Source organism: Hordeum vulgare, chromosome 4H (genome assembly GCF_904849725.1).
Source record: "Hordeum vulgare subsp. vulgare chromosome 4H, MorexV3_pseudomolecules_assembly, whole genome shotgun sequence".
Classification (NCBI taxonomy): Eukaryota; Viridiplantae; Streptophyta; class Magnoliopsida; order Poales; family Poaceae; genus Hordeum; species Hordeum vulgare.
In genome coordinates, this window is record NC_058521.1 from 11,724,760 (window position 1) to 11,868,938 (window position 144,179).

Below are 144,179 nucleotides of genomic sequence, written 5' to 3' on the forward strand. Positions count from 1 at the left end.
TATTAGTAATCGAAACAAAGCATTCAACGCATACTCCTAGGGGAAGGGTTGGTAGGTATAAACCATCGCGCGATCCCGTCCGCCACGCAAAGGATGACAATCAATATACTAATCATGCTCAGATTTCATCACATAGCGGTTCACCATACGTGCATGCTACGGGAATCACTAACTTCGACACAAGTATTTCTAGATCCACAACACCTTACTAGCATGACTTCAATATTACCATGACCACAACTCAAAACTAATTGAGATGAATCAAACTTCTCTAACTATTCAATGCACATGAAGGTGGAAGTTTTCGTATCCCTTTGGATAACTACCCCTTTTGAGACTACTTTCAAAGCATAGATCAACTACCAAGCCATGCACCGCTGTGCTCTAAAAGATATAAGTGAAGCACATAGAGCAAAAGTATCTAGCTCAAAAGATATAAGTGAAGCACATGTGAGCTGAATTGTCTACCAAAAGATATAAGTGAAGCTCGACAAAATCAAGGTGAGTGCATGTCTCTCTCTCTAGGTGTGCAGCAAGGATAATTGTAAAACAACAAAAATAAAATACTCCTACGATACAAGACACTCCAAGCAAAAACACATAACATGTGGTGAATAAAAATATAGCCCCAAGTAACGTTACCGATGGATTGAAGACGAAAGAGGGGATGCCGTCCCGGGCATCCCAAGCTTAGGCTTTTACGGCATCCTTGAATCTCTTGGGGTGCCTTGGGCATCCCCAAGCTTGAGCTCTTGCCACTCTTTATCTTTTTTCCATAAGAACTTCACCCAAAACTTGAAAACTTCACAACACGAAACTTAAGCAGAAACTCGTGATAACATTAGTATGAGAAAGCAAACCACCACTTCCTTAGGTACTGTAGCAACTTAAATTCTACTTATGCTGATGTTGGGTTACTGTATTTTCAATCTTCCATGGCTAATACCCCCCGATACTATCCATAGTTTCATCAAAATAAGCAACCAACACAACAAAAACAGAATCTGTTAACGGCAGACCAGTCTGTAGCAATCTGTATATTTTGTATACCTCTGGTACTCCAAAAATTCTAACAAATTACGACAGTCTGAAAAATTTTCGTAGCAATCAGCATCAAAAAGAATCAACTCAAAATATCTTACATAAACAAAATTAAAATTCTTTTCGTGAGCAGAAAGTTTCTGTCTTTTCCAGCATGACCAAACGATCATCCCCAAGACTAATCATAACGGTTTTGCTTGGCACACACGCAAAAAGAAACACAAAAAACACAATCATAACAGAATTATGAAAGTGTGGAAAACACAAAACAGAAAGAAAAAGGATAGATTCATTGGGTTGCCTCCCAACAAGCGCTTTTGTTTAATGCCCTTAGCTGGGCAAAAAGTGATGAAATCACGTATAGTCATCTTTGCTGCTCAAACCATAGGTAGCCCTCTTCATAGATTCATAAGGCAATCTTATTTTTTTCTAGGAAACTGCTCCATGCCCTTCTTTAAAGGAAATTGAAATCTAATATTCCCTTCCTTCATATCGATGATAGCACCAATAGTCCTTAGGAAAGGTCTACCAAGAATAATGGGACATGAAGGATTGCAATCTATGTCAAGTACAATGAAATCCACGGGTACATAGTTCTTATTTGCAACAATAAGAACATCATCGATCCTTCCCCTGGGTTTCTTGACAGTAGAATCCGCAAGATGCAAATTAAGAGAACACTCTTCAATCTCATGAAAACCAAGAATATCACATAAAGACTTTGGAATCGCGGAAACACTAGCACCCAAATCACACAAAGCATTGCACTCATAGTTTTTTATCTTGATTTTGATAGTAGGTTCCCACTCATCATGAAGTTTTCTAGGTATAGAGACTTCTAGTTCGAGCTTCTCTTCAAGAGATTTCATCATAGCATCTACAATATGCGCGGTAAAGGCTTTGCTTTGGCTATAAGCATGTGGATAGTTTGCAATGGATTGCATCAAAGAAATGCATTCAAACAAGAAGCAATTATCATAATTGAATTCCTTGAAATCCAAAGTGGGAGTTTCATTACTACCCAAAAATTTGACTTCTTCTACTCCACTCTCCACACCTTTATCATCAAGATAGGTGGACTCTGAATCATTGGGGCGTTTTTCAACCAAAGTGGATTCATGTCCAGCCCCTCCATAAATAGGTTTGACACGCGAAAACAAAGATTCAAGAGGAGACACACCAAGCACTTTAAGATCTTCGTGATTTGCATCACTAGAACGCACCCTTTTAAACTATTCATGCCTAGCGCAAATTGGGTCGGTTCTTTCTTTTCTCTCATTCATTAAGACATGCATAGCTTTAAAAGTTTCATCCAAGTTGACCTTGGGAGGAGCGCATCTAACTTTCAAAGCATCAATATCACAAGACATCCTATCAATCGTCTATTTTGAGTAGTTTTTCCTCTATGGACGCATTGAAAATCTTTTGAGAGTTGATGAACTCTTTGATATTACTCTCTAAATCAAAGGGTAATCTGTTGTGATTTCCATAAGTGTTGTTGTAGGAATTGCCATAGTTGTTAGAGGAGTTACTAGGAAAAGGCCTAGGAACATAGTTTCCTCTAAAAGCATTGTTGTTGCCAAAACTGTTCCTACCAACAAAATTCACGTCCAAACTAGCGTTGCTACTCTCAATCAAAGAAGATACTGGCATGTCATTAGGATCTACGGTAGCATTTCTACTAGCAACCAAATTCATCAAATCGTCCATCTTAGCACTAAGCGAGTTAATTTCTTCTATAGCGTGCACCTTTTTTCTAGCAGGCGACCTTTCAGTGTGCCACTCATAGTAGTTGGTCATGATATTTTCTAGGAGTTTTGTAGTGTCCCTTAACGTGATTTCCATGAACGTTCCACCTGAGGCGGAGTCCAAGATATTGCGAGAAGCGAAATTCAAGCCAACGTAAAAGATTTGTATAATCATCCACAAACTCAAGCCATGAGCGGGACAATTTCTAATCATAAGCTTCATCCTCTCCCAAGATTGTGCAACATGTTCATGATCAAGTTGCTTGAAATTCATGATATCGTTACGTAAGGAGATGATCTTAGACGGCGGAAAATACTTGGATATGTAAGCATCTTTGCACTTATCCCAAGAATCGATACTATTTTTAGACAAAGAGGAAAACCAAGTTTTTGCGCGATCTCGCAACGAGAAAGGAAAAAGTTTCAACTTAATCACGTCATTATCCACATCTCTTTTCTTTTGCATATCACAAAGCTCAATGAAGGTATTGAGATGGGATGCGGCATCTTCACTAGGAAGGCCAGAGAATTGCTCTTTCATAACAAGATTCAGCAAAGTTGCGTTGATTTCATACGATTCCGCACTAGTGGCGGGAGCAATCGGAGTACTAATAAAATCATTATTATTAGTGCTCGAGAAGTCGCAAAGTTTTGTGTTTTCAGCCATGATGACTTCAACAAACAAACAAGCACACAAGCAAGCGAGAAAACCGACAAAGGAAAACGGCAAAGGAGAAAGGCAAATGAAATCGACAAATGTGTAGTGGGGGAGAGGAAAACGAGAGGCAATTGGCAACAAAAGTAAATGCAAGAGATGAGTTTGTGAGACCTGCTTGGATATATCTTGATCTCTCCTCCCCGGCAACAGCGCCAGAAATGCTTCTGATGTCAGTTGTGCTTCCCTAGCAACGGCGCCAAGAATAGTCTTGTCGACGGCACCAGGAATCCTTCTGTTGTGGCTACACCTTAAGGGACTTCCTAGGCAAATATGCAAAGGATTTCCCCCGTGGCCTTGGAGCCTTGCGTTGGTATTCCCTCGAAGCGGAAAGGGTGATGTAGCACAGCAGTGGTAAGTATTTCCCTCAGTTTGAGAACCAAGGTATCAATCCAGTGGAGGAGTATCACAAGATCCTGCACAAACACAAAAGCTTGCTCCCAATGCTATGAAGGGGTTGTCAATCCCTTATAGATTGTTCGCCAAGTGAGAACTGAAAGCAACAAAGTAACAAAGCAAAGTAAAAGCAGAGGTGTAAACGATGGATGTGAATAGACCCGGGGGTCGTAGTGTTTACTAGTGGCTTCTCTCATAAAAGCAAGTAGACGGTGGGTGAACAAATTACTATCGAGCAATTGATAGAACCGCGCAAAGTCGTGACGATATCTATGGCAATGATTATATCTATAGGCATCACGTCCAAAACAAGTAGACCGATACTTTCTGCATCTACTACTATTACTCCACACGTCGACCGCTATCCAGCATGCATCTAATGTATTAAGTCCAAAAGAACAGAGTAACGCCTTAAGCAAGATGACATGATGTAGATGGACAATCTCATATCAACGCCAGAGCCCATCTTGTTACCCTTGATGGCAACTACTTAATGTGTGCCTTGCTGCCCCTACTGTCATTGGGAAAGGTCACCACATTGTAGAACCCAAAACCAAGCACTTCTCCCATTGCAAGAATCATAGATCTAGTTGGCCAAACAAAACCCAAGACTCGGAGAGACTTACAAGGATATCAAATCATGCATATAAGAAATCAGCAAAGACTCAAATATCTATCATAGATAATCTGATCACAAATCCACAATTCATCGGATCTCGACAAACGCACCGCCAAAGAAGGTTACATCGGATGATCTCCATGAAGATCATGGAGAACTTTGTATTGAAGATCCAAGAGAGAGAAGAAGCCATCTAGCTACTAACTACGGACCCGTAGGTCTGAAGTGAACTACTCACGAGTCATTGGAGGGGCGATGATGATGATGATGAAGCCCTCCAACTCCAAAGTCCCCTCCGGCGGGGCGCCGGGAAGGGTCTCCAGATGAGATCTCGCGAAAATGGAAGCTTGTGGCGGCGGAAAAGTATTTTCGAGGCTCCCCTGATTTTTTGCTGAATTTTTGGGAATATATAGGCCAAAGATCTAGGTCAGGGGGGCGGCCACGGAGGCCACAAGCCCTGCCACCGCCGCCTCCCCCCTGGTGGTGGAGTGGGGGCTTGTGGGCTCCCAGGAGCCCTCCTGGCTTGGCCCACAGGCCCCCTGATCTTCTTCCATTCGGGAAAAAATCATTTCGGAGATTTTATTCCGTTTGGACTCCATTCCGAAATCAGATCTGAAAAGAGCAAAAAACACAAAAAAAACAGGGACTGGCACTTGGCACTCAATTAATAAGTTAGTCCGAAAAAAGATATAAAAGATACATAAAACATCCAAAGATGACAAGATAACAGCGTGAAACCATCAAAAATTATAGATACGTTTGAGACGTATCAGTTACTGCAAAAACTGGATGCACTTCATGTACAAAACGGACAATCTCTTTCGAAGTATCACGGTTTCGGACGGAAACTCATCTGTTACAAAGGGTTTTTGAACTTATTTGAACTCCAGTCTTTTTGTGTGTTCAAAATGCACCATTCAAAGCCACATCATCAATTTTATACCCTTTCTGACTTCATTTGGTATTTTTCATGCATTTACTGATTTTTTGAGCTAAATGACTCTAAAATTGAAAAGCACTACAAATGAACTCTGAAAAGGTTAGAAGTTGGAATGGTATCACCATTTCACCCACATATTATGTGCTAAAAAGTTGAGAGAGTTACGGCAAAAACTAGATGCACTTTGTGTACAAAACGGACAATCTCTTTCGAAGTATGAGGGTTTCGGACGAAAACTCATCTGTTACAAAAGGGATTTCATTTTTTTGAACTTATTTGAACTCCAGACTTTTTATGTGTTAAAAATGCACCATTCAAAGCCATGTCATCAATTTTCAATCCTTTCTGACTTCATTTGGTATTTTTCATGCATTTATTGATTTTTTGAGCTAAATGACCCTGAAATTGAAATGCACTACAAATAAACTCTGAAAAGGTTGAAAGTTGGCATGGTATCATCATTTCACCCACATAGAATGTGCTAAAAATTTGAGAGGGTTACGGAAAAAACTCGATGCAGTTTGTGTGCAAAACAGACAATCTCTTTCGAAGTATCAGGGTTTCGCACGAAAACTCATGTGTTACAAAGTATTTCATTTTTTGAACTTATCTAAACTCCAGACTTTTGTGTGTTCAAAATGAACCATTCAAAGCTACATCATCAATTTTCAACCCTTTATGACTTCATTTGGTATTTTTTTCATGCATTTACTGATTTTTGAGCCAAATGACCCTTAAATTGAAAAGCATTACAAATGAACTCTAAAAAGGTTGAAAGTTGGCATGGTATCATTATTTCACCCACATAGCATGTGCTAAAAAGTTGACAGGGTTACGACAAAAATTGGATACACTTCGTATACAAAACGGACAATCTATTTCGAAGTATCAAGGTTTTGGATGAAGACTCATCTGTTACAAAGGTATTTCATTTCTTCACATGTAACTGAAGTGATATTCTAGATCAAAGGCATCATCATACTAGTTGTGGAGAGAAAGTCTTCACTTTTTCTTCACTTGTGTCCTTTGCTTATTGCACCGTAACCATGGATAATCTTCATTGTTTAACAGGGTGTTGGGGTCGGCCTTGACTTTGAAGGGAGGAACTTCATGAAACTTTTCATAATCTTCAGACATGTCTATCTTGCCCTCCAATCCCACGATGTCTATTTTTCCTGAAAGAACTATGTGGCGCTTTGGCTCGTCGTATGATGTATTCACTTCCTTATCTTTTCTTTTTCTCGGTTTGGTAGACATGTCCTTCACATAGAAAACCCGCGCCACATCATTGGCTAGGACGAATGGTTCGTCTGTGTACCCAAGATTGTTCAGATCCACTGGTGTCTCTCCATATTGTGGGTCTACCTGTACCCTGCCTCCTGACAGATTGACTCATTTGCACTGAAACAAAGGGACCTTGAATCATGTCCATAATCAAGTTCCCATATGTCCACTATGTAACCATAATATGTGTCATTTCCCCTATTGGTTGCTGCATCAAAGCGGACACCACTGTTTTGGTTGGTGCTCTTTTGATCTTGGGCAATCATTTAAAATGTATTCCCATTTATCTCGTACCCTTGGTAAATCAGTACATTCGAAGATGGTCCCCTGGCCAATGAGTACAACTCATCAGAAACAGTGTTGTCACCCATGAGACGTTTTTGCAACCAAGTGCTGAAAGTCCTGATGTGTTCATATGTAATCTAGTCGTCACACTGCTTCGGGTGTTTGGAGCGCAGAATATTCTTGTGTTCATCGACATACGGGGTCACCAAGGTAGAATTTTGTAAAACTGTGTAGTGTGCTTGAGACCAAGAATGACCGTCCATACATATTACTGAGTCTGCTCCTAGCGTGCCTTTTCCAGTCAGTCTCCCTCGTACCGCGATTGAGGGAGACCAATCTTCTTAAGGTCAGGAATGAAGTCAAAATAAAACCCAATGACATCCTCTGTTTGATGGCCCATGGAGATGCTTCCTTCTGGACTAGCACGATTATGAACATGTTTCTTTAAGACTCTCATGAACCTCTCGAAGGGGAACATATTGTGTAGAAATACAGGGCCCATAACGACAATCTCGTCGACTAGATGAACTAGGACGTGCGTCATGATATTGAAGAAGGATGGTGGGAACACCAGCTCGAAACTAACAAGACATTGCACCAAATCACTCCTTAACCTTGGCAGGATTTCTGGATCGATCACCTTCTGAGAGATTGCATCGAGGAATGCACATAGCTTCACAATGGCTAATCAAACATTTCTCGGTAGAAGCCCCCTCAATGCAACTGGAAGTAGTTGCGTCATAATCACGTGGCAGTCATGAGACTTTAGGTTCTGGAACTTTTTCTCTGTCATAATTATTATTCCCTTTATATTCAATGAGAAGCTAGACGGGACCTTCATACTGAGCAGGCATTCAAAGAAGATTTCCTTCTCTTCTTTGGTAAGAGCGTAGCTGGCAAGACCTTCATACTGCTTTGGATGCATGCCATCTTTTTCATGCATATGTTTATGTTCCTCCCGTGCCTCCAGTGTATCTTTTGTCTTCCCATACACTCCCAAGAAGCCTATCATGTTCACGCAAAGATTCTTCATCATGTGCATCACGTTGATTGCAGAGCGGACCTCTAGGTCTTTCCAATAGGGTAGATCCCAAAATATAGATTTCTTCTTCCACATGGGTGCGTGTCCCACATCGTCAGTTGGAACAGATAGTCCGCCAGTACCCTTTTCAAAGATTACTTGTAAATCATTGACCATATCAAGTATGTGATCACCAGTATGGAGGGAGGGCTTCTTCCGGTGATCTGCCTCACCTTTGAAATGCTTTCCTTTCTTTCTACATTGATGGTTGTTCGGAAGAAATCCACGATGCCCAAGGTACACATTCTTCCTGCATTTGTCCAAATATAATTGTCGGTGTCATGTAAATAGTGTGTGCATTTGTGGTATCCCTTGTTTGTCTGTCCTGAAAGGTTGCTGAGAGCAGGCCAACCGTTGATGGTTACAAACAACAACGCATGTAGGTCAAGTTCCTCGTGTTCATTCTCATCCCACACACATACACCTCTTCCATTCCATAGCTGTAAAATTTCATCAAATAATGGCCTTAGGTACACATCAATGTCATTCCCAGGTTGCTTAGGGCCTTGGATGAGCACCGCCATCATAATGAACTTCCGCTTCATGCACAACCAAGGAGAAAGGTTATACAAACATAGAGTCACATGCCATGTGATATGCTTGCTGCTCTGCTCCCCAAAAGGATTAACGCCATCTGCACTTAAACCAAACCATACGTTCCTTGGGTCACTTGTAAAGTCGCTCCACTTTCTCTTGATCTTTCTCCACTGCGACCCGTCAGCGGGTGGTCTCAACTTCCCGTCTTTCTTACGGTCTTTTATGTGCCATTGCATCAACTCGGCATGCTTTTTGTTTCTGAACAGACATTTCAACTATGGTATTATAGGAGCATGCCACATCACCTTGGCACGAACCCTCTTCCCGGTGCGCTGGCCCTCAACATCATCAGGACCATCTCTTCTGATCTTATACCGCAATGCACCGCATACCGGGCATGCGTTCAAATACTCATACGCACCGTTGTAGAGGATGCAATCATTAGGGCATGCATGTATCTTCTACACCTCCAATCCTAGAGGGCACAAAACCTTCTTCTTCATTATTTTCAGTAGCAAACTAAATCCCTTGTCAGATACACCAATTTCTGCCTTTCATTACAACAATTCCAATGTGGTACCGAGCTTTGTGTTGTCATCTTCGCAATTTGGGTACAACCATTTTTTGTGATCCTCTAACATGCGATTGAATTCATCTTCTCCCTTTCACTTTCGCATTCTCTCTATGTACCAACAATGACCTGGCGAAGACCATCATCGGGCACATCGTCTGGTTCCTTTTGATCTTTAGCATCCCCCCATTGCAGCATCACCGTATTCAGGGGGCGGGTAGTTGTCATCATCCTCTTCTTCTTTGTTGTCTTCCATCATAACCCCTCTTTCTCCATGCTTGGTCCAAACATTATAGCATGGCATAAAATCCTTCTCAAGCAGGTGGAAGTGAAGGGTTTTAGAGTTGGAGAAAGCCTTCATATTCCCATAGACAGTACATGGATAATGCATAAACCCATTCTACTTGTTTGTCTCAGCCGCTTCGAGAAAATTATGCAGGCCCTTAATATACTCGGAGGTGCGTCGGTCACCGTACATCCATTGTCGGTTCATCTGCGTGCGTTATATAATAAAGTGTATTAAAACCATTATAACATATCATGAATAGAGAAGTGGCCAAATTAATAGAAATTCATCATTACATTAAAGCCAAAGTACATTAGTGACCAAAATAAATACATAACGTTCATACATGGTTCTCATTATTAAACAACATATAGCTCTCTAGAGCATCTAATTAAAACATACGTTGAAACTATAAAATTTAAATGCAACAACAAATGCGATCATAACCACAACTAAGGTACCAATTGATCCGACGGTATAATGATACCAAGCCTCAATATGAATGGCATATTTTCTAATCTTTCTAATCTTCAAGCGCATTGCATCCATCTTGATCTTGTGATCGTCGACAGCATCAGCAACATTCAACTCCAATATCATCTTCTCCTATTCAACTCTTTGTAATTTTTCTTTCAAGTAATTGTTTTCTTTTTCAACCAAATTTAACTTTTCGACAAGAATTTCTATGTCGGTTGGAATTTCTGGTTCACATACCTCCTAAATTAAAATATATATGTCACATTGGTCGGCATAATTGTCGTAAACACTAAATAAAACAAATAGTTATAAAAGATAATATATACCACATCCGAGTCATAGACATGACAAGGGCCAACGGAGGCGGATATCAAAACCATCGCACTGTATAATAACAAACAATAATACAAGAAAATTACACAAGTATCTATCTAAATCATATAAGTAAGAACTTTTTTATTTTAGAAAGAAGATAAGAAGAAGAGGCTAACCACGGTGGTGCCAGCGTCGAGATGGGCGCGGGCGATCAACGGCGGTAAGGACGGGGACGGGACAGGACGGACCGCAAAACCTAGACAAATCTTGAGGAAAATGGAGCTTGGACAAGGAACTTCGAGAGGAGAAAGCGTAAGTGTGGCTCGGGCATTTCATCGAACACCTCATATGCATAGGAGGTGAGCTACAACACCACAAAGGTCTCCCACGGCTAGCCAAAAAATAGAGCAGTGTGCATTGCTCTCCTCGCGGGCAGGGGGTATATATAGGCCAACCATTGGTCCCAGTTTGTGGTTGGAACCGGGACTAAAGGACACAATTTGGTTCTGTTTCCAGCCACAAACTGGGACCAATGTTGTGAGCCAGGAATGAGGCCCATTGGTCTCGGTTCGTGTGTGGAACTCGAACCAAAAGGGATAGACGAACCGGGACCAATGGCCCACGAGGCCCGACCGGTGCCCTAGCCTCATGAACCGGGACCAATGCCCCCATGGGTCCCGGTTCGTGAGTGTTGGTCCCGGTTCGTGAGTGAACCGGGACTAATGGGATTTCAGGCCTGGACCAAAACCCTGTTTTCTACTAGTGGTCCCTGTAAACCTGGTGACGTTGAATAAAGTTTTGCGTGATTGTTTAAAAAATCACCCCGACCCACCCCCTCCTCTCACTCTCCCATCCCTCCAATTCCCTTTTCTCAAAAAAAATCCCTCCAATTCCTAGTCGTCGCATACAGTGTGTCTGCGCGAGACGAGTGGCCGACGTACAAAGGAAATCACTTATTAGGGAGTACACCTTCCAATGATTACTCTCATCTCCACAGGTTGCGACAAATGGTGCACTACATGCGTGACACTTGTCGCAACCTGGAAGTTTTCTCTTTTTTCGTAGATCCGTATTTTCAACATGTTTTATCTCATAAACATGCGTCCTAATCTTCAAAACTAGATCCCATGTTGATAGGTTTTGACGAACTTTTTTTTTCACGAAAAAACCCGGAAGAAATAAACCGGGACGAAAACCGTGCCTTACGAGATAGGAAAAAACAGAAAACGCGTTTTTTCCCTTTCCGAAAGGCACGGGCCGTGCCTCTTGAGAAGGCAAAACCGTGCCTCTCGCAGAAAAAAGAGAACAGAAAATGCGTTTTTTTTCCTTTTGGAAGAGGCACGGGCGTGCCTCTCGTGAAGGCAAAACCGTGCCTTTCTCGAAAACAAAACATTGTCTCTCGCAAAAAAAGCGCATTTTTTCCTTTTAGGAGAGTCGCAAAGGCAGAACCGTGCCTTTCGCGGAAGAAAAACCGTATCTCTCGCAAAAAAGAAAAAGAGGCACGCGTGTCCCTCGCGTGAAGGTAAAACCGTGCCTTTCACGGAAGCAAAACCGTGCCTCTCGTAAAAAAAATAGAAAACGCGTTTTTTTCCTTTTCGAGAGGCACGGTCGTGCCTCTCGCGAAGGCAAAACCGTGCCTCTCGCGGAAGCAAAACCGTGCCTCTCTGGAAAAAACAGAAAACGCGTTTTTTCGCGTAAAAAGCGCGTTTTTTGCAAAAAAAAAAAGAAATTTTTTTCGTCCAAAACTTACGAAAGACCGGTGAAAAAACATAACACCAAAAAAATTCGAAAAAAACCACTCAAAAAGGCGAAAATGCGTGCGAAAAAACAAAAAAAAACAAAATCAGAAGGGAATGATGAGAGTGCGATACGTGGCGGCGGCTGAAAACGCGCCAAGTGGCGGCGCGCGGAAGCGATCCCTGGGAGACTTCCAAAAAAGCGCTCGCTAACTAGTTGCTTCCACGTACAAAGCGTCTTCAAAGCCGCAATCATTTTTTTGCACGCGCTTGCGTTGCGCATCATGGGACGGCCCATCAAGGCGATGCAGCGAGCGTCAATTGGCTTAGAGGACGCCGAAGGCGCGGTAGAGGAAGTCCCTTTGGAGGGAAAATCCTATTTGCCGCTCGGTGCGAAGCGGTGTCGAGGCTTCGCACACAGCTGGCGGGTATCGGGCTGGCCAGGTAGGGAGCGTGCCATGCCCGGTTTTGGGAAACTTCTAAAAGGTTCCTTGGACCAGTTTTTTTCTTTTTCTTTTTTTTTCTTTTTTTTCTGTTTATGTTTCAAAATTGTTCTGCATTTTGAAAAAATGTTCTGGAATTTGAAAAAAAATCCAGAATTTGAAAAATGTTAAGGAATTTGAAAAAATGTTCAAGATTTTGAAAAAATGTTCCAGAATTTGTAAAAATGTTTCGGATTTTGAAACAATTTTTCAGAATTTGAAAAAATGTTTTGAAAATTAAAAAATGTACCAGAATTTGAGAAATGTTCCGGAATTTGAAAAAATGTTTTAGAATTTGAAAAAATGTTTTGGAATATGGAAAAAGTCCGGAATTTGAAAAAATGTTCCGAAATTTGAAAATATATTCTGTAATTTTTATCTAAATGTTTCGGATTTTTCTTAAAAATGTTCCGAAGTTTTATTATGGAATTCGAAAACATGTAGAATTTTGAAATCGTGAAAACCGTTCTAAAATATACGAATAAGTTTTGAAAACATAACATTTTTCAATTTTTGAATGCAGAAACGCGCACGCGACCCATAAAGCCCGCGAGGGACACGTGTGTGTGCGAAAGGGCAGCAACTTGACCGACAACGCGTCATATAGAAGCTCCCCCTTTGGAGTGACCAGAGTGCTTGATTTTGGCCGGAAAATTTGGGCTTTTGATCGCTCGTTGTTTGTCTTTGTCGCCTCATGGGCATGTTGCCCAGGTGAGCGTGGCCGCCGATAATTTGCACGCTACGTACAAAGCGTACTTATTATGCCAACTCCACCGCGCGATCCCATCCTGTCCGGCCCCGTCCGTTTGGGGTAAAAGGGACAAACCGGCCGACCCAGCGCGAGACGGCCCGGACCCATCTTGTCTGTTTTTGTGTCCGGGATGACCCATTTCGAGCGCAAACTTGCGCGGGGTTTTGGTCGCGGCGGACACCAAATGGACGCGCGCTCGTCCGCATCGGGGCCGCGTGGCAAGCGGCCACCTACCTCCGACTCGCCCACATCAATGTGCACGAGCGGCCGGGCCCGCCTGTCATCCGCCCAGGAAACGGTCGTCGTCCACACTTCCCACTACACCCCGCGGCCTCCTCGAAACCCGACACCCAAAACCCTAGCCTCGAACTCGCCGGCAGGCCGCCTCGCAGCCATGGGGCTTTGGAACTACGACCGCAAGGGGAAGCACGACCGCGAGGCTGGCTCCTCGTCGGGACGTCGTCGCGGCTCCGTGAAGGAGGAGGCCGCATCACCACACCGCCGGGCCTCCGCGCCTGCTCCCTTCACCACCGGCCCTAGGCCCGTCGGCCAGCGTGCCCGGCAGTACCTCAGCGCTAAGGTATGTCAGCGCTATTGGGAGACGAGGACGTTGATGACCCACAGGTATAGGGGATCAATCGTAGTCCTTTCGATAAGTAAGAGTGTTGAACCCAACGAGGAGCAGAAGGATCTGACAAGTGGTTTTCAGCAAGGTAAAAACTGCACGCACTGAAATTGTCGGTAACAAGTGATTGTGTGGTGAGATGATTCGTAGCAAGCAACAAGTAACAAAAGTAGAAACAGTGCAGGAAAGTGGCACAATCCCTTTTGTAGCAAGGGACAAGCCTGGACAAAGTCTTATAGGGGGGGAAAACGCTCCCGAGGACACACGGAAAGTTCTGTCATGCTAGTTTCATCATGTTCATATGATTCACGTTCGTTACTTTGATAGTTTGATATGTGGGTGGACCAGCACTTGGGTACTGCTCTTACTTGGACAAGGATCCCACTTATGATTAACCCCTCTCGCAAGCATCCACAACTACGAAAGAAGAATTAAAACAAAGTCTAACCATAGCATTAAACTAGTGGATCCAAATCAGCCCCTTGTGAAGCAATGCATAAACTAGGGTTTAAGCTTCTGTCACTCTAGCAACCCATCATCTACTTACTACTTCCCAATGCCTTCCTCTAGGCCCAAATAATGGTGAAGTGTTATGTACTCGACGTTCACATAACACCACTAGAGGAAAAACAACATACAACATATCAAATTACCGAACGAATACCAAATTCACATGACTACCATTAGCATGACTTATCCCATGTCCTCAGAATCAAAAGTAACTACTCACAAAGCATAATCATATTCATGATCAGAGAGGTAATGAGTAACATCAAGGATCTGAACATAAACTCTTCCACCAAATAATCCAACTAGCATCAACTACAAAGAGACACTACTAGCAAACTTACAAGTATCAATCGGAGTCGCGAGACGAAGATTGGTTACAAGTGAAGAACTAGGGTTTGGAGATGAGATGGTGCTGATGAAGCTGTTGATGGTGACGAGTCCCCTCCAATGAGAGGAGTGTTGGTGATGACGATGGCGACGATTTCCCCCTCCGGGAGGGAAGTTTCCCCGGCAGGATTGTCCTGCGGGAGCTCTAGATTGGTTCTGCTCAAGTTCCGCCTCGTGACAGCGGCGAATCCACGAGAAAGCTCCTCCCTGATTTTTTTCCTGGACGAAACCCTCCATATAGCAAAAGAGGGGAGCAAGTGGGCCAGTGGGCTGCCCACAAGCCCCCATGGCGCGGCCTGGGGGTGGTCGCGCCGTGCAGGCTTGTGGGCACCCCCTGGTGGCCCTGTGGCACTTCTTCGGCCCAGTATTTTTGATAAATCGGGAAAAATTCCTCATTGATTTTTACGGCGTTTGGAGTTGCGCAAAATAGGTATCTCAACTTTGCTCCACTTTCAGGCGAGAATTCCAGTTCAGGTATTCTCCCTCTTCATGTAAACCTTGAAAAATAAGAGAGAAAAGGCATAAGAATTGTACCGTGAAGTGAAATAACAGCCAAAGAAGCGATAAATAACAACATGAAAACATGATGCAAAATGGACGTATCTACTCCCCCAAGCTTAGACCTCGCTTGTCCTCAAGCAAAAGCCGAGCTCAATAAATATGTCCACATGTTTAGGGAGAGAGGTGTCGACAAAACAAGATACGAACATGCATGCATCATGATCAAGATCAGAACAACAATACCAACATATAATCTCTCATGCTAAAGTGATAATTCCTTCAGAAAGTAAAGCATGGATCAAGAACCTTACCGAGAAGTAACAACCGATAGCCTTTAGTCATTGAAGCAATTGCAATTTATCACAACATCAGAAAGAGTCAAATAAGAGCTTGTAAAGCAAATCCACATACTCAATCATTCTTTCGTTCTCTACAATTGCTACAACTCACGTGGTACTCATGAGATCAAAGTTTCAGCTGGACACAGAGAAAGATAGGGGCTTACAGTTTTGCCTCCCAACTACTTACCTCAAGGGTAATGTCAACAATAATAATTCATGAATGCCTACCTCCAAGTTGACATATGAATATAGATCTTTCCCAAGCATATGACATTAGCCAAGATAAAGGCGAAATAGGGAATTGGTGAAGATCACCATGACTCTTTCAAAGGCAAAAAGTAAAGGTACAAGATAGGCCCTTCGCAGAGGGAAGCAGAGGTTGTCATGCGCTTTTGAGGTTTGGATGCGTGTCCTCTTAGTGCAGAGGAACGTCACTTTATATTGCCTCCTGTGATAAAGAACTTTATTATGCAGTCCATCGCTTTTATGTCTTCCTCATCACAGGTTCGTACAAAGCTTATTTTCCACACACTAATAGATCATACATATTAGAGAGCAATTTTTATTGCTTGCACCGATGACAACTTACTTGAGGGATCTTATTCAATCCATAGGTAGGTATGGTGGACACTCATGGCAAAACTGGTTTGAAGGTTTATGGATGCACAAGTAGCATCTCTACTTGGTACGGGAGTTTTGGCTAATGTGAGGTGGAATCAATCGTCACATGCTAAGGGATCTCTAATCATATAACATTGCTCAGAGCCAAACAAACACAATTCATTACGTTGTCTTCCTTGTCCAACATCTACTTCTAGGCATGCAATAGTTTGGTGAGTGTTCACAATCATAGATGGTGTCAGAGATGATATATTTATATGTGAACCTCTCCTTCTTTATCACTTTCTATTAATTGCAACAGTGACCAAGGTCTATGTTTGCCTACCCTCAACAAGTTTCAATCCTCATTCTTTTTATATGTGAAGCCATCACTTCCCATAAGATCATTACATGATTTTTCATGCTTTTGTTCTATTCTCATTCTTTTCATCATGGCAAGAGGCAAAGCCATTCAACTAAGACACTCTTTATTATATGGTTCACGAGCTCGAATACATCAGGGATGACACAAAGCAAAACTCAAGACTAAAACACTAAGACTTTTAAACTACTAGAGAAAAAGAAAACTGAAAAGGAAAACTAAAATAAAGGTAAAGGCAAAAGATGTGATGGTGATACGATACCGGGGCAACTCCCCCAAGCTTGGCACAAGCCAAGGGGATTGCCCATACCAATGCTCAAATGTCTTCCTTTGGTGGTGATGGTGGAGTTGTTGCAACATCTGCAACAGAAACAGGCTCGAAACGAAAAACAGAGGAAATCTGCGTGATGCACGGGTCAGACCAAACAGAAGTATATATAATGATTTTTTTCCAGACCAGAAGGAGTACCCTGCACGAAAACGGAGTCCGGGAGGCGCACGAGGTGGCCACAAACCCTCACGGCGCGGCCAAGGGGTGGGCCCGCGCTGTGCAGGCTTGTCGCCTCCTCGCACACTTTTCGGACTACTTCCAATTTTTGTATTTTTTCAAATATTCCAAAACGGAGAAAATTTCCTATTGGAAAAGTTTTGGACTGTGTTTTCTTACCGAATCACATCCCTCTTCGTTTTCGGAGTCTGAAACAGGCTGATAAATGTCCCTTAGGTATTCTTCCGGAGTTATGGTATTGATGATATTGCTTTCAACATTTATGGGAGTACCTGAGATATAATGCTTGCTTCTCTGCCCATTTACAACTCTCGGACAATTACCTTCTGTGTTGTTGATCTTGATAGCACCAGAATGATATACTTCCTCAACAACATAGGGACCTTCCCATTTAGAGAGAAGCTTGCCTGCAAAGAATGTTAAACGAGAGTTATATAGCAAGACATAATCACCTACATTGAACTCACGCTTTTGTATCCTCTTATCATGCCACCTCTTAACCTTCTCTTTGAACAACTTGGCATTCTCATATGCCTGAGTTCTCCACTCATCAAGCGAGCTAATATCAAATAACCTCTTCTCACCAGCAAGTTTGAAATCAAAGTTGAGCTCTTTGATTACCCAATAAGCTTTATGCTCTAGCTCAAGAGGTAAGTGACATGCTTTACCGTACACCATTTTGTACGGAGACATACCCATGGGATTCTTATAGGCAGTTCTATAAGCCCACAGTGCATCATCGAGCTTATTAGACCAATTCTTTCTAGACCTGTTGACAATCTTTTGCAGAATCAGTTTAATCTCTCTATTACTTAGCTCTACTTGACCACTGGACTGAGGGTGATATGGAGATGCAATTCTATGGTTGACATCATACTTAGCAAGCGTTTTACGGAAAGCACCATGAATGAAGTGTGAACCACCGTCGGTCATTAGATATCTAGGGACTCCAAATCTAGGGAAGATAACTTCTTTCAGCATCTTGATAGAGGTGTTGTGATCAGCACTACTAGTGGGGATAGCTTCTACCCACTTAGTGACGTAATCAACAACAACTAAGATGTGAGTATATCCATTGGATTTTGAAAAAGGTCCCATATAATCAAAGCCCCAGACATCAAATGGTTCAATGACAAGTGAATAGTTCATAGGCATTTCCTGGCATTTGCTAATATTACCTATTCTTTGACATTCGTCACAAGACAAGACAAACTTACGGGCATCCTTGAAGAGAGTGGGCCAATAGAAACCTGATTGCAATACCTTGTGTGCAGTTCTATCTCCCGCATGGTGTCCTCCGTAGGCCTCGGAGTGACACTTCTGTAGGATCTGACCCTGTTCATGTTCAGGTACACAACGTCTAATAACACCATCTACTCCTTCCTTATAAAGGTGAGGATCATCCCAAAAGTAATGTCTTAAGTCAAAGAAGAATTTCTTCTTTTCCTGGTATGTGAAACTAGGTGGTATGTATTTGGCAACGATATAGTTTGCATAATCAGCATACCACGGTGCACTACGTGAAGTATTGATGACATTCAATTGCTCATCAGGAAAGCTATCATCAATAGGTCATGGGTCATCAAGAACGTTCTCCAACCTAGACAAGTTATCTGCTACTGGGTTATCAGCACCCTTTCTATCGACAACGTGCAAATCAAATTCTTGTAGCAAGAGAACCCATCTGATAAGTCTAGGTTTAGCGTCCTTCTTCTCCATGAGGTACTTAATAGCAGCATGATCAGTGTGAATAGTGACTTTGGAATCAACTATGTAAGACCTGAACTTTTCACATGCAAACACGACTGCTAAAAACTCCTTCTCCGTAGTAGCATAGTTTCTCTGGGCACTGTCTAGAGTTTTACTAGCGTAGTGAATAACATTCAACTTCTTATCGACTCTTTGCCCTAGAACATCACCAACAGCATAATCACTAGCATCACACATGATCTCAAAAGGTAAGTTCCAATCAGGTGGTTGAACAATAGGTGAAGTTATCAAAGCCCTCTTAAGTATTTCGAAGGCTTCCTCACAATCATCGTCAAATAAAAAAGGAATATCCTTTTGCAAGAGATTGGTAAGAGGCCTAGAAATCTTAGAGAAGTCTTTAATGAACCTTCTATAGAAACCAGCATGACCAAGGAAACTTCTTATACCTTTGATATATGTGGGGTATGGCATTTTCTCGATTGCATCAACCTTAGCCTTATCGACTTCAATACCTCTTTCAGAAATTTTATGTCCTAAGACGATGCCTTCATTAACCATAAAGTGGCACTTCTCCCAATTCAAGACAAGATTGGTGTCTTTACATCTCTGCAAGACTCGATCAAGATTGTTGAGGCAATCATCAAAGGAAGACACGTAAACAGAGAAGTCATCCATGAAAACCTCAACAATCTTTTCACAAAAGTCAGAGAATATAGCCATCATACATCTTTGAAAGGTGGCAGGTGCATTACATAAGCCAAAAGGCATACGTCTATAGGCAAAGGTACCGAAAGGGCAGGTGAAAGTGGTTTTCTCGTGATCAGATTGTGCAACTGGTATTTGGGAGAAACCAGAATAGCCGTCTAGAAAGTAGAAGTGTGTGTGTTTGGATAGCCTTTCTAGCATTTGGTCGATAAAAGGCAAAGGGTAATGATCTTTCCTAGTGGCTTTATTCAGTTTCTAAAATGGATCACCATCCTATAGCCAGTAATAATCCTCTGTGGGATCAACTCATCCTTATCATTAGGGACAACGGTAATGCCTCCCTTCTTAGGGACGCAATGCACCGGACTCACCCAATCGCTGTGAGCAAGAGGATAAATGATACCTGCTTCCAGGAGCTTTAGTATTTCTTTTCTCACTACTTCTTTCATCTTAGGATTCAATCTCCTTTGATGATCAGCAACTGGTTTGAAATCATGATCGGTTTTAATCTTGTGCTCGCACAGAGTGGGACTAATGCCCTTAAGATCATCAAGAGTATATCCAATAGCAGCACGGTGCTTCCTTAGAGTTTTCAGTAACTTCTTTTCTCCATGCTCTGAGAGGCTAGCACTAATTATAATAGGATATATCTTTTTTTCATAAAGATAGGCATACTTAAGAGTATCAGGCAACTGTTTAACCTCGAACACATGATCACCCTTTGGTGGGGGTGGATCCCCAAGCAGTTCAACAGGCAAGTTATTCTCAAGGATAGGATATTGTTCTAATACAACTCTATCTATCTCATCCCTTTCATCCATATGCATATCATTTTCATGCTCAAGCCAGTATTGCTCTAAGGGATCAGTAGGAGGCACGGCAATAGAGGCTAAGGCAATAGTTTCATCCCTACTAGGCAACTCCTTTTCATGAGGTTGTCTACCAAACTTAGAGAAATTGAACTCATGTGACACTCCTTCAAAGCCAACAGTGATAGTTTGTTTCTCGCAATCAATATGAGCATTCACGGTATTGAGAAAGGGTCTACCAAATATGATGGGACAAAAGCTATCTTGTGCGGTAGCAAGAACGAGGAAATCAGCAGGATACTTCGTTTTACCACACAAGACTTCAACATCCCTAACAATTCCCACAGGGCAGATAGTATCTCTATTGGCAAGATGAATAGTGACATCTATAGGTTCTATCTCAACAGGTGCAATCTCATATTTGATTTCATCGTATAAGGATTGAGGTATTGCACTAACACTAGCACCCACGTCACATAAACCATGGTAACAATGATCTCCTATCTTAACAGAAACCACATGCATGCCAACAACAGGCCTATGTTTGTCTCTAGCGTGAGGTTTAGCAATTCTAGCAGCATCTTCACATAAGTGAATATTATGTCCCTCAACTTCTTCACACAGAAGATCTTTGATAATAGCAATGCTAGGTTCAACTCTAATTTGCTCAGGGGGTGTAGGTGTTCTAATATAGCCTCTACGTGTCACAATGAAGCTTTAGAATGATCCTTTATCCTAACAGGGAAAGGTGCTTTCTCAATGTAAGCACTAGGAACAACAGGATCACTATAAGCATTGACTTTCTCTTCAACTGGAGTGGGTTTAACTACATTGACTTCTAAAGGAGGATGATATTTAAACCACTTCTCTTTGGGGAGATCAATATGAGCAGCAAAGGATTCACACAATGAAGCTACTATCTCAGAGTCAGGTCCATACTTAGCGCTAAAGTCACTAAAGGTATTTGTCTCAACAAAGGATTTAACGCAATCAAACGTGAAATTCATACCTGACTCCTTACCTTCTTCAAGCTCCCAATCTTCAGAGTTGCATTTAATTCTCTCCAATAAATTCCATTTGAATAAAAGAACCGGTACAAGAAGTGTCAAGCATGGTGCGATCATCATGAGAAAGCCGAGCATAGAAGTTCTGAATGATAATTTCTCTCGAGAGCTCATGATTGGGGCATGAATATAGCATTGATTTAAGCCTCCCCCAAGCTTGAGCGATGCTTTCTCTATCATGAGGCCAAAAATTGTAAATATAATTCCGATCACGATGTACTAAATGCATAGGATAAAACTTTTGATGAAATTCCAATTTCAACCGATTGTAGTCCCATGATCCAGTATCATCACATAGCCTATACCATGTCAACGCCTTATCCTTCAAAGATAAAGGAAATACCTTCTTATTGACCTCATCATCGGGCACACCTTCAAGCTTAAATAAACCACAAACTTCATCTACATAGATCAGATGCAAGTCTGGATGTGATGTTCCATCTCCTGTAAAAGGATTAGCCAGCAGTTTCTCAAGCATACCCGAAGGAAATTCAAAGCAAATATTTTCAATAGGTGCAGCAGGTTGAGGAGCAACTATTTGTGCTTCCGTTCGAGGTGAAGATACCCCGAACAAGCCCCTCAAAGGATTAGTATCCATAGTGACAAGTGACAACAAATTTCAGCATACTATATGAATGTTTCCTTACCAAGTTCCACTTACCAAAGGCGCTTCACTCCCCGGCAACGGCGCCAGAAAAGAGTCTTGATGACCCACACGTATAGGGGATCAATCGTAGTCCTTTCGATAAGTAAGAGTGTCGAACCCAACGAGGAGCAGAAGGATCTGACAAGTGGTTTTCAGCAAGGTAAAATTTGCAGGCACTGAATTTGTCGGTAACAAGTGATTGTGTGGTGAGATGATTCGTAGCAAGCAACAAGTAAAAAAAGTAGAAACGGTGCAACAAAGTGTCCCAATCCCTTTTGTAGCAAGGGACAAGCCTGGACAAAGTCTTATAGGGGAAAAAATGCTCCCAATGACACACGTGAATTTCTGTCATGCTAGTTTCATCATGTTCATATGATTCGCGTTCGTTACTTTGATAGTTTGATATGTGGGTGGACCAGTGCTTGGGTACTGCCCTTACTTGGAAAAGCATACCACTTATGATTAACCCCTCTCGCAAGCATCCGCAACTACGAAAGAAGAATTAAGACAAAGTCTAACCATAGCATTAAACTAGTGAATCCAAATCAGCCCCTTGCGAAGCAACGCATAAACTAAGGTTTAAGCTTCTGTCACTCTAGCAACCCATCATCTACTTACTACTTCCCAATGCCTTCCTCTAGGCCCAAATAATGGTGAAGTGTCATGTAGTCGACGTTCACATAACAACACTAGAGGAAAAACAACATACAACATTTCAAATTACCGAACGAATACCAAATTCACATGACTACTATTAGCATGACTTATCCCATGCCCTCACGAACAAAAGTAACTACTCACAAAGCATAATCATATTCATGATCAGATAGGTAATGAGTAGCATCAAGGATCTGAACATAAACTCTTCCACCAAATAATCCAACTAGCATCAACTACAAAGAGTAATCAACACTACTAGCAACCTTAGAAGTACCAATCGGAGTCGCGAGACGGAGATTGGTTACAAGTGATGAACTAGGGTTTGGAGATGAGATGGTGCTGATGAAGATGTTGATGGTGACGAGTCCCCTCCGATGAGAGGAGTGTTGGTGATGACGATGGCAATGATTTCCCCCTCCGGGAGGGAAGTTTCCCCGGCAGGATCGTGTGCTGGAGCTCTAGATTGGTTCTGCTCAAGTTCCGCCTCGTGGCGGCGACGAATCCACGAAAAAGCTCCTCCCTGATTTTTTCCTGAACGAAACCCTCCATATAGCAAAAGAGGGGAGCAAGTGGGCCAGTGGGCTGCCCACAAGCCCTCATGGCGCGGCCTGGGGGGTGGCCGCGCCGTGCAGGCTTGTGGGCACCCCTTGGTGTCCCTCTGGCACTTCTTCGGCCCATTATTTTTGATAAATCGGAAAAAAATCCTCGTTGATTTTTACGGCGTTTGGAGTTGCGCAGAATAGGTATCTCAACTTTGCTCCACTTTCAGGCCAGAATTCCAGTTGCCGATATTCTCCCTCTTCATGTAAACCTTGCAAAAATAAGAGAGAAAAGGCATAAGAATAGTGCCGTGAAGTGAAATAACAGCCAAAGAAGCGATAAATATCAACATGAAAACATGATGCAAAATGGACGTATCAGACGCCGGTCCCGTGGAGCGACGTCCACCTCCCGAACAACTGGCATCTCTCCGCCGACCGGGTCCCGATCCCGCCGGTGCCGACGAGCGGCCGTGCGCACCGCGACGATATCGAGCGCCACCGCCGCCTCCTCCCCGACGACCTCTATTACGACCATCAACACTTGATGCTCTTTTCGGAGTTCTGACTCTGCGACTTTCAGCATCGCGAATAATCGCCGGGTGACTTGTTCATCCCTTGCATGTTATAGTTCAACACAAAGCTCTTATAGCTAGGTGGCAGTGATTGAAGAATTCTGTCAGTGATAGCCTCTTGCGGGAGTTCAATCCCCAGCTCAGCTAGACGGTTTGAGTACCCAGACATTTTGAGCACATGTTCACTGACAAACAAATTCTCCTCCATCTTGCAAGCATATAATTTATCGGAGGTCTCATACCTCTCGATCCGGGCGTTCTTCTGAAAGATAAACTTCAACTCCTGGAACATCTCAAATGCTCCATGATGCTCAAAGCAACGTTGAAGTCCCGGCTCTAAGCCATACAAGACTGCACATTGAACTACTGAGTAGTCCTCCTTACGTGTTAACCAGGCATTCTTAACATCTTGGTCAGCCGTAGCGGGTGGTTCATCTCCTAGCGCAGCATTAAGGACATAATTCTTCTTCCCAGCTTGCACGAGCAACTTAAGATTACGAGCCCAGTCTACAAAGTTGCTTCCATCATCTTTCAACTTAGCTTTCTCTAGGAATGTATTAAAATTCAGGGGGACTGTTGCGTGAGCCATTGATCTACAACACAAATATTGTAAAGTGGACTTAAACTATGTTTAAGATAATTAGAGTTTAACTAATAAAATTACTGATAAACTCCCACACAAAAAGTACATCTCTCTAGTCATTTGAGTGGTACATGATCCAAATTCACTAACTCAAGTCCGATCATCACGTGAGTTGAGAATAGTTTTAGTGGTAAGCATCTCTATGCTAATCATATCAACTATACGATTCATGCTCGACCTTTCGTTCTCATGTGTTCCGAGGCCATGTATGCACATGCTAGGCTCGTCAAGTTTAACCCGAGTGTTCCGCATGTGCAACTGTTTTGCACCCGTTGTATGTGAACGTTGAGTCTATCACACCCGATCATCACGTGGTGTCTCGAAACGACGAACTGTCGCAACGGTGCATAGTCGGGGAGAACACAATTTCATCTTGAATATTTAGTGAGAGATCACCTTATAATGCTACCGTCGTTCTAAGCAAAGTAAGGTGCATAAAAGGATTAACATCACATGCAATTCATAAGTGACATGATATGGCCATCATCTTGTGCTTCTTGATCTCCATCACCAAAGCACCGGCATGATCTTCTTGTCAGCGGTGCCACACCATGATCTCCATCAACGTGTCGCCATCGAGGTTGTCGTGCTATCTATGCTATTACTACTAAAGCTACAACCTAGCAATATAGTAAATGCATCTGCAAACACAAACGTTAGTTTAAAGACAACCCTATGGCTCCTGCCGATTGCCGTATCATCGACGTGCAAGTCGATATTAATTATTACAACATGATCATATCATACATCCAATATATCACATCACGTCATTGGCCATATCATATCACAAGCATACCCTGCAAAAACAAGTTAGACGTCCTCTAATTTGTTGTTGCATGTTTTATGTGGCTGCTATGGGTATCTAGTATCATCGCATCTTACTTACGCAAAAACCACAATGGAGATGTGCAAAATGCTATTTAACCTCTCTCTAAGGACCGCCTCAGTCAAAACCAATTCAACTAAAGTTGAAGAAATCGACACCCGCCACTCATCTTTATGCAACGAGGTTACATATGTTAGTCGATGAAACCAGTCTCTCGTAAGCGTACGAGTAATATCGGTCCGGGCAGCTTCAATCCAACAATACCGCTGAATCGAGAAAAGACTAAGGAGGGCAGCAAATCGAACATCAACGTCCACACAACCTTTTGTGTTCTACTTGAGATAACATCTACGCATGAACCTAGCTCATGATGCCACTGTTGGGGAACGTTGCATGGGAAACAAAAAATTTCCTACGCACACGAAGACCTATCATGATGATGTCCATCTACGAGAGGAGATTAGATCTACATACCCTTCTAGATTGCTAAGCGGGAAGCGTTAAGAAACGCGGTTGATGTAGTGGTACAACTTCTTGAGTCAAATCACCGTCGTCCCACGATCCGTCCCACGAACGGTTCCGATCTAGCGCCAAACGGACGGCACCTCTGCGTTCAGCACACGTACAACTCGATGACGATCTCGGCCTTCTTGATCCGGCAATCAAGACGGAGAAGTAGATGAGTTCTCCGGCAGCGTGACGGAGCTTCGGTGGTGGTGATGATCTACTCCTGCAAGGCTCCGCCCGAGCTCCGCAGAAATCCGATCTAGAGGTAAAACTATGTGGAATAGGCTAGAGTTGCACGTGGCAAAGTTGTGTCTCAAAAAGCCCTAAACCACCAATATATATAGGAGGAGGGGAGGGCTAGCCTTGGGGCACAAGGACCCCAAGGGTGCGCCTGCCGAAGGGGTGGTGGAGGACTCCTCCTCCAATTCGGTTTGGGAAGGAGGAGTCCTCCTCTTCCTTCCCACCTCCCTCCTTTCCTTTTTTTTCTTCTTTCCTTTGGTATTTGTGCTTGTGGCGCCATAGCCCTCTTGGGATGACTCCACCAGCCCACTAAGGACTTGGTGCGCCACCCTAAGGCCATGGGCTCACTCCCGGATGGGTGGGCCCGTCCCGGTAAACACCCGGAACTCATTCTTCACTCCCGGTACACTGCCGGTAATACCTGAAACTTTCTGGTGACCAAATGAAACCATCCTATATATCAATCTTCATTTCCGGACCATTCGAAAACCCTCGTGACGTCCGTGATCTCATCCGGGACTCCTAAAAACATTTGGTAACCACACGTATAACTCAACTATACTAAAACATCATCGAACCTTAAGTGTGCAGACCCTGCGGGTTCGAGAACTATGTAGACATGACCCGAGACACTCCTCGGTAAATATCCAATAGCGGGTCCTGGATGCCCATATTGGATCCTACATATTCTCCGAAGGTCTTATCGGTTGAACCTCAGTGCCAAGGATTCATATAATCCCGTATGTCATTCCCTTTTTCCTTCGGTATGTTACTTACCCGAGATTCGATCGTCGGTATCCGCATACCTATTTCAATCTCGCTACCGACAAGTCTCTTTGCTTGTTCTGTAATATAAGATCCCGTGACTTACACTTAGTCATATTGCTTGCAAGGCTTGTGTGTGACGTTGTATTACCGAGTGGGCCCCGAGATACCTCTCCGTCACACGGAGTGACAAATCCCAGTCTTGATCCATACTAACTCAATGGACACCTTAGGAGATACCTGTAGAGCACCTTTATAGTCACCCAGTTACGTTGTGACGTTTGATACACACAAGGTATTCCTCCGGTGCGAGTGAGTTATATGATCTCATGGTCACAGGAATAAATACTTGACAAGCAGAAAACAATAGCAACAAAATGACACGATCAACATGCTACGTTCATAGTTTGGGTCTAATCCATCACATGATTCTCCTAATGATGTGATCTAGTTATCAAGTGACAACACTTGCATATAGTCAGAAAACCTTGACTATCATTGATCAACTGGCTAGCCAACTAGAGGCTTGCTAGGGACATTGTTTTGTCTATGTATCCACACATGTATCTATGTTCTCATTCAATGCAATTATAGCATGGATAATAAACGATTATCTTGTAAGAGAAAATATAATAATAACTATTTTATCATTGCCTCTAGGGCATATTTCCAACACCGCCTTCCCCGTCTCCGTCACCACCTCCACCTCCTCGCATGACAATGGAGGAGGAGGCCCGGCTCATGCAGCGTGTCATGGAGGACTCCATGATCACACATGATGAACGCCAATGGCCGGGCCTAGAGGACGCGATGGCCCTCTATGCGGTCGGCGACGTCGCCATCCCCGAGCTGATGGAGGCGGAGGACGTGATGGAGGACGCCTCGGTGGCCGCGTTCCACCCGGATCTGGTGGGCCAGCAGTGGAGCTGGTCGTGCACGGCTCCGGAGATGGCGCACGCAGTGGGGGCGTGAACTGGTGCCCCACGCCGCCGCGGTCACCGGAACGGGATGCCTCGCCACGGGAGGAGGTGGTGCAGGCACCTGCCAGCTTCCAGCCCGCCCCCGCGCACCACGGACCGCTGGCCCACCTCTGGACGCCGTCGGCTTACGTCGACCTCGTCAGTGACGACGACGACACCGGCGGCCACTGAAGACGGCGACATCCACGACATCGACGGGCGTTTTTTTAATGTTAATTATGTCAACGATGGTGAAACTGGGCCATTTTGTGGCCGTGACCCTTAATTTTATGTTTTAAGTTTTTTAACTGCGTCTATTTAAGTTTTTCTATTTTTTTAATCACATCCAACACGAACATGATTTGGGATGCGGCCGCGCGGTGGGCGCACACACGATCCAACGGACAGAAGCGGACATGGGCGAACCAATTGCCGCCCCAAACAGACAAAATCCGGCCAAACCGGACGTCTGTTTTGCCCGGATTCTGTCCGTTTAGGTAGGGCGATGGGGTCGTGTCCGAGCCTGTCTTGGGATGCGCTGGTCGTGCGCCCAGCGAGCGGCCGCATCCGTTTGCCCTATCCTATCCGCCAGGGCCTAAAATGCCCATATTTTCATATCAAAACAAGTTTGCACATCAACCCAATCGAAATTGTCTCTAAATAAAATAGTTTTACAACCAAATTGAAATTGTCTTGAATGAACATAAAATGAACCAATACATCTATTGGTTGCCAATATGATCCCACATGTGCTCAACCAAGTCATTTTGAAGATCCAAATGAGTGTGACAATCACGCAGCTCATGATGGAACTGGACAAAGTGTTGAAACGTGGCCGGTTCTTGGTGCAGGGGCTCAACATTCTCACCTTGATAATCAAATCCTTGGTCGAAGATACTGTCGCCACGCTCGTCCTCGACGGTCATGTTGTGCATGATCACACAAATAGTCATCACCTCCCAAAGCTTCCTTTCATCCCATGACAGTGCAGGGTTTCGAACGATACCCCATCGGGATTGAAGCACATCAAAAGCACGTTCCACATCCTTTCTAGCACTCTCTTGCATTTGGGCAAATCTCTTTCTCTTCTCATCTTGGGGGTTTGAGATTGTCTTCACAAAAGTTGACCACTGAGGATATACACCATCAGCTAGATAGTATCCTTTGTTGTACTGCTGGACGTTGATCTCAAAGTTGACAGGTGGGGAGTGGCCTTCTGCAAGCCTTGCGAAGACCGGAGAACGCTGCAACATGTTAATATCATTGTGAGAACCTGCCATGCCGAAGAAAGAATGACATATCCAAAGATCCTGTGAAGCCACCGCTTCTAATATGACATTGCATGCTTTGACATGCCCCTTGTATTGGCCCTGTCAAGCAAATGGATAGTTCTTCCACTCCCAGTGCATACAATCTATGCTGCCAAGCATGCCTGGAAAGCCTCTAGCTGCGTTGGTCGCCAACAATCTCTGTGTATCAGCGGCAGTTGGCTGCCTCAAGTACTAAGGGCCAAACACCTCGATCACAGCCTATGAGAACTTATACATTGACACCAGACATGTTGTCTCACTCGTACGCACGTACTCATCCACCAGATCGCGTGGAATTCCATATGCAAGCATGCGGATAGCCGCGGTGCATTTCTGGTAAGAGGAGAATCCTAGCTTGCCAAGGGCATCCGTCTTGCACTCGAAGTATGGGTCATGAGCAACCACTCCCTCTCGGATACGATTGAACACGTGCCTTGCCATACGAAAACGGCGACGGAATTTATCCGGCTTGAAGAGCGGGATGTTCGCAAAGTAATCGACATAGAGCGGGTAAAGTGTCGAACACCTTGCGGTCGTGGTGGCAAAAAGGCCGCGATGATCACCTCGATGCAGGGATGGTTGGCGGCCGGCTACTGGCCGCTCTGGAGCACTCGTCGGAAGCTACCGTGGTCGCCGTGGTACGTCGCGTGCGGTCGTATCCACTCTGCCGCCGGCTACGACGTCGATGGCCAAACCTCCTCCGATCGACGCCTAAACTACGGCGAAAGCGCGGACGTGGTGACGGCCATATTGAGACGTGGTTTGCTATGGATGACCGGGGGCTGAGGTGGCCGGAGAATAGCGGCGGCGTCGTCGACGGGGCGGGGCGAGGCGGGCGAGGGGGTGGATGTGTTGGAATCGAATGGGAATAATTGTGTCCCCGACATGCGGGCCACGGACGGACAAGGGCGTGCGGCGAGCGCGTCCACACGATGTTCGTTTTCTCCAAACTCGATGCAAGTTTGGACCGGGGATGGGTTGAAAACGAACAAAATCTAGACATTTGTATGTTTGGCTCCGCGCGTTGGGCCGCGGTATTGATCGGCATAAGATGGGGTCGCGAGTTGGAAAGTCAACCTTCACAAAGAGTGCCCTAGGTAATAGAAAGATTCCGGGGGAAAGTCAACCTTCACAAAGAGTGCCCTAGGTAATAGAAAGATTCCGGGGGAAAGTCAACCTTCACAAAGAGTGCCCTAGGTAATAGAAAGATTCTGGGGGAAACTCAACCTTCACAAAGAGTGCCCTAGGTAATTGATCTGAGATAGGGTTGGATTAGTTATGTGAGAGGGGCTAGCTGGGAAGAAAGATTCCGGGGAACTCAACCTTCACAAAGAATGCCCTAGGTAATTGATATTGTTTATTATTTACTGTTATGAGTTTTAGTATCTGAATTCCAGAGTTGGTGTATTCTACCTGAAAGCCAAGTTTCAAACAATAATAAGATTGCAACACAATTATATTATGTAGAGGTTTTCTTTGGTGTAATATGGAGGATGGAACTGTCATATATCGTTGAACCTTGCATTTTATTTTACGCCAATTTTGCTTATATCCTTGTGCTGCATTGTCTTGAGAGTTGCCTTGCTTAAACCAATTAACTTCTCTTGCAGCAATTATCTATCTCAAAATTATCACTGAACTACTACTTTTTTGAGCCCTTATCCCAGATTTGTACTTATTGTGCTAATGTTATCATAAAGCTGCACAATTTACCAGCTGGACAACTATGAAAAAGATGTCGTATACATGTGATGTGACTCTGCTGACCTCGGAGTGGTTGATCTGTTGGCCTATCATTGCAGCTCATACTAAAAAAAGTGTAGTTTCCTGATATTATGTGTGAGAATGTGTAGTTTGTGAATATTTTTCAGAAAGCGTATTTCTTTTCTCTTGCTTGATGCTATATATATATATATATCAATTTAACATGTTCTCTAATATTTTTATCACTAAATTCTGTTCTTATTAATTGAAAGAATCTCAAACCCAAGATGCTACTTAGATTCAGAAAATCTCCATCCACTTCACATTGGTTTGTTGTTTGAATAGCTGATTCTTGCTCTAGTGTTTAGCCTGTCATATAATGCAATGAGATACAAACCCCTCTTATTTCCAACACTTGGGAAAGGTGATGGCAGAGATAACGAAACGAGCAAATAATTGATGGGAGTAAAGCGGTTGTAATAGTCGTTTTAATGAAATGTTCTATGTCAAAAGTATTAGTAACAACCAGCCTGTTATTAGTTATCCATATACTCATCCACGTCAGCTCCCCTGTCTGGCTACTTCTTTCCTTCTATCTTCAATCACCGAACAGACAAACAAACTGGTAGAACACCATTTGTGCTTTATCTTCTAAGACCTTGATATTATTACACTGCGAAGGAGATTGCTATACGAGTTCATGATAGATACAATTATTGATGATTTCTGCATTGAATTCACTCACTACAACTAGTGTGTTTTTGACCATGTAACACCATCGCTCGATGAGCTCATGGACAGGATCAAGGATGAGACCAGATGTTGGGCAAGAGCCGGGGCCAAAGGGCTCAGGTTAGTCTTGCCCACATCATGGGATGTTCACCAATCCTCATGTAACACTGCTGTACTAGCCTCTTAGGAGGATGTATCCCCCCCCCCTCCCTTTCTTTTCAATACAATGAAACCCAAAGGTTTTTTGCGTTTTCTCGAAAAAGTTCCATTTCCAGTACCATATGCATTTTTGTCATGGAATTGCAAATCTTACAATGAATACTAAATACATGCATAAATAGTGAAAACATTGGTGACAGAAACACTCCATATTAATATTATCTGACATGAGTATAGTGTTAAATGCCAATTTTGTTTGTTCTTGGCTTCACTTATCTCTATTTTCTGGTTTTGTCACTAGCTTGTACTATTTTTACCTTTTTAGCAGTAAAATTGCCCATAACATCAATTGTTTGGTTAATGCTGTTGCATGGTGCATTGATACAGAAACATGTTTGTTTATTTTCTGGACACATGGCAGATAAATTACTCCCTCCATCCATATATATAAAGGGCCTAATGCGTTTTTTGAGATTAGTTTTGACTATGGATAAGATTAATATTACATGAGATGTATAATGTGAAAATTATATCATTGGAAGCTCCTTTCATGTATGAATTTGACGGTATCCTTTGTGTAACTTGCATGTCATATATTATTGCTCCAACATGTGGTCAAAGTGAGCCTTGAAAATAGCATTAGGCCCTATATGCATGGATAGAGGGAGTAGCAAAAATGAGAACCTCCATATTTTTATGGTGGCAGCTGTTTGGCATGATTCCCAGCTCAAAAAATTCTAGGTGCTGGAGCTGGGGGGTATATTAAGGGCGTTGACATGAGCCTTTTGTATTCTTGTTAGACTGGGAATTTATGCTTAATGTAGTTTATTTAGCCTACAAACTCCAGGTCCTCCAGGAAACAGGGAGTTGGAGGACAATTCAATGTAGTTCAACAAACACTAGGTGTATGCAATTCATGACTAACCTCTTTAAGTTTTTCTGAACTTCATTTGGATCATATAACCTGAAAAAGCCTGAAGAAATTGACACCTTTCTCTTTGGGAAACCAAACCAAAACAATGAAAATGATTTGAAACTGTTGGAATTTGAATAACTATGACGTGTAGTTAAATATACAGAGGTGTGATGCAATTCTTGACTCGTACCTTAGAAGTGTCTGGATCATAATGTGTAGTTAAGTGCACATAACTTGTGGAAGCTAACAGATTTTGCTTTAAGATAGACAAGATACATTAATCTAGATGAATCTGAATATGTATGTTATGTAGTTTATATAACCTAGTGAATTGAATCCGGTAACTCTTTTGCACACTGTTCTATTGCCTTCCAACTTATATTGCATAATTGCACCTCCAAACAATTCTTGCCATCATGTTGCTGCCTACAATTGGTTATATAATTGGTAGTACCTCTGTCCCCAAATAGATGGCATATACATTCAGTCAAGAAGGCAATGCTTTCTAAGTTTGACCAAGTGTGTGTGTGTGTATAATTACACACACACACACACACACACACATATATACACCATTAGATATATTTTCATAATCTATTTATTTAATACTATAGTTGTTGATATTTTCTTCTATATATTTGGTCAAACTCAGAAATAATTGACTTTTTGACTGGATTTATACGCCATGTATATGGGGACAGAGGGGGTACATTGTATATGTAGTAGATCTATGTTAGTGATACCCCATATAAGCCTTATAAAACAGCTTGTATGTCATGTAGGTACCCCATGCGGAGGTCTTTCAGCATGTTTCATCTGTCCTCGAGGACTATGGATTTTGCCCTACTGGAGATCCCATGCATGCTATAAACCTGTACTGCTCTTTGTATTGCTTCACACAATAATTTTCTATGTGAATAAATGGTTATGTTGCTGATACTTTATTTTGTCTTCCACTTCTTGAAGCCGGCCTTATGACTGCAGAAAGTCAAACAGACAGTCAGGCAAAGGTATGTCGGGCTCAAGTGATTCTTCTTACATTTAATAAACTGAGTCTTAATCTCTCCCCCTCTTTTTAAAATGGATAATAGGGCTTACAGATGCAAACATGGCAGTTATGGAATCAGCCAATCTGGATGCTGCAGAGCAAAAGGTAAAGATAATCAAATCTTAGGTTGATCTAGTTTTGGATAGACCGATGGTGTTTGGTAACGAGTAATGATATTGTGGCAGCAAAAAGAAAGAAAGCTATAAGAATATGTGCCCTTTACTTGTTCTTTTTTATTTTATTTCACATCAACTACTTTTAAGAATATGTAAAGATATTTTTTCCCAAGTTGACAAATCCCATGAACGCATTCAGATACATAATAGAATCTTTGTTTTAAGGCACGTTTCCTTGACTTCTGACTGTACTTGTCTTGCCCGAATCTCGAGTCCAGGCCACAACTGTTGGAATGGACAGCCTCTCCCTTATGGCACGGCAGCACACCACACAATACCTTAATACAGATTTTTGTACAGCAGTACCGAGCAGCTTTGCCTACACCTTGTGGCAGCACAAATGGGTTACTAACTAGAGCACAAAGTGATGGGTTTGATGCTGCAAAGCTGGGCTGCTTTGTAGTAGCGATTTCAGCCATATCTATGGAGTACAAGTATTCGAGTGCTTCTAGTGCTTATTAAGTGACCTAAAAGAACATCAAAATTCTAGCCTGAATACCTAGTGTGTGTTCACACACACATGTATAGAAACTAAATTCTAGCTTTGAGTTGCCTCCAAATACATATCACTTATTGCAATGCCACGGCATTCCAAGTATGGTTCATCTCTGCCATCCTAATGTGTTCCTCATCAGTTTTTTTTACCAAAGATAAGGGGTAAATGCAATAAAAGTATGCTTAATTAACTTAACAACATAGCTGTACCGTGTAGGTTCCAAGTAACGTCAACATTGGGATTTCATTAAGGGGGCTTGCACATTATTGTTATTTCCAGCACCTTAGTGTTTTTGAATGATCCGTTGCATCTGAAATTTGTTTGGTGCCTGTGAGAAAGATTCTGATAGAATAAGATGCAGAGGCAATGACAAAAGTATGTTTCACTTGCAATGTTTGTGCCATGCATTTTACTGGGTCAACAGCCTTTTATGTTGCTTAAGCATGCTACTTAATTACTGCACTGCAGTTACATCATTCATATCTAATGAAACACCAATGTTGTGTATTGATCAACATAATACATCTTAAGCGAGAGGTGCTGGCTGGGAGCATGGATGTTTCTATTTTTTTTATGTACCTCTAATGAAATATTTGACAGGCTGTGAGGAAGAAAGTAGGCAGAGGATGGGATCCCACATATACAAAGAGAAGTTTTTTCCCATTTTGGAAATCAGTGTTAAAAGCTCGGTTTCCTTTGAAGGTGTATCCAGTCTATGCAAGCTCAGATCGTATGTCTGGGCTAAATGGACAAGTCCGTGTCTCTCCCAGTAACTCAACGGGCAATGGGTCTACTCCTACTCCAAATCATGCACTTGGTCCACTGCAGAGAATCTCGCCACTTACAAGCAATAATCAATCCAGAAGGTGCTTTGTCACTGCTGCTAGTGGTGCATTCAGGCTCTTGAAGGTGTTAAAGTAGAGTAGAAAGGTACGTCAGGAGTTTGTCTCCCTCTCCAAATTTTCTGAGCATGCACCACATAAACACATGGGAAGATGGGAAGAAAGGATTTTTCATGATGCACTTTTAACTAGTAAGATTATTCGTTGATAGTCCATTAAGGAATTGGTTATTTGCTTGATAGGGTTAGGTATCTATTATGCCCACCCCACCCACCAGCTGTTGTAAGCTTGGGTATGTTTGCTTGCTTAGCAATGAGCAACCTTGCTGTTATTTATTTCCCCAACTGGTCCATGTGCAGATAATTCAGATGATAGTGACATCTAAATCCTTGTGGAGAAGCAATAGAGATCCACATGATTTCTTCTATTTTTTTTTTGTTTTCTTAGAGAATTCTCAGCCCTGAGAAATATACAACACATTTGATCCAGTTAATGTAGTGGGTAGTTATTCAATGCTCAACATGGTGCTGCTCTATTGATGCTCACTGACATGGAGTTTTTACGATATTTTTTTTGTCATGGAATTATAGTCTTGAAGTTCTTCAATCTCCTGCACGCATAAAGATGCCTCTGTCTTCAATTATTCATCTAACAACCACTACTTGCATGCACATCCTTGGTGAAGACCTTGGTTGGTAGGTGGGGTTCATTATGTTGCATCATACTGTAGTAATTACTCCCTCCGTTCCTAAATATAAGTCTTTTTAGAGGTTTCACTAGTAGACTACATTCAGATGTATATAGACATATTTTAGAATATAGATTCACTCATTTTGCTCCGTATGTAGTCTTCTAGTGAAATCTCTAAAAAGACTTATATTTAGAAACGGAGGGAGTAGTTGATATTTGGATGTGGAGATGCAATCCTACCTTAAGCTTATTTCTACTTCCAGTTGACCTCCAAAGGAGGATTGAGTGGGAAAAATGACTGGCCTGTGTTGCCAAACATTGTGTCAATGTGCCTAAATCTGCGTTGGCATGGGAGAATTTCATTTCCTTTTTGTCCACGTCACTTTCATTTTTCTACTAAAGTGATTCTGATTTTGTCAATTTCCTTCCGTTCTGGTGAACTCTGCAGGAGGCTCAACTTCTTCGTGATAATTGGGCCTATACTCTGCACGGCGTCATTCAGACTGATGCCTGACTTGGTAGCTGCTGTGACTTTTGGTGCTGTAAGTGTCAAATGTGTGTGATTCTGATCTTCTCTCGTCATGGAATAAGACTGGATGGAGATGGTTGGTAGCATCGAGGTTTAGGTTTTGAGTCATCAACTACTTTGAATGACTTTTAACGTTAACGTTGTATGCACTCAGGGAGAGCGACCAGCGGCAGCTGTGGGGCATTGGGGTGACAAAGCCGGGCTCTATCGTTCCCAACTATGTTTCTCCTTGAGCACGACGCGGCTGGGGGCATCCATGTTTGTGCCTTATCGGAGCTCCATGCCCACACGTGGCGACACAAGATTCACCATGAGGAGAGGAAATGGAGGCCCATGGCCCAAGCACCCAGCGCCTGCTCTAGAGCGAGTTCCCCTGCACCTCGCTGCCCGCTCGAGTTTGCGCACGACAGTAGTGGGCGGTACGAGAGAGAGCGACAGGTGCAGTGGTGGCTATGCCGCGTGAAGCTGCTACCACGATCTGTTGCTGTTGTTGCGAGCTCCAACACGGCATGCTGTTGCGGGTGAGCGTGGCGACGAGGCACGACCGACGGTGACCGGTGGGTAGTGCCAGGGCGTCCATGGCCGGCATCTGGCGCCATGGCAGCTGCGTCGGTTTCCTGTTCGAGAAGAGAAAGGGAAGGCGAGAGGAGTAGGAAGAGAAAAAAAAAACAAGGAATGGAAGGAAGAAGGCAGAGGGGTAGGCAGCGGACACAGTCGGGCAACTGGACATGGAAAACGTTTGATTTGTGTCATGGCTCATGACTCGGGAAGGGGTACGTGACCCATCCGAGATTCACTGAGCCTCGATTTATCTTAACAGAGAGAATTTCGCTATCTAAGTTTATAATGACGAGATTTCGATGGCGAAGATCACAATCATTCATTAACTTTGTCCAACCAAGTCCATGAATTTTAGACCTGAGAGCATCATCGGTGGTGTTAACCTCATATGACAGGTCTTCTTTGGTGATTAGTACTGACTTTTTATCTTTCCTTCTTCGAACGCTTCTTGCTTCCATTGATTGATTGCAGAAACAACTTGCTGCCTGCAATAGCACGGTACATACTCCAGAAAAAATGCCAGACATGCCCTCTAACATTGTGGCTCTACCTGGGCATTTTCCGGGCCGGGCCAAAAAAAGCCTGATGCTAAAAACCCAGGCCCGAGCCTGTCCGACCCGATTGTCGGACCTGAATTTTGGACCCAAGCTCGCCCCGAGACAGAAAAAGCCTGACCGGGCCGACCCGACTGCGGCTTAATTTTATTTTTTGATAGGCCCGAGCCCAGTCTGATGGGACAAATAAACCCGACCCGGCCCGGGATTTTCATTGTGGCAGAAGAAGGGTTATTGTAGCACTATATAGTAAAGGTATAACAAGGTGCATATCACATACAATGGCTGATTCGAATCCAGGGCAATTAATGTTCTTACATACATTGCAAGACATGTTTCTCCTGCACTATATAGTAAAGGTATAACAAGGTGCATATTACATATGATATGTATGAAATTATGAACACAATTTAAGTAATAGAAAAATATTCAGTTTAAGAGTGTCTTTTCAATAATAGTCATTTACATACAAAATCCTAAAAAGACATATTTTATCTTTATCATTACCTAATAATAAAGCAGGTACTGCTTCTGCCGTGCGTTATTAAAATTGCCCTTGAAGTTGGCATAAATTACCGACCAATGCCACCAGTAAGTCAAAAAAGGATTCAGTTTTCGGATTTAAAAAATCTTCGCTCCGCTTTATGTCCTCAAAAGACTGATATATTTAAAGACAACGTGAGACTAGCATGATGGCCAAAGCCTCAACCCTCCACCCCAGAGAGCAGGGTTCAATCCCTGGTTCTCACCCCTTTTCTCTTCCTTTTTTCCTCTCTTGCATGGGCCGGCCCATGTGTCTGTATTTTTTTTACTTCCTTATTCATGTTTTGGTTTTTCACAGGTCAGAGCACCCTGTTTAATATTTTTTTTTTACTTTTTTATTCCTGTTTTGGTTTTTTCTTCTCTAAATTAATTTCAGATTTCGAAAGGACAAAAAAAAAGTTGCCGGTTAAAAAAAGTAGAAAAATGATAAACTGTTTGTGTATTTCAAAAATATTCGAAAAGTAATAAAATGTTCATGAGTTCAAAAAGTGCTCACATATTATAAAACAAATCACGATTTCAAATAAGTTGTCATGAAATAAAAAATGTTCATGATATTTTAAAATGATCCGTTATTCGAAGAATATTCAGGAATTTTAAAAACAGGTCTATCAACTTTTAGAAAATGTTCGCAAAAATTAAAACACATATTTAAATAATGAACAAAACTAACTGTCGCCTACATAAAGTTTTATAAGGAAATCTGTAGAGGTCGTTTTATGATTTTATTTAGTCCCTCGGGTCGGGTACAAAAAGGTGTCCGTGTTTTACAGTTTGCTCAGCCATAATTTTTTTTTACTTCCTTATTCATGTTTTGGTTTTTCACAGGTCAGAGCACCCTGTTTAATATATATTTTTTACTTTTTTATTCCTGTTTTGGTTTTTTCTTCTCTAAATTAATTTCAGATTTCGAAGGACAAAAAAAAAGTTGCCGGTTTAAAAAAGTAGAAAAATGATAAACTGTTTGTGTATTTCAAAAATATTCGAAAAGTAATAAAATGTTCATGAGTTCAAAAAGTGCTCACATATTATAAAACAAATCACGATTTCAAATAAGTTGTCATGAAATAAAAAATGTTCATGATATTTTAAAATGATCCGTTATTCAAAGAATATTCAGGAATTTGAAAAACAGGTCTATCAACTTTTAGAAAATGTTCGCAAAAATTAAAACACATATTTAAATAATGAACAAAACTAACTGTCGCCTACATAAAGTTTTATAAGGAAATCTGTAGAGGTCGTTTTATGATTTTATTTAATCCCTCGGGTCGGGTACAAAAAGGTGTCCGTGTTTTACAGTTTGCTCAGCCATAATTTTTTTTACTTCCTTATTCATGTTTTGGTTTTTCACAGGTCAGAGCACCCTGTTTAATATATATTTTTTACTTTTTTATTCCTGTTTTGGTTTTTTCTTCTCTAAATTAATTTCAGATTTCGAAGGACAAAAAAAAAGTTGCCGGTTTAAAAAAGTAGAAAAATGATAAACTGTTTGTGTATTTCAAAAATATTCGAAAAGTAATAAAATGTTCATGAGTTCAAAAAGTGCTCACATATTATAAAACAAATCACGATTTCAAATAAGTTGTCATGAAATAAAAAATGTTCATGATATTTTAAAATGATCCGTTATTCAAAGAATATTCAGGAATTTGAAAAACAGGTCTATCAACTTTTAGAAAATGTTAGCAAAAATTAAAACACATATGTAAATAATGAACAAAACTAACTGTCGCCTACATAAAGTTTTATAAGGAAATCTGTAGAGGTCGTTTTATGATTTTATTTAGTCCCTCGGGTCGGGTACAAAAAGGTGTCCGTGTTTTACAGTTTGCTCAGCCATAATTTTTTTGTTGTGACACCTTAACAAATCAAGTCGCGATGAGCATTGTATTTTTAGTTTTTGAAATTACATTTTAAAAGTGCCTTATCTCATCATGCCATCACTCAGATATACTTTGTGAAATAACATTTCAAAAATCCTTGTGTCATATCTGCATAGGATTTATACTTCTTTATATCTATCACACCTGCATAACCTGATAGTTTTTCTTCCGTTGCAACCCACGGACATTTTTACTAGTATTAATAAAGCACCTATTGCTTCGGTGGTACGTCATTAAAATTGCCTCTAAAATTGTCTAATATTACCCACCAATGCCATCTATAAATTATAAAAAACGTTTTGCAGGGAATCCTCGCATGGGCCGGCCAAAACATAGGGACCAGCTATACTACGCTCTGCTCGCTGGAAAATAAACAGTACGCCCACTTGGGCCAGCCCATGGGCGGGGTCTGTTTTTTTAGTTCTAGTTTTTTAATTCTTATTTATCTGTTCCTTTTTAATTTTTCTAATTCAAACAAATCAAAAAAAACTTTCACAATTCAAAAAATTATATTTACATAAATTTTTGATAAAACATAAAATGTTTGCGAATTCAAAAATTGTTCGGGATTTTTGTTAAAAAATTTGTATATTAAAAAAATCGTAATTTTGGAGAAAACATTCGTGAATCAAAAAAAGCCTATCATTTTGAGAATTTTTCTTTAATGCAATTAAAAAAATGTTTGATAATTCAAAAAATGAATTATTCGCCAATTCACAAGAAAATACTTGAAAACAGTTCATAATATAAAATATTGTTTGGAATATTAAAAAAATGTTTATAAATAGTAAAAAATGTTCTTGATTTTAAAAATGTTCCCAAATTCGTAAAAATGTTCACGAATTATTAAATGTATGCAATTAAATAGTAATGCTTCTGAGTCTTTCTGATTATATACCTGAGTGAATTTTAAAGAATTAATTGTCGGGGTTGATCGGAATATTATAGTATATTTCAAAAAATATTTTATGAAATTCAGAATAATTCTTTGGGTTACCAAGTTTTTTGACAACCATGATATTTTTAAAAAATTTGAACATTGTTTCAACTTGTGAATTGAGAATAAAATTAAAAAAGAAATATTTTCTTGCATTGATGAACAAATTTTTGAAATCATGCGATGTGATATGAACATAATGTAGTTTCAATGGCGGTTTTTTTTTTCCCGTTGCAACGCACGGACCCTTTTGCTAGTCAACAGTAACAATGGGAAAAACATGAAATACATTAAATCGTGTTAATTGTATAGAAATGTTGCTTAATTTATGACGATTCAGTTTTGGCAGCTGTTCAAATTGTTGCAATGAGACTGTTACCCAATCCAAAGATCTCCAGCTAGTAATAAAAGCAGCATTACGAAATATATTTTTCCTAAACAACTTAAATAAAGAGCGGAGGTATTAATCACATTCTATCCAGTCCGTCAGTTGTCCATTCAGAGGCTCGGACATTCTTTCTGCTCCCAACATCTTCCTCAACGGATGCTCATCCACGCCCCAACCGCTGGCCTCCACCTACCCCGTTGCTAGCCACACCGCTACTGGCTTCCCTCTAATGTTCCCACCCCCTCGGTGAAGTTTATTTTGCATCTTCGCCTGGGGTGTCATAGCTCTCTGCCGCTCGTAGCGTCTTGCCCTGCTCCGACGAGGTCATTGGTGTCCGATCCTCACGACGATACGTATAGAGGAAGACCAACAACTGGCGATATACAACTTCATCCTTGCACTGCGCCTATTTGGCTGAGATCACAACAAACTTTCAGGCAAGTCATAACATAATACTCTCTCCGTTCCAAAATTCTTATCTTAGATTTATCTAGATATGAATGTATCTAGTCACATTTTAGCATTTAAATACATTCATTTCTACACAAACCTAAGATAAATTTTTTGGGAAGGAGGAAGTAGCAGAGATCCATCCGTCGATTTAGAGCACTAACAAACAAAATCTTCGAGAGGGAGCAGATCGTAGGAAAGAAAAATTGATGTGGAAAGGGAGAGAGAACGAACCAACTCTAGAGCGAGTTAGAGGACCGAGAGAGAAGAAAGAGCAAAAGAGGGATAGATAGAGTTGTGCAGCAGGCGAGTCAGAGGATGGTTTTTGTAGAAAAGAGCTAGTTATACTGCGGGTTTAGTCACTAACTTGGGCCCACCACACCAAATGTTGAGCTTTGAGCTTTGCATGTAGAGGTTCAGTTGCGTATGTGTTCCAAAATGTTGTTTCCTATGATAGGCACAATCCTTCATGCAACAGAAGCACGGTTGTGCCTCTGTTGTTGTGAGCTAATGCAGTAAATCTAGGAGAGGCTCGTCCGTGCCATTGTGTTTCAAATTCCTCGTGGTGGCAAAAAAGCATTGGCATGCAGATTCGTTACAAGTAAATTTCTTAGAGTTGAAATGATTCAAATGCTTATTGCACACCAGGAACAACTGCTCGGGGCGAAACTTCAATACTAATAAAATAACTAAAACAATCAAAAGTGATTTCAAAGGAACGATGATCAAGTTGCTAAATTTTCAGGTCACTCCCGACGATATGTTCTTTGCGAACCTTTCTGAAGATACAAGTCACCATGTTTCAAATGTTTTTGCCGACATGTTCACTCGGAGAGGCACGGCAGTGAAGCCACGGTTCTGTATTACTCCCTCCATCCCAAATTTTTTGTCTTAAATTTATCTAAAAATGGATGTATCTTGATACTAAAAAGTGACTAGATACATTCATATCTAGACAAATTTAAGACAAGAATTTTGGGACAGAGGGAGTATTAAAGATGCACGGTCGTTCTTCTGTTTTCATAATTGCCATTGTACGATGGCAAAAACGTTCTACCTGGGCGTATGCGCGTTTATATGCAGGGGCGCATGTGATATCCCGAATTATACTACAATAATCATTGTATTTAAGCTACAGTGATCGTTAAGATTAAGCTAATGCTTTTGCTAATCTATTATGATCACAGTTGGAATCAAACTCTGATTCAAAATCTTTTTGCGATTGAAATTCATTTCAAAAGTGGATTTAAAAGTTTTGCAACCTCTAAATTAAAAATCATGCTTAGGTGGCGAATAAAATTTCTAGGTATTTGTAAAATTGAAACTAATATTTTTCCAATCATTTTAGTGCCTCAAAATAATTAAAACTGAGGCCAAAACAATTATTAAATGCCCCTTTTGATTTTGACAATTTTCAAAACATTTTGAAAAGACCTCAAACTTTTTGTAGCTGTGGCTAATATTATACTACTAATAATTGACCAGGTGGCATATTCTATAAAAACCATATTGGTTATGTTTTTAATTCAACATAATTTATAAAACTTCAACCGATTTAAAAAAACAAAAAAGGGGAAAACCCCCCTTTCCCCTGGGCCGTGGCCCATTTCCCTTCCCCAGGCCGACCCACTTCCCCCTCAGCTGGCCCATCTCCTTCCCCCTCTCCCGTGGAGTATATAAGAGCAGCCACCCCCCCTTGACCTAAAATTTTCCCCTCACTCCCTCACCCCTCACCGAGCCCCCTCCCTTGGCGGCTGGCTCCCCTCCTCCCTCCCTGTCGTCGCGACATCGTGGTCGCCCGCGGCAGAGCCGCCTCCTCACCACTCTGTCGCCGATCACCTCCGTCGGCCATCGGCCGGTGTCGCTCTACCACCACCTCGCCAGTGCGCCGCCTCCTCGCCTCCTCCCCAAGGGCTCCACCGAGCCTTGACGCCCCTCTCCCCTTCACCGACGGTGAGCCGCGAGCTCTTCTCCTCTCCTCCTCCTCCCCTCACTCCGACGGGCCACCACTCCCACTCCGGCGGATCCCCCCTTTGCTCCGACGGCCACGCTGCCGCTCCCCTCGTGCTGCCGCAGCAGCGCTGGCCGCGCCACTGCGTGCGCTCGCCTGCGCCCTCCCGCTGTTGCGCCGCTTGCCCAGCACCCCCCTCACTGCGTCCCTCCACCGTTGGTGGCCACCACCATCGGCAACCATGGCCGCCAGCGGCAACCGCGACCCTTGGCCTCGCATCCCCTCCGCTAGCCCCGGCTCCCCTCGGTTGGCTTTCGGCCCCGCTGGATTAGTGGGGGATTGACCACCCCACTAATCCCCCCGTGGGAGAATGACATGGGGGGCCCACGCCCCCTAAACATAACAAAAAGGAAACATAAAAAAGAATATATTAAATTAATAATTACTTAATTCATTAATTCACTTAATTTGAGTAATTAGCTAATATTAACAATGTGTTAAGATTAATGTGAGAATGACATATGGGTCCAACCCCAATCAACACTAATTAAATTTGTTTAATTCAACATGTTAATTAGTTTAGTTTAATTAGAGGATGACAGGTGGGTCCTCCCCCTAAATTAACAATTATTAATTAGACTATATTAAAATGTGAGTATGACACGTGGGACCCACTTGTCAAATTGATGAGTCAACACGACTGTTGACTGCTGATGTGAGCATGACATCATGCTGATGTCATATATATTTATTGAATTAAATTGAATCTATTTAATTCCTAAATAATTAATAAAACTTTAAAAATTAATATAAAATAATCCATAACTCGGATGAAAATAATTTATACATGAAGTTGACCAGAAAAATGAGACGAACCTGGATACGCTTTCCGGTCGTGTGTCCCGCGTCTCTGGCATAGCGAACGTGGAACTTTTCCATTTGTTTCACGTGTCCGGTAGTAGCGAGAGACTCGGGAAATATCGTCAGATATTTTCCCGATCCGTCTATGACGGATGATACTCCGTTAGCTCATGCCTAGCCCTCCATATTGCAATGTCATGCATAGTTTCAGTAGGTGCAGTTTCTCAAGCATACCCGAAGGAAATTCAAAGAAAATATTTTCACTAGGTGCAGCAGGTTGAGGAGCAACTATTTGTGCTTCCGTTCAAGGTGAAGATACCCCGAACAAGCCCCTCAAAGGATTAGTATCCATAGTGACAAGTGACAACAAATTTCAGCATACTATATGAATGTTTCCTTACCAAGTTCCACTTACCAAAGGCTCTTCACTCCCCGGCAACGGCGCCAGAAAAGAGTCTTGATGACCCACACGTATAGGGGATCAATCGTAGTCCTTTCGATAAGTAAGAGTGTCGAACCCAACGAGGAGCAGAAGGATCTGACAAGTGGTTTTCAGCAAGGTAAAATTTGCAGGCACTGAATTTGTCGGTAACAAGTGATTGTGTGGTGAGATGATTCGTAGCAAGAAACAACTAACAAAAGTAGCAACGGTGCAACAAAGTGGCCCAATCCCTTTTGTAGCAAGGGACAAGCCTGGACAAAGTCTTATAGGGGAAAAAATGCTCCCGATGACACGCGTGAATTTCTGTCATGCTAGTTTCATCATGTTCATATGATTCGCGTTCGTTACTTTGATAGTTTGATATGTGGGTGGACCAGGGCTTGGGTACTGCCCTTACTTGGACAAGCATCCCACTTATGATTAACCCCTCTCGCAAGCATCCGCAACTACGAAAGAAGAATTAAGACAAAGTCTAACCATAGCATTAAACTAGTGGATCCAAATCAGCCCCTTGCGAAGCAACGCATAAACTAGGGTTTAAGCTTCTGTCACTCTAGCAACCCATCATCTACTTACTACTTCCCAATGCCTTCCTCTAGGCCCAAATAATGGTGAAGTGTCATGTAGTCAACGTTCACATAACAACACTAGAGGAAAAACAACATACAACATTTCAAATTACCGAACGAATACCAAATTCACACGACTACTATTAGCATGACTTATCTCATGTCCTCACGAACAAAAGTAACTACTCACAAAGCATAATCATATTCATGATCAGATAGGTAATGAGTAGCATCAAGGATCTGAACATAAACTCTTCCACCAAATAATCCAACTAGCATCAACTACAAAGAGTAATCAACACTACTAGCAACCTTATAAGTACCAATCGGAGTCGCGAGACGGAGATTGGTTACAAGTGATGAACTAGGGTTTGGAGATGAGATGGTGCTGATGAAGATGTTGATGGTGACGAGTCCCCTCCGATGAGAGGAGTGTTGGTGATGACGATGGCGATGATTTCCCCCTCCGGGAGGGAAGTTTCCCCGGCAGGATCGTCTGCTGGAGCTCTAGATTGGTTCTGCTCAAGTTCCGCCTTGTGGCGGCGACGAATACACGAAAAAGCTCCTCCCTGATTTTTTCCTGGACGAAACCCTCCATATAGCAAAAGAGGGGAGCAAGTGGGCCAGTGGGCTGCCCACAAGCCCTCATGGCGCGGCCTGGGGGGTGGCCGCGCCGTGCAGGCTTGTGGGCACCCCTTGGTGCCCCTCTGGCACTTCTTCGGCCCATTATTTTTGATAAATCGGAAAAAAAATCCCTCGTTGATTTTTACGGCGTTTGGACTTGCGCAGAATAGGTATCTCAACTTTGCTCCACTTTCAGGCCAGAATTCCAGTTGCCGATATTCTCCCTCTTCATGTAAACCTTGCAAAAATAAGAGAGAAAAGGCATAAGAATAGTGCCGTGAAGTGAAATAACAGCCAAAGAAGCGATAAATATCAACATGAAAACATGATGCAAAATGGACGTATCAGACGCCGGTCCCGTGGAGCGACGTCCACCTCCCGAACAACTGGCATCTCTCCGCCGACCGGGTCCCGATCCCGTCGGTGCCGACGAGCGACCGTGCGCGCCGCGACGAGATCGAGCGCCGCCGCCGCCTCCTCCCCGTCGACCTCTATTACGACCATCAACACTTGATGCTCTTTTCGGAGTTCTGACTCTGCGACTTTCAGCATCGCGAATAATCGCCGGGTGACTTGTTCATCCCTTGCATGTTATAGTTCAACACAAAGCTCTTATAGCTAGCTGGCAGTGATTGAAGAATTCTGTCAGTGATAGCCTCTTGCGGGAGTTCAATCCCCAGCTCAGCTAGACGGTTTGAGTACCCAGACATTTTGAGCACATGTTCACTGACAAACAAATTCTCCTCCATCTTGCAAGCATATAATTTATCGAAGGTCTCATACCTCTCGATCCGGGCGTTCTTCTGAAAGATAAACTTCAACTCCTCGAACATCTCAAATGCTCCATGATGCTCAAAGCAACGTTGAAGTCCCGGCTCTAAGCCATACAAGACTGCACATTGAACTACTACCAGGCATTCTTAACATCTTGGTCAGCCGTAGCGGGTGGTTCATCTCCTAGCGCAGCATTAAGGACATAATCCTTCTTCCCAGCTTGCACGAGCAACTTAAGATTACGAGCCCAGTCTACAAAGTTGCTTCCATCATCTTTCAACTTAGCTTTCTCTAGGAATGTATTAAAATTCAGGAGGACTCTTGCGTGAGCCAATGATCTACAACACAAATATTGTAAAGTGGACTTAAACTATGTTTAAGATAATTAGAGTTTAACTAATAAAATTACTGATAAACTCCCACAAAAAAAGTACATCTCTCTAGTCATTTGAGTGGTACACTATCCAAATTCACTAACTCAAGTCCGATCATCACTTGAGTTGAGAATAGTTACGCAAAAACCACAATGGAGATGTGCAAAATGCTATTTAACCTCTCTCTAAGGACCGCCTCAGTCAAAACCAATTCAACTAAAGTTGAAGAAATCGACACCCGCCACTCATCTTTATGCAACGAGGTTACATATGTTAGTCGATGAAACCAGTCTCTCGTAAGCGTACGAGTAATATCGGTCCGGGCAGCTTCAATCCAACAATACCGCCGAATCGAGAAAAGACTAAGGAGGGCAGCAAATCGAACATCAACGTCCACACAACCTTTTGTGTTCTACTTGAGATAACATCTACGCATGAACCTAGCTCATGATGCCACTGTTGGGGAACGTTGCATGGGAAACAAAAAAATTCCTACGCACACGAAGACCTATCATGGTGATGTCCATCTACGAGAGGAGATTAGATCTACATACCCTTCTAGATCGCTATGCGGGAAGCGTTAAGAAACGCGGTTGATGTAGTGGTACAGCTTCGTGATTCAAATCACCGTCGTCCCACGATCCGTCCCACGAACGGTTCTGATCTAGCGCCAAACGGACGACACCTCTGCGTTCAGCACACGTACAACTCGATGACGATCTCGGCCTTCTTGATCCGGCAATCAAGACGGAGAAGTAGATGAGTTCTCCGGCAGCGTGACGGAGCTTTGGTGGTGGTGATGATCTACTCCTGCAAGGCTCCGCCCGAGCTCCGCAGAAATCCGATCTAGAGGTAAAACTATGTGGAATAGGCTAGAGTTGCACGTGGCAAAGTTGTGTCTCAAAAAGCCCTAAACCACCAATATATATAGGAGGAGGGGAGGGCTAGCCTTGGGGCACAAGGACCCCAAGGGTGCGCCTGCGGAAGGGGTGGTGGAGGACTCCTCCTCCAATTCGGTTTGGGAAGGAGGAGTCCTCCTCTTCCTTCCCACCTCCCTCCTTTCCTTTTTTTTCTTCTTTCCTTTGGTATTTTTGCTTGTGGCGCCATAGCCCTCTTGGGCTGACTCCACCAGCCCACTAAGGACTTGGTGCGCCACCCTAAGGCCATGGGCTCACTCCCGGGTGGGTGGGCCCGTCCCGGTAAACACCCGGAACTCATTCTTCACTCCCGGTACACTGCCGGTAATACCTGAAACTTTCTGGTGACCAAATGAAACCATCCTATATATCAATCTTCATTTCCGGACCATTCCGGAAACCCTCGTGACGTCCGTGATCTCATCCGGGACTCCTAAAAACATTCGGTAACCACACATATAACTCAACTATACTAAAACATCATCGAACCTTAAGTGTGCAGATCCTGCGGGTTCGAGAACTATGTAGACATGACCCGAGACACTTCTCGGTAAATATCCAATAGCGGGACCTGGATTCCCATATTGGATCCTACATATTCTCCGAAGGTCTTATCGGTTGAACCTCAGTGCCAAGGATTCATATAATCCCGTATGTCATTCCCTTTTTCCTTCGGTATGTTACTTGCCCGAGATTCGATCGTCGGTATCCGCATACCTATTTCAATCTCGCTACCGACAAGTCTCTTTGCTTGTTCTGTAATATAAGATCCCGTGACTTACACTTAGTCATATTGCTTGCAAGGCTTGTGTGTGACGTTGTATTACCGAGTGGGCCCCGAGATACCTCTCCGTCACACGGAGTGACAAATCCCAGTCTTGATCCATACTAACTCAACGGACACCTTAGGAGATACCTGTAGAGCACCTTTATAGTCACCCAGTTACGTTGCGACGTTTGATACACACAAGGTATTCCTCCGGTGCGAGTGAGTTATATGATCTCATGGTCACAGGAATAAATACTTGACAAGTAGAAAACAATAGCAACAAAATGACACGATCAACATGCTACGTTCATAGTTTGGGTCTAATCCATCACATGATTCTCCTAATGATGTGATCTAGTTATCAAGTGACAACACTTGCATATAGTCAGAAAACCTTGACTATCATTGATCAACTGGCTAGCCAACTAGAGGCTTGCTAGGGACATTGTTTTGTCTATGTATCCACACATGTATCTATGTTTTCATTCAATGCAATTATAGCATGGATAATAAACGATTATCTTGTAACAGAAAATATAATAATAACTATTTTATCATTGCCTCTAGGGAATATTTCCAACACCGCCTTCCCCGTCTCCGTCACCACCTCCACCTCCTCGCATGACAGTGCAAGAGGAGGCCCGGCTCATGCAGCGTGTCATGGAGGACTCCATGATCACACATGATGAACGCCAATGACCGGGCCTAGAGGACGCGATGGCCCTCTGTGCGGTCGGCGACGTCTGTTGGGTAACGTAGCATAAATTCAAAATTTTCCTACGCATGTTCAGATCTTCCTATGGAGAGACCAGCAACGAGAGAGGGGTAAGAGCATCTTCATACCTTTGAAGATCGCTAAGCGGAAGCGTTGCTAGAACGCGGTTGATGGAGTCGTACTCGCAGCGATTCCGATCTAGTGCCGAACAACGGCACCTCCGCGTTCAACACACGTGCAGCCCGGTGACATCTCCCGCACCTTGATCCAGCAAGGAGGAGGGAGAGGTTGGGGAAGAAGACCAGCAACACGACGGCGTGGTGTTGGTGGAGAGACGAGGTCTCCCGGCAGGGCTTCGCCAAGCGCCGACAGAGAGGAGGAGGAAGAAGTGCAGGGCTGCGCCGAGGGAGAGGGAAAACCGTGTCCTCCAAAGGCCAAAAGTGCCCACTATATATAGGGGAAGGGGAGAGGGGGTGCCACCCCTAGGGTTCGCACCCTAGGGGGTGCGGCAGCCCTCCCAGATGGGGAAGTGGCGGCCAGATGGGGAGGAGGGGGTGGCGCACCCCTCTGGTGGGCCTAAGGCCCACCTAAGTTAGGGTTCCCCCCCTTTCCCCCTTTTTCTGGTGCACATGGGCTGGGTGGGGAGCGCACCAGCCCACTTAGGGGCTGGTTCCCTTCCCCACTTAGCCCATCTAGCCTCCCGGGGTCGTCACCCCCCTTCGGTGGTCCCGGTACGTTACCGGTGATGCCCGAAACACTTTCGGTGTCCGAAACCATCCGTCCTATATATCAATCTTTACCTCCGGACCATTCCGGAGCTCCTCGTGACGTCCGGGATCTCATCCGGGACTCTGAACAACTTTCGATAACCTCGTATAACAATTCCCTATAACCCTAGCGTCATCGAACCTTAAGTGTGTAGACCCTACGGGTTCGGGAGACAGGCAGACATGACCGAGACACCTCTCTGGCCAATAACCATCAACGGGGTCTGGATACCCATGGTGGCTCCCACTAGCTCCACGATGATCTCATCAGATGAACCACGATGTCAAGGATTCAATCAATCCCGTATACGATTCCCTTTGTCTGTCGGTATAGAACTTGCCCGAGATTCGATCGTCGGTATACCTATACCTTGTTCAATCTCGTTACCGGTAAGTCTCTTTACTCGTTCCGTAGCACGTCATCGTGTGACTAACTCCTTAGTCACATTGAGCTCATGATGATGTTCTACCGAGTGGGCCCAGAGATACCTCTCCGTCACACGGAGTGACAAATCCCGATCTCGATTCGTGCCAACCCAACAGACACTTTCGGAGGTACCCGTAGTGCACCTTTATAGTCACCCAGTTACGTTGTGACGTTTGATACACCCAAAGCACTCCTACGGTATCCGGGAGTTGCACAATCTCACGGTCGAAGGAAAAGATACTTGACATTAGAAAAGCATTAGCATACGAACAATACGATCTAGTGCTAGGCTTAGGATTGGGTCTTGTCCACCACATCATTCTCCCAATGATGTGATCCCGTTATCAATGACATCTAATGTCCATGATCAGGAAACCATGATCATCTATTGACCAACGAGCTAGCCAACTAGAGGCTTGCTAGGGACACATTGTGATCTATTCATTCACACATGTATTACTGTTTCCTGTTAATACAATTATAGCATGAACGATAGACGATTATCATGAACAAGGAAATATGATAATAACCATTTTATTATTGCCTATAGGGCATATTTCCAACAGTCTCCCACTTGCACTAGAGTCAATAATCTAGTTACATTGTGATGTATCGAACGCCCATAGCATTATGGTGTTGATCATGTTTTGCTCGTGGAAGAGGTTTAGTCAACGGGTCTGCAATATTCAGATCCGTCTGTACTTTACAAATATCTATCACTCCACTCTGGACATGGTCCTGGATGGAGTTGTAGCGGCGCTTGATGTGCTTCGTCTTCCGGCTCTTTGGCTATGGCAATGGCTCCAGTGTTATCACAGAAGAGTGTCATAGGACCCGACGCGCTTGGAACCACTCCAAGGTCGGTGATGAGCTCCTTCATCCAAATTCCTTCATGAGCCGCTTCTGAAGCAGCTATGTACTCCGCTTCACATGTAGATGCTGCCACGACTTCTTGCTTGCTGCTGCACCAGCTCACTGCCCCACCATTCAACACATATACGTATCCGGTTTGTGACTTAGAGTCATCCGGATCTGTGTCGAAGCTAGCGTCGACGTAACCCTTTACGACCAGCTCTTCGTCACCTCCATAAACGAGAAACATTTCCTTAGTCCTTTTCAGGTACTTAAGGATATTCTTGACCACTGTCCAGTGTTCCGCACCGGGATTACTTTGGTACCTCCCTACCAAGCTTATGGCAAGGTTTATATCAGGTCTGGTACACAGCATGGCATACATTAGAGAGCCCACGGCTGAAGCGTAGGGGACAGAACTCATCTTCTCTCTATCTGCTGCCGTGGTCGGCGACTGAGTCTTACTCAATCTCATACCTTGCAAAACTGGCAAGAACCCTTTCTTTGAGTTTTCCATATTGAACTTCTTCAATATCTTGTCAAGGTATGTACTTTGCGAAAGACCTATGAGGCGTCTCGATCTATCTCTATAGATCTTGATGCCTAATATGTATGCAGCTTCTCCAAGGTCCTTCATTGAAAAACTCTTGTTCAAATAGGCCTTTATGCTCTCCAACATCTCTATATCATTCCCCATCAATAATATGTCATCCACATATAGTACGAGGAAAGCTACAGAGCTCCCACTCACTTTCTTGTACAGACAGGCTTCTCCGTAAACCTGTATGAACCCAAACGCTTTAATCACCTCATTAAAGCGAATGTTCCAACTCCGAGATGCTTGCACCATCCCATAGATGGAGCGCTGGAGCTTGCATACTTTGTTAGCACCCTTAGGGTCGACAAAACCTTCTGGTTGCATCATATACAACTCTTCCTTAAGGTTCCCGTTAAGGAACGCTGTTTTGACGTCCATTTGCCAAATTTCATAATCATAAAAGGAGGCAATTGCTAACATGATTCGGAATGATTTTAGCTTCGCTACGGGAGAGAAAGTCTCATCGTAGTCAACTCCTTGAATTTGTCGAAAACCCTTTGCGACAAGTCGAGCTTTGTAAACGGTTACATTACCGTCTGCATCAGTCTTCTTCTTGAAGATCCATTTATTTTCTATGGCTCGCCGGTCATCGGGCAAGTCCACCAAAGTCCATACTTTGTTCTCATACATGGATCCTATCTCGGATTTCATGACCTCAAGCCATTTGTTGGAATCCGGGCCCGCCATCACTTCTTCATAGTTCGAAGGTTCACCGTTGTCCAACAACATGATTTCCATCACAGGGTTGCCGTACCACTCTGGTGCGGAACGTACCCTTGTGGACCTTCGCGGTTCAGTAGTAACTTGATCCGAAGCTTCATGATCATCATCATTAACTTCCTCTTCAGTCGGTGTAGGCACCACAGGAACAACTTCTTGCGCTGCGCTACTTTCCTGTTCGAGAGGGGGTGTAATTACCTCATCAAGTTCTACCTTCCTCCCACTTACTTCTTTTGATAGAAACTCTTTCTCTAGACAGGATCCGTTCTTGGCAACAAAGGTTTTACCTTCGGATCTAAGATAGAAGGTATACCCAATAGTTTCCTTAGGGTATCCTATGAATACGCATTTCTCCGCTTTGGGTTCGAGCTTTTCTGGTTGAAGTTTCTTCACGTAAGCATCGCAGCCCCAAACTTTAAGAAACGACAACTTAGGTTTCTTGCCAAACCACAGTTCATACGGTGTCGTCTCAACGGATTTAGATGGTGCCCTATTTAAAGTGAATGCTGCAGTTTCTAATGCGTATCCCCAAAATGATAGCGGTAAGTCGGTGAGAGACATCATAGATCGTACCATATCTAATAAAGTGCGATTACGACGTTCAGACACTCCGTTGCGCTGCGGTGTGCCAGGCGGCGTCAGTTGTGAAACGATTCCACACTTAGGTGTGTGCCAAACTCGTGACTCAAATATTCTCCTCCACGATCAGATCGTAGACATTTAATTTTTCTGTCACGTTGATTCTCAACCTCACTCTGAAATTCCGTGAACTTTTCAAACGTCTCAGATTTGTGCTTCACCAAGTAGATATACCCATACCTACTCAAATCATCGGTGAGAGTGAGAACATAACGATAACCACCGCGAGCTTCAACGTTCATTGGACCACACACATCAGTATGTATTATTTCCAATAAGTCGGTGGCTCTCTCCATTATTCCTGAGAATGGAGTCTTAGTCATCTTGCCCATGAGGCACGGTTCGCATGTGTCAAATGATTCAAAGTCAAGAGACTCTAGCAGTCCATCAGTATGGAGCTTCTTCATGCGCTTAACGCCGATGTGACCAAGGCGGCAGTGCCACAAGTATGTGGGACTATCATTATCAACTTTGCATCTTTTGGTACTCACACTATGAATATGTGTAACATCACGATCGAGATTCATCAAGAATAAACCATTCACCAGCGGAGCATGACCATAAAACATATCACTCATATAAATAGAACAACCATTATTCTCTGACTTAAATGAGTAGCCGTCTCGCATTAAGCAAGACCCTGATACAATGTTCATGCTTAAAGCTGGTACTAAATAACAATTATTAAGGTTTAAAACTAATCCGGACGATAGATGTAGAGGTAGCGTGCCGACGGCGATCACATCGACCTTTGAACCATTCCCGACGCGCATCGTCACCTCGTCCTTGGCCAGTCTCCGCTTATTCCGCAGTTCCTGCTTTGAGTTGCAAATGTGAGCAACAGCACCGGTATCAAATACCCAGGAGCTACTACGAGCGCGGGTAAGGTACACATCAATAACATGTATATCACATATACCTTTAACGTTGCCGGCCTTCTTGTCCGCTAAGTATTTGGGGCAGTTCCGCTTCCAGTGACCTTTTCCCTTGCAGTAGAAGCACTCAGTCTCAGGCTTGGGTCCGTTCTTTTTCTTCTTCCCGGCATCTGGCTTACCGGGCGCGGCAACAGCTTTGCCGTATTTCTTGAAGTTCTTCTTACCCCTGCCTTTCTTGAAACTAGTGGTCTTGTTGACCATCAACACTTGATGCTCCTTCTTGATTTCTACTTCTGCAGACTTGAGCATCGAGTACAACTCGGGAATGGTTTTCTCCATCCCTTGCATGTTGTAGTTAAGCACAAAGCCTTTGTAGCTTGGTGGGAGAGACTGGAGGATTCTGTCAATGATAGCATCATCCGGAAGTTCGACTCCAAGTGAAGTCAGACGACCGTGTAACCCAGACATTTTGAGTATGTGCTCACTGACAGAACTGTTCTCCTCCATCTTACAGCTGAAGAACTTGTCGGAGACTTCATATCTCTCGACACGGGCATGAGCTTGAAAAACTAGCTTCAGCTCTTGGAACATCTCATATGCCCCGTGTTGCTCAAAACGTCTTTGGAGCCCCGTTTCTAAACTGTATAACATGCCACACCTGACCAGAGAGTAGTCATCACTCCGCGCTTGCCAGACATTTAGAACGTCCTGGGCTGCTGCGGGAGCGGGAGGGTCACCTAGCGGCGCATTAAGGACATAAGCCTTTTTAGCTGCTTCAAGGATGAGCTTCAGGTTGCGAACCCAGTCCGCATAGTTGCTACCATCATCTTTCAGCTTGTTTTTCTCTAGGAATGCGTTGAAGTTGAGGTTGACGTTGGACATCTACAATATTTATAAAGACAACTTTTAGACTAAGTTCATGACAATTAAGTTCATTTAATCAAATTAAGTATGAACTCCCACTTAAATCGACATCCCTCTAGTCATCTAAGTGATACATGATCCATGTTGACTAACCCGTGTCCGATCATCACGTGAGACGGACTAGTCACCATGGTGAGCAACTTCATGCTGATCGTATTCAACCATACGACTCATGTTCGACCTTTCGGTCTCTTGTATTCGAGGTCATGTCTGTACATGCTAAGCTCGTCGAGTCAACATAAGTGTTTTGCGTGTGTAAATCTGGTTTACACCCGTTGTATGCGAACGTTAGAATCTATCACACCCGATCATCACGTGGTGCTTCGAGACAACGAACCTTCGCAACGGTGCACACTTAGGGGAATACGTTCTCGAAATTTTAAGAGGGATCATCTTATTATTCTACCGTCGTTTTAAGCAATAAGATGTAATACATGATAAACATCACAATGCAATCATATAGTGACATGATATGGCCATTATCATCTTTGCTCTTTCGATCTCCATCTTCAGGCATCGCATGATCATCATCGTCACCGGCGTGACACCATGATCTCCATCATCATGATATCCATCATCGTGTCTCCGTGAAGTCGTCACGCCAACTACTACTATCACTACTACTATAGCTAACCGTTAGCAATGAAGTAAAAGTAGTAAGCACATGGCGTTGCATCTCATACAATAAATTAAGACAACTCCTATGGCTCCTGCCGGTTGTATACTCATCGACATGCAAGTCGTGAAACCTATTACAATAACATGATTATCTCATACATCATACATGCAACATCACAACTTTGGTCATATCACATCACATGTCAAACCCTGCAAAAACAAGTTAGACGTCCTCTAATTGTTGTTGCAAGTTTTACGTGGTTGATTTGGGTTTCTAGCAAGAACGCCTTCTTACCTACGTGACAGCCACAATGATGATATGCCAAAGCTATTTACCCTTCATAAGGACCCTTTTCATCAAATCCAATCCGACTAGAGTAGGAGAGACAGACACCCGCTAGCCACCTTTATGCACGATGTGCATGTCTGTCGGTGGAACCAGTCTCACGTAAGCGTACGTGTAAGGTTGGTCCAGGCCGCTTCATCCCACAATACCGCCGGGAAAGAATAAGACTAGTAACGGCAAGCAAATTGACAAACCATCGCCCACAACTTTTATGTTCTACTCATGCATAGAATCTACGCATAGAAAACCTGGCTCGGATGCCACTCTTGGGTAACATAGCATAAATTCAAAATTTTCCTACGCATGTTCAGATCTTCCTATGGAGAGACCAGCAACGAGAGAGGGGTAAGAGCATCTTCATACCTTTGAAGATCGCTAAGCGGAAGCGTTGCTAGAACGCGGTTGATGGAGTCGTACTCGCAGCGATTCCGATCTAGTGCCGAACAACGGCACCTCCACGTTCAACACACGTGCAGCCCGGTGACGTATCCCGCACCTTGATCCAGCAAGGAAGAGGGAGAGTTTGGGGAAGAAGACCAGCAACACGACGGCGTGGTGTTGGTGGAGAGACGAGGTCTCCCGGCAGGGCTTCGCCAAGCGCCGGCAGAGAGGAGGAGGAAGAAGTGCAGGGCTGCACCGAGGGAGAGGGAAAACCGTGTCCTCCAAAGGCCAAAAGTGCCCACTATATATAGGGGAAGGGGAGAGGGGGTGCCACCCCTAGGGTTCCCACCCTAGGGGGTGCGGCAGCCCTCCCAGATGGGGAAGTGGCGGCCAGATGGGGAGGAGGGGGTGGCGCACCCCTCTGGTGGGCCTAAGGCCCACCTAAGTTAGGGTTCCCCCCCTTTCCCCCTTTTTCTGGTGCACATGGGCTGGGTGGGGGGCGCACCAGCCCACTTAGGGGCTGGTTCCCTTCCCCACTTAGCCCATCTAGCCTCCCGGGGTCGTCACCCCCCTTCGGTGGTCCCCCGGGACCACCTCCGGTGGTCCCGGTACGTTACCGGTGATGCCCGAAACACTTCCGGTGTCCAAAACCATCCGTCCTATATATCAATCTTTACCTCCGGACCATTCCGGAGCTCCTCGTGATGTCCGGGATCTCATCCGGGACTCCGAACAACTTTCGATAACCTCGTATAACAATTCCCTATAACCCTAGCGTCATCGAACCTTAAGTGTGTAGACCCTACGGGTTCGGGAGACAGGCAGACATGACCGAGACACCTCTCTGGCCAATAACCATCAGCGGGGTCTGGATACCCATGGTGGCTCCCACTAGCTCCACGATGATCTCATCAGATGAACCACGATGTCAAGGATTCAATCAATCCCGTATACGATTCCCTTTGTCTGTCGGTATAGAACTTGCCCGAGATTCGATCGTCGGTATACCTATACCTTGTTCAATCTCGTTACCGGTAAGTCTCTTTACTCGTTCCGTAGCACGTCATCGTGTGACTAACTCCTTAGTCACATTGAGCTCATGATGATGTTCTACCGAGTGGGCCCAGAGATACCTCTCCGTCACACGGAGTGACAAATCCCGATCTCGATTCGTGCCAACCCAACAGACACTTTCGGAGGTACCCGTAGTGCACCTTTATAGTCACCCAGTTACGTTGTGACGTTTGATACACCCAAAGCACTCCTACGGTATCCGGGAGTTGCACAATCTCACGGTCGAAGGAAAAGATACTTAACATTAGAAAAGCATTAGCATACGAACAATACGATCTAGTGCTAGGCTTAGGATTGGGTCTTGTCCACCACATCATTCTCCCAATGATGTGATCCCGTTATCAATGACATCTAATGTCCATGATCAGGAAACCATGATCATCTATTGACCAACGAGCTAGCCAACTAGAGGCTTGCTAGGGACACATTGTGATCTATTCATTCACACATGTATTACTGTTTCCTGTTAATACAATTATAGCATGAACGATAGACGATTATCATGAACAAGGAAATATGATAATAACCATTTTATTATTGCCTCTAGGGCATATTTCCAACAACGTCGCCATCCCCGAGCTGATGGAGGCGGAGGACGTGATGGAGGACGCCTCGGTGGCCGCGTTCCACCCGGATCTGGTGGGCCAGCAGTGGAGCTGGTCGTGCACGGCTCCGGAGATGGCGCACGCAGTGGGGGCGTGAACTGGTGCCCCACGCCGCCGCGGTCACCGGAACTGGATGCCTCGCCACGGGAGGAGGTGGTGCAGGCACCTGCCAGCTTCCAGCCTGCCCCCGCGCACCACGGACCGCTGGCCCACCTCTGGACGCCGCCGGCTTACGTCGACCTCGTCAGCGACGACGACGACACCGGCGGCCACTGAAGACGGCGACATCCACGACATCGACGGGCGTTTTTTTAATGTTAATTATGTCAACGACGGTGAAGCTGGGCCGTTTTGTGGCCGTGACCCTTAATTTTATGTTTTAAGTTTTTTAACTGCGTTTATTTACTTTTTATTTAAGTTTTTCTATTTTTTTAATCACATCCAACACGAACATGATTTGGGATGCGGCCGCGCGGTGGGCGCACACACGACCCAACGGACAGAAGCGGACATGGGCGAACCAATTGCCGCCCCAAACAGACAAAATCCGGCCAAACCGGACGTCTGTTTTGCCCGGATTCTGTCCGTTTAGGTAGAGCGATGGGGTCGTGTCCGAGCCTGTCTTGGGATGCGCTGGTCGTGCGCCCAGCGCGCGGCCGCATCCGTTTGCCCTATCCTATCCGCCAGGGCCTAAAATGCCCATATTTTCGTATCAAAACAAGTTTGCACATCAACCCAATCGAAATTGTCTCTAAATAAAATAGTTTTACAACCAAATCGAAATTGTCTTGAATGAACATAAAATGAACCAATACATCTATTGGTTGCCAATATGATCCCACATGTGCTCAACCAAGTCAATTTGAAGATCCAAATGAGTGTGACAATCACGCAGCTCATGATGGAACTGGACAAAGTGTTGAAACGTGGCCGGTTCTTGGTGCAGGGGCTCAACATTCTCACCTTGATAATCAAATCCTTGGTCGAAGATACTGTCGTCACGCTCGTCCTCGACGATCATGTTGTGCATGATCACACAAATAGTCATCACCTCCCAAAGCTTCCTTTCATCCCATGACAGTGCAGGGTTTTGAACGATACCCCATCGGGATTGAAGCACGTCAAAAGCACGTTCCACATCCTTTCTAGCACTCTCTTGCATTTGGGCAAATCTCTTTCTCTTCTCATCTTGGGGGTTTGAGATTGTCTTCACAAAAGTTGACCACTGAGGATATACACCATCAGCTAGATAGTATCCTTTGTTGTACTGCTGGACGTTGATCTCAAAGTTGACAGGTGGGGAGTGCCCTTCTGCAAGCCTTGCGAAGACCGGAGAACGCTGCAACACGTTAATATCATTGTGAGAACCTGCCATGCCGAAGAAAGAATGACATATCCAAAGATCCTGTGAAGCCACCGCTTCTAATATGACATTGCATGCTTTGACATGCCCCTTGTATTGGCACTGTCAAGCAAATTGATAGTTCTTCCACTCCCAGTGCATACAATCTATGCTGCCAAGCATGCCTGGAAAGCCTCTAGCTGCGTTGGTCGCCAACAATCTCTGTGTATCAGCGGCAGTTGGCTGCCTCAAGTACTAAGGGCCAAACACCCCGATCACAGCCTATGAGAACTTATACATTGACACCAGACATGTTGTCTCACTCGTACGCACATACTCATCCACCAGATCGCGTGGAATTCCATATGCAAGCATGCGGATAGCCGCGGTGCATTTCTGGTAAGAGGAGAATCCTAGCTTGCCAAGGGCATCCGTCTTGCACTCGAAGTATGGGTCATGAGCAACCACTCCCTCTCGGATACGATTGAACACGTGCCTTGCCATACGAAAACGGCGACGGAATTTATCCGGCTTGAAGAGCGGGGTGTTCGCAAAGTAATCGACATAGAGCGGGTAAAGTGTCGAACACCTTACGGTCGTGGTGGCAAAGAGGCCGCGATGATCACCTCGATGCAGGGGTGGTTGGCGGCCGGCTACTGGCCGCTCTGGAGCACTCGTCGGAAGCTACCGTGGTCGCCGTGGTACGTCGCGTGCGGTCGTATCCACTCTGCCGCCGGCTACGACGTCGACGGCCAAACCTCCTCCGATCGACGCCGAAACTACGGTGAAAGCGTGGACGTGGTGACGGCCATATTGAGACGTGGTTTGCTATGGATGACCGGGGGCTGAGGTGGCCGGAGAATAGCGGCGGCGTCGTCGACGGGGCGGGGCAAGGCGGGCGAGGGGGTGGATGCGTTGGAATCGAATGGGAATAATTGTGTCCCCGACATGCGGGCCACGGACGGACAAGGGCGTGCGGCGAGCGCGTCCACACGATGTTCGTTTTCTCCAAACTCGATGCAAGTTTGGACCGGGGATGGGTTGAAAACGAACAAAATCTAGACATTTGTATGTTTGGCTCCGCGCGTTGGGCCGCGGTATTGATCGGCATAAGATGGGGTCGCGAGTTGGCCTTAATTCCCAGCCGTCGCATAGTGTTTCTGCGCGAGACGAGTGGCCGACGTACGCGCCGTCGCCTCCTCCAGATCCGCGGCGAGCCTCCTCGCGAACGAGGTACCATCCCGCCGCACTCGCCACGCGCGCGCCGCTCTTCCTTCTCTCCTCGTTTGACATCCCATCTGTTATGTATGGTTTCTGTGTGTGATGAAGTGTGCCGAATCTTGCCCTAGACTTTTGATGAAATTGCTGGTCGGGCCTTCTTTGATACGTTTACGCTCGACTTAAAAGCTGATTGTAAATCCCTAGATAAACTATAACTGTCGCGTCGTTCTTGATTGATCTAATTCCCGATCTGTAAAACTCTCTGTCACGGTTCTCTAGTAAATCTTGTTTGGCACATAATTTGAGATTACACTTCCTTGTTTCAGGAAAACAAAAGGATGAACTTGAAATTTAAAACACCGCAGAAGAACGAGAAACTTGCTCTGAGCATGGCTAACGTCAATGGTAAAGATGAAGTAATTACAATAAGAAATGATTATCCGGATTACCCTGTCCTTCACTTTGAAGTTACTGAGAGTTGTAGTATGAAAAAGGTTAAGGAGGTATGATAACTATCCATTTGTGTGATATTCCTCTCGCCTTGTTTTTTCTTTCCCAGTGCTGACTCTTGACATTCTCTCTTTCAGCTTATGGTAAAAAGGCATATTGAGATCGCCAAGACCATAGCAAACGACATAATCATCCCAGACCCTGCTCCCCAGGTTTGTGTTGCCTTCGTTTACATAATTTGTTGGATGACTCATTCCATTACATTAGTTGTTGTCATATATGAAGCTTGGTTCGGAACATGTGGATTCACATGCCTGAACCATCTAACTTCCTCCTCCCTCGTTGTTGCTGCCTCATGTTTGGTTTTATCTTTAGCCTACACCAACTTGCTTGGGTTACAAGGTCTTGTTGTTTTCATTGTTGTTGTTCATACATGCACCTCCATAGACCACAAGACATTTTATTTTGTTGTGCTTTTAGTTGGATAATAACTGATGCCTTTCACCTTTTTCAATTGTGACGGACTCATCTAGTGGACGGGTGATACCTTCTTGGAGAAATATGTTGAATTGGAGCCCATCCTTCAAAAGGATAGTGTCCAGTGCTTCCTGAGATTATTCGGGAACTGTGCAGGCCGGGGCATGTCATCAGCTTATACCATCACCGCACAAACCTTAACCTTCATTGTCAGTTTCAATGCCCTGCGATGTGCAAAAGCCGTACTGGAGGGCATGGCACCTGAGCTCTATGGAATGCACGCCAATCCCAACTGCATAAACAAATATGGATACTTCCCGCTCCACGAAGCTGCTGAAAGGTTCTCTCTTGACATGATCAAGCTGCTTTTACGCCATGGTGCATCACCCAATGTGCGCACAGTTGGCAGTCGTGTCATTGAGAATCTACTCCCGCTCCATGTCGCAGTTGAGAATACTTGCCTGCATAAGTATCTGGAGGACAATCTGGAGGACAATCTTTCTCACAGCCATAATCATCTGGATTATATCTACAAGCTTATTCATCTGCTGTGTCTACCTGAAATGGTCTGTTTCACTTCCCTCCCTATACGAAATACTACTTTTGCAGCTTGACGTAAAGAGTAACTATGTTCATACATAGACCCCTGACAAGTTATAATGAAATTAGTGATACTAAGTACTGGGCATCCTTTCATCTCAACTTGTCAGAAGAAGTAAAGTTTTCATTTATTAATCCTTTTGTCTAAATGTGCAGTGTATGTTCTTATAGTAAAGGGTAAAACTTCATCAATAAAATATACAAAAACTATTGCTGTTAATTAATTTTATTTTCTTTGCCTTGGAGATTGTCCCTAATCCATATTTACTTTGATAGGAGGAAACACAGCGATATATAGAAAGATTATTCAACATTACTTGCTTGCACATGAATGCTAAATGGACTTAGATTCTTGTTCCTTGTTGTTTTACAGAAGATCTTCTTGGACACAACTAGACTGCTCGCACAGAAAACAACTAATCTACTTCAAGAGCTCTGGAATTACATTGAGGATGGAAAGATTATCCAGTCTGCTATTCTACTACTGGCTGCTCATGAGCAGATCCGTCGGGACAGTTCTTCCAAGATAAATGGCAGTAGTAAGAAAAATGGGTTTGACATTCTCAGTAGATGTATAATGAGGCTTTCAATTGCCTTGAAATGGGAGAAAGGTTCACATGGAATGGCAAAGGAGCTTGTGGAGGAAAGGAAGACACTTGCTGATTGCGCATGGCTGCTTGTTGATATAATTTCCCATGCCGGTGAAGATCTTTCTGTATATATTCAAGGGCATTCTGCGGTAAGCGTTTTTGGTATATTGAGGCTGCAGTGCTTCAGATGCCTTTTACTTAATATTTGCATTTTTACTATTTTTAGTGCTGTTGTTTAAAAAAATACATGCCCTAGTCTTAGCAAGAAGATAATCTCACCTCAACTGAAAATAAAAAACTGTACCTGCTCCATCTTAGCAAGAAGACAATTCTCACCTCAACTGAAAATAATAATTTATACTTGCTCTGCCTGGGTTTACTGGGGCGGGCGGGCAGGGGGGTGGGGGGGGATGCTAGGACGAAGGCACAATGGAAATTTCTGGCGCTCCACATCCTATTAAAGCGCATGGATGTTTTGCCCCTGTTATTAACGTTAGCGGTTAATGCAAGAGTTGCTCCTGGATGTGCATGCTGCGTATGCATTGGCTACATGCTCCTAATCTTTATGTCCTATGGATTTCTCTCCTCTTAATTATCAAGCCATCATATCTGTGCCTTTAATGCGGACTTAATTACGTGGTCTAGTAGGAACAGACGACCCTAAGCTGCTCGCTGGCCTAATAAACATGGACAGAGGTAGTATTTGACAACTTTGTAATAAGTGTTCATTCTGTTTAATAAATCTATACAGAAATGAACTTGTTATATCTAACACTTCCTCAAGATCATCGGTTATGTCACAACATGTCGAGCCTGGTTGAATTGAGTGGCTATAGCATAGCCAACATGTCTTCTTTCTGTTTGGCGGAGTTTTAACTACATTAGAAACATCACAAGGTTACGCTTCCCAAAAGTGTTGTGCATTCTCAGTAAAAAAGAGAGCTTAAGAGCCCCATTGGGTTGAGAAGCTAGAGGCTTTTTACCTAATGCTTGGTCCTTGGTCCATGGGCTTAGCCCATACCAGGAGCCTTCCTAGGTTTGCTCCAATAACAGTCCTCATCCTTAAGATAGATTAGATATAATCTTGTCTGGTTGATCTGAGATAGGGTTGGATTAGTTGGGCTAGCTGGTAAGAAAGATTCCGGGGGAAACTCAACCTTCACAAAGAGTGCCCTAGGTAATAGAAAGATTCCGGGGGAAAGTCAACCTTCACAAAGAGTGCCCTAGGTAATAGAAAGATTCCGGGGGAAAGTCAACCTTCACAAAGAGTGCCCTAGGTAATAGAAAGATTCTGGGGGAAACTCAACCTTCACAAAGAGTGCCCTAGGTAATTGATCTGAGATAGGGTTGGATTAGTTATGTGAGAGGGGCTAGCTGGGAAGAAAGATTCCGGGGAACTCAACCTTCACAAAGAATGCCCTAGGTAATTGATATTGTTTATTATTTACTGTTATGAGTTTTAGTATCTGAATTCCAGAGTTGGTGTATTCTACCTGAAAGCCAAGTTTCAAACAATAATAAGATTGCAACACAATTATATTATGTAGAGGTTTTCTTTGGTGTAATATGGAGGATGGAACTGTCATATATCGTTGAACCTTGCATTTTATTTTACGCCAATTTTGCTTATATCCTTGTGCTGCATTGTCTTGAGAGTTGCCTTGCTTAAACCAATTAACTTCTCTTGCAGCAATTATCTATCTCAAAATTATCACTGAACTACTACTTTTTTGAGCCCTTATCCCAGATTTGTACTTATTGTGCTAATGTTATCATAAAGCTGCACATTTTACCAGCTGGACAACTATGAAAAAGATGTCGTATACATGTGATGTGACTCTGCTGACCTCGGAGTGGTTGATCTGTTGGCCTATCATTGCAGCTCATACTAAAAAAAGTGTAGTTTCCTGATATTATGTGTGAGAATGTGTAGTTTGTGAATATTTTTCAGAAAGCGTATTTCTTTTCTCTTGCTTGATGCTATATATATATATATATATATCAATTTAACATGTTCTCTAATATTTTTATCACTAAATTCTGTTCTTATTAATTGAAAGAATCTCAAACCCAAGATGCTACTTAGATTCAGAAAATCTCCATCCACTTCACATTGGTTTGTTGTTTGAATAGCTGATTCTTGCTCTAGTGTTTAGCCTGTCATATAATGCAATGAGATACAAACCCCTCTTATTTCCAACACTTGGGAAAGGTGATGGCAGAGATAACGAAACGAGCAAATAATTGATGGGAGTAAAGCGGTTGTAATAGTCGTTCTAATGAAATGTTCTATGTCAAAAGTATTAGTAACAACCAGCCTGTTATTAGTTATCCATATACTCATCCACGTCAGCTCCCCTGTCTGGCTACTTCTTTCCTTCTATCTTCAATCACCGAACAGACAAACAAACTGGTAGAACACCTTTTGTGCTTTATCTTCTAAGACCTTGATATTATTACACTGCGAAGGAGATTGCTATACGAGTTCATGATAGATACAATTATTGATGATTTCTGCATTGAATTCACTCACTACAACTAGTGTGTTTTTGACCATGTAACAGCATCGCTCGATAAGCTCATGTACAGGATCAAGGATGAGACCAGATGTTGGGCAAGAGCCGGGGCCAAAGGGCTCAGGGTAGTCTTGCCCACATCATGGGATGTTCACCAATCCTCATGTAACACTGCTGTACTAGCCTCTTAGGAGGATGTATCCCCCCCCCCCTTTCTTTTCAATACAATGAAACGCAAAGGTTTTTTGCGTTTTCTTGAAAAAGTTCCGTTTCCAGTACCATATGCATTTTTGTCATGGAATTGCAAATCTTACAATGAATACTAAATACATGCATAAATACTGAAAACATTGGTGACAGAAACACTCCATATTAATATTATCTGACATGAGTATAGTGTTAAATGCCAATTTTGTTTGTTCTTGGCTTCACTTATCTCTATTTTCTGGTTTTGTCACTAGCTTGTACTATTTTTACTTTTTTAGCAGTAAAATTGCCCATAACATCAATTGTTTGGTTAATGCTGTTGCATGGTGCATTGATACAGAAACATGTTTGTTTATTTTCTGGACACATGGCAGATAAATTACTCCCTCCATCCATATATATAAAGGGCCTAATGCGTTTTTTGAGATTAGTTTTGACTATGGATAAGATTAATATTACATGAGATGTATAATGTGAAAATTATATCATTGGAAGCTCCTTTCATGTATGAATTTGACGGTATCCTTTGTGTAACTTGCATGTCATATATTATTGCTCCAACATGTGGTCAAAGTGAGCCTTGAAAATAGCATTAGGCCCTATATGCATGGATAGAGGGAGTAGCAAAAATGAGAACCTCCATATTTTTATGGTGGCAGCTGTTTGGCATGATTCCCAGCTCAAAAAATTCTAGGTGCTGGAGCTGGGGGGTATATTAAGGGCGTTGACATGAGCCTTTTGTATTCTTGTTAGACTGGGAATTTATGCTTAATGTAGTTTATTTAGCCTACAAACTCCAGGTCCTCCAGGAAACAGGGAGTTGGAGGACAATTCAATGTAGTTCAACAAACACTAGGTGTATGCAATTCATGACTAACCTCTTTAAGTTTTTCTGAACTTCATTTGGATCATATAACCTGAAAAAGCCTGAAGAAATTGACACCTTTCTCTTTGGGAAACCAAACCAAAACAATTAAAATGATTTGAAATTGTTGGAATTTGAATAACTATGACGTGTAGTTAAATATACAGAGGTGTGATGCAATTCTTGACTCGTACCTTAGAAGTGTCTGGATCATAATGTGTAGTTAAGTGCACATAACTTGTGGAAGCTAACAGATTTTGCTTTAAGATAGACAAGATACATTAATCTAGATGAATCTGAATATGTATGTTATGTAGTTTATATAACCTAGTGAATTGAATCCGGTAACTCTTTTGCACACTTTTCTATTGCCTTCCAACTTATATTGCATAATTGCACCTCCAAACAATTCTTGCCATCATGTTGCTGCCTACAATTGGTTATATAATTGGTAGTACCTCTGTCCCCAAATAGATGGCATATACATTCAGTCAAGAAGGCAATGCTTTCTAAGTTTGACCAAGTGTGTGTGTGTGTATAATTACACACACACACACACATATATACACCATTAGATATATTTTCATAATCTATTTATTTAATACTATAGTTGTTGATATTTTCTTCTATATATTTGGTCAAACTCAGAAATAATTGACTTTTTGACTGGATTTATACGCCATGTATATGGGGACAGAGGGGGTACATTGTATATGTAGTAGATCTATGTTAGTGATACCCCATATAAGCCTTATAAAACAGCTTGTATGTCATGTAGGTACCCCATGCGGAGGTCTTTCAGCATGTTTCATCTGTCCTCGAGGACTATGGATTTTGCCCTACTGGAGATCCCATGCATGCTATAAACCTGTACTGCTCTTTGTATTGCTTCACACAATAATTTTCTATGTGAATAAATGGTTATGTTGCTGATACTTTATTTTGTCTTCCACTTCTTGAAGCCGGCCTTATGACTGCAGAAAGTCAAACAGACAGTCAGGCAAAGGTATGTCGGGCTCAAGTGATTCTTCTTACATTTAATAAACTGAGTCTTAATCTCTCCCCCTCTTTTTAAAATGGATAATAGGGCTTACAGATGCAAACATGGCAGTTATGGAATCAGCCAATCTGGATGCTGCAGAGCAAAAGGTAAAGATAATCAAATCTTAGGTTGATCTAGTTTTGGATAGACCGATGGTGTTTGGTAACGAGTAATGATATTGTGGCAGCAAAAAGAAAGAAAGCTATAAGAATATGTGCCCTTTACTTGTTCTTTTTTATTTTATTTCACATCAACTACTTTTAAGAATATGTAAAGATATTTTTTCCCAAGTTGACAAATCCCATGAACGCATTCAGATACATAATAGAATCTTTGTTTTAAGGCACGTTTTCTTGACTTCTGACTGTACTTGTCTTGCCCGAATCTTGAGTCCAGGCCACAACTGTTGGAATGGACAGCCTCTCCCTTATGGCACGGCAGCACACCACACAATACCTTAATACAGATTTTGGTACAGCAGTACCGAGCAGCTTTGCCTACACCTTGTGGCAGCACAAATGGGTTACTAACTAGAGCACAAAGTGATGGGTTTGATGCTGCAAAGCTGGGCTGCTTTGTAGTAGCGATTTCAGCCATATCTATGGAGTACAAGTATTCGAGTGCTTCTAGTGCTTATTAAGTGACCTAAAAGAACATCAAAATTCTAGCCTGAATACCTAGTGTGGGTTCACACACACATGTATAGAAACTAAATTCTAGCTTTGAGTTGCCTCCAAATACATATCACTTATTGCAATGCCACGGCATTCCAAGTATGGTTCATCTCTGCCATCCTAATGTGTTCCTCATCAGTTTTTTTTACCAAAGATAAGGGGTAAATGCAATAAAAGTATGCTTAATTAACTTAACAACATAGCTGTACCGTGTAGGTTCCAAGTAACGTCAACATTGGGATTTCATTAAGGGGGCTTGCACATTATTGTTATTTCCAGCACCTTAGTGTTTTTGAATGATCCGTTGCATCTGAAATTTGTTTGGTGCCTGTGAGAAAGATTCTGATAGAATAAGATGCAGAGGCAATGACAAAAGTATGTTTCACTTGCAATGTTTGTGCCATGCATTTTACTGGGTCAACAGCCTTTTATGTTGTTTAAGCATGCTACTTAATTACTGCACTGCAGTAACATCATTCATATCTAATGAAACACCAATGTTGTGTATTGATCAACATAATACATCTTAAGCGAGAGGTGCTGGCTGGGAGCATGGATGTTTCTATTTTTTTTATGTACCTCTAATGAAATATTTGACAGGCTGTGAGGAAGAAAGTAGGCAGAGGATGGGATCCCACATATACACAGAGAAGTTTTTTCCCATTTTGGAGATCAGTGTTACAAGCTCGGTTTCCTTTGAAGATATATCCAGCCTATGCAAGCTCAGATCGTATGTCTGGGCTAAATAGACAAGTCTGTGTCTCTCCCAGTAACTCAACGGGCAATGGGTCTACTCCTACTCCAAATCATGCACTTGGTCCACTGCAGAGAATCTCGCCACTTACAAGCAATAATCAATCCAGAAGGTGCTTTGTCACTGCTGCTAGTGGTGCATTCAGGCTCTTGAAGGTGTTAAAGTAGAGTAGAAAGGTATGTCAGGAGTTTAGTCTCCCTCTCCCATGTTTTCTAAACATGCACCACGTAAACACATGGGAAGAAAGAATTTTCATGATGCACCTTTAACTAGTAAGATTATCCTTTGGTAGTCCATTAAGGATTTGGTTATTTGCTCGATGGGGTCAGGTATTCTATTATTGTGTCTTTTTCCCCGCTTTTGTCAGTTTGTAGTATGTAGTTAAACATACATAAGTGGTTAGGGAGAATTTCATTTCCTTTTTGTCCACATCATTTTCATTTTCTGTACCAAAGCGGCTCTGATTTTGTCGATTTCCTTCCGTTCAGGTGAACTCTGCAGGAGGCTCAGCTTCTTTGCGATAATCGGGCTCCTCTCTACTGCATCATTTGGACTTGACAGCTGCTGAGCACCACTTTCCCATGTCCCTAAGCAGTATTATCATATGTATATAAGTTTTGTGAGGAGCGGTGAATGGGGCTTTGGATGCACCGGCGCGTTTAAAGAAAGGCACGGGACACAGGCAATGATATTCTACACGGTGGCGAACACATGGGGAAATCTCGCTACCATTAGTGCGATAAACTTCAAGACTTGCGAGTTACCATCAAACACAAATCCACAAATATCAAACACTCCAAGTAACAGTCTTCAAGAAGGATACAACACTCGTGTGAAACCATGTTTCTTAATTATGTGCATGTAATATTGTTGGTTATCCCTCTTCCATTGAAATGGCGGTTTTGGTATACTACCCAAGTAGTTGGGGCTTCATTGTTGGGAATAGAAGAACCTCCTGAAAATCCACAAAAAACCAGTAAGTCGCGCTGGGCAGAGAAATGTTTTTTCATGAAAAAGAAAAGAACTACAAATAGGGGGGTAGGGGTATTGCACAAACCTTGATGTTCTGTGAGTCCGTCAGAAGCATTGCGATCCGATCAATTCCCATCCCCCAACCGCCCGTTGGTGGCAAAGCATACTCGAGAGCAGTGCAGAACGCTTCATCGAGGGCCATCGCTTCATCGTCTCCCGATTGACGACTCTGGGGCGGGCAAGGTTTCACAGAATGGCACGCAGGTTTTCAGAAAACGTGGCTATAGAAATTTAATCTAAAGTTTCGGTTTCTGGTTACATACCCTCAGCTGATCTTCAAACCGTTGTCTTTGCACCAATGGATCATTCAACTCGGTGTAGGCATTGCACACCTATCAGGAGGTTACAGCAACACCAAATTATACTTTACATATTAGGGGGAAAATGTGCGGCATTGGCACATAGTGTTGCAGAATAGCAGAATCTACCTCATGCTTGTTGATGAACAACTCAAATCTTTCTGTCAGTCCTGACTGAGTCCTGTGCCATTTGGCCAGTGGGCTCATTATCTCTGGATGGTTAATGATAAAAGTTGGGTTCACACATGTGGCCTCCAGAAAATGCCCAGTAATCTGATACAGAATAAACTAGATATTATGGGATCTTTAGCTTAATAATTTATCATAAACTATAGTGAACAGAGAAGTCATAAACTGCACAATTAGTAGAACAAGCCAAAAGGAAAGGTTGAGGAATAACAGAGGCCAACTTATTACATCCTTCAAACTAAAGAATATATGTTGAAAAGATGATCACCTTGCCTCCTCATGATGTGGTCATAACTGAAGAGTAATATAAAAACTAACAAGTAATTCTAACAAAGTCTGCCATCCAAGAGATAGGAATGAAACCTTGTCAAGCAACCGTGCTGTTGTTTGAGGTGGCGAGCATTTGATTCCATACTTCTCACACGTTGCCGCGAGATATTGGTTAGCCTCATCGCTTGACAAATCTAATGGAATGTCAAGCCCAGCGACAGATTTCAGTTCGTGCATCATGTCTATCCTTCTACAATAACATAGAAGCACCAAATAACCTAAGTGAGCAAACAACTCAGATAATGTCAAATCATATTTCACAGGTGCACTCATGTCTACCTGTAAGGAGGTGTGAAATCGATCTCTATGGGAGGATTATCAGCTCCGTTCGCATGGTACTTTATCTTAGTACTACCAGTCAGCTCCATCACCATACCTGTCATAGTTACCAAAACTTAGATGCAGAAACATTTCATAACAATTTGACAGACATTTCATACGACGGCTTTTCTTGCCCATCCATGCAATCAAATGAAAAAGATAACTGATTCAAGTGGTCCATGAATGCGTCACTTGGGTAGGACTTGCTAGCCTAAGTGCAACGCCTAACATTCAGCACGGTCTGTCTGGCCTGTAAACATGAGCCAGAATTATGTACTGCTAAAATAAGTACTTACTCGACAAAATGGTTTCAGTAAGCTCCATCAGGTCATTGTAGTCTGCATAAGCCATATAGAATTCACATCCTGTAAATTCAGGACTGTGAGTTAAATCAAACCCTTCATTCCTGAATTGCTTTCCAATCTCATAAACACGGTCCAAGCCACCCACAACCAACTCCTTCAGATGGAGTTCAGGAGCAATTCTCATGTACAGATCCATGTTTAGTTCATTGTGATGTGTTACAAAAGGTTTTGCAGATGCTCCCCCAGGAATCAAGTTCATCATTGGAGTCTCAACCTGGAAAATGACACAAGATGTGAAACCATTTATAACCCAATAAGAGACTTAAAGAAGCACTTCAAAGAGAATAAACAATGATTCAGGACCCACCTCCAAAAAGTTGCGTTCATCAAGGAACTTCCTGATGAAGGAAATGATCTTGGATCGTGTTCTAAAGATATGTCTCACTTGATGGTTTACCATGAGGTCGAGATATCTCTGGCGGTACCGAGTTTCCTATAAATAGATGATAAATCGTTGGAACTAGGAAATTATGATCCAACACTCAAAACTGGTCGACATTTTTTTAACAGACATAAACTCTCAGTGACAAAACACGAACTGTTCAAATAGAACTTTAAAAAGGGCATAAGAAGAACAAGATAATTTAAGCACTGTATGCACCCCAGCAATTGATTATATGAAAGTATTTGTACAATTTCCACCTATTAAAGCATTACTAGGCACTATATCAAGTTCTCAACAAATATGGCTGTATAGGGTGTGGTTGGAACACGTTATCAAATTCTCATCTCAACTGAGTTTTGGCGGTCAGGGAATCATGGGGACACTAACCTGGTCCTTCAAAACATAAGCTTCAGTGTTCCTTCCTATCCCTGGAACCCAACAATCAGCACCTGCCTTTTCTCTTGTTGTCTGTAAAATAACACGACATTTTAACACCTGTGCTTTCTAGGTGTTACTTCTAATACAAATATGTCAAGATCAGGAATATCTGTTCAGCATCCCATCTCACCTTGCCAGCAACAGTAGTGCAACGCCCAGTTCTCTGGTTGGGTAACATATGGAGGCATGGGGAGAGCAATATTAAATTTCTGGCAAATATGCTAAGTTCGCCCCTGCCACTCCTACCTGATATGCATGTAAAAATAAAAGTGTTACCATGCCAGTTAAAAATAGCTGAAAGAAAAGGCATCCTATATAAAGTGTCAATTTCAGGGACTTCTCTAACATTGTTCAGACTTTCAGACACAGAAAAGATATAATCCTCGACGATGAACTGCTAAATTGGACGAGTACACAAGTTTACTAACCTGGGTATCCAACTATACCAACAATATCACCCCGCTTCACAACACTGTGGCATTTGTAGAATTCAGTTTCGGCCACCTCTGAGGAGCTAACAGAGAGATAAGAAACTAGAAATCACTTCATGTATTCTGGTAATGGAGGCAAAGTTATAAAGAAAAGGGTATTCTGATGAAAAAATATGCATCGGATATGCCAATTTCATCATCTTGATCCAAACAGTGCAACTGATACCTGGCCCCAGCCATGACTTGAACCTTCACCCCGTCGCCATAGAGATCATAAAAGAAGAGCTTGGATGAGGAAACTCTCTTGCTCATGACCCTCCCTTTGCAGGCACAAACAAATCATGTCAGGGAGCAGAAAAGTTTGGTGGTGCTAAAACTACAGTTACTTTCACATAGAAACAATACCAGCCAAGCTTTCAGTGACAGTCAGCAAATGTTCGCCAGCACCCAAGTTGCTGTACTTGGCCACATAGTCCGCGACGGAGATCGCGACCTCGAACTTGTGCGGATAGGGGTCGACGCCCGCGCTTCTAAGCGAATCGAGCATCTTCAGCCTGTTTTCATAGTATTGCTGCGGCAAGAAACAGAGTCAGCAAAGCTTTCTATCTGAAAGGATATGTTTTCTTACTGCCGATGGCTTGGAGAACTGACTGTGGGGTCTGTTTCTTCACCGTCCCCAGCAGGACCTTGTTGTTGCCGCAGGATGCCACCCCCAGCTAGATCCTAAGAAGATAAACACCAGTTGTGACCAACCAAAGCTAAAAATTTCGGGGTGCGGTACAAGTACAAGTAAACCAGAAAACAAAAGAGAAAATTCAGGGGGCTAAGATCATGGTACCATGTCGTTCCCCTCCTGTTCCATCAACTGCTCCATCTACCTCACCTCTCTCTCTGTCTGTCTCCAGCTGCTGCATCAACACCAAATGAGAAACAAAGCAGGTCCATAAGAAGAGCAAGAACACCATCCAAGAGAAGAACAGGAGCACAACCCACTCAGAACTTGTTGGACCCACCTGTAGGATGAAGATGAACTCGGTCAAACCACCAGTGATCCTTCCTCTTTGACTTCCTCGGCAGCGACGCCGTTTATATAGGGGCCACGGCAGGTGTGAGCTGATGCACCATTAGACAAAAGGAAGTTTGACGTTCCTTGGACTGGCCCCTGCTTTTCTCTTCTTTAACTTTCCTTGTGAGTGCGAGCTGACTGTACTCCTTATGTTATTCCGTGGTGGTCAAGTTTCAGGGTCTCATACTATATTTGGCATTGGGAGACCAACTTGACCTGAAAAGTCTCAAGACTTGGAAGAATCCAACAACGTGATTCTCAAGTAACAGTATTATTCCCAACGCAGGTGTTTCAAAAGATGCAATTTCATTCCCGCGACACGCGTCGGAAAGCCCCGTATTCCGAACAGAAACATATTGATCCCTATTATGATGCCTGGGAAAGTTACAGATTCGAGAAGCCGAAACCAAGCACTCGGAAGAAGCTAAACTGTAAACATCATAAACCTGAAGACACTATTCATATATCAGAACTAAACAGCCGGGGAAAACCGACTACTGATGATCAGCTGCCATCGTTCACAGTAGCTTCACGCCGGCAGCCGTGAGAGAATCAATGACGGCTTTGACCTTGCCGTGGTACGTCTGGTCTCTCGACATGGAGACGGACACTGCAGGGATACCCTGGAACAGCAGGCGCTCGCCGAGCAGCTTCCCGATCTTCGCAGCTGCCGCGACGTCCCGCGTCGACTCCATGCTCGGCCTCAGGATCTTCTCCTGTGAGCTCGCTGCACAGGCGATGGTCGCCGATGGGGTGTGGATGACCTGGGCCGTCACAAAGTTGTTTGTGAAGTGCATCTTCAGAACATAGGGCTTCAGGAACTTGGTGATTGCAGGTGCCCTAGCTGGTGCAGGGATAACCATGTCGGCTAGTTAAGCTGATCTGCGAAAGCCAGGAAATAGAAACTGAGAGTTAGCCAAGAACACAACCAATGTTTCAGAAAACTGCAATTATCCTTAGTACACAACAAAAAAGGTGGTATATGTTGCAGATTCTAACTCAAGGATTGCATACAAATGTATAATGTATCAGACTAGTTGGTTGGTCCCAGTGTCCCATTATCAGCCTTTTTTTCCTAAAGCTTTTATTCAAGACTAGCCGCAAAACCATTTAAACAAGTTGACATACTCCAAGGACTGAATTTTGAGGAGAAAATCTGAAAATGATACTACTAAATATGGACATAAGGAGTTATTAATCCGGAAAAACATCATTGGAAGGAACATCAAAGCAAATCCAGCATTTATGTTTTCTCATTTGAGACTTGCAGAACTTCCTAAGGATACCACAAGCAGGAAATGAAAATTTTACTTTAGGAAGATTGTATCAGGTAGGCATGTTGTCCTTTGAATGCCACCATTCTTTTCTTCCGTAGCATATAGAAGTTAAGAGTGGCCAAAGTGTTGAAAATTGCTTTAATAAAGAAGTATTTTGCTTCTACAGAATTCAATTAAGACACAAAACTTCCACCAGGATATTCAATATCAAAAGGCAAAGCTAGAACATATTGCACTGCTATATCCCCAGGGCTAAATTCCAGACTGAACTAGGAAAACCCTTGAGATCACAGTGAGTAGGAAAGAACTGTTCTATGCAAGAAAATAAACAAGGGATGTTCTCCTCAAGAAACCATAACTGCAAGTTGAACTGAATCCACTTATTGTTGTCATAGGCAAAGATGAAGTTGTCTTATCATTTGAGACTTGCAGAACCTGCTAACAGTACCACAAGCAGGAAATGACAATTTTACTCTAGGAAGACTATACCGGGTAGGCATGTAATCTTTTGGATGCTACCTTTCTTTTCTTCCATACCATAAACGGATGGGCATGTGTACAGGATGCAACTTGATTCTTCAAAGGATAAACATTCAGGCACATTCCGCAGACTATAAGGTAAAAGTATTCCTTTATATATACTTAAAAGCTGAATAATCTCACTACTTGCTAGTCGATGCATTCTATTCAGTTCAACCAACGCCTTTTAATCAAAGAAAACGGGGAAGTGAAATAACTTTCAGATCCACAAATAAGCAGTGAAAGCACATATCAGCCAAGACATATTGCGCTGCCATATCCAGGGCCGAATTCCAGATTTTTTTGACACGTGGCTGAATTCCAGATTGAACTGGGAAACCCGTTGAAATCACAATGAGTAAACAAGAATGGTTTTATAGAACAAAACAAACAAGGAATGTTCACCTCAAGAAACCATAACTGAAAGTTGAACCAAATCCACTTATGTGGTCACAAACACCGATGAAGCCGTTTTATCATTTGAGACTTGCAGAACTTGCTTACAATAACACAAGCAGGAAATAACAATTTTACTCTAGGAAGACTGTATCGGGTAGGCACCTTATCTTTTGGATGCTACCTTTCTTTTTCTTCCATACAATAAACAGTTAGACGTGTGCACAGGACAGGATGTAACTTGGTTCTTCAAAGGACAAAATTTTCAAGCACATTACGGACACTATGAGATAAATGTATTCCTTAATATACTTAAAGCTGAATAATCTCACTATTTGCTAGTGCATGCTTTCTATTCAGTTGAATCAATGCTATTTAATCTAAGAAAATGGGGAAATGAAATAACTTTTAGGTCCACAAATAAGCAGTGAAAGCACATATCAGCATTTCAGTTCTACACAATGTTTGATAAACTTAACGCAGTTCAGCTTCAAACTTCTTGGGGGGGTATGTAAATTCCACAGACATATCTGATATCAGAAACCCTAAATTGAATTAAGACTTTATTGTTTTCTAGGATGGGAGTGATTCCAGAACTTAAACTGAGAACCAGAATTCCTGACAAAATCATTAAAAAAAGCCAGAAATGTTTCTCCACAAGAAAATATGTACATAAAAGAGTTATTCAACCGGACAAACATCTTTGGAAGGAACATCAAAACAAATCCAGCAAGGATGTTTGCTCAATTCGGACTTGCAGAACTTCCAAACGACACCACAAGCAGGAAATAATTTTTTTTACTTTAGGAAGATTGTATCAGGTAGGCATGTTGTTCTTTAAATGCCAGCACTCTTTTCCTCCATAGCATATAAAGTTGGGTGTGTCCAAAGTGTTGGAAATTTCTCTAATCAAGAAGTATTTTGCTTCTACAAGAAATCAATAAACACACAAAACTCCCACCAATATATTCAATACCAGAATTCCCTCGATTAAAGCCAAGGCATATTGCACTGACATATACAGAGCTGAATTCTAGACTCAACTGGGAAACCACTTGAGAGTTGAGATCACAATGAATAAGCAAGAGCTATCGTACACATGAAAACAAACAAGGGATGTTCTCCTCAAGAAACCATAACTGAACGTTGAACTAAATCCATTTATGTGGTCACAAACAACGATGAAGCTGTCTTATCATTTGAGACTTGTAGAGCTTGCTAACAATACCACAAGCAGGAAATGACAGTTTTACTGTAGGAAGACTGTATCGGGCAGGCATCTTATCTTCCGGATGCTGCCATTCTTTTTCTTCCATGCAATAAACAGTTGGGCGTGTGCACAGGACAGGATGCAATCTGCTTCTTCAAAGGATAACATTTTCAGGCACATTCCACACACTATCTACTAAATGCATTCCTTTATATACTTAAAGCTGAATAATCCGACTACTTGCTTAGTCGATGCATTCTATTCAGTTCAATCAACTTAGTTTAACCAAAGAAAACGGTGAGATGAAATAACTTTCAGAAGCACAAATAGACAGCCGAAGCCACTTCAGTGTTCCACTTGCACAATGTTTTGATGAACTTAACGCGCTTCAGTCTCAAACCTCCTGTTGGACCAAGAAACCCTAAACTAAGCTGAATTAAGGCCTACTGCGCTGCGCTTGTGAAGGAGGAGAATCGTTCAAGGACGGGAGCGATTCCGGAACCTGAACTGGAGACCAAACCTCCTTACCAGATCATCGCACACACAGAAAAGAACACGCAAGAACTGTTTCTCCATCCCACAAGAAAACGTAACAGCGGTACTGTATCTTGCAATCCATGGAAAAAGGATCGTCCTTGTATGCTACTCGCGTATGGGCACACACTACGAGTCATCCGATTCAAGGGTCATGGGACCGGAACCGCGTTCACAACAGCATCATCTTCCAATCGAGAGAGGGAGAGAGAGAGAGAGAGAGTCTTACCGGCGGCGGCGCTGTGCTCTGCTCTCGTCGGGCGGGGGGCGGCGGCGGCGGAGAGAGGGGCGCGGGCAGTGACGTCTTGCCCGCCTACAGGGCAGGAATGCAAATTCGGAAGAGCGCAGGGGGCTAAGTGAAACAAAACCATCGGAAGAAACAGACGGCGGAGAAGAGCGAGGCGTCCCGAATCTCAACGCTTCATTCAGAATTCAGGCGGCGCAAGGGAAGAAGGAGCGAGCGATGCAGGCGCTGGCGGCGCGGGCGGCGCGGGGGATGTGGCCGGCGGCGGCGGGGGCTGGGAGGGGGCAGGTGCAGGTGCAGGCGGCGCGGGGGATCGTGGTGCAGGTGAGGGAAGGCAACCTGGAGCGCGCGCTGCAGGTGATGGAGCGCAAGATGCGGTCCAGCGGCGTCGAGCGGCTCATCAAGCGCCGGACGGAGCACCACGTCAAGAACTCGGAGAAGCGCGTGCTCGCGCGCAAGGCGCTCATGGCGCGCGTCCGCTCCCAGGAGCTCGGCAGGAGCCTCCGCGACATCCTCATCAAGAAGATCAGGTCGGCGCCACCCCCACTCCCACTCCCCTCCTTCTCTAGTAAGTAAGTAGTACGTACAACATTCGCGTGATGGCTGCGAGTCACTGCGCTGGGCCGCGGTGCTCGCCAGGCGCTCGATGAAATGCCGGTTGCCGGTTTTGGGTGCCAGGACTTGTGGGCTTGGTTTCGCATGGCAGATGCTTGATAAAATGCTTGGGTGGTTAACTACTTACAAGACTGTGAGAACCTGAGACGCAGATGGATTACATATTTATACTAGTACTATATATGCTGTGGCTCGGCAGGGGCGACAAATATGTGCTTACTAGTTTAGAAATGTGGGCTGTCGAACAAACACGGAGAAGATTTTGTGATAGAGTGGATTAGGTCGGCCTCAGATTAGATATCCGCGCGGAGTCATATTCTTAATCTTATTATGACTGATGCCGCGCATATCATAAATAAATGGAGAAAATTGCAAGTCGGTGTTCCACAAACTTATAATGATCTAGTAAAGCGAATACAGGTTTGATCGCTTTAATCAACAAAAGATCGTTTTATGTTTTAACCATTGACTGTTGACTTAATTTGTAAGTTCAGCATTACTTGATATGAAAATAACTTCATAGATGTTGTGTTAGTTAGTTGACATAGTTAACCTCTGATATTATTAAACCCTTGAATGCTGGCCTAATTTATAAGTCTCCTTTGTTTGTTTGCATCAATGTTGAGCATGACATAAACCTCTGATATTTAACTGAAAGTGTTAGATCAACTCTATAGAATTCATCTGGTCATGAGGTGCACTGCAAATGTAGAATGTCATAGTGTATGCTAATGAAGTAATGATCAATGAACCTTATCAACTGTCAAGCACGCACATGTGAACCAGTATGAAGTGTCCCATTTCCTTATGACAACATCAGCATACTGAACCTCATAGTGCACAGCGTCTACTTATGAGCTGTATGAGACATATATAATTTGAATTCTGCTGGGCTGCCATTTCTCATTTACTATCATTTCGTAAAATACATGCTAAACAAACAAAACTACTATCCTGGTAAAATTGGAAAAACAAATCTAACACTGCCCTATTTTGGCACCTAGGAGGTTAATTTAAGTTCATGAGAAGTGTTAGAAAGTACTTTCCAAAACCAATTCCCGCAATCCACTGCACTAACTGAAAAGGCCAGCTGAACTAGTGCATGCCAGCTTTCTGCTTAGCACCTTTGCCTGATGCAACTACATTGCTTCCTGATCAAGCAGTTGGGTTGTGGATTGTACAATTTAAATTGTTACTCCTGGGATTGTCTTGAGGTTGTAACTGTGATAAGTTAGAGGATATATCTAGTGCAGCATATATTTGTCGAGTTACTGGATGAACTAAGTCGGTGGAGAATCGCAAATGGAAACTGTAAAGATTCAAATCTGGGTCACACTGGCAGTAATACAGAGAACAAGTATGATGCAGTAATATTATCTGTTTTCGTAGGATTGGGTTATTGCATAGTTTCTAGAGCTTTCACACCTGTATTCACATTATTGTGGTTATTATTGATTATTTATATCTGATGCGTCATCATGGAAAAGTTTATGACACATGTTACTGCACTGATCACATGTTTGAGATAATCAGAGAATGGAGGGAAATAATTCATTTTCAGACCCATCGATGACAATATGACCACACAAGCAGTGGCGGAGCTTGAACCAAAAGTTGGGCGGGCCGGGCTGGCTAATCTAGAGATTAGCCTTTGCTTACTGTTCCACAGTCCAAAACTAAGGATATAATGAAGAAAATCCCGCTCTGTTGGGCGGGCCGGAGCACGTGTTGGCCCACACGTAGCTCCGCCCCTGCACACAAGTGCAATCATCGTACTGCGATGCTGTATATATGTTGTTAGGTCTGTACTACCTCAGATTAGGGGCGCCCCGCTGTGGCTCCATATCTATGTAACTTAGTATTTCTGTCAGATACTTCCTCCGTCCCAAAATAAGTGTCTTAACCTTAGTACAACTTTGTACTGAAGTTAGTACAAAGTTGAGACACTTATTTTGGGACGGAGGGAGTACGTGCTACTGCATTGGGCATGAGGAGTAATGAGCAAACCGCTAACATTTACTGATATAGAAAGTCGAGTATGTTGAGCAGACTAATATCTTACAAGGCATACCATTTATATGATTAGCACAGCACATCAGACTGAAAAGCCATTTCATTTAGTCGAGTTCTCTGTCTATAGAAGGAAATAAATAGTATAATTTCATTTTAGTAGGAGGCACTTAACGTATACTGTTTTGTGATACTGTTTGCACTTTGTGCAAATTATCTCTGCAAGTCCTTTTAATGGGCCTTCTGAAGTACATAGCCATGAAGCCTAATTCAATATTATACATTTACATTTTGTTGAAAAAACGTTGCATCATTATGCTTCATGAAAGCCTTCCCGCAGAAGTCAGCATTAAGTATAATTCTTGTTGTATGAATCCCATTTTTTTATCTGTTTATTGAAGAGTGTTTGCTCTGTGCAGGGGTCAGTAGTAAGGGCATCTCTCCGTGGGCAGCATTTCAGCAACATTCGCCGGTATTCCAGGAGGGTTACACCGCTATTCGTCATGGGTGCTCCATGCTGAACATGCAATCAGTCTCCATGGTGGGATTTAGTAATTGAACTGATTGTTTTTTGTTGAACTGTAGATCTGTGTAGAGCAGGTTGATAATAATAGCTCAGCTGCATGCCAAGAATCTTTTCACCTATTTGATCATAGGCAAGTTTATGATAAATTATTTGTTGAGGAACTTTTAATGTGCATCTTGGTAAATGGTAATGTACTTGGTGTCTCTGAATCTGTTATGGGTGCTCTGTGTGGCTGATGGAGTGCTATATGCCAACAGTATGCTTCCAACCTTACTCCTCAAGAACGCAAGCCGTTGTTTTCCAATCCAATAGCCCTTTGTTTACATATGGCTATTTTGTTGTGGCCATCAAGATGCTTCATATCATCTGCCTCCATGGAGGCACCCTAAGTACTTGGGAGTTGGGACATAAAAAAAATGAATATATGGATTGAGCAAGCGAACATCCTATTATGTGAACCACGACTTTTCACCCGCTTATGTTCTCTCTATCGGTCATCGTGCTCTTCCTTCTCATCAAGTGTCCTTCTTCACTCCCGCTCTAGACAAAAGACAAGTTGTGTCTTCCACACCACTTTGCTCCTTCATTTAGCACCTTCGCTTTATGTCGCTTCGTCTGTCTATAACTCTCACAAGTCACTGCCTTAGTTCCAAGTTTACAACGGCACAGACTCTCACAAATCACTGCCTTAGTTCCAAGTTTACAACAGATGATGACGCACTAAGCTCCTCACCTCGTGACGAAGCCATATACATTCAATATTAACCCTCAATTTGAATTTACCATGTCAGACCCGAATATCAATAGAAAACATTTTGTGATCAGAGAACAAACTACCTTATTGGGAAAAGGATAAAGTTCACCTCTTATGAAATATGACCTACACCACAACCTTGATCATGGATTCATGGGTATGGTAAGATTTGGCAGAAAATGGTGGAAAGTTGTCAAGTACGTTTGTAACCCCCCCCCCCCCCCCCCCCCCCCCACACACACACACACCAACCACCACACACACATAGGCACACATTAATAAATGTTTTAATATAACAAATGCAATTCCCTTTGAATATAGTCATGTTCGATGACATTGGCCAATGACTTGTCAAGATGGCACCACAAGCCAAATAAACCCACATGTTTGATAAACATTTGTTACACTGGCTTTGCAAGTTATTTGTTTGATAAACCATGTATTCATGACTTTGCAAGTCATGAATACATGGTTTTCTTGGACCCGTGACTCCATGGCCAGTCATGAATGGTGAAAAGGGACGGTAGCATGGCGACACAACTGAGTGTAGGACAAAACATCTACCCGACCAGTATGCACTGGCACGATTGCCCCGTAGCCCCCAAAAAATGGGCTGCAACTTCGATGTTCTGTGGTACCAACGGTCAACGAAGCAAAGGAGAGGGGCATAGTTGCACGTGGGAACTAGATAAAAGGGACACAGCAACCAAGGGTGGCCGGCGACTGGCGGGAAGGTGGGCCATCGTGGCTGGACCGAGGATTGTGGTAGATCAAGGGGCACTGCATGAAAACGGAAAGCGATCATTGATTGCTCTTGGTTGGAAAACCATACTACGATGGTAATTACAAGTTGACGGGGGCACATGCTAAGTAGGAAGAGGGAATGCCCGTTGCGTATGACATGAGAGTTGTCTTTTAAGGCATCAACGAAACCAACACCTTTATTTTGCACGACGTCGTGCCCACGATTGTAAAAGCCCGCGGTTCTGATGTCACATATTTTATGAGGAGGGACGATGAGGAGGCGTGAAACTGGGGACAAACCATGACCAACCAACTCCTCTTGAACCGTAAATACAATTTGATGGCCATGGTATGGTAATGATAAAGGCATGCTTAGCGGATAGCCCTAAGGATGCTTCCCCACATGTTCGGATGGTCCAGTTAGATTCGGCCGACGCTTTAAATGTACCGGGATCTCCTGAAAGAGAAGATGGAGAGAGATAAGAAAACATGAGAGTAAAAGATGATGACATCAGGGTCCATGGCATGAAAGCCATGAACTTTTGGTCATGTGACTGAAAATATCAAATTTTTTTCCAAGATGAAAAGACCATGGTCCATGGCACAATCCAGAATCTTCTTCTTGGGTTGACTCAACTTTCTGAAGCCCGCTGCAGCAGGCCCACAGTTTCTTTCAACGCCACAAAACCAGACGCGTCACGGGAATATTCTATTTATTTTCCTTCCTTCCTCGCCGACGAGAAGCAGGGGAAAGAAAAAAAGATCTTAGCTTTAGCTCCGACTCGTAACGCCAGTTCGTTCGTTCGTTCCCCTTGCGGCGATCGCCGGCGAGGGGTGGAGGGGATGGACGCGGCGGCGGCGCCGTCGTCGCGGCGCGTGGGGACGGGGCGGTACAGGCCCCTCGTCCCTCCCAACTACGTCAGCCTCCGGGACCTCCAGGAGCTCCGCCTGAGGGAGGAGGAGGAGTGGCGGCGGCGCGAGGAGGAGGAGGCCGCCGCGAGGAGGGTCCGGGAGGAGGAGGAGGTGCGTCGGATGCGGGAGGAGGCGGAGGCGGAGGACGCCGCGAGGCGGGTCCGGAAGGAGGAGGAGGAGGAGCGGCGGAGGCGGCAAAAGGTGGAGGAGGAGGCCGCCGCGGCGGCGAGGAGGGTTAGGGATGCGACGGATATGAAGGGCTCCTCCTCGTCGCGTGCCCCCTTCAGGTACAACGAGAGGCCCCGCGGAGGGCCGCGCGTGGTGGCCGTGGCGCATCCCCCGCCCCCGCCGCCGCGCGGGGAGGGTTCGGCCGTGGATAGTGGCGGCGCCGCGGGAGGCAGCCGCGGCAGGAAGGGGCCGGGCCGCGACGCGGCCGATGGAACCCTAGGCGGCGGAGGTGGAGGCAGGGCGCTGGATGAGTGGAAGGGGAAGGCCTCCGCGGGTTTGATTGCTGGTCCAGCCGGCCCAGCTACCGGCGGCAAGCCGGAGGAGAAGAGTAAGGGGGAGACCTCTGGATGTCAGGCGAGTAGTGTGTTGCCAGGCGAGCTTGCCGAGGCAGACGCTGCACCATACCGAGGCAGTGTCCGGCCCAAGTACAAGCACAAGGGGAAGAAGGGGTTGGATGGCCGGAGCACAGAAACAGCCATGTCCAGCTCTTTGGTTGAGGCGGTGAAGGCATCACCAATGCGAGTCGTCGATTCGGAGAACAATGGGAAGACTGTCGATTCAGAGAACAATGGGGAGACTGGATCGAATAACAAGAGCACAGGGAAAGCTTCGGCCAGCCCACCGGGCGAGGCAGCTGAGGCATCACCGCTGCAGGGAGTCAAGTGTGATAACAAGTGGAAGAAGAAGAATAAACCCCCAGGAGGAAGGCAGGCAGGAGCAGCACCTAGCAGCGATTGGCCCAATGGGAGGAGGGGCCAGCCCCGTCCGTCGGCTGAGGGCAGCCGTGGCCGCAGAAACGGCGATGTTCAAGGAGCCGTCTGGGAAGCAAAATCCGATGGCCTCGGGGGAAAGCAGCCGGAGGTGGAGGGGAAGGTCTACTCTCATCCGCCAACTGAGAGCGGCAGCAACAGAAGGAGGGGCAGTGGTCAAGGAATGATCAGGAAGGCGAATTTTGAGGACTTGGGGGAGAAGGAGCCGGTGGTTGAGATGAGGCCACAGCCACATCCGGCTGCTGACAGCAGTAGCTATCTAACAACTAGCGGTGATCAAGGAATGAACATGAAGGCAAAATCTGAGGACTTTGGGGAGAAGCAGGCGGTGGCGGAGATGAGAGCGCAGCCGCATCCGGCTGCTGATAGCGGTATCAATCGAAGGAGCAGCAGTGATCAAGAGATGAACCAGGAGGCGAATTCCAATGGCTTAGAGAAGCAGCCAGTTGTGGAGATGAGAGCTGCAGCCCACCAGAAGCCATGTGATGCGAGGATCTCCCATGGGCGGCGGTGCCCTGGTGGTCACAGCCGAGCGAATGGCGCCGCAAGGCAGCAGGGCAGCATCTGGGTGCCCAAGGCTGCTGCTATCCCAGTCCGCACCGAAGTCGGAAACATTCCATAGACAGGAAGTATATATACTAGTAATATGTGGTAACATGTGCCAGTGGTAGATTTTCAACAACTGAAGGTGCTAAATCCTATCTATAAGTAGAATATAGGTTACCATGTAGGATTGGCGGGCTTTGAGATTACCAAATTGGGTTGCCGGACTTTATTATCACCAGATTGGTTTTGGGGTAATAAATATTGTAATCTCTGTAGATTCCTGCTGTGATTAAATCATTGTAATTTTTTGGTGGGAATTTGCACAAGATCCCTGCGTTCCAAACAGATTGCATTAACAAAAAACCGTGGCATTGCAGGTGAGGATGGTGAATTAGAATTGACTTGTATCTGCAATAAATTCACTGATCATTGTGAAAATTTACCGACTAATGCACAGTTCAACTGTGAAAGAACCGAAGCCTGTTTCCTCAATTCAATTCCTCATGTTACTGAGTGAATGGTGCCGCAAGGCAGCACTGGGGCGTCTGGGTGCCCAAGGTTGCTGCTGTGCCGGTCCGTTCCGAAGTCGGAAACTTTCCATAGACAGGAAGTATATATAGTAGTTATATGTGGTAACATGTGCCAGTGGTAGATTTTCAAGTAATGAAGGTGCTTGTTCTTATTTATAAATATGAAGTGCATGTAGAATATAGGTGTCCATGTAGGGTTTGCTGGCTTTAAGATTACCAAATTTGTTTGCTGGACTTTGCTATTGACAAATTGGTTTTGTAGTTATAATGTGAAGTCTGTAGATTCCTGATGCAGTTAAATCATTGTCATTTTGTGTGTGGAATTGCCACAAGATTCTTTGGTTGCAAACAGATTGCATAAACAAAATGGAGGCATGGAATTGGAGGTGGAGATGATGAATTAGATTTGTATATCTGCAATACATTCACTGATCATTGTGAAATTTACTAACTGATGCATGTTAACTCAATTCAATTCCTCATGAAATGTTTACTGACTGATGCCTGTTTCCTCGATTCAATTCCCTCATGAAAGGTATACATTCTGCTGTTTCCTGTCAGAGCTAAAATCAAGCTACAAGGTGTGTTCTGCTGCTTCAAGTCAGAGACAAGATCGAAGCAAAACTGGTGTAGAAGCATTGCTAGCTCCCCTTGGTTGATGATGGCAGTATCCTCATCCGAATATCACAGTAAGTATGCCCCACCCGAAATGTTTTACAAGCTAGAATCGAAACGTCACATATTGCTGCATATACAGATGATCCCCTGAATCACCGTCTATTTTCTACTTCCCACCACTTCATCCTCGCATCGTTACTTCTCCTAAAGTGAGGGGAAGTACTTGCTCATACCATACGGCAGAGCGTAGAACTCCTCGCTTCTCCCATCATGCCTGTAGGACTTGAATTTCTCCAACCACAGCCAGCCCCTGTCCCTCCTCACATGGGGTTCCCAGTAGAGGTGCGTGCAGTCCAGAAGGTAGGCAAGTATGGCAGCAACAGTCGCGGGCGAGGAGAATATCACATTGACAATGACATTGAACTGAAATATCAATGAATAGGGTTCAGGTAATGATCAGTGTGAAAGTTATATTTGTAGTAACTAGCTGTGTCGCCCTGTAGTTTAGTCTACATACCGCCAGTGAACGTGTGTGAGCTGGTCCAAAGCCGTAGAATGTCTCGAACTCCCGGAAGTACTGCGGTATGGATAGTCCCAGGAACAAGGAGATGCAGAGTATGAACTTGGTTCTCAGGGTGTTAAGGTTGCAGTATTGAAGGTAGCAGAGGCCTGCAGCAGCTGTTTCACGCAGAAAACACGATCAACGGAACAAAATTGTTATTAACATTCGAGGATTCGATTCAATGAAACTCTGGTGGATTGGTACGTGATGCTCACCTGAATAAGCAAAGAGAACGCAGTAAAGTGCAGAGAAAATTGGCAATGGGATAGATGCAAGGATTGCACCGAATTTTCCTGTGGATGGTGAAGCCATGTCAGCCAAATAAGGTCGCTTACTGTGAACGATGATCACTGATAGCGCTGAAAGATCCAGAGAACAGGAGCAGTACCAAACAGCGAGAAGAAGATCATGAACAAAGCTGAAATCTTGATGACTCGTCTGCTTCCAACTCGCGTCAAGGCCAGTAGACCGCAGTTCTCACTACACAATCAAACAAGGGCCATCAATTAGGTATTTAAATTTAGGCGATTTCTGAGCAGTTGTTCTTTGCAGACTAGAGTACTGGAGTAGATGTAGAGCTCATTACACTGAAGCTGCTGTGCCTGTCAACGTGCCACACATCCCATCTAGTATGATAGATATACCCTGATAGTTTTGGAAGTTGATTATCAGTGAGTATACTGGCAGCAAAACATTCATGAGAAGGGCCAGGAATTTAATTTTGTGTTATTCAAGTACCTGCCAACCAATTCCACGAGCGAAAACTGAAGGTGGGACGAATGTCGCGCCTGAGTATCTTGACACGGCAATTAGGGTGCCGGTAGACTGAAAGTAGAATTGTTCATCAGACTAAACCTCAAGAAACTCTTTGTACCTAATGCTACTCTGTTTTGCAGAATTGCGACGGTCTGATACAGTCCCAATTTCACTGAAGTGTGGCACTGAAGATGCATGCATACCTCTATAAGAGACGCGAAGGAAGCGGCCATCATCGCGAAGCAGTCCTGTGCGCAGAAGATGGGGTACCCCCACTGGAACGGGTAAGGGAACCTGACCCTGCTCATGGCAGAAGCAACACGATGCATATGTCAGTGAGCCACTCCAAGCATCAAGAATGTTAGTCAGTAAGGCTTCAGAGTCAGAGGCCATACCAGGGTGCCGCGTGGATGAGGCCGGAGCGGTCGGTGCGGCAGCTGAACTGCGTCACGGGGTTCCTCTCGTCGTACGCGCCGGCCGCCGTCAGTATCTCGGCAAAGATCCACACGATGATCACCGTCACCAGCACCGCGCATCGGCCGAACACGAAGCTCCCTTTGGCAAAGTAATGGGATGCGTACTGCAAGGTCAAAAGAAGAGAAGGAGGTCAGGAAAAGAATTCTCAGTTAGAAATCTAGTCTAGAGAAAAAGAGACCAATTTTCTCCTGATACCTCTGAGAATATTATGAGCAGAATGAGCGCCGGGAGACCGATCTCGATGCATTTGGCGACCTGCAGGACAGCAAACAAAGTTCAGAGAATTCAGAGACTGAATCAAGAGATGAACAATTGAAACAAAAGCAACATCGACTGACAACCATGGCATGAAGGGCTCCTGTCTTACCCCTGGGAAGGCGAAGTAGAAGAGGCCGAGCGCGGAGAGCGTGACGAAGGGGACAGCGGCGAGGGGGCTCAGGAACCTGGCACCAACGGCTCAAGCAGCGTCAGTGCAACAGGTCATAACAGAGAGAAGGTATTGACCGACGGCTTGAGGGAGCGAGGAGTCGCTGGACAACCTTATGAAGACCCTCCATATGCCGAAGAAGCCGATGACGGCCTGGAAGACGCCGGCGATGATGAGCGCGCCCTGGAGCGACCGCATGGTGTAGACGAACCTCTGAAAGAAGACAGCATTGGTCGGTCAGTGAATCGTACAGCCACCAACTGCCGCAGTGCAGGTGCAGGAGCAGGACATGACGGGACAGGAGCAAGAGAAGAAGCACAGAAACAAGGCGGGCCGGACCTCGAAGGGGGCTCCGATGAAGAGGACGTATCGCGGGCTGATGATGATGGCGACGGCGGCGTAGATGTAGGTGTAGGAGCCTGCCATGACGGCGGGGAGCCGCGTGCCGAAGTGCACCTGCAGGAGCGTGTTGATCCCGGCGAGGAAGAGGATGGTCTGGATCACGATCGCCTTCTCCTCCTGCAACGCGCGCGCACGCACGAGCTCGATGGTCACCACGAGGAGCACACACAGGGGCAGGGCAGTATATATATATATATATATGAGAAAACGGAAGGGGAGAAAGATGAGAGGCTCACATGGCCGCCGCCCATGAGGGGGACGAGGATGGTGGCGATGATGACGGTGGTGCCGAGCATCACCAGGTAGTGCTGGAACGCCACGACCACCGTGGTGACTGCGTCAACAGACATGTTGAGAGCTCATTCAAATTAACAGCCATCGCTCAACCAAGAAGTCGGAGGAGGAGAAAGAATGGTGAGGGCACGCGACGCACTCCATGGCGGCGGGCTGGTGATGCAGTAGTCGAGGCCGCCGAACTGCTCCTTGCAGGGGTGCGGCACCAGGTCCTCGGCCTTGACGGGCGACATGGCCGGCCGGGGCGAGAAGGGGAAGGCGAAGGGGGCTGGCCGGGCCGGGGTCAGTTTGCAGTGCAGTGAAGCGGCCGGTGATGGTGGGGATGGAAGAAACGCAGGCGCGCCTCCATTTATGCATGTAGCCGGTGGTCTCTCCCGCTTCCTCGTGCGTGCGTGCGTTTCATCCGTTTCTACCGCAATCATCATCGATCGATCAGGAAGGTCCTGATCCAGGGCGCGCTTTACCACGCACGTCTCTGTCGGTGGATGAGCCGCCTGCTGCTCTCTTCTGTCCTGATTCTTTCTTAACTCTTTTCTTACAACTTCTTTGCACCGTGTTTCATAGAAAATTGCACCGTTGACTCAAATTGTTGAGCATGTTTTCTTTTTTTGTCTGTTTTCCTGTGCAGTCAAACACCCATTCGTGCAGATCACAACCCGTAATTCACACGGGCGTGACACTGTAGTCCTATGTTTTGTTCTAGCTTCTACAATGCTGGGACAAAATAGGCTCCAAAAATAAGAGCCTATTTTTTTATCTATGTTTTGCAGCAAGAGCAACAACAAACCACCTCTACATGTATGATGTTGATATATGATGGTACGGTTAATGTGTAATAATGAAACCATATAGGTCATAAACATATACTCCCTCCGTTCCTAAATATAAGTCTTTTAAGCAATTTCACTATATGTCTACATACGGAGTAAAATGATTGAATGTACATTTCAAAGTATGTCTATATACATCCGTATATAGTCCACTAGTGAAATCTCTAGAAAGACTTATATTTAGGAACGGAGGGAGTATATATATAGCAGTACATATGCTAGCTCTTTCTTTTATCAATGCATCAAGACACAAGGGTTTTTTTTTTTGAAAAGTAGGCAGTAACGAGCCTGTGTTAGGGTTCCTCTTTCCCTCTCTCGTTTGTGGCCGCTAGCTAGGGCACTCGCTCCATCCAAGCTTCATCTCTACGAGCCCATGGATCCACCTCCCCTCAACCTGCCGCTTAGGCGTGGAGGCGGATCTCTGTGCCTCGATTCCCGCTAGTGGTTTAGGTTAGTTTTCTCTCTCACAAGGACGGTATATTGACGGATGGTGGTGCTTCATGTTTGAGTTGGTCTTTCGGGCTCCGATCCTTCTCGATTTCGTCCATTGGGACGTAGTCAGACGAAGCTCCGGCGTAGAATCATGTCGTCTCCTTGTGGTGGTGAGGTTATAATTTCTTGCGTGCGTGTAGGCCATCGAGACTTGGTGGCAGGCGCTTAGATCGATTAAAGGGTTGAACGCCAACAAGTGCATCTCTAAGACGCTGGTCCTTAATTAGGGTGCAACTTGTCGATTGTCATCGACAAAGTTAAACCGGCTCCGGTAGGATGCGGTTTATGGTGCTCGTACCTCTCATGAACTTTTATAATGGATATAAGTCTTTTTTTTTTTAAAACTAGCATAATGCCCGTGCGTTGCTACGAAGCCATTAAAACAAGGAATTGTCACCGGCTTAGGAGATCATCGTAAGATGATGGTGTCTTGTGGCTGTTGCATGGTTCAAAATAAAAAATAAAGCATGAATGTAACAAAATATCATGTTGCGGTCGCTAAAGAGTCTCAAGTGACTATAGTAGGCCCTTCACAAGATATATTGTGAGATACATTTTGAATTTGGAACATAGAAGAATGGACATGAGTAAATCAAATGCACAAGATCAAAGATTAGATAGGAAGACAACATCTGCCGACGCACTGAATTGTAATTTGTTTGCCCTCTTTTACTATGACATGGAACCAAAAGAATTGGTCCGGCAGAGAAACGAAAATCAAGACCATGATTTTGAATTGGAGAAATACTTGCATTTATGATTTGTGTTTTTACAAGAATGTTATTCTTACACCGGGATAGCAGTGTATTTGTTTATTTGAGATAGGTCTCACACCTAGTAAAAGTAACACTTGTTTATTTATGTCTCTTGAAAGGTTGCTAGTCCTACATATGGATAGTGCATTTGTTTATTTGTGTGGTTCCACATGTGAACTCACCATCAACTCCAATCTTTATAAGTAGGAAAGATAAATAAAAGAGAAGTAGCTAGGCGGCTAAAACCATCACGTCTTTTCTAGCCATGCTTTGCTAAAATAATGACACATATATACAGTACTATATTATATTAGTTGACCATCATCGCTGGATCGATGGAAGCCGCTAAGCACATATATGGGGTTCCACTCACATTGGTTGTGTGGTGAGCAGCAGAGGGAGCTGGTTTTAGGTGGGAATATTCAGCTTGGGCCATGCATGCATCATCCCCGTCTCCTGCTTTCCCACGTTAGATGGAGGTTGGCGAGCTAGCTAGCTTGGGTCTGGTGTGCAGCCCCACCCAACCCCCCGTTGCGCCTGTCCATGTCTCGTCTCCATCCATCACTTGCCGATGCATGCACACCTCGGAACTGCATATTTTATGTGGCGTAGTTGGAGTTGGAATGGTAGTTCTGGGGTTGCAGCGACTGGATGCTACGAGTAGGTGGTGGATAACAAGACAGACGCTAGGAGCACGGCACAAACTGATCGATCGAGATCGAGATCGAGACGGCGTGTGGTTAGTTTGGTACAAGATGCTGCCGGCTGCAGGCTGCAGCTTGCGCCAACGGCTGCAGGCACTAGAACAAGGGTGAATCATGGTGGGCGTCCAAACTGCTCCAAACGGAATTTGAATCTTTCGTGGTTTGAATGGATCCAGCTAGTCAATCTCTCTCTCTCTCTCTCTTTTTTTTTTTTTTTTTTTGTGTGTGTGTGTGTGTGTGTGTGTGTGTGTAAGCATGCAACCACGTATCATTAGACAGTCTGTTCACGAAGATTACACATATGCATGGTCACCATAAAAGACAAAGATGCTTGTCAAGCAGCTTTGCACAAAGAATTCCGTAAGAAGTAAAATTACCATTCCACTCTTGGAGGAACTTGTGCCTCTCCGAAGCATAGTCCATCAACGTCCTCCGTCGTGGCAACGCCAGAAAAAGAGGAGAACAACCGCCATACCGAGATCTGGAAGAGCACCATCGCATATAAATATGCTTTTCGAGCCGTTGAACCGGGCCGCCGCAAGCGACGAGACCGAGGCTTTGTGGCACCTCGGCCGGGGATCTTCCCCGTGGTCACCAGATCTCGTCACCAGATCTCGACGACGTCGACTTCATCTGATGTAGTCGGAGAAGAGGAATGTCGTCGCCTGCCGCCATCCACACACCCAACTGCAAGACAACAAACACAACTACGGTAGCCGACACGACCGTCACCTGCGAGAGTACCAACGCGCGACCACCAGACACGAAGCTCGCCGGATACAGAGATCGGTGAGACGACCGGGCCACCTGCCCCCCGACGCCATCGGTTGAAACGACGCCGAGATGGAGGAAGATCACAGGCAAATTATTTCGATGTGACGTGTCTTCCACATGGAAGCAGCGCCTCAAGGAAGCACTAGGCCAACTCTAACTACAGGTCGAAGCCGATGCACCAGGGTCCCCACCCCTTCCCATCGCCGGAACAGCGGACGAAGGAGGCATGGATCGGCGGGTAGCGCCTTCATATGAAGTTAGGGACAAATGAGTGAGGGAGTCCAGGACTAAGGGGTCCTCGGGGCGTTTGTCCATTCCTATGGGCCGAACTCCTGGGCCGTTCGACCATCATTGGTGATACTAGAATGAAGATGGACTCTTCCGAAGACTTGGCGTGCAATCCAGGGCCACGTGATGATCATCATATTCCTTTCTCTTATGTAACCGGCGTTGTGTAAACTCTAGCGTCCCTTGTACCTCTATAAACCAGGGGGTTGTAGTCGATAGGGGAGATTATGCTCATTACTGTTAGGGTTTTAGACCACAATATTCGATCTAGAGGTAGATCAATTATGTACTCTATACAACTTCATCAACATAACAAGAGCAAGACGTAGGGTTTTACCTCCATCGGGAAGGCCCGAACCTAGGTAAACATCACCTCCGTCGTCCCTTGTCCACCATCGATCCGAGATCCACAGTTTGGACCCACTACTCGATACCTTCCGGTTTTGACACCAACAATGAGATCGCCGAGAACTTTTCTCTCGAGAGAAGCTATATCCTACCTTCTAGGGGCGGAGTCAGAATTGGGCCAAGCCCCGGGCACCAGGCTGCTACGACCTACAATGCACCTACATTGTTTCCACGGTGCCCAAGATGCTACAATGAAGGAAGTATATATTCTTCACTCCTCAGGCCCAGGCCACCCTCCCCTAGCCTCGGTCCTCGATCCGTCACTGCTGCCTTTTGTGTTTCAGTCTCGTTTTCACAACAGGTGGGCATTGGTTCAGCTAACCTTTCACCTTCTATTCTTTTGCATGTTTTCTTTATCGGGTTTCTTTTGTTTTTTCCCTGTTTTATCAACAACAACAAAAACATTTGTCCCATATTAATATTAACCATCTTTAAAACGGATGTATGTAGTACTGAAATACATCTAAATATATTTATTTTGAGTGACCGTTCCTTATTCTACATTTTTTTGTATGTTACGGGCATTTTTCAAAAATTAAGCAAACACAATTTTACATTATGCGGGCATATTTTAATCACGTGATTTTTTTAAAACATAATGAACACCTTTTCAAATGATACAAAAAGAAATTAAATTGTTTTTTATTCTCTAGAATATTATTTTAGTTGTCATGAACATATTTTAAAACGTGTGAAACTTTTAGATGCCACGCACATTTTTTTTTGAATGATTTTCTATACTTCCTCGACATTTGCTAAGACTTGTAAAACAGAAAAATGTGGCATGCATCCTGGAAAAAACCATGGCGCACTACCCTTTCTCATTTTGAGTCGTGGTATGCTACCCTCGTGAAAGAAAATTGCATGCTTTTTTTATGCCAGCCCCAACATTATCTCGGTGCAGGCGAGTAAAAGGAGGATCGGGCTCGCTACAAGCGAAACATATAGCACTGGCGCCAAATCTATGGCGGGAGCTATTTCTTGCCTGCTATGTAACTTAACTCGGCGTCGCTTCTCCCTCGGTGTTACAGGGCTGGCCACTACTGTAGCTCAAGTGTGTTTTATTTTTCTATGAATATATTTTTCAGCTTTTCATCCGGTTTCTTCTGTTTTACTCTGGTTTTTTCCCTTTCTAACTTTTTTAGTTTACTTCTATTATTTTATTTGTGTATAAAAATGTTCGTGATTATATATGTTTTGCTTTTAAAAATACATGATTAGTTATTATTTTAATCTTTTTGTACATATTTCTTTTACCCGCTTGCCGTATTTAAAAATGCAAATGAAGAAATTCAAATATTACTTTCCCAACCCAAAAGATGCAAACCGGCTAATGTTACTTTTGGAACACTCTTACATTGGCTTTGCATTAGTGTCAGTTGTTTTTGTAGCACATATTTATGCATTTCTTCCAACAAGGTATCCGCAACGACGCATGAGATAGCATCTAGTGTGATAGAACAAATGTTCATATAAAAAGACGTTCATGTTATGGTAACGAAATATCCATATGTTTCAAGTAAAAACTTAATTCACTTGAAAATATTCCTCTTTTATGTCTTTGTTGTAGTGATCGCGGAAAGTCAGTCAATCCCCTGGCTTTGATGAATGAATACCGACGGGCTACGAAGTGGAGACGATTTCTTCGTGTCATTTCTTGTGATGTCTTCCCTTGGATTTGACTTGCCAACGTGAAAGGTGCCGTGCCAGTGGTTCTATCACTTAGATAGAGAGTGATCTTTCCTTGTCGAAGAAAGATACGACGTTGGAAAGGGAAAGGGAGTAGAAAACGTTTTCGTAGCCTCGGAGCCAAGGGCTGAGAGTTTCGTGACCCGGTTCTTTGAGCATACATCGGTTGATGAACCTATATTCGTGGCCCTCAAATAAGAGCATTCATGCTAGATTGCCCCGAACATAATATTTCACGTGCTCAATATTTCACTGACCCATATATATATGTATGTATCGTGTGAGTGGGTTCCGATGTCATTTACGTACACTGAGAATGAGTTGCAAAAAAAAAGTAAGGGGACAAATATACGAAAATACTAATATTATATATTGCGCTCAATATAAAGAGGAATTGGGGTAATAAAAAGTAGTAGTAATACAGTGTTCCATTCGTAAACAAATATAAAAGCATTTAGATAATTACTTTAATAATCTATAAACACTCTTATAAGTATTATCTTTTACAGAGACAGTACGTTTCAATTCCTCGTGTCGGTTCCGACGGGGCTGCTGAACCGCGAGGCTAACTTTTATTCCATCGTATTACAACTGCATGCGATCGAGCATAATTAACGAGAAGCTTGAATATGCATACAAGTCTTCCGCTGTGAATCACGTACTCCTATTAAATTTCGCTAGCCTAGCATGCAGATATATATTGGATCATTCTTGGGCAGGCTCCTATGAGGCCTGGAGAGACCCGCCGGCGAACCTGGACTTGAGAAGTTCGACGACCTCGGCGTCCACCCGGAGCGCCCTGGTGAGCACCGGCGTCGGGATAGGCGGATTGGAGCCGAAGAGCGAGAGCGGCACGAAGACGATGCCGGGGTTCTGGCTGTTGAAGGCGACGACCATGTAGGCCTCCGTCTTACCGACGTTGAACTGGAAGTGCATGAGGCCGCGGGGGATGAGGAAGTTCTCGCCGGCGCGCACCACCCTGGAGTAGAGCTTGTTGCCGGACTCGTTGCTGCCGATGATCCCCACGAGGAGCTCGCCCTTCATGACGAGGCCGATCTCGGTGGCGCGCGGGTGGACGTGCGGCGGGTTGGTGCCTCCCGGCGCGAAGTCCACGCGGTTCATGGACACGCCCTGCGTGTTCTCGCCGGGGAACTCGGTCACGTCCAGCCTCGTCACGGCCGAGCCGTTCGGGGTGGACGTGTTGCCGCCCTTGGACAGCTTGGACGAGAAGAGGAAGTCATCGCCGGCCTCCGACATGGGTATGCAGGGGTACCCGTTCACCCGGACCTTGTTGTCGTCGTCGTCGAGGTCGGCCACGCAGAAGTCCTGGAGAGGGTCGGGGTCGGTGGCCATGATGGCCGGAGCAAGGAGCAGCGTGGTGAACAACAGGCAAGCTATGGTTTTGGAGTAGGCCATTGCTTGCTATGGCCTATGGTTGTTCAGGATCAAGAGTGTCTGACGCACCGGTGGCAGCTGAGCTAAGCTATAGTAGATGAGTGAGTGGTAAGGCAGGCATATGGAGTCCTTTATATAGGGGATAAATGCACGCACGCGTGCATGCATGGTATGCCGTATGTGTGAACACGGGAAAAAGAGAGTTAGTTTATTGGACACTCCTATCCGTCCTCCACGTCTAGTAAAAATCCACCACCTCGAGAGCTGTCAAATCTAACTCTTGACGCACGGCTCGGTCACCTCCACAACACATTAATTCGTAAAACAACAGATCAGTTGCAGAAACAACCGTCGATTGATCTCCTCGCACGCCTCGCTTGTTCCCTCCCTCACTCATTAATTCCCGAAAACAACGGACGCGTTGCAGAAACAATTCCTGAAACAACGTCCGCGTTGCAGAAATAACTTCTGCAACTCCTGAAACAACGACCGTGTTGCAGAAACTAAAGAAGAGACGGGGCGTGGCTTCTTTCAGACTACACGTGGCCAGCGTAGAAGGAGGCGGACGAAACACACCGATCAGCCGGTTGAACACAAGCTTTTTCCTTATTAAAATCAGAGTATTATTGCCGTTTGGTAATTCTCATATGCCTAAAAAATTTGATTTTAGTGGGAAGAAAAGTGTAGCATGAGCACACCAGAAGAGGAGGTCGTGGACTCTATGATGAGTGTGGAGAGTGAACGAGCGAGAGACGGCGACATCATCGACGGAAGCGAGTGTGATTGTTGATTGTTAGGGTCAGGGTTGCAGAGTTGTCACTAGCACTGGAGAAGAGGGGGATGTCTGGGGCGGCGATAGAACGATGGTGAGCGACAATCCAGGAGGGTGGTGCGGGAAGGCAGGTGCTGTAGTGCCACAGGCTGCGGGAGGTTAGATATTCGGTTTTCACCTGTAAGCACGTCCGAACAATCCAAAGCAACATCTTCAACAAGGACACGACACATAAGCACCATCATTGGCATGTGCAAGCATCAAAAGTCAAATCTAGGGTTTTAAACAACAAGGTCGAGATCGTTAATGGAGGAGCACCACTTAGGCGATGTCACCTTCTATTGTTGTCACCACTTGTCGAAGAAGAAGGCGGTACCACGTGAAGAGGCACACAAAACACCACCGTCGCTGGAAATTGGAATCTAAACCGTTACATGGTATACATTATTGAACACGTGGCCAGCGTAGAAGGAGGCGGACGGAACACACCGATCAGCCGGTTGAACACAAGCTTTTTCCTTATTAAAATCAGAGTATTATTGCCGTTTGGTAATTCTCATATGCCTAAAAAATTTGATTTTAGTGGGAAGAAAAGTGTAGCATGAGCACACCAGAAGAGGAGGTCGTGGACTCTATGATGAGTGTGGAGAGTGAACGAGCGAGAGACGGCGACATCATCGACGGAAGCGAGTGTGATTGTTGATTGTTAGGGTCAGGGTTGCAGAGTTGTCACTAGCACTGGAGAAGAGGGGGATGTCTGGGGCGGCGATAGAACGATGGTGAGCGACAATCCAGGAGGGTGGTGCGGGAAGGCAGGTGCTGTAGTGCCACAGGCTGCGGGAGGTTAGATATTCGGTTTTCACCTGTAAGCACGTCCGAACAATCCAAAGCAACATCTTCAACAAGGACACGACACATAAGCACCATCATTGGCATGTGCAAGCATCAAAAGTCAAATCTAGGGTTTTAAACAACAAGGTCGAGATCGTTAATGGAGGAGCACCACTTAGGCGATGTCACCTTCTATTGTTGTCACCACTTGTCGAAGAAGAAGGCGGTACCACGTGAAGAGGCACACAAAACACCACCGTCGCTGGAAATTGGAATCTAAACCGTTACATGGTATACATTATTGAACACGTGGCCAGCGTAGAAGGAGGCGGACGGAACACACCGATCAGCCGGTTGAACACAAGCTTTTTCCTTATTAAAATCAGAGTATTATTGCCGTTTGGTAATTCTCATATGCCTAAAAAATTTGATTTTAGTGGGAAGAAAAGTGTAGCATGAGCACACCAGAAGAGGAGGTCGTGGACTCTATGATGAGTGTGGAGAGTGAACGAGCGAGAGACGGCGACATCATCGACGGAAGCGAGTGTGATTGTTGATTGTTAGGGTCAGGGTTGCAGAGTTGTCACTAGCACTGGAGAAGAGGGGGATGTCTGGGGCGGCGATAGAACGATGGTGAGCGACAATCCAGGAGGGTGGTGCGGGAAGGCAGGTGCTGTAGTGCCACAGGCTGCGGGAGGTTAGATATTCGGTTTTCACCTGTAAGCACGTCCGAACAATCCAAAGCAACATCTTCAACAAGGACACGACACATAAGCACCATCATTGGCATGTGCAAGCATCAAAAGTCAAATCTAGGGTTTTAAACAACAAGGTCGAGATCGTTAATGGAGGAGCACCACTTAGGCGATGTCACCTTCTATTGTTGTCACCACTTGTCGAAGAAGAAGGCGGTACCACGTGAAGAGGCACACAAAACACCACCGTCGCTGGAAATTGGAATCTAAACCGTTACATGGTATACATTTCTGGAGAGAGCCGTTTGGCGCGTATCCCAGAGTTGTTGCAGGTCGATTTTTTTTATCGGTCAATGACCGGATGATCAGTCCGGACGTTTGAGAGGGGTATGAAGGGTCTGGTTGTATATTATTTTTTTGCGAAGAGGCTGTAGATGCTCTTAGAGGGATGCTGTTGCAATTTTCAGCATGGCGGTGCTAAAGGTCAAGGAGAGAGCAGGGTGGGCAGGCGGTGCGTGGTAGCGCCCGCCGGCCGACGATGGGGTTGGGGGGATGCATCAAGATGAACAATGGATGGTGATCTTGCTGCTCATTCCTGATCGAACGGCTACGAGGAAATGGTAATGGTAAAAGAAAATCAGGCGGCTGTTAAATGCTCGTAGATGGCACGCGAAAAAGGAATGAGCAGCACACTTGCTTGCTAGCTACAGGGTGACGGGTACGTGGCTGGCGCGCAAAGATGAGGTTGACGGAGGCACGGAAGCAACGCGGATCACTGAAGCGGTAGACGACGCTGACGCCGCACAGGTTGCAGACATCCGGTAGAAATCTTCTTCCTCTTGATGATCAATCGTCGATGGTTCATGGCTGATGGGTCGGTGACATGCGTGTGTGCCTGCGTCTTGATGAGAGCTGGGGTTGTAGACGGAAGAGGCACGCGCGGTGGGCCGGCCGGTACACGGTGCATGCACTCCCTGGATCGATCGACCACGGTCAGAAACCATGCATGCAATCGTTGTTTCGCTGGCCAAGTCAGGAAGAAGAGAAACAAAACCGAGAGCCGTTGATGTGCCTCTTCAGCGAGAACCGATCGAATCCAGGCCCAGGGTAGGCAAAGCTACGTATATATTTTCAGCTTTCCGTTCCCGTCGACCCACGAGTACGTACGTAGTGGTCGAGCACACATTTTGGCCGTGTGTAAACGTTAGTAGCCGACGTCTCTTGGGCGAGCACTGATGAACCGCAGCCACCGAACGGGCGGCTACGCTAGCTAGCTGCAGCCTGCAGCAAGCAGACTCGCACGTTCGACGTTCCGTCGGGAGACGGATTAGTTAGTTGAAAAACAGCGGCACACGTCGCCCTCCCGCCCAACCGTACGTACGTGGACGTGATCAACCAACGCGCGGAAACCCTCGCTCCCTGATGAGTAATGCTACACCTACAAAGGCTTACGTAAAGATTTTACGTACAAACTGATGTGTAAGATTGTGATTGCTAATTGAGGGATGAGGGGCCTCACCCCCACTGAAAATCAGGGGGGAGAGAAGAGTTAGTTTGGAAGGTTAAGTAAATCTTTATAAGTTTTTGTATGTCTAGCATTATTGCTCCCTGATATATGGATGGGCGTGCCTCTTGAGCGAGAATCCAGCAGCAGGCTCAGGATAGGGGAGGTAAAGTTATTTTCAGCTTTCCATTCCCGTCCATCGACGAGTCAAGCACATCTTGGCAATATAGACGTTAGCTCACGACCTCATGTACGTCTAAGAAAGCGACTAGTGATAAACCGCAGATACCTCACGACCTCATGTCTAAGAAAGCGACGATGCTACGCTGCAGCAGAATTGCACGTTCCGTCGGGGATACCAATTAGTGCCGAGGCCGTTGAAAACAGCAGCACACGTCGCCCTCTCGCCTTCGGGAGAAATATCATACGGGAATCAATATTTAATGAAAATTTCGTGGAAATCATATTTTATGTTTCAAAAAAATATGAGATGTTAAGAGGATGATGTTTTATTGTCACACAAAGTTTTAAATTGAAACACATTATGAGATGTGAGCTACGCAAAAGACAAATTTCATCCTGAAACCCAGCCGGAAACCCATCGGGACCTGGCGCCTTACTATTTTTCATTTGTGATGTTGCCTCAAACATCTCTTTCTTCGTAAAATGGTGTGATTAATATCTCATTCTCGTCAGTCTCGAGCTCAGGAATATCTCCGACCATCTGCTCATGCATAGACACACAATTGTGTCCTTGGGAGCCCCAAAGAGCTGCTTATAGTATTCAGAGATGTACAACTTTAGGTTTTTGCACCCTACAATTGTACCCTCATCTTACTCTAGCTGGAAGATTTTTCTTTCTTTCTGTGCTTTCTATTAGCTATCAAATGGAAAAACCGCGTGTTGTCATCATCATGTACTACCAGTCGCACTTTCGCTCTAAGTGTCCATTTCAGCTCCTCTTCTCTAAGAAGCTGCTTGAGACTTTGCTCTGCCTTCGCTTTAGATGCCCTACCATTGTCATCTAACAAGGAGGATTCAACTTTTATGTCAAGATCGTTTATAAGATTGAGAAGCCTTTCTTTCTCCATCTTATAAATTCCGCTCTCATTTTTTGCCCATACCCGCAAGAACGGCCTCAAGTGCCTGATCTTATTTTACCATCTATCAATATTCGATCTTCCCCCTGTGGCCATTCTCTGGCTATGAGGTCCACGAATCCTTCTATTTCAAACCATGCTAACTCGAGAGAGAAGACATTCTTGTTACCCACATGTGTTGCTTCCCAAGAGTCAACATGCAATGGTGTATGATCGGAAATCGCTCTCGGCATCGCTCGAGCTGTTGCTTGTGGGAATTTCAGTTCCCATTCCACACTAGTAAAAATCCGATCCAACTTCTCAAAAGTTGGGTTGGGTAGAGCGTTCGCCCACGTAAACTTTCTGCCAGATAGCTCAATCTCTCGCAGATCTAGGCTTTCAATGATTGTATTAAATATGAATGACCATCTGTCATCAAAATTGTCATTATTCTTTTCATCTCTTCGCTTGATGATATTAAAGTCGACTCCCTCCGTTCCTAAATATAAGTTTTTGTAAAGATTTCACTAAAGACTACTTACGAAGCAAAACGAATGAATCTACACTCTAAAATATGTCTAGATACATCCGCATATAATTCTATGGTGAAATCTCTAAAAGGACTTATATTTAGGAACGAAGGGAGTACGTAGTACATGTAATTATGGAGCAGTTCGTTCTACATGGACCGATGGTGGTACAAAATATTTGACCAATGTGCCGATGTGTATTTGGATAAACATTTTGACTACATAATTCTTGGCCACTCCAACGTTGCCAAACAACACATTTTCTTTGGAAAGGAGGTTTTCTCCTAATTTACATACTGTAATATAAATATATTTTTGCGGTTAAACCGTAATATAAATCAAACGGCAAAGTTCTCAATATATCTCTGGGACAGACGAGAGCGTTTGATTCTTGTCCAGTTGTCCCACGCAAAACAAGCAACGATTGTTTCCCGCCAAAAAAAAAAAAGCAACGATGGCCGGAAGAAACAGATGCGATGGGAACTCCTCTGCCCAGAATGCTCTTTGCCTTGTTTGCCAAGCCATGCTATTCTCTGCTCAAAAGAACCAGCACTCTGCCCAGAATGCTATTTGCCTTGTTTGCCTTGTTTAAAAAGTTCTGCATCATGATTTAAACTATTTTTTAAAATTCGTGATTTTTAAATATCTTGAACTTTTCTTAAATTCATTTTATCTTTTTTTATCTTTATTATTCTTGTGAAACTTATTCAGTAAATTGAAAAATAGTTTAGATAAACGTATCTATCTACATCATGTGGAACGCACGGGTCATAAAAAATAGTTTAGATAAACGTATGTATGTACATTGTGTGTTATAATGTGATGATGTTACTTCGAGTCATGAAAACGGATCCAAATTTAGTTTGTGCACAATTTTGGAATTTCAAATTACGTATGAAATTTTTAAAAAGTTCTGCATATTTTTCAAATTTGTTAACAACTTCCCAATAATTTAGGGTTTAGGAAAAATTACGGTTTAAGTAATAGGTCATCAATTTTTAAAATAATGTGATGATGTTATAATGCGATAAACATATGCATATACATCATGTGAAACGCACGAGTGTCGGTGAGGGCGAAAGAGGTGTTATAATGCGATAATGTTACTCCGACTCATGAAATGGACCTAATTTTAATTTATGCACAATTTTGGAATTTCAAACTATGTATAAATTTTTTAAAAACTTCAATACATTTTCCAAAGTTGTTAACAACTTCCCAACAATTTAGGGTTTAGGGTTTTGAATACCAAAATTACGGTTTATGTAATAGTTCATCAATTTTTAAAATAATAGATCATCAACTTAATAAAAGTTTCATAACTTTGAATAAAAGTTCGCGTATTTCAGGAATAGTTCACGAATTTAGAAAAGAAAAAATACTTCAGCAATCTGTGAAAAAATCACCTATTTTTAAGAAAAAAATGACGAACTTGAAAAAATGATCATTTTAAAAAACAAATGGTGCGAGGTTTAAAAAGCTAACGCATTTAGAAAGGAAAAGGAAATCAAAAAAATGAAAAGGAAAAAATAAATATAAAAAGGAAATAATACAAAGAATACTGCGTTTCCAGTGTTGTTTATTAGAGTAAAAAATAGTTGTAGCACGTAAGGTGTTGTTGACCAGTTGGTTGGTGTAGCTTTGATAATACCTAAACGTGCATGGTTCAATCTTGCTTTTCACATAATTTTTTTGGTGATTTAAAAAATAAAGAAAACATGAACAGTGCTCAAGGTGTGTGCTTATGAAAAAAAAATACAGCGTATACGTGAATATGACCATCTTGCCCTTTATTATGAAAAGGTATCGATTAATCTGGACCGTTCTTGTGTTTAGGGGGTGTACTGAAGCAGAAGTGTATTGATAATAACCGGCCCGTACGTGTGAGTAGTACAGTACATGCATGAATGTACTATGAAGCATTACTAGCTATACTTAGCATCCAAGGCCAACAAGCGGATTTCCATCAAGGTTGATCGCCGTCCGTGGGGTAAACTTAAACTTGGGGTCTCTGCATAGGTTGTTGTAGGATGCGTCCAAGACGCGGAGGTTGACAAGCTTAGTAACGTCTGGCAGGGTCCCGAAGAAGCCGATGTCATCCAAATGAGCCTCCACAAAGTTCACCATGTCGGGGATGAACAAGTCGAGGCAGCCGGTGATCTTATATTGATCAAATCACGAATAAATTTAAAAGGCATGAAATCACGAATTACTAGTAGCTAAGAATAGACAAGAATGTGTACATTATTGATAACCCATACGGGTGAGCAGAGTAGAGTACATGCATATATAGTACAAGTATCTCATGAGATTGTTGAATGAATATGAGATGTAACCATAGCTTAGCCTCGGATTATATAACGCACCGGAGGCCTAGGGTTTACCTCGTCTTGGGCGCCAATTCTTTTAAAATCTTTGTTGTACACATCATGGGTTGCCTGAAGTTGCCCATTAGTGAATGTTATGAGGTCCTCGATCCGACTCACCTGATCCGAAGGCGACGTGGTTAGTACCCCACTAATCCAGGACTCCAGCAGCAACCCTTGAACCGGGTTTTAAGTTGGGGACGCTCCTTGCTTTTAATAGTAAAAGTAGAGATAAAACCAACCATTCTAACGGTTGACCGACATGACAAACTCCCCATGCAATCGAATAAATTTAAAAGACATGAAATCACTAGTAGCCAAGAATAGACAAGAATGTATACTTTAATTATTGATAACCCATACATGTGAGCAGAGTAGAGTACATGCATTCATATCCTTAAAATAGCCACCATATCTACCTATTATGGTATTTTCATAGCCATTCTGAGATATATTGTCACGCAACACCACTGTCCCTTTTTTTATGACACACACCATCACTTCCATATTGCTTATATATAGAGTCATATTTTGTTCTAGATATCGAGTTGTGATCTTTGAGTTGTAAGTAAATAAAAGTGTGATGATTTGCATTATTAGAGCATTGTCCTGTGTGAGAAAAGGATGATGGAAGCTATATATGGTTCCCTAACAAATTGGGATGAGTCTTCAGACTTTACAAAAAATAAAAGAGGCCAGCGAAGCCCATAACAAATAAAAGAGGCCAAAGATGCCCATCCAAAAAAATGAGAGGAAGAGAGAAGGGACAATGCTACTATCTTTTTCCACACTTGTGCTCCAAAGTAGCACCATGTTCTTCATAGAGAGTCTTCTATTTTGTCACTTTCATGTAACTAGTGGAATTTCATCTTTTGCACAACCACTTAGTCTTCTTTTGAGCTTTCATACACTTACAACTCTAGTGCATTTGTTGCATGGCAATCCCTACTCACTCACATTGATATCTATTGATGGGCATCTCCATAGCCCGTTGATACGCCTAGTTGATGTGAGACTATCTTCTCCTTTTTTCTTGCAACCTCTACTATATTCTATTTCACCTATAGTCCTATATCCATGCTACTAGTAGAACGACTGTGCGTTGCTACGGGCTACAATGCACATAATGAATCAAACAAATAATTAAGGCTGGCTCGAAGCTCATTTCTCTCTCATAAGTCCATTTGTGTTCAAACATCAAACACGCACCCAATAGCCTTCTCAATATTCAACCATCTGAACAATCCTCGCTCCCAAAAATTTAGCCCATAGGCGGGGGAGAAATATTATTCTCTGGACTATCCATCATGTTATCTCCATCATGCGATCCCAAATACACCCCACGATGCACACTTTTGTTTTTCTGTCGGATGTTCCTCGTCGGTGCCCTCTCCTTTTAAACCGGATGACGGCCATCTCACCTTCGTCTTGGCACCATCTCTCCTTCATATCGTACTTTCCCATGGACCGTCAAGGAGGAGTTCCCCGGTGGTCATGCCGATCTACCATCGTTTACAAGGGGGCCAGGCATGCGCTACCCGTGATTCCCCTTAGCCAAGAAGGCAAATCCGATGCCTCCCGAGCCATTGCCACGTTGTAACATTATAGTTGAATGTCGTGCATTACGACAAAACAAAAATATGATCTTTGTTGTTTGGCATGCAAATAATACGTCATTGTGTGTGTTATTAACTCCAACTATGAGAATCCACATAATACATATTTTCTCCAACTATGAGAATCCTCATCGTGGTCCATGATAAATATGATGATAATTGGCCTTATGATTAATAAGAGGACAAGGTAATTCAACTATTCAACCCAGTGCATCTTAGTGAAATCATATCTTTATTTGTCCTCTCCACTTTAATTCATCTATTTTACTTTCTTCCTCTAACCAACCAGCTGATCTAGATCTGCAAAAATGAATACAATTTAAAGCAATTTAACATAGCAACACGTCACTCATATACTATGTATTTGCGAAAGCATGTGATCATGTGCCCAACAAATACCTTTCATTGATATACTTATTATTACACGTGCATTGTTCCATTCACTCAACGATAAATGGATAATATTTTCAAACAAAAATGCAAGTTCTGAACTACAAAGTGATCAAAGATGGAACTACCATGAATATTGTATAAATTTATAATATTGGTACTAACTCAGTAGATTGAACTACCATGAATACTAATATTGGCCTTGACACTTGTCTATAGCTAAATAATGGTATCACATTTGTCTTCATTTTAAGAAACATTTTACCTATATATATATATATATATATATATATATATATATATAAGATCAGTTTCGTGTTATATTGAAAAATTAAATTGGCAATGTTCCTCAATTAAAGCTCAACATAAGGCCTTTAATTAAAGTTGGTCCTCATTTCTTGTTTTATGCTCTTTTTATTTGTACCAACACAAAAGCTTTGAGCGAGTTTACTAAAGAACTCAAAGCTAATTAAGTTTACACATAAACTCAAAATTGCAAGGAAAAAATGGACCAGCATAGTGGTGCCATGTTAAAAGGTCTCTTTTGCAACTCGCTGACAATGGTTATCCAACAACAAACAAAAAAATATAATATAATCATAAAATATTACGCTAGAACGAAGCTCGTTGTATGACAATTTGTATCATAAATCGTGTTTAGTACCCAAGCAACTTTATACAATATTCCAAATAAACTCTTAAAGAATAATCAAATGGCGTGGTGAACAAGATCTCTAGCTCCTACCAATAATTCAATGTTTTATGGGTAAGTGCACCATCTAATGCACATGCCCAAGTGATCCCTTTACGAAAAAAGAACTGAATGTTTTCTTGTTCCGCGGGAGGCCTTTGACCAAGAATATTTCACCTAGAAGGATGGCATATAGTCAAAAAATGGTTAATACATTAAATGGAATAGGGAAAATTTAATGTCATAGCAGGATAAATGTAGGTCTCAATTCGGGAGGAAGAAGTAGTAATAAGCACAAAGATGGATCTACATGACAAGTAATATTTTTCTTGAAGTATATGTATAAATAGTACACACACATGAAAAAAATAATTCTGGCATGCAATTTTAAAAATGCTATGACAGGTTTATTGCACTGCTGACTACAATATTTTTTAAAGGTGCAAACATGCTTATTAGACTTTTGAATAATTTATTTGAAAAGTTATACAAGCCTCTAAACCATATTTAATGAAATATTTGAATCTCAGACGTATAGAAATCCACTACTGCTGCCTAAGTTGACCAACTACATCCTTATCTTATATAGGCAAAATCAGGGACCAAAGAACCATCTCTTCCTTATGCATAACCTGTAGAACCCCATTACTACTTAAGTTGATCGACTACATCCTTGTCTAATATATATAGCCATATAGGATTAATCATAAATCAGTGGACCATATGTTTTTTATGTTGTGCCTCCTTTTGTGTTGTATGTTTGATCATTAACATTTATTTTCATCATCATGCTAGTAGTCATGTCCTGAAATTTCCATTTCCAACTACAGTACTGTTCCGCTTACATCTTAATATATTATGGCTCGGCTATAAATTTTACCAAATCCTAACATATTTGCTATACTAATATTACAATTTTACGATACCAAATTTTACCTCTGAGAGTCTCGTAACTTGCATGAAATTCTTGATGATGCAGTTCTCAAGGAATAGCGCTTCTACATGACTTGCACGACAATAATACATGTCACTTATTACCGTCAACTCAAGAGTTCAACGAAGTTCAAAACTTTGAATAACTAAAAAACTATCAAAATAACATACGGGTATTTATGTTGCATGCCATACCGTTTACCTGCTAATGTTTGATGCTAAGTACTCCCTTTGTCCGAAATTACTTGCCGCTCAAATGACATACATTTGAGCGACAAGTAACTCCAAATGGAGGAAGTAATAATCAGTTCTCCATCCAATTCAATTCAGCAAAGCCTGACAAAAACCTTATTTACCTTTTGATCAGCTGAGATTTGAGACTTGAGAGAGCCACATGATCCTTACCACGGAAGAGCACGTTGTGTGAATCTGCACAGCAATCCCATGAACAAGATTAGTTTCTTGTCTTTGCAACACCCCATCTAATCTCTAAAAACATCTACTGCTGAAAAGCACATCCTAATGCTTCTTTATATCCACATTGTTCATCTCCCCGTATCATTAATTAGTAGATTTTTCCTCTTTGCTAAAGACAAAGTGCAGCCTCTAATGGAAGTGTAGTGTCACATCTGTGCAAGGACACAAAAGCCACATACTTCAGATTAGAAGGCTCAGCCTGTGAAAAGACTCCAAGGTGTTTCAAGTACCCGTGCACCTCTGTGGCCGTCAAACACGAATGGGTGTGCCAGGAAATGGAAAAAATCGAGCCCCAGCCCGTCAATGTCGCGGCACCCTATGAGCACGCAGTCCGGCAGAGGCGTTCATGCGTCCTCCACCTCCCCGTTGCGGTCGAGCGTTGCCAGATTCACACCAACTTTGACTCCATGAGGTACAGGCCCCTCTTCCCATGACGAGTGTTGCCCATCCGACCTCGAGATCCATCCTCTTGATCCCGCCGCTCGCCGCACATTCTCCCACCGCTGAATCATGACCAAGAAGAAAGGCAGCAAAATAAGGTGCGACAAGGATAAGTATGTCACGACTACAGCGTACACGATTCTCCATGTCAAAAGATGACATGTGAGACAGTGGCCCTCGACTCCGATGCCAATCCTACCTGCCTCTCACTAATGTCCACCGACCATAGGTGTGTACAAGAGAGATCCAAGGTTTTCTGTTACGGGAATATCCCACTTCTACCAAGTGTAGCCCCTCGACATGACCACCATCGGTGTCGCCACCTCTAATTCCTATGGACACAAAGTTGAGGACCCTAGGTAGAGGCCGGCCGGAAGTGGATAGGTGTGGTGGAAGAAAATAAAATCTGAGGGAGCTACGGAAGGGAGGACGGGTGAAGGGACCACGGTCTTTGGGGAAGGAAAATGGGAATTGAGGAAGGAAATTTTGCAGTTATTGAGAGGATCGCGCGAGATGATTTTCTCGGCCACGTACATGTGTGCGGGAGGGAGCGAAGGGGGGAGAGGCGACGAACAAACAACGTACCACCAGACCATCACAACTGCAGACTCCTCCTGTAGGAGTAGAGATTTGGCAAGATAAGGAAAGACATGTAAAAAAAATATTAGGAAATTTTTGATTGTGATTCCATAGTCTAGATAATGATAGAAAATAAATGTCGTAATGCATGGGATTTAATATTTTGTATTGTTGACTATTTGATTTATTTTTGTAGGTTATTAAGAAAAATCTTCGGTCTACATTTTAGGAAGGTGGTCTCACATATATGGACGGTTTTTAAATTCTCAATTACCTTACATGATTTAATTGAATGGGCATCTGCCAAAGCAAGAACACAAAAATTAAAGGAGGATCTTACGAATTGATTTGGTTTTTAGTGAGAGGGAAAAATCGAGTGTAGGGTGGTGGTGGGAGGTGAGACGGAAATAAACCAGTGGGACGGGGTGGTGGGAGGTGAGACGAAATAAACCAGCCGGTGGTGGAAGGAGAGACGAAAAAAGACCGGTAAACGTCGGCTACCAACTGCTCAATTATTAATAGAGACAAGTCAATGTCGTTTTTTGGTTACTCACAGGAATTACCACTACAGAAAATATAGAGCACAAACGTTTCAGATGCACGCCACAACTTACGAATGGTGTGCACTCAAACTTTTCAGCCACCCGAGGGAAGACGGGCAGAGGAGGCCGTGTTGGGCAAGGAAGGAGAAGTGGGTTAGCAAATCCCGTATATTGCCGATCCGTAAAACTTGTTTACAGTACGCGGAAAAACGATTTTGTGGAACGGCGTCCGTTTTACTATTCCTCTATGTGGTGTCTGCTCTACGGCGCCCGCGCTTGCCCGCATATCAGATGCGATTTTATCTGAATTTGACACATATGCACATATTTAAAATTTCTAATTTGCAATATAAGAAAAAAAAATATTACAATACAACAATCATCCAAATTACAATAATAATTCAAATAACCGAAGCAAACTAAATAATTTAATACAAAACTTGTCCCAAATACAAATCACACATGTATTAAATGAAATGAATGGAAAAACGGAATGTGTTACTGCCCAGCCCTTTGCCAATGATGCTCAATGAGATCCTCCTAAAGCTGAAAGTGGGTATTTGCATTTTCAATCTCTTTGTAGGTCTGAAGAAAAGGTCTAATTTGGTTACGGTCTCTAGCTGGTTTGACACGGCTACCCACATTGCCGTAGAAGAACTCCAAGTTCATGCCTCTCTCATCTTCGATAATCATATTGTGAAGAATACCACAACATGTCATGATGTTTTTCAAGGATCACAGTGTATGCTATCACAATTTTCACAAAGAGGGACCGGCGCATTCGGTACCTTCTCCGGAAGAGGTGCGGCGGATATGTTGGATTGTCTACGAAGTAGTCTTGCATCAACATCTCGTTCCTGAGATGGCAATTTTGAGGAATGCAAAGATGGCCGACGGTCGATCCTCACCGCCTCTTCCGGTTCTCGTCTTCGTGCTCCTTCACGGCAAGGGCCATCACCAACGTCTGTTGGCGATAGTTGACAAGCAACGTCTCAACATCCGAGTCGTCCAAATCGGACGAATCGTCTAGCAAAAACTTCTCGCACAGACTCAATTCCATCTAAGTTCACAAATACATGTGCCGCGTTAACCAACTATGTGTACCACTCGGCACAAGCACAAGTACAAACTCACCGGGTGCTCGGGGACGGTGGCTCTCCGACGGTGGATCAACGGATCCGGGGAGCCGGTGCAGCGGCTCGGTGGAAGAGGGTAGGGCGTCCCGCGACGCGATTCCGCCCGCAGATTTGGCCGGAATCGCTGGCAATGGACGGGCGGAACCAATGGCGGGCGGCGACGGAAGGGGATGGGAAAGGGCGTGGGCTGTAATGTCCTTCCCACCAACTGCTTTTCTGGGATATGGGGCACCGTGGGGGCGAGGCAGAAACCTACGTTTTCATGGGTTGGAATGGGATTTTGCCGCGCCCCTTAAAAATATTTATGGATCGGACGCGTTTGCGGAGTCTGGTCGAACAACATTTTCCGCGTCGGTCCGTATTTTAACGGTTATTTTACGGGTCGTGGTTTTATACTGGGGTCTTGCTAAAGATGCTTTTAGCAGGAAGGGAGAGATGATTGGCAGGGTGGTGATGTCGTTGACAACCATGATGCGGTCAAGGGACTAGCTACAGATAATGAACGTCACCACGGTCCTGGAAGAAGACCTGCCTAATGCCAATGGTGAGAGGCGGACTGGTGGACGGTGACAGGTCTAAAGGTGTAGAGGAGGGGATTCATTAGACGCTAGTGGTGAGAGAGGGAAGGAGGAAGCCACGCAAGCCGTGGAGACGCACACAACGAGGTAGTAGTCGGAGCGTAGGACACAAAAAGAGAGGCGCCTTCAGGCGAATATTGCTTTTGGCTCCCGAGCTCACTGAAGGCCTTTAAATTCAAACTTCAAATTCAGTGAAAATTTATATTTTAATGTTTCAAAAAATTCTGAAAAAATACATAGATAAATGAAGGTATAATACACAAGTGTGTAAATTTTCAGAACAAAATATGTTGAAATGAGGGCTGTGCAAAAAAGATAAATCTGAGGCTGTTTAACACATGTTACTATTCATCATTTCAGACCATAAATTTGTCTTTTTTGTACAGATCACGTTTTAAAGTATTTTGACCTGAAATTTTACACAGATGTCGGTTACATCGTTACATACATGCATATTTTTTTTCAGAATTTTTTGAACCATAAAAATTTGAATTTGAATTTTTCAAAAATAAAGGCCTCCATGGAGCTCGGCCTCCAAAACGTCATTCTCGCCTTCAGGCTGACATCAAGTACAATAAGGTACAGTCAGCAGGCTGTAAGGATTAAAATACTATATTTTTGTTGAATTTGATGAAAGAGAAGAGGAGAGAGAAGGGAAGCGGGCTCTTCGTGAAGAGCCAGCTCTAGCACGTGCTTCTAGGTGTTTTGTGAGAATGAAAGGTGGGTCATATATGATAAAAATAGTACTCTTTTATAGCTAATTATTGTACAAGCTAACTATAAGATGGGCTATAAGACTGCTTATAGCCAGCAATTGGCTATACTATTAACCATGCTCTGATGGCAAACCCGTGACGACTGGCGAGCCTACACAAGCGGAGGTTCGTCGTCGCTTTCCTTCCTCTAGCTTTCCTTAGAGGCCCGAGCCTCGAGGCAAGGTACCCAACACTGATGACGAGCTACTGATGACGTTGCCTTTCTATCCTGGTTGTAGGAGTTCGACCTCCAGGACAACTCCATCACCGGCGAGCTTCCTAACGCCGTCTTCTTCCGGCTGATGAGGTTGTGGCCCGACAACAAGTGAGGCTATGTGAACACCAAGGGGGCATTGCCCCCCCCCCCCCCCTCAATTTAGGAAAAACGTGAAGTGGTTTTTTTGGGAGGTCTTAGATGTGAAAAATATGTTTTGCCCCGGGAAATACTTCTCATTTTACGTACATATTGAATTACGTATGTAAAATCGTAGTATAAAATATACATAAAATAATTTTTCTAACCTTTTGAGTTATAATTTTATTTTCTTATGTCAAATTTTACGTAGCGAATCACTATAAATGTAACTATTCATATATCAAATGTAATTCATATATAAAATAATTATAAAATTACATGGGTGAAGAATAACTTATTCTACACCCTGGTGTAGTTACTCCATGTCTTATATACTACCATGTGTTAGTATATATACTAATTTATCACTTTAAGTATGTTGACATACTATATATAAGATACTAAAAAATATGTTACATGGAAAAATATTATTCCATAATTCTTATAATATTATAAAATACGTATATATTTGTACGTAAAAATTAGCATGCTAAAAGTATGGAACATACTACTTAAAAAATAATATATATAATATCTAAATATTCTTAGATATACATACTATGCGTATATACTCTTCGATATGATAGATATTACCTACAACATATCAAATAAGAATAAGAGTAACTACACCCGATCGTACGAACCATTAAAATGTTAGAAAAATTCAAACAATTTTTTCATGGGTACGTCCGGACATTCAATGTTCGCACACACAAAATTGAAGAAAGCATATTTTTTGTCGCATGTATAGAAAGTATAAAAAATGTCTCATGAATAATTATAATGTAAAAAAAATTATCTTTTGCACAAGCCACAAAAAAAGTACTTCTTCATCAAAACTTTGGGCACAAACATATAATGTTTGGATGTTCACGTGGGACTTTTTTCTCAATTTGTTTAATATTTTAAATGTGTATTTAGACAATAAATGCATATACTCCTATGAGCCAACGTAAATTCCTGAATTAAAACAAAATTTTACACAATCCCGAAGAAGATGCGCATGTAGAAGTATACTAGTGGCAGGGGCGCGCCAGGGCGCGCCTCTTGAGCGTACATAGGCACACTTATTCGTTTTTATACTGGTGAACGTGCTTGTGTGAGTAAAACAGGTCAAAAACTGTATATAAGTCAGAGTTCTTGAATAAAGAATTGCATCAAAAAGGAATACACATAAATTCTAAGCAAACTAATGCAACAGATCCATATTAAGAAGTGGTTCATGATCTAACATGGTGTCGGCCGTATATAAGTTAGAGTTGTTGAAGAGGAGAGGTAGAAGATCGAACGAGAATCTGAACCTAGTTCCTCGACAAAGGCGTGAAGGCCGGCATATATCGAACAAGAATCTGAGAAGGGGATCTATCAATAGAAGCAGCACATGCAAACCATGGACCAGGGCACAACAATAAAAAAAGGGGGGGGGGTAATAGCACCACATATTGACCACCCCGAGGGCAACTTGACTGGTGGCACAGACGGTCTAGACCTCTTATGTGGCGAGGCCGATGTTGGCGAGAGACATGGTGGCGCGGGCTGATGGAGATATTGCCCCCACACATGGAGCTCGTCTGACGATGCCGCCGTCACGACCACCCCAAGCCTCCTACGTGGCGGGCGGCGTTCCCGTCAGTGCCCTTGCAATAGAGGCAATAATAAAATGGTTATTATCATATTTCCTTGTTCATGATAATCGTCTATCGTTCATGCTATAATTGTATTAACAGGAAACAGTAATACATGTGTGAATGAATAGATCACAATGTGTCCCTAGCAAGCCTCTAGTTGGCTAGCTCGTTAGTCAATAGATGATCATGGTTTCCTGATCATGGACATTGGATGTCATTGATAACGGGATCACATCATTGGGAGAATGATGTGGTGGACAAGACCCAATCCTAAGCCTAGCACTAGATCGTATTGTTCGTATGCTAATGCTTTTCTAATGTCAAGTATCTTTTCCTTCGACCGTGAGATTGTGCAACTCCCGGATACCGTAGGAGTGCTTTGGGTGTATCAAACGTCACAACGTAACTGGGTGACTATAAAGGTGCACTACGGGTACCTCCGAAAGTGTCTGTTGGGTTGGCACGAATCGAGATCGGGATTTGTCACTCCGTGTGACGGAGAGGTATCTCTGGGCCCACTCGGTAGAACATCATCATGAGCTCAATGTGACTAAGGAGTTAGTCACACGATGACGTGCTACGGAACGAGTAAAGAGATTTACCAGTAACGAGATTGAACAAGGTATAGGTATACCGACGATCGAATCTCGGGCAAGTTCTATACCGACAGACAAAGGGAATCGTATACGGGATTGATTGAATCCTTGACATCGTGGTTCATCCGATGAGATCATCGTGGAGCTAGTGGGAGCCACCATGGGTATCCAGACCCCGCTGATGGTTATTGACCAGAGAGGTGTCTCGGTCATGTCTGCCTGTCTCCCGAACCCGTAGGGTCTACACACTTAAGGTTCGATGACGCTAGGGTTATAGGGAATTGTTATACGAGATTACCGAAAGTTGTTCGGAGTCCCGGATGAGATCCAGGACGTCACGAGGAGCTCCGGAATGGTCCGGAGGTAAAGATTGATATATAGGACGGATGGTTTCGGAGACCGGAAGTGTTTCGGGCATCACCGGTAACGTACCGGGACCACCGGGACCACCGGAGGTGGTCCCGGGGGACCACGGAAGGGGGGCTGCGACCCCAAGAGGTAAGATGGGCTAAGTGGGGGTGGGAACCAGCCCCTAGTTGGGCTGGTGCGCCTCCCCACTCAGCCCATGGCGCAGGGGAAAGGAAAAGAGGGGGGGAACCCTAACTCAGGTGGGCCTTAGGCCCACCAGAGGGGTGCGCCACCCCTCCCCCTTGCCCTGGCCGCCACCCCTTCCCCATCTGAGGGCTGCCGCACCCCTTAGGGGTGGGAACCCTAAGGGCTGCGCCCCCTCCCTCTCCCCCTATATATAGATGAGGTTCGGGGCTGTTTGAGACACGGTTTAATCTCTCTCTCGCAGCCCTGCACTTCTTCCTCCTCCTCTCTGTCGGCGCTTTGGCGAAGCCTTGCCGGGAGACCTCGTCTCTCCACCAACACCACGCCGTCGTGTTGCTGGTCTTCTTCCTCAACCTCTCCCTCCTCCTTGCTGGATCAAGGTGCGGGAGACGTCACCGGGCTGCACGTGTGTTGAACGCGGAGGTGCCGTTGTTCGGCACTAGATCGGAATCGCTGCGAGTACGACTCCATCAACCGCGTTCTAGCAAACGCTTCCGCTTAGCGATCTTCAAAGGTATGAAGATGCTCTTACCCCTCTCTCGTTGCTGGTCTCTCCATAGGAAGATCTGAACATGCGTAGGAAAAAATTTGAATTTAAGCTACGTTACCCAACAGTGGCATCCGAGCCAGGTTTTCTATGCGTAGATTCTATGCACGAGTAGAACACAAAAGTTGTGGGCGATGGTTTGTAAATTTTCTTGCCGTTACTAGTCTTATTCTTTTCCGGCGGTATTGTGGGATGAAGCGGCCCGGACCGACCTTACACGTACGCTTACGTGAGACTGGTTCCACCGACAGACATGCACATCGTGCATAAAGGTGGCTAGCGGGTGTCTGTCTCTCCTACTCTAGTCGGATTGGATTTGATGAAAAGGGTCCTTATGAAGGGTAAATAGCTTTGGCATATCATCGTTGTGGCTGTCACGTAGGTAAGAAGGCGTTCTTGCTAGAAACCCAAATCAGCCACGTAAAACTTGCAACAACAATTAGAGGACGTCTAACTTGTTTTTGCAGGGTTTGACATGTGATGTGATATGGCCAAAGTTGTGATGTTGCATGTATGATGTATGAGATGATCTTGTTATTGTAATAGGTTTCACGACTTGCATGTCGATGAGTATGACAACCGGCAGGAGCCATAGGAGTTGTCTTAATTTATTGTATGAGATGCAACGCCATGTGCTTGCTAATTTTACTTCATTGCTAATGGTTAGCCATAGTAGTAGTGATAGTAGTAGTTGGCGTGACGACTTCACGAAGACACGATGATGGAGATCATGATGATGGAGATCATGGTGTCACGCCGGTGACGATGATGATCATGCGATGCCTGAAGATGGAGATCGAATGAGCAAAGATGATAATGGCCATATCATGTCACTATATGATTGCATTGTGATGTTTATCATGTTTTACATCTTATTGCTTAGAACGACGGTAGCATAATAAGATGATCCCTCCTAAAATTTCGAGAACGTATTCCCCTAAGTGTGCACCGTTGCGAAGGTTCGTTGTCTCGAAGCACCACGTGATGATCGGGTGTGATAGATTCTAACGTTCGCATACAACGGGTGTAAGCCAGATTTACACACGCAAAACACTTAGGTTGACTCGACGAGCTTAGCATGTACAGACATGACCTCGAATACAAGAGACCGAAAGGTCGAACATGAGTCGTATGGTTGAATACGATCAGCATGAAGTTGCTCACCATGGTGACTAGTCCGTCTCACGTGATGATCGGACACGGGTTAGTCAACATGGATCATGTAACACTTAGATGACTAGAGGGATGTCGATTTAAGTGGGAGTTCATACTTAATTTGATTAAATGAACTTAATTGTCATGAACTTAGTCTAAAAGTTGTCTTTATAAATATTGTAGATGTCCAACGTCAACCTCAACTTCAACGCATTCCTAGAGAAAAACAAGCTGAAAGTTGATGGTAGCAACTATGCGGGCTGGGTTCGCAACCTGAAGCTCATCCTTGAAGCAGCTAAAAAGGCTTATGTCCTTAATGCGCCGCTAGGTGACCCTCCCGCTCCCGCAGCAGTGCAGGACATTCTAAACGTCTGGCAAGCGCGAAGTGATGACTACTCTCTGGTCAGGTGTGGCATGTTATACAGTCTAGAAACGGGGCTCCAAAGACGTTTTGAGCAACACGGGGCATATGAGATGTTCCAAGAGCTGAAGCTAGTTTTTCAAGCTCATGCCCGTGTCAAGAGATATGAAGTCTCCGACAAGTTCTTCAGCTGTAAGATGGAGGAGAACAGTTCTGTCAGTGAGCACATACTCAAAATGTCTGGGTTACACGGTCGTCTGACTTCACTTGGAGTCGAACTTCCGGATGATGCTATCATTGACAGAATCCTCCAGTCTCTCCCACCAAGCTACAAAGGCTTTGTGCTTAACTACAACATGCAAGGGATGGAGAAAACCATTCCCGAGTTGTACTCGATGCTCAAGTCTGCAGAAGTAGAAATCAAGAAGGAGCATCAAGTGTTGATGGTCAACAAGACCACTAGTTTCAAGAAAGGCAGGGGTAAGAAGAACTTCAAGAAAGACGGCAAAGCTGTTGCCGCGCCCGGTAAACCAGATGCCGGGAAGAAGAAAAAGAACGGACCCAAGCCTGAGACTGAGTGCTTCTACTGCAAGGGAAAAGGTCACCGGAAGCGCAACTGCCCCAAATACTTAGCGGACAAGAAGGCCGGCAACGTTAAAGGTATATGTGATATACATGTTATTGATGTGTACCTTACCAGCGCTCGTAGTAGCTCCTGGGTATTTGATACCGGTGATGTTGCTCACATTTGCAACTCAAAGCAGGAACTGCGGAATAAGCGGAGACTGGCCAAGGACGAGGTGACGATGCGCGTCGGGAATGGCTCAAAGGTCGATGTGATCGCCGTCGGCACGCTACCTCCACATCTACCGTCGGGATTAGTTTTAAACCTTAATAATTGTTATTTAGTACCAGCTTTAAGCATGAACATTGTATCAGGGTCTTGCTTAATGCGAGACGGCTACTCATTTAAGTCAGAGAATAATGGTTGTTCTATTTATATGAGTGATATGTTTTATGGTCATGCTCCGCTGGTGAATGGTTTATTCTTGATGAATCTCGATCGTGATGTTACACATATTCATAGTGTGAGTACCAAAAGATGCAAAGTTGATAATGATAGTCCCACATACTTGTGGCACTGCCGCCTTGGTCATATCGGTGTTAAGCGCATGAAAAAGCTCCATACTGATGGACTGCTAGAGTCTCTTGACTTTGAATCATTTGACACATGCGAACCGTGCCTCATGGGCAAGATGACTAAGACTCCATTCTCAGGAATAATGGAGAGAGCCACCGACTTATTGGAAATAATACATACTGATGTGTGTGGTCCAATGAACGTTGAAGCTCGCGGTGGTTATCGTTATGTTCTCACTCTCACCGATGATTTGAGTAGGTATGGGTATATCTACTTGATGAAGCACAAATCTGAGACGTTTGAAAAGTTCAAGGAATTTCAGAGTGAGGTTGAGAATCAACGTGACAGAAAGATTAAATGTCTACGATCTGATCGTGGAGGAGAATATTTGAGTCACGAATTTGGCACACACCTAAGAAAGTGTGGAATCGTTTCACAACTAACGCCGCCGGGCACACCGCAGCGCAACGGAGTGTCTGAACGTCGTAATCTCACTTTATTAGATATGGTACGATCTATGATGTCTCTCATCGACTTACCGCTATCATTTTGGGGATATGCATTAGAAACTGCAACATTCACTTTAAATAGGGCACCGTCTAAATCCGTTGAGACGACACCGTATGAACTATGGTTTGGCAAGAAACCTAAGTTGTCGTTTCTTAAAGTTTGGGGCTGCGATGCTTATGTGAAGAAACTTCAACCAGAAAAGCTCGAACCCAAAGCGGAGAAATGCGTATTCATAGGATACCCTAAGGAAACTATTGGGTATACCTTCTATCTTAGATCCGAAGGTAAAACCTTTGTTGCCAAGAACGGATCCTTTCTAGAGAAAGAGTTTCTCTCGAAAGAAGTAAGTGGGAGGAAGGTAGAACTTGATGAGGTAATTACACCCCCTCTCGAACAGGAAAGTAGCGCAGTGCAAGAAGTTGTTCCTGTGGTGCCTACACCGACTGAAGAGGAAGTTAATGATGATGATCATGAAGCTTCGGATCAAGTTACTACTGAACCACGAAGGTCCACAAGGGTACGCTCCACACCAGAGTGGTACGACAACCCTGTGATGGAAATCATGTTGTTAGACAACGGTGAACCTTCGAACTATGAAGAAGCGATGGCGGGCCCGGATTTCAAGAAATGGCTTGAGGCCATGAAATCCGAGATAGGATCCATGTATGAGAACAAAGTATGGACTTTGGTGGACTTGCCCGATGAACGGCGAGCCATAGAAAATAAATGGATCTTCAAGAAGAAGACTGATGCAAACGGTAATGTAACCGTTTACAAAGCTCGACTTGTCGCAAAGGGTTTTCGACAAATTCAAGGAGTTGACTACGAAGAGACTTTCTCTCCCGTAGCGAAGCTGAAATCAGTCCGAATCATGTTAGCAATTGCCGCCTTTTATGATTATGAAATTTGGCAAATGGACGTCAAAACAGCGTTCCTAAACGGGAATCTTAAGGAAGAGTTGTATATGATGCAACCAGAAGGTTTTGTCGATCCTAAAGGTGCTAACAAAGTATGCAAGCTCCAGCGCTCCATCTATGGGCTGGTGCAAGCATCTCGGAGTTGGAACATTCGCTTTAATGAGGTGATTAAGGCGTTTGGGTTCATACAGGTTTACGGAGAAGCCTGTCTGTACAAGAAAGTGAGTGGGAGCTCTGTAGCTTTCCTCGTACTATATGTGGATGACATATTATTGATGGGGAATAATATAGAGATGTTGGAGAGCATAAAGGCCTATTTGAACAAGAGTTTTTCAATGAAGGACCTTGGAGAAGCTGCATACATATTAGGCATCAAGATCTATAGAGATAGATCGAGACGCCTCATAGGTCTTTCGCAAAGTACATACCTTGACAAGATATTGAAGAAATTCAATATGGAAAACTCAAAGAAAGGGTTCTTGCCAGTTTTGCAAGGTATGAGATTGAGTAAGACTCAGTCGCCGACCACGGCAGCAGATAGAGAAAAGATGAGTTCTGTCCCCTACGCTTCAGCCGTGGGATCTCTAATGTATGCCATGCTGTGTACCAGACCTGATATAAACCTTGCGATAAGCTTGGTAGGAAGGTACCAAAGTAATCCCGGTGCGGAACACTGGACAGCGGTCAAGAATATCCTTAAGTACCTGAAAAGGACTAAGGAAATGTTTTTCGTTTATGGAGGTGACGAAGAGCTCGTCGTAAAGGGTTACGTCGATGCTAGCTTCGACACAGATCCGGATGACTCTAAGTCACAAACCGGATACGTATATGTGTTGAATGGTGGGGCAGTGAGCTGGTGCAGCAGCAAGCAAGAAGTCGTGGCAGCATCTACATGTGAAGCGGAGTACATAGCTGCTTCAGAAGCGGCTCATGAAGGAATTTGGATGAAGGAGCTCATCACTGACCTTGGAGTGGTTCCAAGCGCGTCGGGTCCTATGACACTCTTCTGTGATAACACTGGAGCCATTGCCATAGCCAAAGAGCCCAGGTTTCACCGGAAGACGAAGCACATCAAGCGCCGCTACAACTCCATCCAGGACCATGTCCAAACTGGAGTAATAGATATTTGTAAAGTACACACGGATCTGAATATTGCAGACCCGTTGACTAAACCTCTTCCACGAGCAAAACATGATCAGCACCATAATGCTATGGGTGTTCGATACATCACAATGTAACTAGATTATTGTCTCTAGTGCAAGTGGGAGACTGTTGGAAATATGCCCTAGAGGCAATAATAAAATGGTTATTATCATATTTCCTTGTTCATGATAATCGTCTATCGTTCATGCTATAATTGTATTAACAGGAAACAGTAATACATGTGTGAATGAATAGATCACAATGTGTCTCTAGCAAGCCTCTAGTTGGCTAGCTCGTTAGTCAATAGATGATCATGGTTTCCTGATCATGGACATTGGATGTCATTGATAACGGGATCACATCATTGGGAGAATGATGTGGTGGACAAGACCCAATCCTAAGCCTAGCACTAGATCGTATTGTTCGTATGCTAATGCTTTTCTAATGTCAAGTATCTTTTCCTTCGACCGTGAGATTGTGCAACTCCCGGATACCGTAGGAGTGCTTTGGGTGTATCAAACGTCACAACGTAACTGGGTGACTATAAAGGTGCACTACGGGTACCTCCGAAAGTGTCTGTTGGGTTTGCATGAATCGAGATCGGGATTTGTCACTCCGTGTGACGGAGAGGTATCTCTGGGCCCACTCGGTAGAACATCATCATGAGCTCAATGTGACTAAGGAGTTAGTCACACGATGACGTGCTACGGAACGAGTAAAGAGACTTACCAGTAACGAGATTGAACAAGGTATAGGTATACCGACGATCGAATCTCGGGCAAGTTCTATACCGACAGACAAAGGGAATCGTATACGGGATTGATTGAATCCTTGACATCGTGGTTCATCCGATGAGATCATCGTGGAGCTAGTGGGAGCCACCATGGGTATCCAGACCCCGCTGATGGTTATTGACCAGAGAGGTGTCTCGGTCATGTCTGCCTGTCTCCCGAACCCGTAGGGTCTACACACTTAAGGTTCGATGACGCTAGGGTTATAGGGAATTGTTATACGAGATTACCGAAAGTTGTTCGGAGTCCCGGATGAGATCCAGGACGTCACGAGGAGCTCCGGAATGGTCCGGAGGTAAAGATTGATATATAGGACGGATGGTTTCGGAGACCGGAAGTGTTTCGGGCATCACCGGTAACGTACCGGGACCACCGGGACCACCGGAGGTGGTCCCGGGGGACCACGGAAGGGGGGCTGCGACCCCAAGAGGTAAGATGGGCTAAGTGGGGGTGGGAACCATCCCCTAGTTGGGCTGGTGCGCCTCCCCACTCAGCCCATGGCGCAGGGGAAAGGAAAAGAGGGGGGGGGGAACCCTAACTCAGGTGGGCCTTAGGCCCACCAGAGGGGTGCGCCACCCCTCCCCCTTGCCCTGGCCGCCACCCCTTCCCCATCTGAGGGCTGCCGCACCCCTTAGGGGTGGGAACCCTAAGGGCTGCGCCCCCTCCCTCTCCCCCTATATATAGATGAGGTTCGGGGCTGTTTGAGACACGGTTTAATCTCTCTCTCGCAGCCCTGCTTCTCTCCCTCCTCCTCTCTGCCGGCGCTTTGGCGAAGCCTTGCCGGGAGACCTCGTCTCTCCACCAACACCACGCCGTCGTGTTGCTGGTCTTCTTCCTCAACCTCTCCCTCCTCCTTGCTGGATCAAGGTGCGGGAGACGTCACCGGGCTGCACGTGTGTTGAACGCGGAGGTGCCGTTGTTCGGCACTAGATCGGAATCGCTGCGAGTACGACTCCATCAACCGCGTTCTAGCAAACGCTTCCGCTTAGCGATCTTCAAAGGTATTAAGATGCTCTTACCCCTCTCTCGTTGCTGGTCTCTCCATAGGAAGATCTGAACATGCGTAGGAAAAAATTTGAATTTAAGCTACGTTACCCAACAACATGGTGGCGCGGGCTGATGGAGATATCGCCCCCACACATGGAGCTCGTCTGACGATGCCGCCGTCACGACCACCCCAAGCCTCCTACGTGGCGGGCGGCGTTCCCGTCAGTGCCCTTGCACCCCAACTGGTGTGTACTGCAACCACGCGTAGGGCTGCAATAGCTGCTTGCTCAAGCTGGCGTGCGGACTGCGTGATCAGTTTCATCTGTCAACTCTAAATATGCTTGTTTTTGCAATTTTGCTCTGTCTAGTTTGGGGTTTATTATTCAGGTTTCAGTGTCGTGTCCAACCCACAGACAATGAATTTTACTCTTGCAAATCTGATTGATGCGTTGCAGCGATTGGCTGCCCTGCTGCCTGAAGGCATAGTGTCCAGGGGGATAAAAAAATCAGTTGGATTTCTTGTGGTACCTGAAAGCTATATCTTGAGTCCTTGACTAAACTTTCCATTGCTAAATTTCACAAGAGAGCCTTCTATTGTCCATTTTAGAACTGAATATATTTGATACTAGTGGCAGGGGCGCGCCCTTGGCGCGCCTCTTGAGCGTACATACGCGCACTTATCTAATTTTTATACTCGTGAACGTGCTTGTGTGAGTAAAACAGGTCAAAAACCGTATATAAGTCAGAGCTGTTGAATAAAGAATTGCATGGAAAAGGAATACACATAAATTGCAAGCAAACTAATGCAGCAGGTCCATATTAAGAAGTGGTTCACGATCTAACATCGTGTCGGCCGTATATAAGTCAGAGTTGTTGAAGAGGAGAGGTTGAAGATCGAACGAGAATCTGAACCTAGTTCCTGGACAAAGGCGTGATGGCCGGCATAGATCCAACAAGAATCCAAGGAGGGGATCCACCAATAGAAGCAGCACATGCAAACCATGGACCTAGGCACAACAAAAGCAATGTTAAAATCACAGTTAGCTCGACAAGAAACATGAAGGAATGGGTTAAAATAAAGGAGGGGAGGGGGGGGGGGGGGGGGGGGGGGTAATAGCACCACAGATTGACCACCCCGAGCGCAACTTGACTGGCGGCACGGACGGTCTAGACCTCTTATGTGGTGAGGCCGACGTCGGCGAGAGACATGGTGGCGCGGGCCGATGGAGATATCTCCCCCACACATGGAGCTCGTCTGGCGATGCCGCTGAAGATGCCGCCGTCACGACCACCCCAAGCCTCCTACGTGGCGGGCGGCGTTCCCGTCAGTGCCCTTGCACCCCAACTGGTGTGTACTGCAACTGCGCGTAGGGCTGCAATAGCTGCTTGCTCAAGCTGGCGTGCGGACTGCCTGATCAGTTTCATTTGTCAACTCTAAATATGCTTGTTTTTGCAATTTTGCTCTGTCTAGTTTGGGGTTTATTATTCAGGTTTCAGTGTCGTGTCCAACCCACAGGCAATGAATTTCACTCTTGCAAATCTGATTGATTCGTTGCAGCGATTGGCTGCCCCGCTGCCTGAAGGCATAGTGTCCAGGGGGATACAAAAAATTAGTTGGATTTCTTGTGGTATCTGAACGCTATATCTTGAGTCCTTGACTAAACTTTTCATTGCTAGATTTCACAAGAGAGCCTTATATTCTCCATTTTAGAACTGAATATATTTGATATGCTGCATAATGCAATGTGGACACACAGACAGTGCCTTTTCATTATCAAACTATCCTATCTGATCGCGTAATCTTTATTTTGTTTCCTCCCACATGAACGCAACGGCTCGCTAATTATTTCCTTCGTTTATTACCACATGCATGTTAAGGACCCAATCATCAGAAATTTTATTCCATCACTAATAGTAAGATCGACACGAATAATATCTTCACCCGGTTATTCACTAAATTGCTCTAAGATTAAATTGTGCCTCACCAAAAAAAATTATGTTCTCACATAAATGCATCATGATTAACTGTATAGCTTGAGATATCTACATAGCAGCAGCTTGACCAGTACCTGCCGATGTTCAACCTACCATCCAAAATCCTATGCACTGTAGTCAAAGTAAAGCTCAGAGTCAATATCTTTTAATCTCTCTGCTGTAACTTCTGAACTCTGTAATTCTGTAATTCAGACGGACGCTGATTCAAATTGACAGTCTTGTCTAATTGCTTGATGGAGGAATAATGCTCAACATGTCTAATAGTATATTTTTGTTCTGGAAAGCATACCCGGTCTGCTTATATTGTAGAATCGCATGGTTTGTATTTCTCCGATATGGTAGAAAAAAATGCAAATGATGTAGTATGTGGCAATATACAACACCTTGAAACACTTGCAAGGTGGAGAAATCCAACACCCTGACTTGTCATGTTTCAGCGATCGTGAGTTTTTAGCAAATTTGCATTGATGACCATCCAGCCATCAATAGACATGAGACCTGGTCATAAATTTGACGAATGTCATGTATGGCATGGCAACATAAGTAACACTCGACAACCAGGACTAACCTTTAGGATCATCAGGAGCACAAACAAGACATCAGAATGGATAAACTTGTGTGCAAAACCCATGAAAATGCACCACCATCGAGCTATAGAAGAGGTAATTACTCAACACATAATTCTTCCACAATGGAGTATACAACAGATCTCCTTTTTGCTCCTTATTTCCGTCCCCAGCACACTGTGTGTTTGTCCCTTACATCAGGGGCATGTCATACGCATCCATCTCCTCTTGCGTAACCTTCCATGGGTCCATATATGCCAGCCACATAGCGAAGACTTGTGTCACGTTATTTATCACTGCGCCAATGGGGCAGAATAAGAATGTCCTCAACACAACCCGATACATAGTCCACTGTATCAGGGGATTCCAGAATCCAACCTGGCTATCACAGACGTTCCTTACTGGCATTCTTTCAAACACCATGCGTGTACCATTTGTGGACCAACAACACAACGGTTCAGGCACATCAGAAGCAGCTTGACTGTGTCCCCGAGCCCAAGCGATGGTGGCTGCTTGCTCAGCTCTGCTCGAGCCCAGGCGAACGCACGATACGTCTGCACAGGAAAAGACGTGAAGTCATCCCCCGCGAGTCAGAATTGGACGAGCATGTGCAGGAGGAACTCGGCAGGCGAAAGGGTCGACGGCGTCATCGCCTTCTTTGCTGGCCGTGCGCTGGAGAATGGTGCCCGCGAGACAACACACAGGCGTACAATCGGTCGGCAGAAATTCCCTGAGATAGGCATAGAGCAACTTGATGAGGTATAGACAGGGCTCCGCATTGTGCCCTAGCTTGCTTGTGCCGCCGGCAGTGGGAGCGACGGTGGAGGCCCAGGACTCGACACGGGAGCATGATTTGTGGGTCAGAGTGGATGCGGAGGCGGCGAGATTTGTGAAGGGGATGGGGCAATAGACGAATCAGAATAGGGAGTACTCGAAGATGGAGAGGTGGAGCTCGAAGCCGACGCGGGCGGCGAGGGGAGGGGAGGCGAGGATGCGGCCAGGGGTGTCAACGTCGACGAGGGTAGGGGAGGTGCTCGAAGGGGAATACGAAGGCTGAAGGCGCGGCGGCGAGGAGCCTTCGTGGGGAAGGAAGGGAAACTTATCTGAGCGCAAAATCACGCACCCAATCGCTGGCTTTCGCGAGCGGTTTTTTCTCTCGCTATTATTTCCTTTGATCACTGTTTCTATCCTAGGTGGACATTGCCAGCGCTCGCCCAGCAGTTCGCTCTTGAAGAGTGTAATGTAGCTCGTCATCATTGTTGGGTACCTTGCCTCGGGGCTCGGGCCTCTAAGGACAACTACAATGCCAACGTATTTCCCCCTTGTCTAAAAAAGTGCATTTCATCTGCCGTGTCTGTTTCTGTTCATGCAGACGAAAATGATAGCCGAACGCTGTGTGACACAAATATGGATGGATGATGTCCAGTTTGCTCTCACCTTTGGAGTTTGGACCCATTTTCAGCTCTAATTTGGGTCGGGTTTGCATTTTGCTCTCACCTTTGAACCCATTGTGAAGCCGAAGAAAGAGGTCACGCTAGAACAGAGAGCAACCGAGGCGGCATATATCAAGCCAATCAGAGGTAGGGGGTCAAGACCAAAGAAGAAAATGTGGCCGCTGTCGTGCCGCCGTCCAAGCTGCGGCAATCGCTCGTGACCGGACTTGTCGCAGACGTGATTGCAGCGGCCAGTTCAGGCTTCTGAACTCGCCCTCCGTGTCAACATAGTCGTCGATATATGGGTACCTACCCGGACACGGCCTGGCAACGCCCATCTTCTCTACTCCTCAAGCCAACTCCGTGGAAGTCGGTGACTACATGTCGATCTCAATGCTTCACTTGTGGCCAGTGAGTCCACAATGTCTAAGTAAGTGACATTGGTGTCAAGGACTTGGTATGCTTTTGGTTACCTTGGTCATATGAGCATGTATAGTTTTCTATAATCTTCAATAAAGCGGAGGTCATAGCTAGGGGTCAACTTGAGAAACATGACCCCAAGAAAAAGGGTTTGGTTTGAGTGGAAGCAAAAGTTCATGATGGACCACGATGTGTGATGATCTTATGTTTGTTTGTTTTGCATGAACTGTGATGCCATGGCAGCGTGCGAGCCTCGTGGGATTTCTTTCGTGTAATGTTGTATGCAGGCATGGCATAAAATGTTCTCTTGGTACTATGAAAAAATGTTAGATTTATTTTGTTAAATACTCCCTTCATTTCATAACATAAGATGTATTAGTTTTTGTGCAAGTCAAATGTATGTATCTTTGACCAAGATTAAAAAATAAATTATCAATATAAACAATACAAAATAAATAAAATGTGAAGGTGCTTTTAGTGATGAATCTTTTGACACAAATTCGATACTATAGATACTGATACGTTTTTCTATAAACTTCGTCAAACATGCACATACTTAACTTTTGAAAAACCTAATACACGTTGGTGAGGTGGGAAGTGTCCATAATCAAGCAATGAAAAAGTTACTTGATTTTAAAAAAAAAGATCAACACATTGATGTTGCTATTCAGGTTCAAAGTGAAGCTTTGAAGGTTGCATATTTTGCTCGATTGAATGCCGCTATTGACACAACTAGACTATTGCTGAAACAAGGATTGCCTTTCCGGGGACATGATGAGTCAAAGGACTCGCACAACAGAGGAAACTTCTTGGAAGTTCGTGACTTCTTAGCTGAGCATGATCCAGTTGTACGCAAGGCTGGGGGAAAAGATGCTACAAAGAATTCTCTTATGTGTGCTCCTCAAGTCCATAAAGATATCGCTGAAGGTTTTGCCCATGTGATAGTGCAATCTATTCTCAAAGAAGTTCGCAATAATGTGTTTTGTTTGCTTGTTGACGAGTCTAGAGATATCTCTGGCAAAGAACAAATGGTTGTGGCCTTGAGGTATGTTGATAGTTTTGGAGATTCTAAAGAAAGTTTTGTTGGTCTTGTCCATGTGAAAGAAACAACTTCTTCATACCTCAAGAGTTCAATTGATTCTCTTTTTGCAAAATATAAATTGAGTTACAATCAAGTTAGAGGACAAGGGTATGATGGTGCTAGCAATATGAGAGGTGAGTTTAATGGCCTCAAATCATTGATCATGAGAGAAAGTAGCACAGCTTATTATGTTCATTGCTTTGCTCACCAGCTTCAATTAGTTGTTGTGGCTGTGGTAAGAAAGCATAAATGAGTTAGTAATTTCTTCAGCATGATTTCTACCTTGCTAAATGTTGTGGGTGGATCTTCCAAGCGAAGGGACATGATTAGAGATATTAATCTTGAAGAAATGAGAAAGGCTTTAGGGTGTGGACAACTTACAACAGGAACAGGATTAAATCAAGAGCAATGCCTTCAAAGACCCAGAGACACTCGTTGGGGTTCCCATGCTAAAACACTCAAGAGTTTGATTGACATGTTCAGGTCAGTTGTTAAAGTTCTGGAATTTGTTGAAGAAGAAGACACTGATAGAACAAATAGAGACCAAGCTCTTGGTCTTCTAGTGTATTTTCAATCTTTTGACTTTGTATTCTATTTGCATCTCATGTTGACAATCCTCACAACTACAAACACATTATCATTGGCATTGCAACGGAAGGATCAAGACATAGTAAATGCCATGAAATGTGTGAAGTCAACTAGAGTTGTTCTGAATGACCTTAGAGAAACATTTGTAGTTGACTTCATAGATTTTCTAGAGTTGACTTAGAGAAAACCGAGGCCCATCCGGCCGCCGCCCGGGCTGCAGCCGCCGCCGTGTGCCGAGCCTCCCTGCCCATGCCTCCTCCTCCCGAGCGCCTCGCCGCCGCCTCGGTCCCGCAGCCGCGCCGCCGCGCCTCCTCCCACCGGCCGCCGCCGGCGAGCCGCCCCTTGCAGGTCCTGCCGGCCGGATCGAACCTCGCCGCCCGTCTCCTCCCGGTTTATCTCTCTCTCTCTAATCTCTCTGCCTCTCTTTCTCCCGCAGGATGGCCATGGCGCCATGGGGGACTGCGCGAGCTCGCTACTGTGGAGCTGCCGACCCCGTCGCCGGCCGGATCCGGGTCGGAGGGCCCCGTCCCTGGCCTCCCTCGCCGCCAAGGCACGCTGCTGCCGCCGCCGCCAGCCTGTGCCTCGAGCTCCCTCTCGAGGAGCACGAAGCCAGCGACGCCGTTCCTGGGCTGCCTCCCGCGTCGCCCGCCTCGGCCTCTCCCCCCGCACGGCCCAACAGCGCCAGCAGCCGGCTCGGCCCAGGAGCGCCTTGCCTCCCCACGTGGCCCAGCTGGATCCCGAGCCGGCCTGCCTCTCCACCCGACCGGGCCGGCCCAAGGTGAGCCACCCCGCTAAACCCCTCTCAGGCGCATGCTAGTTTCTAGCGCCATTTGCTGGTAGGCCCATTTAGAGTAGGGTTATTTTTTCTTCTGTGAAAATATTATTTCCAGAAAAATAGGTTAATATTTGGGACCCCCTAACTTTTTATCCGCATGTCGGATCGCGATGAGTTGTATATGCTTTTCGGGTAGTTTTACGCGTAGAACCCGTTTATAAAACTCGCATAATTTTTCGGCGTAGTTTAACGTGCCAAATGCATTGTTTACCGTGCTGTCCCATTAGGTTAGTGCCCCGTATTTATTTATTTCGCGTGTGTCCGGGTTTTTCGTATGCCGTAGAATAATGTCCATGTTTTAGGGACCATATTTCTACGTATTTTAGAGCGGTCTTTGATATTTTTGTGCGTATGGTTTGCCGGTAATTTATTTTCCCGCGTATATGTGTTTATCTCGCATTTTGTGTGGCATTATTTTGTGTTGCAAACCCCATATATTTTATATGTTTCCGGGATAGAAAAATCCATTGGATTTTTCTGTGGAATTAGTTTTAGCATTAGAGCAAGTTAGTCCGCGAGATATTTTGTCGTGATGCTCTTTTGTTTAATTCGTAGGATTTATTCCGTGCGTCGTTTGACGGAGTTGTCAACTAGGGAGTTGATCTTGGATGTTTTGTTTAGCCCCTGGTATTTTTAGTTGCAATAGAAATGCATGTTTAGGTATGGTTTGACTGCCCTCAAGTTGCTAGAAATTGTGCTGTTTTAGAGGAGCTGAAATATTTCTAAGTCTGGAATCTGTTATTATTTTGTTGCTGTCTTGTCTTGCTTGCATCTTGTGATCTGTGGCTCTTTTGAGGTTGGTCCAATGGAGTTAGTTGTACCCCTTTTGTTTCTCTAGCATGCTGTGAAGTTTCATGCCAATTGGTGACCTGTAGCTTAGAATTTTGCTGCTGTCAATATGCCTTCAGGCTGAAGTCTGAAATAGTGCGTGAGATGTCATTTTGAGTCTTCTTTTCCTAGAGCTCCTTGCTGCCATGTTAGATGTTGTTAGTAGTTTGTAGTAGTGCTTCTTGCCCTCTTCCGTGCCATGCCTTGCTTGAGCAAATCGGAGGTGTGTAGCTCGTGGTTGTCGGGTGTAGAAAATGCTATGTGGCTGATTTTGGCAGATTGTAGTGTTTTCTTGTTATGCTTGTAGTTTTCGAACCGTGGCTCCGTTTTGATCATGTCCTACATGAAACTTGCTTAGAGTCTCGTGTAGTTTCATTTTATCTTGCTGGTTATTTGTTTTGAAGTGCTCGTAGCCGTCGTTGCACACATATTGCATTCATGCCATCATATCTTGCGATGCTTGTATCTTTTGAACCGTAGCTCCGTTGGAGATGTTCTTTACGTGTAGATTGCTTGCCTTGACGTGTAGAATCACGTGAACCTATTTGTTTTTCTGTTTAACAACTAATTAAAGGTGTTATTTCAGTTCTGGACAGATTTGTAAATTAACATGTGAGGTCGTCTCGGAGATGCTATATGTCGTTTCCGACCTCATTTAAAATGTCTAGATAGGTAGTTTAACTTCCGCTTCACCTCTTGCATGTTTGGCAACATTAATATTGCCGTGTAGATAACCGGGAGTGAACTAAATAATTAACGTGGAGTTTCGTCAATATGCAACTCGTTGCATATTGAACTTCACTTTATGTGTAGTTTTGAATGTGTGAATTTGTCATGCCGTGACTTGCATGTATATAGATGTTCATGCATCATATGTGTTGTGCTTCGTGTGGTGAATATCGTGTGTTGATGCTTGTTTCCGGTTTCCCCGTCTCGATAGAGTTCCGCAAGCGTGTCGGATGTGAGGACCCGTTCGACTACGTCGGTTCGTCTGCTTCATGGAGGCATTCTTCTTTCAAGCGGGATCTCAGGCAAGATGATCATTTCCCCAGATACCATTACTATCATTGCCATGCTAGTTATCGCTTCTATCGTTTATGTCTCGTTGCCTACCATATGTTTCCATATCAGCCTCTCAACAATGCCATGATTACCTTCAACCTGTTCGACCTAGCAAACCACTGATTGGCTATGTTACTGCTTGCTTAACCCTGTTATTAGCGTTGCTAGTTGCAGGTGCAGTTGCTACCATGTGAAAACATGGGTTCCTTGTTATATCACCTTATTAATGCTGTTTAATTTAATGCACCTATATACTTGGTAAAAGGTGGAAGGCTCGGCTTTTCTAGCCTGGTGTTTTGTTCCACCTTTGCCCCCTTAGTTTTCGGCTACCGGTGTTATGTTCCATAAATGAGCGCTCTTAACACGATCGGGGTTGTTATGGGGACCCCCTTGATAATTTGTTTTAGATTAAAGCTGGTCTGGCAAGGCCCAACTTTGGTACTACATTTGCCTAATAACTAATGAACTGCATAGGGAGTAATTAACCCGAGGAAATTTAATCAACCCCCGGGCGAGTGCTCCTCATGAGTGTTGGCCCGACCTGAGCGATGTCCGGCGCCCCTCTGGTCACCCGGAGGTTTAGCGATCCCGACGTCTAGCTCATCCGCCGTGTCCTGAGAACGAGGTACGCGACTCCTATCGGGATCGTCGACACGTCGGGCGGCCTTGCTGGATTAGTTTTACCTTTGACGAAATATCCTGTGCATCGGGATTCCGGTGATGCTTTGGGTAATCTCAGAGTTGAGGTTTTCCACTAGGGAATCCGACGAGATCGCGAGCTTCGTGATTGAGGATTTCTATGCGGCTTGTGGTAATTTGTGATGGAGTAGTTGGAGCACCCGTGCAGGGTTAAATCTTTTCGGAAAGCCGTGCCCGCGGTTACGTGGCAACGTGGATACTTTGTTTAACACTGGTTATAGATAACTTGAAGTTAACTTAATTAAAACATGCCAACTGCGTGCGTAACCGTGACTGTCTCTTTCGTGAGTTCTTTCTCCGATCGAGGACACGGTGGGGTTATGTCTGACGTAGGTAGGTGTTCAGGATCATTCATTTGATCATCTGTAGTGACGTCCGTTATGCGTAGATCACCCCCCCTCTTATTCTTGTACTCGTAAGTTTAGCCACCAAATATATGCTTAGCCGCTGCTGCAATCTCACCACTTAACCATACCTCATCCATTAAGCTTTGCTAGTCTTGATACCTTTGGAAATGAGATTGCCGAGTCCCCTGTGGCTCACAGATTACTACAACACCAGTTGCAGGTACAGGTAAAGGTTACTCGACGTGAGCGCGTTGATTGTTCATTTGGAGTTGCTTCTTCTTCTTCTTCTTCTTCTTCATCATCGATCTAGGATGGGTTCCAGGCCGGCAGCCTGGGATAGCAAGGATGGACGTCGTTCTTCTTTTGTCGTTTGTTTTCGTCCGTAGCCGGACCCTGCTCTTACTCTTGATGATATGTAATGTACTGATGTGATTCTGATGTAGCTTGTGGCGAGTGTAATCCAACTCTTTATATACCTCTTCTTTTCAGTACATGTACTTGTAACGATATCCATTCTTGCGACACGACGAGATGCGCTTCTATCCCTGACGAGGCCGTCGTGCCAAATTGAGGATAGGGTCGCATCTTGGGCGTGACAGTTTCAATGATGCTTTTGATTGGCTAGTTCAAGAGCTTGACAATAGGTTCAGTAAGACATCCACTAATTTACTTGTTTGGTCGGCGGCTTTGAGTCCAAGAGATTCATTTCATGATTTCAGTTTGGAGAATCTTATGAGTTTGGCTAAACTATACCCTCAAGATTTTGATTCTGGGAACTAAGGGATCTTGATAAGGATCTACGCCTCTATATTGCTGATGTACGCACAAATGATAATTTTTTTCAACATAGCAACAATCGCCGAGCTTTTAAAAAAATGGTGCAGAGCAGGAGGCACATTATGTATCCATTGTTTTATCGCTTGTTGAAACTAGTAATTGTCTTGCCTATTGCCACCGTTACAGTTGAGAGATGCTTTTCAGCTATGAAACTGGTCAAAACTTGCTTGCGTAATCGCCTCAATGATGATAGTTTGAGTGATGATGTTATTTGTTATGTGGAAAAAGAAGAAATGAAAAAGGTCACCAATGCTCAAGTGGTTGAGTATTTTATGGCTCGGAGGAACAGAACATACTAAAGGTAACTTTCAAATTTTAACCATTTAAGTACTTTCATTTGGGCATTTTTATTATATTCTACTAGTAAGTTTAATTCTATTTGTGTCTTGTAGGTTGTTGAACTTGTTGTCCGATGGTGTATTTCGGAATTTGGAACTGCAACTCGATATTTTTCAAGTAATTTTGATCCTTGTTTTATTATTATAATAAGCATTCAGGTCAGCTTCTTTTGTGACACAAGTACGTACTTGGCTACATTTTTGTTTTTATAAACCGTCTTATGTTATAACCAATAATGTGTGCTAGAAGTTATGAAATACACCTTTATTTAATATATTTGTTGATTAATTTTTTTAAGCCTTGTTAAAGTGGTGCTATCGGGTAACATTTGCTCCAGCTCCGCCCCTGAATACACCTTATATCGTGAAGTATTATTGAATTCAAGAATGGTTTTCAAATATTCAAAGCTTTTTTTCTAAAATATGTGGGCTTGTTTTTAAAAAAAATCCACAAGCATTTCTCAGGTTAGTGACTTGATTTGGCCTTTGGGTTCACCGTTCTGATGATAAGGCTGCTGTCTTTTATCACCCTGTGAATTTTATTCTAAATACTACTACTAGTATTGCTATGGCGGCTGGTGTATGCGGAGAAAATCAGGGCACCTGACTCATCTCATGACACGTCTCTTAAAACATCTCGAGCAGATCCCGTATAAATGATCAAACCCGTAAATGAATTACGTTTTACAGTTTTGGTCGTAAAAAATATGCAGAATAGAAATCGTAAAAGTGGTCTAACCCGTAAAATTTTTAAGGGGCACGGTAAAGCCACACCCGAAACCTTTATTTTTGAAGGTTGGAAGGTCGATTCTATGGGGCATATACCGGTCAAACCTAGTCGGAGCAAATACGCCGCGGAATTTGCCGGAATCCGCCCTAAACTTGCCGGAATTCATCACCACACGCCGGAAAAGGCCGTCGGACGCCGTAATCGATCGCCACCGATTTGATTTGGACGAGCTCGACCTCACCATGGCCTCCCATGACCTCAGCCTGGCCACCGGAATTCTCCTTGTGTGGCAGGCAGATGGACACGGCTTGGCCGGCGCGGCTGGCAACAGAGCAAGTCCTGACGACGAAGGTGACGGGGCTTGGCCGACGGGCGACATGGCGTGGCCGGCGACGCAGGACACGGCCGGCGTGGTGATGGAGCGCGACCGACTGGGACGGGGCATGGCCGACGGGGTGGGCCGCGGCCAGCGTGGCCGACACGGCCGGCTGGGGGAAGGGGCGGCGGCCGACAGACCGAAGGAAGGAGCTCTTTACCACAGTTCTACAATTTAGTTTACAGTTTTTGTTCGGGCGTGGCTAAAATAAACCCTTAAAATGTCTTTTTTCAACTTGTATCTCAATTTTACATTTTACATTTGTATAGGATGTGCTAGAGGTGCTCTTATGACTGTTTGCATCGTAATGATATAAAGATCGGGGATGATCCTCCTTTAAAGAACAAAAGACACGCCTCTTACATGAGATGTCTGGGATAAATTAAGGAAGTGATTCAGCCTGCAAAACGAAACAGCTTAGCTACATATTTGTGGTCACCATCTATACCTACTAATAAAAAAAACTAGCAAAATGGTTCGTGCGTTGTCACGGAAGAAAAAAAAACATAATCTCCAATGATGGTAACCATAATCATATCATCGTTTGATTTTAAAATTTTGTGCACAAATGCAAGAAAATGTTTCTTCTTTTAAATTTATTCACAAGTTGAAGCAATCTTTACATTTTCAAAAAATATATATCATGGTAGTCAAAAATCTTGGTAACTCAAGGATTTATCTGAATTTCAAGCATTTTTTTAGGAAACATACAATAATAATTAAATCCATCCAACAGTTAATTTTTTAAAATTCACACAGGTATATTGTCACAAAGACTTAAAAGCATTAATGTTTAACTACATACATTAGATCTTTCGTGAACAATTTTACAAATATGAGAACAATTTTAAAATCAAAAACATTTTTCAGAATTTAAAAAATTTACTAAAAATCGTGAATATTTTTTATATTTCGAACGGGTTTAAATATTTTCTTTTGAATTGGCGACCAATTCAAAAAAAGACGAACATAATTTTTTATACTGTAGGATATATTATAAATTCACAAACATTTTTTGAAACGCATGAAGTTTTTCTGAATAAACAAACATTTTTATAAATTAGTAATATATTTATTAAATTCATGGACATTGTTTTGGAATTTGCAAAAAAATATATATATAACGGCGCTTTTTTGAATCAACAGACATTTTATGTTTTCGTCAGCATTTTAATTCAAAATTCCTATTCTTTAATATGCAAAAGTTTTTTTAATTCTAAATTATATAAATTAGAAATAAAATAAAATGGAACAAAAAAATTTAAATAAAAAAAGAAACTATCAAAACAGGCATTAGCTATTTTTAAAATTTTAGGACATTTTTTAAATGCATTAACTTATTTTGAATTAGAAAGCATTTTGTTAAATGCCTTTAATAATTTTTAATACATGGAATTGTATTTGAAATTATGGACTTTTCTTACTGTACAAACATTTTTCTAAAATTGCAAACATTTTATTGTATATGCGAGCATTTTGACAAAACTCCAAGCAATTTTTGAAGTCACAAACATTTTATTTTTTAAATATGTTGATTTATAATTTTCAGTTTATTAAAAATTTAAAAATTATTTGAAGTTCTAATTATTTAAAATATAAAAATAAAACGGAACTGAAAATAAATAAATAAACGGAACTAAAAGCAGGCGCATCTGCATGGGCCGGCCCATACGGTGTGCTGGATATTCTCCCAGCATGCAGAGCGTAATATAGGAGGTTTTTACATGGGTCGGCCAGTCCAAGATTTTTGGCTTTGTGAAACGTTTATTACTTACCAGTGGCATGGTGGGTAATTTATGCAAACTTTAGGGGTAATTTCCATTACGGACGACCAGAAACCGTATTTGCTTTATTATTAGGGAGAGATATATATTCTTAGTCCGTTATGCTATTTTATAAAAACCCCTTAATATTTCTGACATTAAACCCGCGGTACATATTAAATGTTTTTTTAAATACTCATATCTTCTAAACCATAACTACAAATTTAACATATTATATATGAATCTTGATTAGAAAAACATGTACAATCTGAATTTGATGTTATTTTACTTGTTAACAATTTTAAAAATACTATCTAAGATGCAATCTTAATCAATAATGCATTATCCGTCTTTCTTTCATACCGGCACTAATTTGGATTGTGAATGAACATCTTAGCAAAATTAGGATTAGAGACAAAATTAAAGATCACTTGACCATTTCTTTGTACGTATTAAATCTACATTTAAGCCATATTTAAATAAAAAACCCATGAAATCTTGAACTGTGTTTTTGTAGGCTAAGATCTTTGTTTGGTTCGTACCTATAAATACTTAAATTATAGACCACTTTTTGTTAATTAAAAATGTACGGTATTATTTTTTCCGTTGCAACGCACGGATCCTTTTGCTAGTAGTCTTTCGCCCGGATTAATTACATCCTTTGTCAGGATCTAAGCAGCACTATGCATACCACCAACGCACCTTAAATAATTAAGATTTTAAATGTCAAGCTGGATGCCTAGTATCACAATGTGGGCACTATATATTTCTTTCTCGACGGACTCGGGCGCGAGGATAAGTAATGTTTTGCGGGTTGATGTACACGTCACTTTAGCGTCGCTTGACGTGGACAGTGACAACCATCAGTACGAGTTAGCTAGCTAGCTGGCTGATCCAGTTGTAAGTTTACACGGTAGTTCTTAGACATAGTAACTTCCGAGAACGATGAAGGTGATGCTGATCGATGGATAGTAGTTTGAGAAAACTAAGTTTCGTCAAGTTTGAGCAACTCGTGTAGAAAGGTCGCACCCCGACCGGGCCCAATGCCGCGCATAGATTTTAGGAGGAGATGCAGAAATCCAATAATCCATGCACATTACATGCATGCTAGCTATTTCCCCTTTCCTAAATATAATATGTTTTTTGGATATTCTATTACCGACTACATACGAAGCAAAATGAGTTAATTTATTTTCTTCTTTTATAAAGGACCCTTGATTAACTCGAAATGTAGCATCAAATGGATACAGATCATGATGAGTAACACCCGACATCTGCATAACGAAGATGCACACAGCCAAACACCAAAAATCTGGTAGAAAACTGAAAATAAACAAGAAACCAACATATCCGCAACAATAGAGTCATATAGGACCAACACTCTGCCTATGTCGAAGAAGATGACGGACCGATCCGAAGATTATGCTGCCACCCATGTCGGGTAAAAACCTCATTCACCACCGAAAAGGATCGAGATGGACCTAGAGGGGGGGGGAGCGGGGTGAATATGTACAGTTCTAAATTTTAATAGTTACTTAGCAATTTTAGGCAATGGTGCGGAATATGAGCGTGGGCCTAATAATTGCAAAGACAAAGAGTAAGCTATTTAGAGTAAAGTAAGGCAGCCGGTAAACAATAATCAAATGCAAGTACGTAATAAGGATTAACACAAGTAGAGAGTTAGGGTTAGGGATAACCAAAACTCCAAGAGAGACGAGGATGTATCCCGGTGTTCACTTCCTTGGAGGGAAGCTACGTCATCATTAGAGGGGCGGATGTTACCACGAAGGCACACCAACGCCACGAAGGCTCACCCTATTCTCCCTTTGAGACAACACCACGAAAGCATTTCTCAACCACTAGTGGTAAGCCTTGAGGTGGCTTCCAAACCTTCACAAACTTTTCGGGGGGTAATCACAATGGTTTGATTCCTCTCCGAAGACTCCTACCGCCTAGGAGTCTTCAACCTCCAAGAGTAACAAGATCACGGGGATTGTTCATAACTTGCTCAAATCACAAATCGCTTTGGTGGAGAGGAGGAGAAGGAGACGATCTATCTTTTGATTGGAACAACACTCAAAGGGGCTGACAAATGCTCTTGGGATCTAAGTTTGGGTGTAGGCAAGACTGAGTGAGGAAGAAGGTGTTCTTGTTAGTGTTCTTGCTATGTTGAACACCTCACACGAAGTGGGAGGGGGGTATATATAGTGGGGAGACTAAAATAACCGTTGGGGTCACTTAAGTCTAACAGTGGTCGGACGTTCGACGGTTTCCGGACGTTCGGACGGCCCCGGATGTCCGAGAGTATGGCTCTGTTCAAGGGCACCGGATTACCGAAAGCGGTCAGACGTCCGGCCATCGGACGACCGGGGAAGGCCGGAAGTCCGAGTTATTTGACTCTGGATTTCTCTGGTGCAATGTTCCGGTTTTCCGAAGTAGTCGGGCGTCCGGCCCTCGGTCGTCCGGAGGGAGCCGGATGTCCGAGACTTTGGCTCTGGTATATGGTTCCGGATTTCTGAAGTAGTCGGGCGTCCGGCCCTCGGACGTCCGGAGGAAGCCGGATGTCCCGAGGCATTGGTTCTGTTTTGAGATCAAAGCAGAGCAGTGGAGATGTGGTATGAGCAGAAAAGTAGAGATGTAGTTTGAGCAAGTTCATCGCAAAACCTGTGATCCCCTCTTAATAGTGCGGGATCCCTATACTCAAGAATAGTAAATTAAAGGATAGGCTACATCATCTTTTCTCAATCCCGAGCCTTCTTGACATATAAGTCCCGATCTTCTCAAGCCACCTTGGCACATAATTCTCGATCTACTAAGAGTACTTTAAAGGCCATCCTGAGATACACTCAACAAATAAGATTAGTTTCCTATGTATGTGTTGTCATTAACACCAAAACTCGATTAAGGGCATGACTGCACTTTCAATCTCCCCCTTTTTGGTAGTTGATGACAACATATACATAGCTCTCAAAAGATTTAACATACATATACATTTAACTTTGGAGAGGTTTGGTACGGAGCTCCCCCTTAGTATGTGCACAGTAAAAATAATGGAGCTCCCCCTTAATGTGTGTATCAAAGATATCATGTAACTTACTAGAGATAATAGATCATCATATGGCAACCGATCATCATATGGAGTAACAGAGCAAAACATAATAACATACGATGATATCATAGCAATCACGACATTCATAGGTAGCCATACATAGTGCATCACAGTCGTTTATCCATTACATTATTCAAACATGCGAAATGAGTTCAAAAGCTAAAACTCCAAAGACTAAAACTAGGATACATTACTCCCCCTTTGGCATCAAGTACCGAAAAGGGAGGCACCAAAAACATCAACCATGCTCAGAGATCATCAGCACCATCATCCTCATCATCCTCATCCTCAGGCAAGCCACTGCCACCAGCCTCGTCAAGAAAATCAGCCCACTCAGGACCAGATGGGAAGCCAAAATCAGAACGAGGAATAGCAAGAATAGCCTCATCGTCACTGACATCAAGAGTACCCGAGTCTCTGAGACGAGCCTTGAGGGCATTCTTGGAGGAGATCGAGCGCGAAACCACATCGTGGTTCTGAGCGCACTGGAAGGAGAACGCCTTCATCATGGCAGAATGTGCCTTGCCAATGAATTTGCAAAGCGACCGAGAGGAGCTGAGATGGGGGAAGGGGTTGCTGACCAGGCAGCAGTCCAGCGAGTGGAGGTGGATGAGGTTTTCTTAGGAGCATAGTCATCCGCCATGTGAATGGGAATGGCCCACTTGTGATGTGTGTGAGTGGGAGCAACAGTGAATTCAGCAACATGGTGAATAAAGGCCTGGATGAAGGGGCATGAGGAAAGGCTCGCTTGTATTGAAGACTAGCGAGCCGAATCTCATGCCAGAGAAAGTGAGGCACATTAATCTTGAGCTTGGGGAACTCGTGTAAATGTGACATGATATCAATACAGTAGCCGCTGCAGGTTCCCCTGTCACCCATCTTGGGATAAATGGTGCGGATAAGACACTGAAATATGATAAAGAAGGGAGAGCGCCAGATGGATACTTGGTTAAGATCCTTCATCCGTTCGTCTGCATCAAGTTCACGAAGTGGTTTGAGGAGAAGGCCACATGCCTCAATGGGGTTAGGTGCATGGTTAGGATCACTCTTATGGATTTTGGTGCCGGAGTCGGGGAAACCGAGTGCGGCAACAAACTCAGCATAAGAGGCTGTGAACTCAACATTAGAAGTCATCCAGCTAACAGTGTTGTTTGAGCCAAAGAAACACGTGGCATAAAATTGATGAATAGCGGCACTGTTAAAATCGCACCGAAAAGCAAAGGGGGCAGCGAGCCCCTATGACTCAATGAGCTCAATGGCACCCGGGTATTTCGCCAGGTGAGTGCGAATATGCTCAAGATCAATATAATGATGTACTGAGAGACCCTTAGGAACGATGACAGTAGAAAAGATGTCCGCTTGGACGTGTGTGTGGAAACGTGAGTCCATAGAGTCACGTTCAACAGAAAATTGGTTAACATCTCGGCGGAATGTAAAGTAAGAAGACTTAGGAACCTTGGTGAAGTCCTTGACTTCACGACCTAAAGCAGGAGGAGGTTCAAGGGAGATGCGACGAGCATCACCTTCGTGATGTTCAGGAGGAGGCGGTGGCATATATGAGGGCCTGCGAGTCCCCGGCTTCGGCATAGTCTTCCGAACGGCAACGTAGTCAGCACGTTCCTTCGCTGCAAGCTCATCCTCGAAGTTAGAGCCATCAGCCGAGGAGCTGGGCTGTGGAGGAGGACGCCGGGCAAGCTGTTTGAAGGGACGGCGTGGTACCTTGGTGTCATCCGACCCCGTGTCACGAGCGGCACGAGCGGATGAGCCAGCAGAGTTCTTCCGGGCAGTGTGCTTAATCTTGGGCATGATTAAAAAGCCTACAGGATGGGAAACCCAATGGGAACGTCGGTCAAGAACATATGAACGAACACATGAACTAGTGAGAGGGGAACCAATCACGAAGGAAACCGAGAGGATACCTGCAGATTGAGAGAAGAGAGGGATGGAAGAAGGATCCCGCGGAGGAGGACAAGCAGATCGCCGGGCAGGGCCCTTGAGGCGGCGAGGTCGCAGGGCCGAGCTCCTCAGGCAGCTGGCGGCGGCTGTGGAGGCGGCTTTGAAAAAGAGGGGCGCGTGGGAGCTAGGGCAAGGACCAGCCCACGCCCCTCTATTTATAGGGGCTCCTGATGTGTCGGACGTCCGACGGGCGTCGGACGTCCGGAGAGCATCAGCCGTCGGACGACCGACAGGTGCCGGACGTCCGGAGTGTGTCAGCCGTCGGACTCTGAGACGCGTCGGACGACCGAGAGCAAAGTAGGCAGAGGCAATTTCTGGGATCTGGATGATGAGGTGATTTCACATGGTTTATCACAAGGGACATTCAACAGTGTTGCCTATAAGAACTATATATACTACTTGTGGGAGGTAGTTGATTTATGCATATTATAGGGTTAAAACAAAAATTATGATGTGAGTGCTAGTGTCTCCCCCTAAATGCATGCCGACATCAAGACAAGAACATAATGTGAGTGTGTGCATGTGTACAGGATTTCAAGTTATGTTATCAAGCTCCAAGATACCAAGTTCACGCCTAAGTTGACAGAATCTTGCTACGCAAACTGGCTTGGTGAAAATGTCAGCGAGCTGCATGTCGGTACCCACATGAGCAATATCAATGTCACCCTTTTGCACATGGTCTCTCAAGAAATGATACCTAATATCAATGTGTTTTGTGCGAGGGTGATCAATGGGGTTCTCGGAGATCTTGATGGCACTTTCATTATCACAGAGAAGAGGCACGTGTCGATAAGTGATGCCATAATCCTTTAGGGTTTGCCTCATCCATAGCAGTTGGGTTGCACAGCTTGCGGCTGCAATATATTCGGCCTCGGCCGTGGAGAGAGAAACACAATTCTGCTTTTTCGAGGACCAACTTACCAAGGAACGTCCAAGAAACTGACATGCACCGGAAGTGGATTTCCGTCCCACTTTGTCACCAGCCCAATTCGCATCGGAGTACCCAATAAGATCGAACTTTGCATCCTTAGGGTACCATAGGGCTAACTTTGGGGTGTGAACAAGGTATCTAAGAATATGCTTAACCGCCGTATGATGGCTTTCCCTAGGGTAAGCTTGAAATAGTTCGTGTTGAGTGACATCTCAAAGGTCTTGGTCATGGAGGCCGCAAACTTCTTGCATAAATGGATGTTAGGAGAACCAAAAATGATGTCATCCACATAGATTTGGCATAAGAGCAAATCACCGTTTTCCCTCTTAGTAAAAAAGAGTGGGATCGATCACCCCTCTCACAAAGCCATCATCGAGTAGGAACTTCTTAAGATGATCGTACCAAGCACGGGGTGCTTGTTTTAGGCCATACAGAGCCTTGTGAAGTTTGTACGCATGGTCTTTTTGATGGGGGTCAACAAACCCAGGTGGTTGTGATACATATACCTCTTCTTGTAGAGGACCGTTAAGGAAAGCACTTTTCACATCCATTTGATGCAAAGTAAAACCATTGAAAGCAGCATAGGCCAATAGAATGCGGATGGATTCAAGACGAGCAACACGGGCGAAAGTCTCACCAAAGTCCAAACCTTCAACTTGGGAGTACCCGTGTGCTACTAACCTAGCCTTGTTGCGGAGGACAGTCCCATTCTCATCTTCCTTGTTCTTGAAGATCCAATTAGTTCCAATGACATTGTGTTCCTCAGTTGGTCGTTCTACCAATGACCATACTTCATTGCGTGTAAAACTGCTTAACTCTTCTTGCATAGCAAGGAGCCAGTCATTGTCACACAATGCATCCTGAACCCTGTGTGGCACAGTACTAGAGGCAAACGAAA

At 43.9% G+C, this 144,179-nt stretch overlaps 7 protein-coding genes, 5 non-coding genes and 1 pseudogene across 14 annotated transcripts; 3 read left to right on the forward strand and 10 right to left on the reverse strand.

The window, feature by feature from the left end:
- Positions 1 to 28,488: 28,488 nt before the first annotated feature.
- Positions 28,489 to 60,801, reverse strand: LOC123450183 (annotated as a pseudogene).
- LOC123447249 lies at positions 33,272 to 35,576 on the forward strand. Of its 2 annotated transcripts, XM_045123837.1 has the most exons (5): positions 33,272 to 33,461; positions 33,554 to 33,597; positions 33,679 to 33,740; positions 34,908 to 35,237; positions 35,509 to 35,576. In XM_045123837.1, the coding sequence occupies exons 1-4, from the start codon at positions 33,445 to 33,447 to the stop codon at positions 35,226 to 35,228; spliced, it is 444 nt and encodes a 147-aa protein (XP_044979772.1). In that variant the 5' UTR covers positions 33,272 to 33,444; the 3' UTR covers positions 35,229 to 35,237; positions 35,509 to 35,576. The 2 variants fall into 2 exon arrangements, with proteins under 2 accessions (XP_044979772.1, XP_044979771.1); XM_045123836.1 differs by having other exon boundaries at positions 33,274 to 33,461; positions 34,908 to 35,576.
- A 198-nt stretch (positions 60,802 to 60,999) lies between the features above and the next one.
- LOC123447252 lies at positions 61,000 to 69,567 on the forward strand. The gene is made up of 9 exons (XM_045123840.1): positions 61,000 to 61,084; positions 61,399 to 61,575; positions 61,660 to 61,734; positions 62,056 to 62,565; positions 62,973 to 63,338; positions 67,556 to 67,647; positions 67,740 to 67,783; positions 67,865 to 67,926; positions 69,094 to 69,567. Exons 2-9 carry the CDS (start codon positions 61,411 to 61,413, stop codon positions 69,412 to 69,414), a joined length of 1,635 nt encoding a protein of 544 aa, XP_044979775.1. The 5' UTR covers positions 61,000 to 61,084; positions 61,399 to 61,410; the 3' UTR covers positions 69,415 to 69,567.
- Positions 69,568 to 69,959: 392 nt separating this feature from the next.
- LOC123447250 (lysine--tRNA ligase-like) lies at positions 69,960 to 74,290 on the reverse strand. Of its 2 annotated transcripts, none has more exons than XM_045123839.1 (16): positions 74,051 to 74,290; positions 73,876 to 73,942; positions 73,689 to 73,760; positions 73,443 to 73,608; positions 73,264 to 73,357; positions 73,035 to 73,120; positions 72,737 to 72,852; positions 72,556 to 72,636; positions 72,091 to 72,216; positions 71,715 to 71,997; positions 71,377 to 71,473; positions 71,131 to 71,287; positions 70,708 to 70,851; positions 70,543 to 70,611; positions 70,305 to 70,448; positions 69,960 to 70,202 (listed from the first exon to the last, which is right to left on the reverse strand). In XM_045123839.1, the coding sequence occupies exons 2-16, from the start codon at positions 73,909 to 73,911 to the stop codon at positions 70,158 to 70,160; spliced, it is 1,716 nt and encodes a 571-aa protein (XP_044979774.1). In that variant the 5' UTR covers positions 73,912 to 73,942; positions 74,051 to 74,290; the 3' UTR covers positions 69,960 to 70,157. The 2 variants fall into 2 exon arrangements, with proteins under 2 accessions (XP_044979774.1, XP_044979773.1); XM_045123838.1 differs by having other exon boundaries at positions 73,876 to 73,945.
- Positions 74,291 to 74,392: 102 nt separating this feature from the next.
- LOC123447253 (50S ribosomal protein L18-like) lies at positions 74,393 to 78,358 on the reverse strand. The gene is made up of 2 exons (XM_045123841.1): positions 78,269 to 78,358; positions 74,393 to 74,985 (listed from the first exon to the last, which is right to left on the reverse strand). Exon 2 carries the CDS (start codon positions 74,964 to 74,966, stop codon positions 74,622 to 74,624), a length of 345 nt encoding a protein of 114 aa, XP_044979776.1. The 5' UTR covers positions 74,967 to 74,985; positions 78,269 to 78,358; the 3' UTR covers positions 74,393 to 74,621.
- LOC123451638 lies at positions 75,345 to 75,462 on the reverse strand. The gene has a single exon (XR_006632466.1). It is a non-coding gene; the product is annotated as a small nucleolar RNA snoR104 (small nucleolar RNA).
- LOC123451637 lies at positions 75,784 to 75,901 on the reverse strand. The gene has a single exon (XR_006632465.1). It is a non-coding gene; the product is annotated as a small nucleolar RNA snoR104 (small nucleolar RNA).
- On the reverse strand, positions 76,364 to 76,481 carry LOC123451639. Its single transcript, XR_006632467.1, has one exon. It is a non-coding gene; the product is annotated as a small nucleolar RNA snoR104 (small nucleolar RNA).
- Positions 77,029 to 77,146, reverse strand: LOC123451640. Its single transcript, XR_006632468.1, has one exon. It is a non-coding gene; the product is annotated as a small nucleolar RNA snoR104 (small nucleolar RNA).
- Positions 77,479 to 77,596, reverse strand: LOC123451635. The gene has a single exon (XR_006632464.1). It is a non-coding gene; the product is annotated as a small nucleolar RNA snoR104 (small nucleolar RNA).
- Positions 78,359 to 78,391: 33 nt separating the features above from the next.
- Positions 78,392 to 81,643, forward strand: LOC123447254. The gene is made up of 2 exons (XM_045123843.1): positions 78,392 to 78,813; positions 81,328 to 81,643. The coding sequence occupies exons 1-2, from the start codon at positions 78,503 to 78,505 to the stop codon at positions 81,335 to 81,337; spliced, it is 321 nt and encodes a 106-aa protein (XP_044979778.1). The 5' UTR covers positions 78,392 to 78,502; the 3' UTR covers positions 81,338 to 81,643.
- A 4,762-nt stretch (positions 81,644 to 86,405) lies between these two features.
- LOC123447255 (nucleobase-ascorbate transporter LPE1) lies at positions 86,406 to 89,876 on the reverse strand. The gene is made up of 14 exons (XM_045123844.1): positions 89,594 to 89,876; positions 89,397 to 89,494; positions 89,098 to 89,277; positions 88,871 to 88,971; positions 88,699 to 88,774; positions 88,527 to 88,586; positions 88,250 to 88,434; positions 88,058 to 88,154; positions 87,837 to 87,923; positions 87,685 to 87,743; positions 87,487 to 87,578; positions 87,314 to 87,391; positions 87,054 to 87,214; positions 86,406 to 86,959 (listed from the first exon to the last, which is right to left on the reverse strand). The coding sequence occupies exons 1-14, from the start codon at positions 89,874 to 89,876 to the stop codon at positions 86,741 to 86,743; spliced, it is 1,776 nt and encodes a 591-aa protein (XP_044979779.1). The 3' UTR covers positions 86,406 to 86,740.
- A 5,949-nt stretch (positions 89,877 to 95,825) lies between these two features.
- Positions 95,826 to 96,896, reverse strand: LOC123451024 (oxalate oxidase 1-like). The gene has a single exon (XM_045128040.1). It carries the CDS (start codon positions 96,808 to 96,810, stop codon positions 96,118 to 96,120), a length of 693 nt encoding a protein of 230 aa, XP_044983975.1. The 5' UTR covers positions 96,811 to 96,896; the 3' UTR covers positions 95,826 to 96,117.
- Between the last annotated feature and the right edge of the window lie 47,283 nt (positions 96,897 to 144,179).

Coding starts and splice junctions, on each gene's coding strand:
- LOC123447249 (XM_045123837.1), top strand. Junction 33,598..33,678: donor AAACAGACAGTCAGGCAAAG/GTATGTCGGGCT, acceptor AATGGATAATAG/GGCTTACAGATGCAAACATG. Junction 33,741..34,907: donor TGGATGCTGCAGAGCAAAAG/GTAAAGATAATC, acceptor AATATTTGACAG/GCTGTGAGGAAGAAAGTAGG.
- LOC123447252 (XM_045123840.1), top strand. CDS start 61,411: ATGAACTTGAAATTTAAAACACCGCAGAAGAACGAGAAACTTGCTCTG. Junction 61,735..62,055: donor TCCCAGACCCTGCTCCCCAG/GTTTGTGTTGCC, acceptor GGACTCATCTAG/TGGACGGGTGATACCTTCTT. Junction 67,784..67,864: donor AAACAGACAGTCAGGCAAAG/GTATGTCGGGCT, acceptor AATGGATAATAG/GGCTTACAGATGCAAACATG.
- LOC123447250 (XM_045123839.1), bottom strand. CDS start 73,911: ATGGAGCAGTTGATGGAACAGGAGGGGAACGACATG. Junction 73,609..73,688: donor GTGAAGAAACAGACCCCACA/GTCAGTTCTCCA, acceptor TTCTTGCCGCAG/CAATACTATGAAAACAGGCT. Junction 73,358..73,442: donor TGTCACTGAAAGCTTGGCTG/GTATTGTTTCTA, acceptor GTGCCTGCAAAG/GGAGGGTCATGAGCAAGAGA.
- LOC123447253 (XM_045123841.1), bottom strand. CDS start 74,966: ATGGTTATCCCTGCACCAGCTAGGGCACCTGCAATCACCAAGTTCCTG.
- LOC123447254 (XM_045123843.1), top strand. CDS start 78,503: ATGCAGGCGCTGGCGGCGCGGGCGGCGCGGGGGATGTGGCCGGCGGCG.
- LOC123447255 (XM_045123844.1), bottom strand. CDS start 89,876: ATGATTGCGGTAGAAACGGATGAAACGCACGCACGCACGAGGAAGCGG. Junction 88,155..88,249: donor CTCATCCACGCGGCACCCTG/GTATGGCCTCTG, acceptor TGCCATGAGCAG/GGTCAGGTTCCCTTACCCGT. Junction 87,924..88,057: donor CCTTCGCGTCTCTTATAGAG/GTATGCATGCAT, acceptor TTCTACTTTCAG/TCTACCGGCACCCTAATTGC.
- LOC123451024 (XM_045128040.1), bottom strand. CDS start 96,810: ATGGCCTACTCCAAAACCATAGCTTGCCTGTTGTTCACCACGCTGCTC.